The sequence below is a fragment of the Pongo abelii genome, chromosome Y, assembly GCF_028885655.2.
Source record: "Pongo abelii isolate AG06213 chromosome Y, NHGRI_mPonAbe1-v2.0_pri, whole genome shotgun sequence".
Lineage (NCBI taxonomy): Eukaryota > Metazoa > Chordata > Mammalia > Primates > Hominidae > Pongo > Pongo abelii.
Genome location: NC_072009.2, coordinates 56818727 through 56962905, shown reverse-complemented (window position 1 = coordinate 56962905; position 144179 = coordinate 56818727). Strand labels below are relative to the sequence as shown.

General features: G+C 38.4%; 1 pseudogene; it reads right to left on the bottom strand.

Annotated features, from left to right (window-relative positions):
* Positions 1-77641: 77641 nt before the first annotated feature.
* Positions 77642-134814, bottom strand: LOC129053370 (deleted in azoospermia protein 4-like; annotated as a pseudogene).
* Positions 134815-144179: the final 9365 nt, after the last annotated feature.

The following is a 144179-nucleotide window of genomic DNA, read 5'->3' as shown; positions in this document are numbered from 1 at the left end:
CAGGTGTATGTCATCACGCCTGGCTAATTTTTTATATGTTTAGTAGAGGCTGGGTTTTACCATGTTACCAGGAGGGTCTAGATATTTTGACTTTGTGATCTTCCCTCTTTAATCTCCCAAAGTGCTGGGAGTACAGGCATGAGCCGCCACGCCCAGACTAGATTCTGGATCATGACACAGCACATTTTCAACTTATTGTTTCTGCAGATACAAAAGCTGTGTAATAAGGAAGAACAAAACCAAACATTTATTACAATTCAGGGAGATTTTGTTTGTGCCCTGCTGTCCTGGATTCTCAGAAGTGTAGGGCTGGCAGACATTACTGGAAGGTAGAAGTGGGAAACAAGCCTAAATGAGAATTCTGTGTGTGTCAAGTTCGTCTTCTTAGGAACTGGCAGGATCAACCTTCAATTCCGGGTAGATTATGGGCAATTGGGTGGTATGTAAAGAGTGGTTATGTTCCATCAGATTCTAAGTCAATCCACCTTCTGCAAGTGGTAAATCCCAGTAAAATTAGTATTTGTTTGAAGTATGAATTGGGTGACTTTTAAAAATAATACACATAATAGGTTTGTTCTGTATATTTTTAATGATTCTTTCACAAGAGCTCTTTAGCCTTATGTCTTTACTCAAGCAGGTTCTGAATGTCAAAAAATCTGTTTATTATCAGATGCCGAAAGATAAAGCAAAGAACCTGTTTCATTTATTGTGGGAAATTTACCCTGTAAATTTAATCTCATTTGTATAATCCTTAAGTTTTACTGTGGAAGACTAGATTTAGTGTTCCTAAATTTTTAGCAACTATAAAGTATATTCATAATGTAACTTTTAAAGATACTATGAATATCAATTGTCAAGTGCATTGATTTTTTTTTTTTTTTTTTTTTTTTTTTTTTTACTGGAGAAAGGTAAATTATTTGAGAATTATATTACCCAACATGTTCAAAAATATTTTTAACTTGCCTATTTAAAAAAAAAATCTGTCAATTTTGAATTGCATACCAAGATAACATTATTTTGGTATTGAGGATAAGATGAAAAATAATTTATGTAAATAATATAAACTAAGTTTACTGAAATTATTTACTTATTTATGAAACTTAATTAAATTTTAAACAAACTGCTATCAACTGTTGGTATTTGTGTAGCTTTTTTTTTAAGATTTGGTGTCTAAAACAGGTAACAATTTGGACAAATAAGAAAAGAAAAATTCAATGATTGGTATAACCATAAATTTCAGAAAAATAAAAGCTTTGTATGATGATCTAATTAAAATAATGTAAAGGATAAAAATTTTAATATTTGCTTTTACACATTATTTGGCAAAATCAACCCGGAGATAGCAATGTGTAGAAAATACTATTAATTACGGTTTTGAGAATCTTACGGACTTTAGCATTTTGAGAACCTTCACTATAGGCCCAGGATTCCCTAGGCATTTCTTCCAGGAGAACATCTTATGGAAATGAAGCAGAAGGCCATGACCACAAAGATAAATGGATGTTCATCTCCTAAACATAAGTGGGTGCAGGTTGCAGAAGCAGTAGGCTTGTCTTGGTGGTGCAGGAAGGGGCTATTCCCACAATCCTAGAAAAGGGGCCTGGAACTCCATTGAGCCCTCTTGCCTGCAGGGACCTCAGAGGGCATTAGGGGAGGCCAGCCTAGGTGTTCTGTCCTGTCCCTGGCCCTTGGGTCCTGCCTCATCTGCTATCTTTTTCCACAAAGAAATCAGGATGGCAACCCCCAATGCAGCCCCACCTGAGGAAGGAGATAAAGAGTGTCAAGGCTCACACTCATCTTGGAACCTTAAGTGACTTACTGATTAGCTAGTCCAAAAGTTAGAGCAGAATTTTTTGGTGTGACACCCTAAGAATACATTCTAGGAGAAACCTGTGTGGCACGTGCCTGAGGCTGTGCATTGAAGGAGCTCCAGACAGGTCACTTGGGCTTCATTGAGCCTGTGCCCCTAGTCAATTCATGGAGACATGGGCTTGATAAAAGCAGAAAACAAAGGTGGCACACAGCAGACATGCTTAGCTGTCAGGTGGGCAAGGAGGGGTAGACATCAGACTTCCCTGCAGAGGCGAACCCTCTTAGGGCCCTGAAATGAACTGAGAGATTCCAGTTTTTTGAAGCACAGGCTGTACTTGGAGCTTCAGGGTTGTCACTGTGCTGTGGCAGGGTAAAAGTGGGCTAAGCAGTCAGTCACTGAGGGGCTTTCATTGCGCATTTTTCTGATGAGCATGATTGAGAGCCCAAAGCCACAAGCAAGGAGGGGCAAGAGCACTGGGCTGAGGCATCACCTTTTTTCTTCACAGGCTCCCATAAGCCTTCCTGGCATGCCTTGAGGAAGAAGATTCCTTATCCTTGTGAGTGTAGGCACAAAAGTCATGTGAGGAAAGCCCAACCACAGCCACTTTTGTGGGCACACCTGGGCTTCCACACTCCAGTGGCCTGTGAAACCCAAATGTAATTCCAGAGATGAGAATTTAAATTTGGTTCTAGAAACAAAGAGTTCAGCCCCGAGGCCAGAGCAGAAGTGGACATGTTAATTCCATGACACAAGGGCCAAATCAGAGAAATGGATTGACTGTTAAGCTGCACTCATGCAGTGTGTGTACTGACCCAAGCAGGTCCCATTCTCTTCCTGCCTCCAATTATTTTACCTACAACTTGTCATTTGTACCAGCTCTTTCTCTACCCCCCATATCCTATGGTTTTTGACATTCCTCTGAAGACTGCATGACTAGAGTTAAGGGTCACAGCACTCTAGCCTACTCAGGCTGTGCCAGGAAGAGAGATCTCTCTACCTACCTTGACACTTAAGAGCCATGCATAAATAGTGCCAACTCTACAAGGAGGGCTCTCACACCCTCAGACTGTTTTCTGCTCTCCATACCAAAAGATAAATTAGAATGACAAAGAAAATAAGACACAGACCTGGCACTTCTGCCTTTTAAGGGCTGGCCTCAGCCTAGTCACCATGAATCACAATTTCAGGTTCTGCATCAGTGTGTCCCACCTTGGAAAATAGTGGAACTGGGGACCAAGAATGTCATGATCCAATGACAGTCTGGAGAAGGGGCACCTCAGCAGCCTGTACAAACCCAATCACACCTGTAAAAGAAACACACCCTACCAACTAAGAAGCCATCTCATTATCTTTGACAACCATGCCAGCAATGTGCACACACAACGGGCCTTTAGTAAACTGTCAACTCAAGGATTTAAGAAAAATCAAACCATTTTGAATTTAGAGTCTCAGGAAGAAGAGCCTCCACTGCCTGAACCAGACTGTATGATGGCTGAAATGGATGAAACTGACAGTGTTAACTTGATTTGGGCATACCTGGAGACCTACCTTGTATTAAAAAAAAAAAAATCTTCTGAGTGTCCAGAGTTCTGATTTAAAAAATCAAATAGTGGCTGACCTGAAAATTATTCTTTATTTATGAGGAAGATCTCAGTACCAGGTCTGTTCCATCCTGTGGCATGGAATACAGGCCACACAAGGGACTGAGGCCACTCCTTTTTTGTTAAATAAATGCTGACAGGTGAAAAGTTGTTGAAAAAAGTGCTAAATAACAATACTATACAAACTGCATGCTTTCTGTAAGTGGGAATTGTTATCATGTTAAGCCCACTGACAGTGGACTCTTTTCCCCTCTTTTTAAGTCCCCAGTGAAACTCCATGATTTCATTCACTGGTTCTGAGTCTCTTCTTTGACACCTTGAACTTGGTGCCATTTCCATGGGAGTCAAATTTGATGCAACTTATCCTATATTAAGGAAGGATTTCAGACTCTGCTCAATGTGCCTCAAAGCTCACCGAGGCCTCAGCTAAGAAGGTTGCAGTTGCTCTCTTTACCACTCTCATTCAGGCCTCTTTTCCTTAGATGCACAATCAGCGGCATACCAGGAAAGACGAATAAGAAAAACATCATGATCACAATCAAGATTAATGCCAGAATAAGCAGTGACCACTTGGAAATCAAAAGGGAGCGTTTTTCAATGCCCTCAAGTTCTGTCATCAGCTTCTGGATTCAGTAATTGTTTTGAAGATCCATCCCACCTCTAGAGGAACCATGGACCCTAAGAGGTAAACACCTACACTTAATCCTGTTTCAACAAAGCTTTCTCTTGACAAATATGATGTCTGTGATCATGAGCTTCTAAGTAATCTGGACAATGCACAACCTGAAAACCTATAAAAGGGAAATGAGTAGGTCTGAACGAAATAATTTTACACATTTCTTCTTGGGAAATTCAAAAAATTGTGATGGTGGAAAAACATACAGAAGAAGACAGCATACTAAAACTCCTCATCAGGTTACTTTTACCAGCAAGTTTTTTTTTTTTTTTTTATACTTTAGGTTTTATGGTACATGTGCTCAATGTGCAGGTTAGTTACATATGTATACATGCACCATGCTGGTGTGCTGCACCCACTAACTCATCATCTAGCATTAGGTATATCTCCCAATGCTATCCCTCCCCCCTCCCCCCACCCCACAACAGTCCACGTATGTTTATTGCGGCATTATTCACAATAGCAAAGACTTGGAACCAACCCAAATGTCCAACAATGATAGACTGGATTAAGAAAAGGTGGCACATATACACCATGGAATACTATGCAGCCATAAAAAATGATGAGTTCATGTCTTTTGTAGGGACATGGATGAAATTGGAAATCATCATTCTTAGTAAACTATCGCAAGAACAAAAAACCAAACACCACATATTCTCACTCATAGGTGGGAACTGAACAATGAGAACACATGGGCACAGGAAGGGGAACACCACCAAGAGTTTTTAATCCCAGCTATCAGATCTCCAAATAAAAACCAGAAGTTACTTCGCTGCATCTATCCATGATTTATTGCACAATATTTTGTCTATCATAGTGAGGGGTCTTCATTGAGGATCTTCTCATTAAACATATAAAGATAAAGAAAGGAAACGGTAAAATGGCAACCCCATGAAATCATAAGATAAAATGTAGAAATATTCATCTTCTCACATCAATTGAATTTTTGAACATATTTGAATGTGTATCTACACATAAAGCTAATATATTCAAAATAAATCAAACATATGTCAAGTTAAAACTTAAAAAATTTTTTTTGGCTGGGTGCAGTGGCTCACACCTGTAATCCCCGCACTTTGGGGGGTCAAGGAGGGCAGATCATTGAGGTCAGGTGTTTGAAACCAGCTTGGCCAACATGGTGAAATCCCATCTCTACTAATAACACACACACACAAAAAAAAACTGGCATCTGTAATCCCAGCTACTTTGGAGGTTGACGTAGGAGAATCACTTGAAACCGAAAGGTGGAGGTTGCAGTGAGCTGAGATCACATCAGTGCACTCCAGCCTGAGTGACACAGGAAGACTCAAAATTTTATTTTTTAACAGCAAAAAGATTCACATATGGTCCAGACATTACTTGATGGAGTGGAGTGGGTGTGGCTCTGTCCTTGTAAAGTAGGAAGAGCAATCAGTGCCCTGGATTCTGTGTAGGGAACCCATTGGTACACAAATAAAGAGGCAATCAGGGCTTCAGCCTAGCAACACTGAGGCTTGCAGGGGTCTTTTGAAAGCAGTGGAAATGGCCCGTACAACTGAATGCTAGAAGGGCTTGTAACAATAAAAGATCTGTCCAGGGATAACAGCAATCCTGATAGGAGCCCCTGACTATACCCGGCCTCAGCAAAATGTAGACAAAGAAAAAATAATTCAAGAGAAATAAAACTTAAAAATAAATTTAAAGTGATTGGAAAATAGTTAGGGCAAATAAAATAAACTGAAACAAAATAGAGAAACGTAAAGAAAAATATAACTAAGATTAGTGAAAATAAAATGAACATGAAGATAAACAATAAATACAAAATTGAGAAATAAAATAAGAAAATTTTAAGAATAAGTAGAGAAAAGTGAAAGTAAAAGAGAAATACCGAGAAAAAATAAAATAACAAAGAGATATGCATGGAAATAAATAAAAGAAGCAAGAAATTGAATAAAATGTTACAAATGACAAAAATCTAGAATATTTGAAATTAGGAGACTATAATAAAAACAAAAAATAAAAATGAAATAAAATTAAATTAATAGAAAAAACGAAAGTAAATGAAAAATAAAAAGAAACAAGATAAACACAAAGACAAATGTACAGAAAAATAAAATATTAAAAAGAAAAATAAGATCTAGGGATAATCTACAAAACATTTCATGCAACAATAGCATAATACGTAATATTTCTAATAGCATATAACTTATTTCCTAAGACAGGCAAACTTCTTAGCTAGCATGCAAGTTTTAGCATATTTAAACAAATGGTAATAAAAAAGTATTATTTCTGACTACAATAAAATATAACTGGAGGTTAGAAACCAAAAGAAAACTAGCATGTCTGCATATATATGAAAACTAGACAAATTATTCCACACACTATTTTAAAAGAATTAGAACATGCATGTTTCTTTAGATGTTTACAGTATTCAAAATGATCTACAGATCAATGAGATCTGTTTCAAAAACCCAATGGTAGTTTTTCCAGAAGTACTAAAATATTCTGAAGTGTTGACATGAATATTTAGCTGTGTCACCCAGGCTAGAGTGCAGGGTCCTAATCATGGCTCACTGCCTGTAGCCTTGAGCTCTGAAGTTCAATTGTTCCTCCCACCTCTGCCTCACAAGTAGCTGGGCCTGCAGGTGCATGCCACCATGGTCAGCACGATTGGAGGGCTTTTGTAGAGACAGGGTTTCACCCTATTGCCAATGCTGGTCTCAAACTTTTGGACTCAAGCAATTCACCTGCCTTGACTTCCCAAAGTTCTGGGATCACAGGAGTGAGCCACAAAATATCACCCTATAATTTTTATAAACACTCAAAAACCACAAGTAGACAGACAAACTGGGAAAATATAATAAATTCAGGGGCACACATTTTTTATTTTAAAACATATTGCAAAGTTACAGTAATCAAACAGTGTGGTGCTGGCAAAAAGACAGAAAAATAAATGTTGAAAGAGATAAGAGAAGCTAGAAAGAAGCCAACATGCATGTACTCAGCTTATCTTAAACGAGGGTTGCAAATCCTCATGTTGCAGAACATTTTCTTTACATCAAAAATATTGGGTTCTGGTCACATGACTAGAAAATATCAAGTCAGGGACACTCTGAAGGGTGAGTAGAGTTGATTGGGTAAAATGGAAAAAAAAGAAGAAGAAGTAAACTTTTAACAAAATGAGTTGGAGTCCTGTTTACAGGGCCCCACCTCCCAAATTGATGAACACCAAACCATCACAGAAAACTGAAGAGTCCAGGCTTCTCCTCCCTGCACAAGAGGTGAAATTTCCTTGTCTCCACTCTCTTCCCCAATTGTGCAGGTGGATATTACTGAGAGAAAATCAGTTGGAAAAAGGAAGGCTTTATCTGGAGCCAGCGGTCTGATTTTTCAGACTTCAGGCTATTTTAAACTTGAATGTGTGGTTTTTCCAAGGACCCTTGGCTCTTTTCTGACTCGCTATTTCCCACCTTTAAATGACTACATCTGATTGCCATTAGAATAAGGATAAGGATTAGGACAAAGAAACACTTTTAAGTGCTTCCTGCTGAGGCAGGGCACTTTTCTTGGAAAAATGGCAGTCAGATCTCACTAAGAGGCCTATCTAATTGTCCCCAGTGAAATGAGCCATAGTTCAAGGCTCTGGTTGACTGACTTTTTGAACTTTGATAGGCTAAAATAAAAAGAATCAAACTGGGTTATTTAAAAACACGTATTGAAATGAAACAATGGGTAAATGGCAAGGTCAGCTCAAAATTTCCAAGGTCTTTTCCCAGTTTGCATAGAAAGAGGAAGGACAAAACCTCCAATGGAAAAAAAATAAATACTGTTTTGCCAGCATGTCAGGCTTCTGGGTTCTTTTGCCTTGAGTTCAGTCCTAAGCAAACCAGTCTAAATTTTGGGAAATTCACTCTTCCAGGCTTTGAGGATGCATCTGAGGAAAGTGTCCCATAGTATGAAGACATGATTGCCTATCTGTAAATAGAGGACAGAGGAGAAAGAAAAAAACAAATACATTATTTTCAGAGAAGTCCCAAGGGTTTAGGTTGCATTGAAAAGGCATATAGACTGAAGATGAATGGCTGCTCATCTAGAAAGAGAGAAGTATTTGTCCCTGATTCCTTTCTCTTTCTTGCAAATTTCCAGGGTATGTTGAGAGATAGGAGAAAAAATCTTCTCTTTCCTGCTTCTGTTCTTGTATCCCCAAGTCCCAGTGATTGTAACAAGGTCCATCCACGGATGTCAAAGCAGCTTTCACCCATTTTCAACAGAGAGAACTAGGGTGGTTGAAATGCCTGCTCTTACCCAAATATGCCCTATCTACTCTGCTGTCAGTAGTTCTGGAGTTCATTAGACTTTATTTATGCCAATGATACTAGCATAATCTTTATCCATGAAACAGGGGGTTTGGCTTAATTGTCTGGAATCTGTCAGGCTCACCTTCACTGTGCCTTTTATCCTCCATTATCACCTACTTCTGGATTTCTCAGATCCAGTGTTATTTCCTAGGGCTTCAACCCAAACCTTGAAATTGAGGTTGGGACAAAAACGTGTCTCAGGGAATTGGATGGACTCCATATAATTAGCTGAATTTTTAGATGAAGCTGTAGGATTGAGTCCTCTTTCCACGAGAGAGAGAAAGAATGTCTTGTAACACACCCAGATAACCAGTGGCTCTAGATATGCATGCTAAGATTTGGTTGGGCACACTGCTTATTCCCATAATAATGCAGAGTTTGCAGTGTAATTGCCCAGAACAAGAATATTAATCCAGATTTTTACCAGTTTCTTTTCATTTCTTCTGAGCTGCCATTGAATATCACTAATTGGTTTATAAGAATAAGCAGGTTTATTCTAAAATATAGGAAAAATGCAAATCTAATGAGTTTAGGATTTAATGACAAATATAAAATTAGTTTTGACAAATAATCTTTTCCATTCAGTTCTTTTTTTGTAGTTGTTAGAAACAAATAATGACAGAACTGAGTTCTTTGTGAAATAAACCTTAGTTATATGTTTGGGTTCATTATTTATATAAAGCACAGCAAGAAAAGTTATTCCTACATAGTTATTTTATGTTGGCTTTGATAGAACTCTTCCACAAGAAATTTCAGGGAGAACTTTCTGAAGTCAAACCCAGCCATGGTTTTGTACCATCAGTTGCTTATGAGTTGGGTGATCCCCTTCTCTTATGGACCCAAAATAAACTTGGAGCTCCTGGGCCTGTCCAAAGTGTCATTCTTTACTTTCTGCAGATCAGGAACCCTGCACAAGGACTGTGTAGATAAGGTATAAGGCCAGTTTATCCAAGGGGCTATTATTGGCTCTGCAAGTTGAGCTTGACTGCTTAAAGGGAAGCAGAAGGTTTCAATCAAGGCCTTGATAAAATAACCAGTTTCTCTAACTGTGTCCTGTTGCAAATAAAATAGACTATTTTTACACTGATTCAAACAGCTATATTGCCATAACTTAAGAACACTCATAACTATTTTTCAAATTCTGAAGAAGCCAGGAAGAGAGAGATGAACATGATTCAAATTTTCTTCACAGGAGTACACCTTACTCAAATATTAAAGGCTGTAAATAGCTCAAAATAAATTTCCTTGACTCTGGTAAACAATCTATGAGTCAGTAATGTTACAAGCAAAAGTAAGAAAGATTACTTCAGGTTTCTATCCGTCCAGTCCATTCAGTTAACTCTTGTTTTGTTTAATATTCATAAACATTTTAGCTGTTCCTGAGTCCTGGTAGGTTTTTCCTGTATTCCTGTCACAGCTCCAAAGGTTTCAGAAGCCTGCATTTGTGAGCACCAGTCAAAGTTCTATAGCTGATTAAAAAATATTTTTTGAAAAAAATCAGAACCAGATGACAATTGTCTGTGTTTAACACAACGTCCAGAGTAGTTACAGTCAGAAAGATGATTGACAAAAATTTTGGTTATGTCTATGGTTTATAATAACTTAACATAAAAGCCTTAATTGTGGTTGATAGCATATACTTCAGACATCAGAATTTTAGAAATTCCATACAATTTAGTCACATGTATTAGTATTATTCATGAAAATACCATCTAAAAATATTGAAAACCATTTTGGGAATTCCTTGTAACTAAATATGTCATATGATCCTGTAAAAAATCTCTCGTGGATACTCTAGGCACCCTCTTAGCATTCAAAAACCAGGAAATAGGAAAGACAATTTTGTAACCAAAGTTTGATTTTGAGAAGGATATTACATGTTAGGAGTTTAAAATGCTTGATGTTATAAAATAAAATTCCAAATTACCATAAATTATTATTTAACCAAAATAATGACTTAGAAATAAAAAAAAAGTTTACATTCTTTAAAAATTTTGCTACAGAGGAGATTAGTGCCTTAAGAGTAACTTTTTGTGCTTTCATTCCAATGCTCAATTTCCAAAAAAATATATATATATACATATATATATAAAAAAATATCTTTTTGAATTTAATTGATGTTTACACATGGAATTTCCTGGAAAGATTTATTTTTACAATTCTTCCATAACTTGTTTGAACTTTTAGCTTTATCATCTATAATTCAAAATGGTTGTTTGACCCTACGCAAGAATTTATATTTGCATGCCTTCTTATAATCTCTTATTAAAAACACATTTTACTGTCCTTACACATCTTGTCTGGAAATATACTTCCAGTGCTTTCAATTACATGTTACCATGGTAAATTTTAGCAATTTTAACTTTAATGTAAAACCAGGTAAATTGTTCTAATTATGTGCTAGGAGCAGCCATAACTAAGGGTGTGTTTAGTTCCATTTGTCCTTAGGCTTGACCAATTGTGAAGCAAAGTTGAACTGTTTTCAAAAACAAAAAAAAAAACAGTTGTAACCTTAAAACATTTAGCAAACCTAGTACCTGACTTGCATAATTTAGTCCACCTACTCGTATATTGATGACATTTTTGTTTTACCATTAATCTTAAGGCTGTTTTTATTTCTCAAAGATTAAAGTCAGGTGAACTAAAACATACACAGCTTTCATCTTTCCTTCAAAAACATTTGATCCAAGTGCTTATCATTTTTTCAGTAAATTTATTAGATCTCTTTTACACGCATACAGGCAGAAGAAAAACCCAGTACCTGTAAGATTTTTAATTTGCCAATTTCCTGATTGAATTACTGGCCTCTCATGCATCCATTTTTTTCTTTACTTGTTCCCCTTCCTTGAGATTTCCATGGATCCACCTCCTTTTCCCAGTGCATGTGTGGGCATTACTCAGAGAGAAACAGTCAGGAAATGGCCGATTTTATCTGAAATCAGCAGTTCAATTTATCAGCCTTCAGGCTGTTTTAGGCTTAAAGGTGGAGTTTTGGCCAGGACTCTTGAGTGTCTCCTGTCTCTGTTACTCAAAATGAGAAAAGGTCCCGTGGCTATCTCCTGTTGCTATCACTTAACATGATAAAAGAAGAGTTTCTTTAACAAATGAGGTAGAGAATGCTGAATATTCATACAAAAAATAATTTTTGAACCTTACGACAAGGATGAACTTAAAATGAAATAGGGCTTATTTTTATAGCTGTTGTAAATATTTTTTTCTTGAACTTTTCTTTCAGATGGCTCATTCTTAGCACGGAAACATGCTCCTAATTGTGTATGTGAATTTGGTATAATGCCACTTTACTGAATTTTTTTATTAATTCTCAAGATTTTTAGTGTATTATTTAGTTATACTATATAAAAAAATCATATGACCTGTGATCAGAGACAATCTGACTTTCTCCTTTTTCATTTCGATGTCTTTTATTTCTTTCTCTTGCAAAAGGGTCAGGCTGAGAATTCCAGTACTCTGTTGAATTAAAGTGGTAAAAGTAGACATCATTGTCTTGTTCCAGATCTTAAATGAAAAACTTTCCTATTTTCCTGTTCAGTGTGATATCAGCTAATGAATTTCATATTTTGCCTTAATTCTTTTCAGCTAGATAACATCTATACCTAATTTGTTCTGTTGTTTTAATCACAAAGTTATGTTAGATTTTTTCCAAATACTTTTTTTGCATCTAGAATAAAAAGTAAAGGTGGCTAGCAGTAAAAACTCATAAAAAAGTAAACACTCTCTAAACTATAAATTATAAAACACTTATAAACAAAGTAAAACGTGAAAAATTTGAGAGGTATTTTTGCTCATGAGTTATAAAACATATTGTTAAAGTGGCTTTGCCACTCAAGGGAATCTACAGATGCAATGCAAACTATAAGATGCCAAATGACATTTTTTTCATGAAATGGGAAAAACAGGCCAAAAATTAACAGAAAAGAAAAGAAAAACTCTCCAAACAACCAAAGTAATCCTATGAGAAAAGAACAAAGCTAAAAGCATCAAAGTACCTGACTTTAAAATATCCTACAAAGCTATAACAAGCAAAATGTCATGATACTGGCATAGAAAACAGACACATAGACCAAAGTATGAGTGATCTCAATAATAAATTCAGAAACCTAGGGCCAAGTAATTCTTAAGTTGTTTAGAATACACATTTAAGAAACAACAATCTTTTCAATGAATGGTGCTAGGAAAATTGATTATTTAAATGAATATAACTAGATGCCAGCTGGTTATAAAAAATGTAAATAAGAACTCAAAAGCATAGGCAGCAAAAGCAAATGGAGGCAAGTGAATTTAACAGAATCTAAAAAAATTACATAGCAAAAATAAATTAACAGAGTAGAGACAACTTACAGTGTGGGAGGATATATTTGCAAGATATACATATGACAAGGGATAATCACACAATATAGATAACAAACACAAAAGCAAAAACAACACAGAATTTAGTAATACATGAGACACCTTAAGTGAAATTTCTCCAAAGGAGACATACAAATGGCCAAGTACATGCAAAGATGGACAGCACTCTTATTTATTAGAAAAATGCAAATTAAAGCCACAAGAAGGTACGAAACTACTCCAGTTTAGATGGATATAATCAGAAATAATACACTAATACCTTCCTGGCACTTTCAAGAGGAGGTATTGTGACATACCTCTGGGCCTATTGTTTAGGTGATATGACTCTCCTCTTCTGCCTGGAAACTGCCCACAAGGGCCATTGTGCCATAGAGTTAGTCATAGCCCCAAAGTTATGGGACATTTCTGCCAGGAACTTGCCTAAAAAGAGAATATTGGAATACTTCTGCCTCAGCGTTTAGGTTATATGGCTGTCATGTCTGTTTCATTACCACAGAGTAAATTTTGACATATGCCTTGACACAGCTCACAGGCATGATAATGACCCATATGCAGACCCCACAAATAGGAGTTAATTTGACTTTTGTAACTTGCTTTAGAAACATGAATGATGTCTTAGATCTCTTTCTCGTAAAAAGGTCACAGAAGATTATAGCAGCCTCAAATATTTTATAAAGCCCATGACTTGTACAGAGAGTGTCTTAACAGAACCCAGAAGGATGAAATTGTAAGTTTCACATGCACACCCACCTTAAAGTAAGGACTGTCATATCTCATGTATGTGAAGCCAATTGTCACTCATGAAAACAGGACATGTGTGGTATTGCAAATCTCATCTCTGGTATATTCTACCAGTGTGAATGTGATACAAATATTTGCAAGCATCTGTGTGGTTTGACCCTCTAGATTGGTTTCAGCCCACATATGGGATTGTGATCTCTACCTGGGCCAACTTCTAGATGATATGACTCTCCTCCCTTGGGTGTTCTCTCAGGATTGTGACATATCACTGGATGTAAAACCCAGGTGATGTTACAACTTCTAGATGATGTGACCATCCTGCCTTTGTCATTCTCTAAGAATCGTGAAATATTACCAAATCTAACACCCAGGTGCTGTTACATTCTTGCCTGGGCCATTTCCACAGACATCGTTGTAACATATCACTGTGTCCACCACTTAGGAAATGTAACTCTCCTCTCTGGAAAGGACCCTGAACACAGCAGGTGGTAGTAATACGTTGCTAGGCCCAGGCATACAAATGGCGGTACTCTTTTGCCAGGGCTATGTTTCAAACAGGGCATTGTGACATATCTTTTGGCGTATGACTGAAGTGATGTGACTCAAAGCTTGGTCCTCACCCACATAAGGCATTATGGCATAAAAGTTGAACCTACACCAAGGTGATGTAACTCTTTCACCTTGATTCTGTCCTAGGGGAGCCTTGCAACATATCCCAGGACCCAATACCTGGGTGATGTGTTCCTTCTCTCTGGTTTCTGTCCATGTCTTATACTATGACATATACCTAAAGAAGAATCTGGGTGATAAGACTCTCCTTTTCTGCCTGAGTCCTGCCTAATGGGGACATTGGGACACATCTCTGAGGCCATAACCCAACTGATATGACCCTCTTTCCCTGCCTGGGCCTTTAAAATGGTGGAATTTTGTGACATATGGCTGAGCACAGCATTTAGGTCATGTGACTCTCCTGTTTTTATCTGAACCGTGCCCACAAAGAAAACTTTTGATGTTTTGCACACAGAGGATGTTACACTTCTGCTATGACACTGAATCAACAGGGAATTTTTGTACACTGGTGGGCACAGCACACTGATGATGCTACTGTCCTGCCTGTGCCAGAGCCACAGAGAGTATTTTGACATCTCTTCATCCCATTCTGTAGGTGTTTTAGCTCTTATCCCTTGGCTAACTTTTCCTACATGTGAAACTGAGTCACACTGTTGGATCCAGCACCCAGTTAATGTCCACTTGGCCACCTTCAAACCAAACTGAGATGGAAACTCGGCTTTTGTGCAGTCCAGCGGTACAGAGAAACAGCAACCCAAATCTTGGGTTGGGGTTGCTTGTGCCCAGAGACCACAGCATACCACCTCCTCCAGTATCCTAGTGTGGGAAGGAGGATCAGAACACATGTGCATCAAGCACCCAGTGCCCAGCAATCACTAACACAGGCAGCAGGGAGATGAGGCAGAAAGGGTGATGAAAGTAGCAGTTGGAATGTGTGTGTGTGCAGAAAAGCTACTAACCCTCTTATTTCAACCACAGTTAGCTCACTGCAAACAACAGAAATCCACTCTGGGCCACCTAAGCCAAAAGGAAGATAAACTGAAGAACCAGAAAACAGAAAGGGAAGAAGGAGGATGGTAGCAGAAGTTACTTTGAGGGAGAGATGAATCTTTTCCAAACATTTTATCTCTGCCTGTTACTTAATCAAGATTAGGTTCTTTGGGAAGAGGGTACGACTGGCCAGGGGAGACCAGGATACCGGGAGTGGCAGCTTCCAGGCATCTGTCTACCAACACATGGGAAGGAAGCATGTCCCTCAAAGAAAGCCAGGATGCTGGCACCAGAAAAAAGATGAAGGATACTGAGCATGGAGAGGACAGAGATGTCTCTTCTCTCTCTGGGACTGTATCTTGTCACCTGTAAAATGGGGAAAACTGGCTACATTGTGAAAATTTAATGAGATAAAACAGCACAGTGTGGCTTATGGGAAGTCCCTAATATATAATAATTTTAAATAATTGTAGCTAAATAATTTTAGCTTATCATCTTAATTTTTGATTCAGCTCTCTCTGAATTTTACATCCTAGCACAGATCAATGATCTTGCAAGTCCAACCACACCATTTTGCAGTACTGAACCTCTGCCTAAAGAAAGCAGTGGATCTTCCTACGTTCGACACATCCGTTCCTTCTAGAGTAATAAAAAATAAAGCTAGTTTTGCATAAGTCTTTTTCTGTAGGCTGGGTCTCTGGAGGAAGTGAACCCCATGGACAATCCATCTGAAGTCAAGGTTAATAGGGCCATGATAATAAAGATGTGGTATTAAAGATCTCCCTCTGGTACTGCATTCTTTATCATGCATGGCCAATTGCCCACTAAGGAAGATATTGCAGCCAGAGCAATTTTATCCCAAAAGCATGTCATTTTGTTTTTATTCCCACTGACAAACACATACCTCTTTAAAAAAATAAAATAAAATAAAATAAATAAATAGATAAATAAATAGTAAATAAATAAATAAAAAAGAAAGAAAGTGACTATTGGTCAAAGTTACATTTTGCCCACACAGTTTTCAACTCTTGGGATTTTATATTCCAGTCTGGATATGGGCACTAACCAAGACTTTGCCAGATTACATGTTTTTGCTTAGTTTTGACCTCTTCTTTCCATCAAACTAGATATTTCTGTCGCTTTGCAATTTTTCTGCACCAAAAGCATGAAATTTGACCAGTTACTTACTGATAGAGTTATGGAAAGATGAAGCTGTGGCAGATTACAAGTTTCAATATCCATCTCTCGTTAATTTGTTTGAAATAATTGACTATAGGATATGGTAGATATCAATTATATGACAAACATTTTAGGTTTTGTTTAATGTTAAAATTAAAGTGATAATGCTGGCCTTAGCATATTAATTAATGACTTTGTTTTTCATCCTAAGAACAAAGGGAACACATTAATCTTTGGCAGAAGATAAAGTGACCAGATTTGTGTTTTAACAGGTCTCTGTAGCTATTGAAAATGGACTGGAGAAGATAAGTTGGAGTAAGAAGAGACTAACAGAATCAGATAAAAATGTGCCATGTTACTATGAGCAGGAGATGAGGCAGCCTCAACCAATATGGTACAGAGAGAAGAAAATCGCTTGAGAGAATGGATTAAACTGGGTGGTTAGCACAGATAGAGCTGAATCAAAAATTAAGGTAGTAAGCTAAATAATTTTACACACAAAAAGGCAGAGCTGCATTCACAATTAGTCTCTTCAGACTGAATATTACAGTCAAATGATAACAATTGGTGTTGCAATCACTTCCTTTGTGTTTGTACCCAAGGTTAAGAACGTCAGCATCCAGAGGCCCAAATTCTTAATGTTTTTAGATGATAAAGTTTATTCAAGGTAGACTATCTGTGTTGAATAATTTAGCCTTCTACAAATTTCAAGAAAATATCTGTTGTCCTTCTTCTCCACCACAGACACACTTTAATTGAACATTAAGCATATTTATTAGAGAAACATTCTCTTTCTGCTTTTTCTCCCAAGATAGATGATGGTCTTATTCAGAGTTATAAGTGTCAGAATAAAGAATGCCCATGAGGTTGAATTGTACGGTGTTACAGTAAAGTGAAATAAACATTCTCAAAAACATGATCATGACTTACAAACAAACAAAAACCAACAAATCACTTTCTGTCGAGGAATTATGCTTTTGGGACAGAAACTTCCCTTTAAATTTGAACAGCTGCATGCAGATAAAGAATATGAAAAAGGCGCAACGCACCGATTATGAAAACATGACTACACTTTAAGAGGACACAGAGTTTTTCACATCCATCTTAAATCTCAGAAGCTCTAGACTGAGACAGGAATGAGTGCTCTTGTTGCTAAAATCACTCTGATTTGCTTCTTGTTAAACAATTCACTCAGCAACATTACAGATTAGCACACACAAAAAAATTCTTTGTAGGTGAAAAATTGTTTGGAAAAGGACACCTTATTAGCCACGCTATCTACTTACAAATAAAAGCCGATTTTTGGCTCTAATCAATGAAAAGGAGTGTAATTGGAGGATATCTGGGGCTTACTAACTTGATTTTAGGCTAGGGGGTCCCAGAACCAGGGAGCTCCTGAAGAGGGCCATGTCATAGGAACTACCCGATCTGAGCTTCTCCTCAATCTGAGATGTACCATGACCACTGCTTGCCTCATGTTTACAGGACTCAGATTCTTCAGGGAAAGTTGAGCCCAAGTGGTAGAGTCTTCTTCCCCAGCTGTGTTCTCACCTCCCAAAGCCCCACACAATGGAAAATCCCTCAGGAGGAGGCAGTCACAGAGAGAAGTGGAGGCCAGGAGGCCTCCAAATCATCAGTGTCATACAGGGCTTCTGTCTACTCTACGGCCACCTCTCAAGTGGTTCTTTCCTAGGTTCATTCTTAAATTTTATAGACTTATCCAAAACAGGTATGAATTCAGATCCTACCAATTTAATATTACAAGAACTCACCCAGGGAAAGGAACGGAGTTTATCAGTAATGTTGAAAAAGGAAAAGGAAGTTTTTAATAAATAAAAGGTATCAATAAAATGGAAGACTGTTTAACTACTTAATTAATTGTTTGGTGATCCAGATGAATTTAATGGTAGTCAAAACCATCTAAGTAGGTGAGCTACTGGGGCTGAAATTTTGGCTTTCTCTCTCTCTCTGTCTCTTTTTCTTTTTTTTTTTTTTTTTAGAGAGGGTCTTGCTCTGTCATCCAGGCTGGAGTGCAGTGACATGATCAAAGCTCACTGCAGCCTCCAAATCTCAGGCTCCAGCAATCCTCTCATCTCATCCTCTCAGATAGTCGGGACTGCAGGTACATGCCACCTTATCTGCAATTTTTTAATTTTTAACTTTTGTAGAGACAGGGACTCATTATGTTGTCCTGGCTCAAACTTCTAGCCTCAAGGTATCTTTCCATCAAAGCCACCCATAGTGCTGGGATTACTGGCATAAGCCCCTGTGCCTGGCCTTTCTTTGTTAAAATTTGCCTCTAAGTGGCAGACCTTGAAATGTATTTCTAAACTGCTGTGAACAATTAAGTTTTATTTGAAAAAAAAAAAAGTAAGAAGGAACCCGATTATTCAGACCTTGCACTAATTCAGGCTTTCCTTCCTACCAACCAGCCCCTTTTAAGATGGTCTCATGAGTGCGCATCTTCATCAATATTTCAACAAAAATGACTACCTACATCTGCACAACAGTTTTCAAAATATTTTCAGGTTATAATGCTCTTATCTGGCCCCACCCACATCCTGCTGATTGGTCCATTTTACAGAGAACCAATTGGTCTGTTTTACAGAGAGCTGATTGGTCCATTTTGACAGGGTGCTGATTGGTGGGTTTACAATCCCTGAGCTAGACACAAAAGATCTCTACATCCCCACTAGATTAGCTAGATACAGAGTGTCAATTGGTGTATTTACAAACCCTGAGCTAGACACATAGTGCTGATTGGTGCATTTACAAACCTTGAGCTAGATAGAGTGCTGACTGGTACCTTCACAATCCCTTAGCTAGACATAAAGATTCTCCAAGTCCCCACCAGATTAGCTAGACACAGAGCTCTGATTGGTGCATTTACAAACCTTGAGCTAGACACACAGTGTCGATGGGTGCATTCACAATCCCTTAGCTAGACAAAAAGATTCTCCAAATCCCCACCAGATTAGCTAGATACAGAGTGCCAACTGGTGCATCCACAAACAAACCCTGAGCTAGACAGAGGGTGCTGACTGGTGTGTTCGCAAGCCTTGAGCTAGACACAGACTGCTGATTGGTGCACTCACAATCCCTTAGCTAGACACAAAGGTTCTCCAAGTCCCAACTAGACTCAGGAGCCCAGCTGGCCTCACCCAGTGCATCTTACACTGGGGCCAGAGGTGGAGCTGCCCACCAGTCACTCACTATGCACCCACACTCCTCAGCCCTTGGGTGGTTGATGGGACCGGGCTCCATGGAGTAGGGTGTGGTGCTCGTCAGGGGGGCTCAGGCCATGCAGGAGCCCATGGCAGTTAGGGGAGACTCAGGCATGGTGGGCTGCAGTCCCAAGCCCTGCCCCATGGGGAGACAGTTAAGGCCCAGTGAGAAATCGAGCACAGCACCGGTGGGTCAGCACTGTTGTGGGACCTGGTTCACCCTCCATAGCTGCTGGCCTGGGTACTAAGTCCCTCACTGCCCGGGGCTGGCAGGGCTGGCTGGCCACTCCAAGTGCGGGGAACACCAAGTCCACACCCACACAGAACTCTAGCTGGCCCACAAGCACTGCATGCAGCCCTGGCTCCTGCCCATGCCTCTCCCTCCACACCTCCCTGCAAGCCAAGTGAGCCAGCTCCAGCCTTGGCCAGCCCAGAGAAGGGCACCAATGGTGAAGTGGCAGGCTGAAGAGCTCCTCAAGCATGGCCAGAATGGGCATCAAGGCCAAGGAGGCACCAAGAGTGAGTGACGGCTGCGAGGGCTGCCAGCATGCTGTCACCTCTCAATCCACCCTCTAAACAGACACCCCAACTGCTGTTGGGAATTTGTCTGATGATGACTCTAGGTACTTCCTGCTGCATAGGGGCAATGAAGGGGCCCTGCAGTTGTAGTGTCCTCTAGAGAGGAGTTCTCTAGGCCAGTAAAAGTGCCAGAGGGTCAGTCCAGGGGTCCTCAGTAGAAGTTGTTATTTGAACTCATTTGAGGTTCCATTTGTAAGGCCATCTGTAGCTTGATGTCCTCAATTCTAGAGGAAATAAATTTGACAAGGTTAAAAATACAGGGCCCAAAGTTGAGTAACAGCAAGATGGCTTCCATGGGACCTAGAAAGGGGAGAAGCCATGTTGCCCAACTCCAGAGGTTGGTATAAGAGTTTCAAAGGCGTTGTCTGATTTCAGAAGCCTTTTCCTGTAAATGCCAGGCAGCATCTCGTACTATCCCTGACTGGTTAGTGTAAAAACAGCACTCTTCCCCTAAGAAGGTGCAGAGTCTTCCTTTCTCAGCAGTGAGGAGGTCTAGGCCTCAGCAGTTTTGGAGAGTTGCTGTTGCCAAAGAGTCTATTTGGGATTGTAAAGTAAGAATAGATTTCATATAAGGTGTAAGGAAGGGATCCAGTTTCACCTTTCTACATATGGCTAGCGAACTTTCCCAGCACCATTTATTAAATAGGGAATCCTTTCCCCATTGCTTGTTTTTCTCAGGTTTGTCAAAGATCAGATAGTTGTAGATATGTGGCATTATTTCTGAGGGCTCTGTTCTGTTCCATTGATCTATATCTGTGATTTGGTACCATTACCATGCTGTTTTGGTTTCTGTAGCCTTGTATACTTTGAAGTCAGGTAGCATGATGCCTCCAGCTTCGTTCTTTTGGCTTAGGATTGATTTGGCAATGTGGGCTCTTTTTTGGTTCCATATGAACTTTAAAGTAGTTTTTCCAATTCTGTGAAGAAAGTCATTGGTAGCTTGATGGAGATGCCATTGAATCCATAAATTACCTTGGGCAATATGGCCATTTTCATGATATTGGTTTTTCCCACCCATGAGCATGGAATGTTCTTCCGTTTGTTACTATCCTCTTATTTCATTGAGCAGTGGTTTGTAGTTCTCCTTGAAGAGGTCCTTCACGTCCCTGGTAAGTTGTATTCCCAAATATTTTATTCTCTTTGAAGCAACTGAGAATGGGAGTTCACTCATGATTTGGCTCTCTGTTGGTCTGTTATTGGTGTATAAGAACGCTTGTGATTTTTGTACATTGATTTTGTATCCCGAGACTTTGCTGAAGTTGCTTATCAGCTTAAGGAGATTTTGGGCTGAGACAGTGGGGATTTCTAGATATACAATCATGTCATCTGCAAGCAGGGACAATTTGATTTCCTGTTTTCCTAATTGAATACCCTTGATTTCCTTCTCCTGCCTAATTGCCCTGACCAGAACTTCCAACACTATGTTGAATAGGAGTGGTGAGAGAGGGCATCCCTGTCTTGTGCCAGTTTTCAAGAGGAATGCTTCCAGTTTTTGCCCATTCAGTATGACACTGGCTGTGGGTTTGTCATAGATAGCTCTTATTATTTTGAGATACGTCCCACCAATACCTAATTTATTGAGAGTTTTTAGCATGAAGGGTTTTTCAATTTTGTCAATGTCTTTTCTACATATATTGAGATAATGATGCGCTTTTTGTCTTTGGTTCTGTTTATATGCTGGATTAAAAATTAATTCAAGATGGATTAAAGACTTAAATGTTAAACCTAAAACCATAGAAACCTTAGAAGAAAACCTAGGTATTACCATTCAGGACATAGGCATGGACAAGGACTTCATGTCTAAAACACCAAAAGCAATGGCAACAAACGCCAAAATTGAAAAATGGGATCTAATTAAACTTAACAGCTTCTGCACAGCAAAAGAAACTACCATCGGAGTGAACAGGCAACCTACAAAATGGGAGAAAACTTTCACAACCTACTCATCTGACAAAGGGCTAACATCCAGAATCTACAATGAACTCGAACAAATTTACAAGAAAAAAGCAAACAACCCCATCAAAAAGGGGGCAAAGGACATGAACAGACACTTCTCAAAAGAAGACATTTATGCAGCCAAAAGACAAATGAAAAAATGCTCATCGTTCCTGGTCATCAGAGAAATGCAAATCAAAACCAAAGTGAGATACCATCTCACACCAGTTAGAGTGGCAATCATTAAAAAGTCAGGAAACGACAGGTGCTGGAGAGGATGTGGAGAAATAGGAACAATTTTACAGTGTTGGTGGGACTGTAAACTAGTTCAACCATTGTGGAAGTCAGTGTGGCGATTCCTCAGGGATCTAGAACTAGAAATACCATTTGACCCACCCATCCCATTACTGGGTATATACCCAAAGGACTATAAATCATGCTGCTATAAAGACACATGCACACGTATGTTTATTGTGGTACTATTCACAATAGCAAAGACTGGAACCAACCCAAATGTCCAATAATGATAGACTGCATTAAGAAAATGTGGCACATATACACCATGGAATACTGTGCAGCCATAAAGAATGATGAGTTCGTGTCCTTTGTAGGGACATGGATGAAATTGGAAATCATCATTCTCAGTAAACTATCGCAAGGACAAAAAACCAAACACCACATATTCTCACTCATAGATGGGAACTGAACAATGAGAACACATGGACACAAGAAGGGGAACATCACACTCTGGGGACTGTTGTGGGGTTGGGGGAAGGGGGAGGGGAGAGGGATTGTATTAGGAGATATACCAAAGGCTAAATGATGAGTTAATGGGTGCAGCACACCAGCATGGCACATGTATACATATGTAACTAACCTGCACATTGTGCGCATGTACCCTAAAACTTACAGTATAATAATAATAAAAAATTTTAAAAAAATAGAAAAAGAAATTATCGGAAATAAAGAATATGTTTTTCTGCTTCAAAAAAAACAAGAATAGATGTCGTTATTTCTTGCATACTGTCAGAGAAATCCTTTGAGAGTGTGTGGTAGTAGGATAACGAAGTAAATAAACTGGATATTCCAGTTCCTGTAGCAGTAGCCATTCTTAACCCTATAAGTAGGGGTATCAGTGGTATGGCTCTGCACTGACAGACCTGAGCTTTGAGGGGTACAGATAAGGTCTGATTTCCTGGGGCAAAGTTAATGTTGGGACTTAGAAAGACTAAGGTGCAGGTGCCTGTCAAGTTAGTGGGGAGGCAGATATAGGTCATTGTTCCACATAAGAAGAATATGCCTTGTCTGGGTAGACAGAACTTTGCTCTGGCTTTTAAAGGAATAGGGTACACTGCTTTTTTCTTTACTATTTCTTTCTCTCTCTTTCTCTCTTTGACTCCTTCTTTGTCTCTTCCCCTCTTTTTAAGTCCCTCTTTGACTTTCTGTGTCTGTCCTTCTTTCTCTCTAACTCCTTCTCTTTGTCTCTCTGCTTCTTCCTCTCTCTTTCTCTTTCTCTGACTTTCTTTTTCTCTCGTTCTTGCTGGTCTTTCCCTACCTCTGCCAGTTGCTTATGCTGCTGTTCTCCCCTCTTCTTCCCATTTTGATGGCTGTGGCCGTGTAAGAGTGCCACCTCCTTGTGTTTTTGCATTGCATATAATAACTCCATGATCTCCTTGAGGTATTTAATGGGGGTTCCCCCAGAGGTTAGGAACTCCGTCTCTCCATATTGCAGCGTGGGCATGCAGGATTAGATAAGCATATATGCTCTGTGTATACACATTTATTCTTTTTCCCTTTCCCAGTTCTAAGGCTTGGTTAAGTGCCACCAGTTCTGCTAACTGGGCATTGGTCCCCAGGGAAAGAGGCTTACTTTCAAGTATGGATACATCACTAACTATGGCATAACTGGCCCTTCATATCCCATTCTCCACAAATGAAATTCCATCAGTACGTAGGTTAAGGTCAGGATTAGTTAAGGGGACTTCTAAGAGATCATCTCAGGTGGCATAAGTCTGGACTACAATTTGTTGGCAGTCATGCTAGATTGGTTCCCCATCCTCTGGGAGAAAAGTGTCAGGGTTGAGCGCCATGCACATGTGCATTTGAAGCACCAGTCCCTCAACAAGTAGCACCTGGTATCTAAGTAGGTTGTTCTCTGGTAACCACAGACTTCCTTTGGCACCTAGTATACCATTTACATCATGAGTAGTCCAGACACTGAGATCCTTTCCTTGTATTATTTTGATAGCCTCTGACACTAAGATAGCCACTGCTGCAACTACCCTTAAGCAGTGAGGGCAGCCTTTTGCCACTACATCAGTTTCCTTACTTAGGTATTCCACTGGTTGTGGGGTGGTCCCACGAGTCTCAGTGAGGACTCCAAGAGCTATCCCGGCTCTCTCTGTAAAGTATAAAGAGAAGTTTTTTCCAGCGGGAAGGCTTAAAGCTGGAGCTTGTACTAGGGCCTGCTTTAAGGTTTTGAAGGTTGTTTCTGCCTCTGGTTCCCATGCTACTAGATGAGCATTTGCCTTCTGGGTTTCCTTGATTAGAGTATAGAGGGGCCTGGCTATCTTATTGCATCTGGGGATCCATAGTCAGCAAAAGCCGGTAATTCCAAGGAACCCCGGCAAATGTTTTAACGTTTTAGGGTGAGGATAAGGCATTATAGGCTGTATCCATTCCTTGCTGAGGGCCCTGGTCCCTCTGGCTAAGATTAGGTCTGGATATTTGACCTGCTGTAGGCAAAGCTGGGCCTTCGTCGTAGACACCTTGTACCCTTGATTAGCTAGAAAGTTCAAGAGATCTAGAGTAGCCTGCTGGCATGAGGCTTCCAAACCCATAGCCAAAATAAATCATCCACATACCAAAGGACCAGAGTGCCTGGACTTGAGAAGTGGCCTAGATCTTGGGCCAGTGCCTGATCAAACAGGTGAGGGCTATCCCTAAACCCTTGGGGCAAGACCGTCCATGTTAAGTTGGGACATGTGGTCTGTGGGATCCTCAAAGGCAAAGAGGAACTGGGAGTCAGAGCACAGGAGAATACAGAAGAAGGCATCCTTGAGGTCCAGAACCATGAAACATTCTGCTCCCCCTGGTATTTGAGAGCTGGGTATAGGGGTTGGGTACAACTGGATATAGAGGAATTACTGCCTCATTGATGAGTCTAAGATCTTACACTAGTCTCCACTGACTGTTCGGTTTTTGTACTCCTAGAATTGGGGTGTTGCAGGGACGGCTGCATTTCCTTACTGAGCCTTGAGCTTTCAAATGTTTAACAATATTCTGTAATCCTTTATTAACATCATGCCCTAAGGGATATTGTCTTTGATAAGGAAAAGTGGTGGGATCTTTCAACCTGATTTGGACTGTGTGGGCATTTTTTGCCCTTCCAAATTGTCCTTCCACTGCCCAGACTTAAGGGTTGATTCCCTCCTCAAGTAGGGGACAATAAATGGGTAACTTGTTCCCCATATTCATGTAGATAATAGCTCCAGCCTTGGCTAATATATCCCTCCCTAATAAGGCTGTGGGACTTTCAGGCATAACAAGAAAGGCATGTGAAAAGAGCAAAGTCTCCCAATTCCATCTCAGGAGATGGGAGAAATACCTGTTAACAGGCTGTCCCAGGATTCCTTGGATGGTAATGGACCTTGAGCACAGTCATCCAGTACAGGAGATTAACACTGAGAAGGCTGTGCCAGTGTCCAGGAGTAAGTCAATTTCTGGGCCCTCAATAGTTAAACATACCCGGGGCTCAGTGAGGGTGATGACGAGCTGACACTTGCCCCAGGCACCCTCAGTCCTGTTGTTAGATCATCTGGTTGGGGGCTTCTGACCCGGGAAACTTTTCTCCTCTGGGGCAGTGCACCTTCCAGTGATTGCCTCGGCATAGTGGACATGGATGAGGGGGCAGCTTGTTTCTCACTGGACAATCTTTTTTAAAGTGTCCTAGCAAGCCACACTGATAACAAGCCCTCTGGTGACTGACCTGCTCCATTTTCTGTCCTGTCTGAACCACCAAGGTTTGTTTATCTCAGGGCCAGGACTAAGGCTGCAGCCTCTCTCTGATCTCGCTTTTCCTTTTGGGTCTGTTCCTCTTGGTACCTATTATAGAACAATGAGGTTGCCAGGTTTCATAGTGCCTCTAGATTTTGTTCAGGGCCCAGGACTTGCTTTTGGAGCTTTCTCCTGATATGTGTGGCTGATTGGGTGATAAATTTATCTTTTAGAATCAATTGACCCTTGAGGGATTCAGGTGAGAGGGGAGTATATATTCTTAAGGCCTCTCGTAACCGCTAGAGGAAGGCAGAAGTATTTTCTTCCCTTCCCTGAGTTATGGTGGACATCATTGAATAATTCATGGGTTTTTTTCTAATTCTCCTTAGTCCCTCTAGAACACAGGTCAGCAGATGATTATGACTCCAGTCCCCATGATCTGAGTCAAGGCCCCAGTGGGGATCCATACTGGGGATGGCTTGCTGACCAGTAGGGAATTTGTTCCTTTCTTCGTCTGTCATTCTGTCATTTACTGACTAAGATACCAGGTATCTCCAAACTCTTAGTCTGCAACTAAAGTCACATTGTTTTCATTAAAGGCCAGGGTTTGATCTAAGGGTAGCATGACATCTCTTCAAGCAAGGTCAAAGGTTTGCCCTAGACCCTGTAGGACATCTATGTACCTATCAGGATCATCTGAAAACTTCCCCAGGTCTGCCCTGATCTGCTTTAAATCAGAGAGGGAGAAGGGGACATGCACCCAGGTTTGGCCAAATTTCCCTCCCCCTACAGCTTGAAGGGGACATAACCGATAGCCCAGAGGGGTTTGTGGTCCTTGGAGATTTTTTGCTTATTTCCTTCTGGGCAGTGGAGATTAGAGGAGGATTATCACTAATAGGAAGGGGAGCTATAGGGAGGCTAGGATATAGGGGTAAGCTGAGAGGTCCTCCTGTGGGATGTAAATTGTAAGCTTTGCATAGTTGTGTATTCTCCCTCAATGAAAAGAAAGCTTGGGCATAAGGTATTTCACGCCTTCCCTCTTACAGAAAAGGTCAAGATACAGGATAGTACTGTAATTTCTATTTCCCCCAGGTGGCCATTTTTCCCCATCAGACAGAGAATACTGGGGCCAAGCCATAGTGCAGAAAAACATGAACCACCTCTTTTTCAGGGTTTATGGGTTAAATTGGTCCCAATGACTTAGGATGCATTTCAAGGGTGAGCCTGTGGATGCCTGAGTGTTTCCCACCTGAAAGACAAAACTGCCTGTGGTTTTGGCTTGTATTGTTTCACTCCCTGCCCTAGAACCCACAACGGTCCCTGGACCCTGCTGATCAGAATACTTGCACTCACCAATGCAGCAGCAGAAACCACCCCTGCCCAAGAACCCACAATGCTCCCTGGACCCTGCTGGTCAGAATACTTGTGCTCACCGATGCAGCAGCAGAAACACTAGTTTTCCTCCCAGACCACATGGAGGACCAAAGAAGGTCGGTCCTTACCAGCGCATTCTCAAAAACCTGCACCATTGCCTGTCCTCCTAGACCACAAAGAGGACTGACTGAGAAAAATCGGATTTAGTGGCCCCTACTGACACATTCTCAAAAACCTGTTAGAGTCCTAAGCATTCACCTGTTGGTATTGGGACTTTACCCCTGTCCTATAAAGATGTTATGCCCCAAAAATGAAGTGGAGGGCCATACTCTGAGGGAGGGAGGGGATCTCCAGTGTTGGAAGAGTGACACCTTTTGTCCTCACTTACATGAATAGGAAGGATACAACTTCTGAGGCTCCCCATATCCTAGCTTCAGGAATAGCTTTGGTTAGGCCTATTAGTCTGAGAAGGGATCCTAAAATTCCAGGTAGTCCCCACTATGATGGGGCTTTGGGCAAAAATTATGTCTTTCCGATTGGTGAGCCTGGGTGCCTAAAGAAAGTAACAGAGTCCTGGAGTTTACACTAGAAGTCATTCTTATAGGAGAAACTAGAAAATCACCAGAGACAGGTAACAATTTTTAGAAGCAGGACTAACCTCAGAGAAGAGAGGCAAGACGAAGTTTGTGTGGCAAGCATTTGGACCCAGGGGGCAAGGGTCAGGATAGATAAGATATATGGGTGAGTCTCACTTGGGTGACATGCCTTTGAGAGTTCTGCTTATGGCTGCAGGGTCAACCAACATGTTGTCAGGATCCCAGAGCTGTGTGGCTTTCCTCTCTGTTGACCCTCGGCTCAGCCCAGAAGTACAGGAACAGCAGAAGCTTGTTCTAGGCAGACCAACACTCCCAACTCCAAAGAGTTGGGGGTTGCTAGATAGCCTTTTTCCAGAAAGCCTGACACCCGTGTCTTTAGTCTGGTGGCCGCACTAGTCGCTTTTGGCTGGCCGACAGGTGCCTGGTATTTAGACCCTGAATTCTAAGGAAAATAGGACAGAATAGCAAGCAAAAGGTGTCCGATGGTAGTCACTGCTTGGTGACAGGCGATAGTCCCTTGGTGGTCGCCAAAATGTGTCTGGAATTGGTGGGTTCTTGGTCTCACTGACTTGAAGAATAAAGTCATGGACACTGGCGGTGAGTGTTACAGCTCATAAAGGCAGCATGTCCAGAGTTTGTTCCTTCTGATATTCAGATGTACTCAGAGTTTCTTCCTTCTGGTGTGTTCTTGGTCTAGCTGGCTGAGGAGTGAAGCTGCAGACTTTTGCGGTGAGTGTTACAGCTCTTAAGGCAGCATGTCTGGAGTTGTTCGTTCCTCCTGGTGGGTTCGTGGTCTCACTGGCTTCAGGAGTGAAGCTGCAGACCTTCGCAGTGAGTGTTACAGCTCATAAAGGCAGTGTGGGCCCAAAGAGTGAGCAGTAGCAAGATTTATTGCAAAGAGCAAAAGAACAAAGCTTCCACAGTGTGGAAGGGGACCCGAGCAGGTTGCCACTGCAGGCTCAGGCAGCCTACTTTTATTCTCTTATCTGGCCCCACCCACATCCTGCTGATTGGTCCATTTTAGAGAGAGCCAATTGGTCTGTTTTACAGAGAGCTGATTGGTCTGTTTTGACAGGTAATTGGTGCATTTACAGTCCCTGATTGGTGCGTTTACAATCCCTGAGCTAGACACAAATCTTCTCCACCTCCCCACTAGGTTAGCTAGATACGGAGTGTCGATTGGTGTATTTGAAAACCCTGAGTTAGACACAGAGTGCTGATTGGTGTATTTACAAACCTTCAGCTAGATACAGAGTGCCTACCAGTGCATTCACAATCTCTTAGCTACACATAAGGATTCTCCAAGTCCCCACCAGATTAGCTAGACACAGAGCTCTGACTGGTGCATTTACAAACCTTGAGCTAGACACGGAGTGCCCACTGGTGCATTCACAATCCCTTAGCTCCACATAAAGATTCTCCTAGTCCCCACCAGGTTAGCTAGATACAGAGTGCCTGTTGGTGCATCCACAAACCCTGAGCTAGACACAGGGTGCTGATTGGTGTGTTCACAAACTTTGAGCTAGACACAGACTGCTGAATGGTGCACTTACAATCCCTTGGCTAGACACAAAGGTTCTCCAAGTCCCCAGTAGACTCAGGAGCCCAGCTGGCCTCACCCAGTGGATTTCATACCAGGAGGCAGGTGGAGTGCCCGCCAGTCCCTCACCATGTGCCCGCACTCCTCAGCCCTTGGGCTGTCAATGGGACCAGGTGCCATGGAACAGGGGGCGGGGCTCATCTGGAAGGCTCAGGCCAGGCAGGAACCCATGGTGGAGAGGGGGGTGATGCAGGGGCAGGAGCCATTGCGGGGGAATGGGTCTGTGGAGACAGCGGCTTGGGGGGCGGGTTGGGGGGAAACTGGGATGGCAGGTGGGGTAGGGACCACCAGGCGGGCGGGGGTAGGGGCCGGGAGACTCAGTCATGGCGGGCTGCAGGTGTGGAGCCCTGCCCCGCAGGGAGGCAGCTAAGGCTGGGCAAGAAATCCAGGGCAGTGCTGGTGGGCCAGCACTGCTGGGGGAACCGACGCACCCTCGCAGCTGCTGGCCTGGGTGCTAAGCCCCTCACTGCCTGGGGCCAGCAGGGCCGGCCGGAGGTTCCGAATGCGGGCCCGCCAAGCCCATGCCCACCTGGAACTCTAGCTGGCCAGCAAGCACCCTGCACTGCCCCGGTTTCCCCTCATCCCCCCTCACCCCTCCCCGCCCCCTACCTCCTTCTCCATACTTCCCCACAAGTGGAGGGAGCTGGCTCCAGCCTCGGCCAGCCCAGAGAAGGGCTTCCGTGGTGCAGCGGCTGACTGAAGGTCTCCTCAAGTGCGGCCAGAATGAGCGCTGGGGTTGGGGAGGCACCGAGAGCGACCGAGGGCTGCGAGGGCTGCCAGCACGCTGTCACCTCTCACTAAGACAGAGATTCTCAAGTTTTCCAGATCACAGCTCCCCTAGTAGCTCTGTAATTTTTTCATGGCACATACAGGTCAAAAGAAATACCCCAAAATTTGTTTATGAATTGGGTCCAAATAATTTACCAATTATTTATGTCCTGAAAACACCTTGGCCACTTCAGGAAAAAATAACACAGACGGACTGAAATAAAAATACATTTACTTTATTTTCAAATGATTACAATTTTTTTTTTTTTTTTTGAGATCGAGTCTGGCTCTGTTGCCCAGGATGCAGTGCAGTTGTGTAATCTCGGCTCAGTGCAAGCTCCACCTCCCAGGTTCACACCATTCTCCTGCCTCAGCCTCCCGAGTGGCTGGGACCACAGGTACCCGCCACCACGCATGGCTTTTTTTTTTTTTCCTGTATTTTTAGTGTAGACAGGGTTTCACCGTGTTGCCTAGGATGGTCTTGATCTCCTGACCTCATGATCCACCCACCTCGGCCTCCCAAAGTGCTGGGATTACAGGCATGAGCCACCATGCCTGGCCACAATTTCTTAGTAATGCGAGGTGTGTGCCTGTTGGGCACTGAACAGTTACTCAGGCCTTGGACTCAGATTGGATACTGCCATTGTCATTTTCTATTTCACACTGTTTTTTTTCACAATGCACCTTTTTTATCATAGCAACTATCTGAAACTCAGATAGTGTGCAAAGCCATCGAAACCAGTGCTTTTGCACAGTATCTGACAGATGTTAATGAGTTTCCTTCAAAAGGCTAAACTGTCTTGCAGTGTTCTGATGTGTTCACTGAGGCACATCAGAGAGCCTTAGCACACAATTTGAGAACCATGGCGTACAAGTCACCATGCTATTCCTAGATATGGCTGTTGTGGAGGAGTGCCTTCTAACCTCCCTGGCAGCCACTTCCTCTGTCCTTCCCAGGCTCCTGTGTCATGCCAGGAGGACAAAGGGCTGACGATTTGACCAGCTATTTCCCTGCTACCATTCCCCACTCAGGAGGAACCAAGCTTCCCAACATGAAGCAAAACCTAACCCATTTAAAAAGTAAAGTTGATGATGGTAGGCTCCTGCATGTTTCCTGAAATTACCTATATTCCTCTCTTCCTGTGCTCACAGGCGTATGACATAGATAAGACTGAAAACTGGATTGGATTGTGAGGAAAGAACAAGTTTCCTCAGCTCCCAAGCATGTTCCATCAGAATACCAAAAACTATGTGAAAATCTTAAACAGCAGGGTGTGGAGGAGAATCCATTCAAATTAGAGTCTCCTGGGGAAGGAGATCTGAACCATCAGGCATCTGCAGAACTGCTTGGTGGCGAGGTAGTGTCGAGGCATTTCAGTGTGGTTAGTGCTACACATAGCCTCCATGCAGATGGGTGAGAAGCCTGATTGTCTTTGACTAAGACTGAATTTGGTTCCACTTCAAACTCTTATTCTACTGCATGGTAGAAGTGAAATAGCAGGCAGTTCAGGCTTTCCAATGATGTTACACAAAACAATGTGAAATTGCTGGTATTTGATCATTTCTAAACTATAAAAATCACAACTACATATGGCCCAGCTGATAATTTATCTCCATCACTCCCAGGGTTCGTGACAGTCATAATCCCAGGGGCCACCTGGTTTCCATCACCACCCACTCTGTTGTGCCTCTGAGATGCCCTTGCTCTCCTATGCTCTCCATCATTGGTCCACAAAGACCTCATCTGCCTTAGCCCCATCAGCCAGGGCTTCCTGAGGCTGGAGTGAATCATCTCAGCATTTCCCACATCTCCCTTGGGTGCCGCTATGAAAGGACTGTGGCAGGAATGAGGCACAGTCCCTTTTCTCAGTGACATTTACCAACAGCCAAACTCTCATGGTCCCTAGTCTCTCTTCTCTCCCACTCTCTGGAGTGAGAAGAACCATCTCTTCCAACTTTATTTATATCTTCCAAGTCAAATGCTTCTGGCATCAACTTAGTACCTGAACTGTAAGGGTCAGGGTTTTAAGCTCCTGCATCTCAAACCTTTGGTCTGGGAACAGGAAACATGAGTGTCTCTTTATCGTCCCCAGCATCCCTCCTTTTAGACAGCACATATCTCCCAGTGTAGCTCCAATGGGAGAAAGCCCTTGGGGTGAAAATAGTGAGGAAATCAGGACCCGCACATCACCTTGGTGTGCAGTGGGTGTCTGGCTCCTCTCATGCCTGGGTCTTGTCCAGGTGTGTGGGATGCACCTGACAGGGAAAGCCCTGACCTCAAATTTCCAAGCTGTGTAACCCTGGGCAAGCCACTGACCTCTCCCCAAACATCAGTTTCCTCGGGCCCTCAGAGTTAGAAAACATACTGCCAGCAGGCCCAAGGCTCATCCTGTATGGTCAAATACAGTCAAGCAGAGAGAGAAAAGTCTTCCAGATTCAATGAAAATGCAACAACTTCCTGTTGCATTAGGAGTAGCAAGACTGGATGGCTTTCTAAAAGCTTAGAGATATTATTTTTGAAACTATCTGTGTATACTTTATTCCCTTTCATATATCCCCTTCTGGCTGACCCAAATGAAAAAGGACATGAAACTCATTTCTGGCCCATCTCTTGCCTGATCAGATGGAATGTGTGGTGATACACCCATTTTTCCGCTCAGTTGTATTCCTGTTTATTCCTGTGAACACATGGTCTCTGTAATTGACAATAATTTTTTTCTTTGGGATATTTACCTTCGTTTTATGGGCCAGCCCAGACCCTTGGGTGGATCCGTTTCCCACTGAATTACCAGAAAAGGGCATAATGTGATTGGGAGAACTACGTGGAAGAAAGCTCAGTTCCCAGGCCCTCACACAAGGGACTCTGTGCTCCCATCTATGTCAGAGCCTGGGGGCTGTGAGGAGATTGAAACAGAACATCCTGTCCCCTCCACCAACATTCTTTCCCCACCAAGCAGTGGCATTTTCTTTTCTGTTCTCACACAATTCAGACTAGGTGGAGTAGCCTGTACGGCATGACTGGAATGACCCTACTGAGCAGAAGTGTTCCCCTTCTCCCTTGACAAAACTGTGGGCTGAGAGAGAGCCTGCCTGATAGCCCCCTGCTTTGGAGGTGTTTCTGTGGTGGTCCTTTTAAAAAGGTGTATTTGGGGCATGGGTTGAAACATCAAGGGGGCATGGGTTGAAACACCAAGCAAGTATAAATCACAGGCTTCACACACTTGGCTTTTGGGAGGCAGGTCAGCTCCAAGCTGCAGCAGCTGAGAAAGAATACATAGGGGTCCTTGAGGACAGAGAGCTTTGTCGATGACCAGCCTTAGGGCATAGGAGAAAGAGAAAGGCTGGAGCAGCCACAACCACTTCTCTGTGCCCAGCAGTGTAGCCACCCACCTAACAATGCTCCAGCCATGAAGAATGGGCCTGCCTCCTCTCTGCCCTGTCCTGAGGATGGAGATAACTCTGACCTGGAGGTCTTATGACCTCGCTTCCTAAATGTGTGACCCTAGATAAGTTGCTTAACCTCTACCAGAACCTCAATTTCATCATCTGTAAAACAAGAATAATCAACCCACCTACCTCATAGGGTTGTTTTGATATTTAAATGAGACAAAGCCCATGTCTAAGGGTTTTCTGATTCGTAAAACATCACAGGCATATAAAGATTGTTCTCCTGACTTCTTCTAGGATCTTTTGAAAGAGACCTTCAATAAGAGACCTTCAGTAAGTTCTCTAAGTTCAACCTGTACTATGCAGAATCCTGGACAAAAGGCCATCTACCCTCTGCTTGAATCCTTTCTATTATGGGAAACTTACTACCTTTCTTTGAAGAAATACTCACTACCACAAAGACCTATGACTTGAGCTTCCTCTGGTTAAATCACAGCCATCTCACATGAGCTCCAGAGTAAATAGGAAGGCAGAACTTGACTCATCCAGCAATAGCAGAAAGATCATCATGTAGATTGGGTTGTTCAGCTATTTACAGATATTTGTGAAAAACCTGAAGTCAAAGTCATTCCTCTTCCCTTTTGAAGGTTAAGTGTGTTTGTTTTTGTTTTCATGAATGGAAATACATTAAAATTGGATTAGAAGCAAAGTTCAGAAAAATTCACAGATGCTCAGTGCAGTGTATTCATTGTATAAACATGGAGTGAAATATTTGTCCCAAGACTATTTCACTTTGTCCCCTTAGAAAGATTTCCTGTGACTTGCATAAATGTGGAAGAAAGCTTCTTCATTTCTTTTTAGCCAGGATAGTTTGATGACATTTTCAAATGTCAGGGAGACTCCTAACTTAAATCTGACCTGCAAAGGGCCACTGAGAAGAGTGATGTGTGCCCCCAAAGCCAAAAACTTTGTATAGTTTTAATTTCAGTACAGAGGTAAATCGGCTTTTGCTTTTGGATTTAAGATTTGGCAAGCATGTGAAATTGAATATCACTTAGGGGAACATTTTACAGTGGGAAGCTAGGAAATTATGAGTGTTAGTGCTTACAGTTTTAATCTGCAATTAGCATAAACATGCAAACGTCACCCTAAAGAGATGCTTGCCCCTGTGATCTGTAGGGGTAGCTGTCAGAAGTAGAAAGAAATGGCGCACAGAATTTTGCAAACAAATGTGTGGTGAGAATTCAGATTTTCTTGTACATGTTGCATCTGTGGCCTAGAAGATATCAGACACATGGCCTAGCAGAAATCAAGGGTGAGAAATCACCAGCCCACAGAGAAGATATCACTAACCTTGAGGCTAACAGAAGTAAATGACAATTGTGGCAGCAGCTGTTGGTCACCAACTCGACAGTGATTACCTCCTTCTTCTTTGTTAACAGAAAATGATTTCTGTTCAGGAACTGAGCAGCAGGTAGTTTTTAGAATCTGGACTCCATTGAAGTTTCAAGGTATAAACCTTGATTAGTCTGTGTCCAAAATTGTAGTTCTGTGCCCCTTGTTAGTGATTGGTTTAGGATGAGGCATGTGGCACAATTCTGGTCAATGAGACGTCTGCTGGAGGTACTTCTAGAAGAGTTTTCCTTACTCTTAAAAAAGAAGAAACCAAAGAGACTTTCTGTTTCTGTCATTTGGATGTTGCTGGGAGATAATATGATGCTTGGAGCTGTTGTAGCCATTTTGCAACCATCAGGGGAGGACCCTGAGGCAAAGGCAACGTGCTTAGGGTAAGAGAATAGGAACATTGACAAATCTAGACTCCTGTATTAGGTTGAGCTGCTAAACCAATCAATGCCAGTACTGCCTCCCTGTAGACTTATTACCTGGTCACTCAGAGATGAGACTACGGAGTCAGACTTTCTAGGTTCAAATTCCAACTTTACCACTTACCAGCTGTGTGACTTTGGACTTCTCTGTGCCTGATATTTATGATTTGTATACCTACCCTGTAGTATTCTTGTTATAATTAAATGAATTAATATGTGGAGAATGCTAGAACCATACCTGATCACTCAAACATTTAACATTTTTCATCATTTAAGTCATTTTGAGTTGCATCTTCTAGTTGTTGCTTTTGAAAGTATCCTATGAAACACAGCAACTTTCAGTTAATTTTTTTCCTGTCAAAAAGTTAGGAAACTAACAACAAAAAGACAAACCATCCCTTAAACAATGGAAAAAGGACTTGAGTGGATATTTTTCCAAAGAAGATAGACCATGGCCCACAAACACATGAAAACATGCTCAGCATCATTCATCATTAGGGAAATGCAAATAAAAATGAGGCACCACTGCACACCCATTAGGATGGCAATTATTTTTTAAAAAGAAAACAGAAAACAGCAAGTATTGGTGAGGATGTGGAGAAAATGGAGTTTGTCTATTGCTGGTGGGAATGTAATATGGTTCAGCTACTGCAGGAAACAGTTGGTGGTTCCTCAGATGACTCAACACAGAATTATCACAGGACCCTGCAATTCCACTCCCAGGCGTCTGTACCCAAAAGAATTGAAAACAGGGATGCAAGTACATGCATACACATGTTGATAGCAGCACACTAGCCAAAAGGTGGAAGCAAACCATATGTCCATTGATGGATGAGTGGATAAATAAATTATGATATATACATACAGTGGAATAACATTCAGCCATAATAAATTAGAAAAAAAGATGAGAAATGAGAAAAATATCCCATTTACAAAAGCAACCAAAATCATAGAATACTCAGAATCAAACACAGAAGAAATACAAAATGGCCTAAGGACACGGAAGAAGACATGAAATGAAGGGAAACCTCACACATGTGAATGAGAAGTCTCAGACCTGACAAGATATCAATTATTTCCCAGTCACCCTGTGAATTTAGTCAATCTTTGATTTTTTAACTTAGAAAACTGATTTTTAAATTCTACTCAAAGAATACATTTGTAAAAGTAACTAAATTAATTTTTTTAAAGGAGTCAGGTGTGGTGGTGTGAGCCTGTAGTCCCAGCTACTCTGGAGCCTGAGCTGAGATAGAAGGGTTGCTTGAGCCCAGAAGTTTAAGACCAGCCTGGACAACAGAGTGAGACCCCATTTAAAAAATTAAAGGGGATAGCTCTTACTAGATAGTAAGACATATTTTTAAATTACTCTAATTTAGGAATTTGATACCAACATAGGAATGAGAAAATTGATTACTGAACCATAAATCAGAATTTATCATATACTGATTGGTATTTGCAATCGGCAGGAAAAGGAAAGATTAATTAAATAGTCTGGGAACAACTGCCTTGAAACTAATACACTAAAAGAAACTCCATGTGGATTAAATACAAAAATAAAACCACAATAGAACTCAAAGAAAATATAAGAAAATATTTTCCCGTTTACCGGAACTCATCCACATGGTTCAATTCAACTGCAGGGGAGGTTTGGAAACGTGTGTGGTTTTTTGGGAGGCACTCACTGTTATTGTCATAGATACATAACCTATTTCTAGGGATGAGGGAAAGGACAAAACAAAGGATTGAAACTGAAGGGCTTTCTGCCTATCCTTATGTTTATCAAAAAATTCCAATACCCAAAATACACCAACCCACAGTTATAATTGGTTGCATAGGCAAAGCTTCTCTTTCTCGTTTGATGATCCTAATATATCTCTATAAGGACCACATCTTAGCTGATACTCCAGCTGCATATTGGAATTACAACTGTTCTCATTCTCATATTCATAATGAAGCTTGATTAATAAATTGCAATGGCTAACTCTGGAGCTATTGGTTCAAAATTCCTTGCTAGTGAGGAAAACAAAAGAACAAATGTATTTTAAGAATAGATCCACCATAATAACATGCTGATGGTCAAAACTGATCAGGTGGTCTGGATGAAGCTTCACATCTTCCTAAACTTTGCAAAAGAAGTAGCAGGTAAGGAAGGACTAGCCTGAGCTCCTGTTCAGCCCTGGGGAGGAAGCAGGTATGGTGGAGCTGGCAGTGTGGTCATTCCTGCTGTGCTCAGCCATTTTGCTTGAACTTGAAACAGAAGTGCTAAACTCATGGTGTGCAAGTTCATCCATCCTCTGCTTTTGTCCTCCTTGGAGGCTTTCAGTGGCACACATTGGGGAAAAGAAAGGCGCTTGTTCTCTTCTCAGTTGTACAGGGCAGCTGATCAGTGTCTGCAAGACTTCTTGAACAAAGAATATATTTCAGACCTTCTTATTGCTTGCTTACTTAATTTAACAGATGTCAGTTGTGACACACACATACGACTTTCTCCCTAGGCAATGGATTATGGCAAATTTCATTTTATGCCTGGCATGAAAGCCATGCAATATTGGGTATTGAAAGGGCTTTTTTTTGAGAGAGAGACAGAAAGAGGGGAAATACCGTTCTGCCTTAAAATCCCTAATAACGCAAGAAAACCAATTTCCACAAAGGCATTGTCCTGGAAAGCTTTGTTGGTTTATGTCGCTACCTAATGGGAATGTGTCAGATTCCACAAGGACTGTTGTGTCAGGTCACACACCCTGTCACAATGAACACACTGGTGGTGTGTGGGTGGGAATGCAATTTATGGGGATGCTTGTGCCGGATGAGATGTTATCTTCACATTCTGTGTCTACTTCTAGTTATTTAACCTTGGGCAAGTCTCTCAACACCTCTTAACTCAAGGATCCTCACCTAAAGGAGGGTTCTGGATGCCAGCTTTGTGAGATTGTTGACAGAACTAGGAAAAGGTGTACTTAACTGGGCTAGGTGGCTCATGCCTGCAAACCCAATGCTTTAGGAGGCTGAAGCAGGAGGATCACTTGGGGCCAGGAGTTAGAGACCAGCCTGGGCAAGATGGCAATATCTCATTTCTTCAAAATAAAAATTAAAAAATTAGCTGGGTGTGGTGGTGTGAGCATGTATTATATGCCATACCTGGATAACAGAGGGACTCTGTCAGGAAAGAAAAGAAAAGAAAAAAGAGAAGAGAGGAGGGGGAAGGAAGTAGAGAAAGGAAGGGAGGGAGGGAGGGAGGGAAGGGAAGGGAAGGGAAGAAGGAAGGAAAGAAGGAAGGAAGGAAGGAATATATTTTAAACTGAGGCATAGCCCAGGGCTTGTCAACTCAGGGTCCTGTGAGTCGATGTAATAAAATCATGAAGCTCTACATATTTTGTTTTTCTTCTTTTGGTATAAGCTTCGGTTTCAGAGGTATGTTTTTTGACACAAGTAAAACTTCCAGCATGGAAATAAACTGCAGTCAATGGCTCCCCGGAAAGTCGGAGAGGTGATAGGAAACTGCATTGAACTGGACTGCATTGAACTGGTTTGACTGGCTGCATTGATAGGCTGCATTGAACTGGACAACACTTATCTGATCTCAGGTGGATGACTACTGTCAGCCCACAATGGCCAGGATGTGTGGCAAGATTTTTCTGTTTATCAAAATCGACCAACCACTTGGGATATACTGCTTGTAAATGGTTTTTATCCTGCTTGTAAATTTTTTAAACACTACAGGGGCTAAACAAATCATCCCTGGGGAACAAGTTCAGCTTGTGGATCTCAGCTTGCACTCTGCTGTTCATTGCTATAGTCTTGCAAGTAGGTGGGTGCTAGGTGTGGAGCCTACTCTATCTGGGATACTCTATATGTGGGGAAGGGGGGCTCAATGCTCCATGTCTGTGGGGAGGTTAGTGGGAATCTAGAGACAGAATCAGGATTGGGGACCTGAATTACTATGTTACTGGCCTGACGCCAGAGGCTCAGCCTGGTAGAGGTCTATGTAAGGCCTTCCCTGGTCGTCCGTCCTCCTTCCTCGCCACCATGTCTTTCTCTCCTCTTCCTTGGGACAGCTCTCCCTGAAGCCTCCAGGTGTCCCTTGTGAGATCCCCCCAAGAGCTAAACAGTTCCTGGAGACCACTGAGAAGACTGCCAGAATGAGAGTCAGACTTGTGGATACACACTTGCTGTTTGGCCTTGAGCATGAACCTCCATCCCTCTGAGTCTTTGTTTCCTCATTTGTAAAGTGAGGGGGAAGAGAAAAGCCTTTCCCAGCTTCGTCAGGATGGCACCTGGGTAGAGATCATAGAGATGATGCATGAGGCATGCTTTGTGAACTTGAAAGTGCTGAGCAGTACTTGGTCATTTTAAAACAATGACTTCTTTGAATAATTCTTAAATCCTGGTACAGAATTAAGAAAGGATCATCTATTCAATTAGTCAACTATTTGTTCCAGAAATATGTACTGAGCCTTCATTATGTGCCAGGTACTTCTAAGCAATGACTAAGACAGACATGGATTGCCTGTCGTGAAATGTCAATTCTAGAGTAGGAAGCAGAGAATACGGAAGAAAGGAGGGAAGGAGGAAGAAAGGAAAGGAGGATGTGAGAAGGAAAGGAAGAAAAGGAGGGAAGGACAGAAGAAATGAGGGAGGGGGGAGGAAACACAGGAAGGAGGGCAGAAGGGGAAGAGGGAGGGATGGAGTGAAGGAAAGAAGGCAGCTTAAAATTGGCCATGATGAGTATTTATACTACTAACATTGAAAAACCCAGTTTCTTCAGGGCTGATGATAGGTTGTGTCATTCAACCCGTTCTGCACTGACCACCATGTGGCTTTGCTACTAATAAATAAGCAAAATATATTTCCCCACCCCTTGATGTGGGGTTTGTCCATATCAGTTGCTTTGGCTGAAAGACTGAGATGAATGGGAGTGACAGGGAACTCGTTATGAGATTTCTGTTTTAAAGGCTTTCCACATTTGCCATAGTCATCTGCCATTGTTTGCCACCAGAGGAGAATGAGAGACACACACTCCAGAGCCAGCCTAGCTAAGCCATGCCTAGGTCAGCCAAAAAGAAGCTGACCTGCAGACACGTGAGCAATTATAAATGATCATTGCTTTATCCTGCGGAGTCTTGAGGAGGTGTTTACACAGCAACAGCTGAATGATGCAGGGCCTTACTGTGTGTCCCACAGTGTAGTTTGGCTTTTCCTCATTTGGTGTAAGTAGGGACTTCAATTACTTCTAAATGCTTTCCAAATGGTTGATTACTATTTATTTTGGTAGTACTGAAAGTGCCTTTGCAAAAATTGTATCCGTGAGAAAAATTATAACAGTAAGCTGAGCTAACTAGTTACACGTAGTTAGAGAGGCATGACTGGGGCAAGAGAGAGATCTTCCCCCTCCTACTAGGAATGTTAGGTGATGGTTTGAGAGCTATCACACTGTTTCTGAAAAAAAGATACTTTGGGGGTCTAGGCATGGCGGTTCACACCTATAATCCCAACACTTTGGGAGGTGGAGACCAACAGAGAGCTTGACCCCAGGAATTCAAGGCCAGCCTAAGCAACAAGACAAATCCTGTCTCTACAAAAAATACAGAAATTAGCCAGGTGTGGCAGCACACACCTGTAGTCCTGGCTACTCAGGAGGCTAAGGTGGGAGGATAAATTGAGCCCTGGAGGTTGAGGTTGCAGTGAACCATGATTGCCCCACTGCACGACATCTGGGGTGACTGAGTAAGACCTTGACTCAAAAGAAAAAAAAAAAAAAAAGCTTTTGTTACCATAGGTAGTTAGGCAGACATGAGCAGGGAAGGAGATGGCCCTCTTCACCAGGAATGTCAGGCGACCATAAGGTGATAGTGAGGTGATTGTTAAACTGTCTCTAAAATAATAATTAGTTGCAGCTGGCACCAGGGAAAGTCAGTCTCCCAATAGATAGAAAACACCTGAAACTGATGATCAGCAGCTTCCTGATTAGAGCTCAGGAGTTGGGTGAGTGAACTCAAGCACGCACACTAAGAGGCAAAATGGTGGAATGAACTGGTATATGACCTTCCTTAGGGAATACTCAACCGGTAAGGGAAAAATGTTTCAAGGCAGCCTGCATACAACTTTAGTAAACACACTGCACATGTGGCCCCTACTAAGTGCTGGCAGGCCACTCAAAGGGAAGTATCAGGGGAGAAGGGCACAATCACCCCAGAAGCATAAAAACCCAAGTCAAAGGTCAAACCTTGCACTTGATCTCTCAAGTCACCCACTTACCCCTCTTCCAAGTCTACTTCACTTCCTTTCATTCTTGCTCTAAAACTTCTTAATAAACTTTCACTCCTTCCCTTAAACTTGCCTCAATTTCTCCCTATGCCTTATTCCCTTTGGTTGAATTATTTCTTCTGAAGGAGGTAAGAATTGAGGTTGCTGCAGTCTTGTATGGATTCACCACTGCTAACAGTTAAAATGGTAAATTTTATGTTGTGTATATTTTATCACAATAAAAATTACCAAATAAGAGATAATTGGCTATTTAAACATAAATAATAACCATGTATTATTGGGGTTATGACTTATATAAATTGGAAAACAAACACAATAACATAAAGGCTGGTGGGGGAGAAATAGAAGTATACTCATCTAAGGATGTCATACCACATATGAAGAGGTATAATATCACTCAAAAGTATATTGTGATAAGAAAAGATGTATGCTACCACTAAAATAACAAAACAAAGAGTTATAGCTAATAACTCTATAAAGGAGATAAAATAGATCATAAAAATACTCAACTAATTCAAATCAATCCAGTTAATCTAAATTAATCCAATTAATCTGAAATAAGACAGAGAGCGAGGAAAAAAGGAACAAAGAACAGGTGGAACAAATAAGAAACAAATGCCAATGTGATAGAGTGAAAGTTAGCCATTACAGATAAAAAGTTTAAATAAAAATAGTCCAAATAGCCCCATTAAAAGGCAGACTGTCAGACTGGATAAAAATGCAAGACAACTTTGTGCTGCCTGCAAGAGATGCACTTTAAAATATAAAGACACAAAATGGGTTAAAAGTGAAAAAAAACATTTTTTTTCTTGAGGCCAGTCTGTTCTCAAACTCCTGCACTCAGGATCCACCTGCCTCAGCCTCCCAAAGTACTGGGATTACAGGCATGAGCCACGGGGCCTGGCCAAATAGTCTTATGTTTTGACAAGGGTATGCTATTGCTGACACTGGTCAAGAGGAAGCTGGAGTGGCTGAGCAGTTTTCTGAGAGACAAAACCCAACGCTGTGTGTGAGTTTTCAGCCATTACAAAGGCCTTATCACAGGGTTTGTTCCATGGGTGCTCCCCACCCAGCCTCGGTGCACAGAGCACACAGTATCCTAATGGAGTTGTATCCAAGACTCAGTTCCCCCCGCACTTATGTTCTTACACATACCTGCATTCCCAGCCCAGATACTTCCTTGCAGAGGTCCCTGGATCAGGGGGGTCCTGGCAGAGGTCTTTCTTGGCTGCCTCTACTGGAGACCAACTTTTTGAGGGTAACCTGAACAACATGCTTTTCTCTGTTCTTCTTGTTGTTGTTGTTCTTGTTGTTGTTGTTGTTCTTCTTCTTCTTCCTCTTCTCTTCTTCCCTCCCCCACGCCTCCCCCTCCCCCACGCCTCCCCCTCCCCCACGCCTCCCCCTCCCCCACCCCCCACTCCCCTCCCCTCCCCCTCCCATTCTTCCTCTTCCTCTTCTTCTTCTGGAGACGGAGTCTCATGCTGTCGCTTAGGATGGAGTGAAGTGGCGCGATCTCGGCTCACTGCAACAACCTCCACCTCCGTGGTTCTCAGTGTTAATTATCTTCCACTGCTAGCCGTCCCCAAACTCCCACCCTTCACCACAGGGTGCATAAATTCCCAGCAAGAGCAAAATAGCAGGAGGCTCATGTTTGGCAGCCCCTCTCCCTAAGCCGGGAGATGATCACCCCCATACCCCAAACTTCCCTCCTCTGAGCTGCTCCATGGGGGAAAACATGGAACATTCCGGGAGCTGCCACTTATTCCTTTTTTGCTTCTTGCTTATACTACTGCGCAAGTGAATAAAGTCTTGATGGTCTCTTTTTTTTTTTCCTTTATTTTAAGTTTGGCCGTTTTCTTAACTGACCACGTTAAAACCTGGCAGCTCAGCTCTCTCTCCAGCTCAGCCCTTGACAGAGGCTATATTAATATACTAAAAGAAGTCAATCTTAGAGTGAAAAATGTTACTGTAGTCATTTCATCATGACAAATTGGTCAGTTAATGAAAATGTGACAATCCTAAGTGTTTATGTACTTCATAACAATGCTTCAAAATACGTGAGGCAAAACTAATAGAGTGCAAGGAGAAATAAACACATCCATAATTGTAGTTGGGAATTTCAATAATCCTTTCTCGATAATTAATAGAACAAGTAGACAGAAAATCAGCAAGGATATAATAGATTTGAACAATACTATCAAACAACTCCTAATTGACATTTTTACAACACTCCATCCAATGGAGGCAGAATACATATTATTTTCAAGTACCCATGGGCCATTTACAAAGACCAACTACATTCTGAGCCATAAAACCATTCTCAATATACGTAAAAAGATTCAAGTCATACAAATATGTTCTTTGACTACGGTGAAATTAAATTAGAAATCAATAGAAGAGGGATAACTGAAAAATACCCAAATATCTGGAAACTAAATAACATGCTTCTAAATAACTCATAGTTCAAAGAAGAAATCAAAAGGGAAATTACACAATATTCTGAAGTGAATGAAAATGACAATAAAGTATATCAGAATTCATAGGATGCCACTAATATTTGGCACCTAATACTAATACTAATACTAATGGAACTGTATAACACCAAATACCTATTTTACCAACAACAAAAAAAAAAGATTCCAGACAATGACCTCAGGATCCATATCAAGAAATAAATAATAAAAACAAGAGTTCACATTAAACTCTAAGGAAGCAGACAGTAGGAAATAATAAAGATCAAAAGAGAAATCAATAAAATAGAAGACAAAAATAGAGAAAATCAACAAAAACAAAGTTGGTTTCTTGACAAGAAAAATAAAATGGAGCTGGGCACAGTGGCTCATGCCTGAAATCCCAACACTTTGGAAGGCCAGGGCAGGTGGATCACCTGAGGTCAGGAGTTCTAGATGAGCCTTACCAATATGGTGAAACACCATCTCTACTGAAAAATGCAAAAATTAGCTGGGCTTGGTGGTGCACACCTGTAATCCCAGCTACTCAGGATGTTGACGCAGGAGAATCGCCTGAACCCAGGAGGCAGAGGTTGCCCCATTGAGCTGAGATCGACCCATTGTACTGCAGCCTGGGCAACAAGACTGAATCTCCATCTCAGAGAGGAAAAACAAAAACAAAGCAAAAGAAAATGGATATGTCTCAAGACAGACTGATTAGGAAAAAGGAGAGATCAAAATGTTTCATATTAGGAATGAGAGAATAGGTATCACTAGTTTCTAAGATATTAAAAATATAAAAAGGGAATATCACTTTTAAAATTTTATGCCCATAAATTTTACAATGGAAATGAAATTAACAAATTTCCTAAAACACATAAAATATCAAAGCTCAGTCACAAAGAAACAGATAATAGCCTTATATTAAAAAAAATCAATATAGGGTGTGCACGGTGGCTCATGCCTGTAATCCCAACACACTGGGAGGCTGAGACAGGTGGATCATCTGAGGTCAGAAGTTCGAGACCAGCCTGACTAACATGGCAAAACTCTGTCTCTACTAAAAATTCAAAAACAATTAGCTGGGCATGGTAGCACACACCTATAATCCCAGCTGCAAGGGAGACTGAGGCAGGAGAATTGCTTAAACCCAGGAGACAGAGGTTGCAGTGAGCTGAGATCACACCACTGGGCTCCAGCCTAGGTGACAGAGAGACATTCCATCTCAGAAAATAAATAAATGAATAAATAAAAATAAATTTAAAAATTTTCAATTTGTAGTTAGAAATCTTCCCACAAAGGAAATTCGAGACCCAGATAGCTTTGCCAGCGAATTCTCCCAAATATTTAATGAAGAAATAATACCAATTCTATACAAACTATCCCAGAGAATTTATGAGATGCGGAATACTTGTAAGAGACCAGAATTACCATGACACAAAAACCTTACTAAGATGTAACAAAAAAGCAAACTATAGGCCAAGATCCTTCATGAATATAGAAGAAAAAAATTAATATTTTAGCAAGCTGAATTCAAAATATGTAAAAAGGATACAATATCATGATAAATTGGGATTTTACTTCCCAGGAATTCAGAATGATTTTACACTGAAAATAAATCAATACAATTCTCCATGTTAGCAAAGAGATAAATCACATGATCATCTCAAAAGACACAGAAAAAGCAGGTGATGAAAATCTAACATGTATTATTAAATAAAAACTTTCAGCAAACTAAGCATAGAAAAGCACTTCCTCAAACTGATAAAGGGCATCTGTGATGGTTAATACTGAGTGTTAACTTGACTAGCTTGAAGGATGCAAAGTATTGTTCCTGGGTGTGTCTGTGAGAGTGTTGCCAAAGGAGATTAACATTTGAGTCAGTAGACTGGGAGAGGCAGACCCACCCTCATTCTGGGTGGGCACAATCTAATCAGCGGCCAGCACAGCTAGTATAAAGTAGGCAAAAGAACATGGAAGAACTAGAATTGCTGAGTCTTCCGGCTTTCATCTTTCTCCTGTGCTGGATGCTTCCTGCCCTCAAGCATCGGAGTGCATGTTTTTCAGCTTTGGGAGTCTCAGGCTTAATGCCAGTGGTTTGCTAAGGGCTCTGAGGCCTTCGGCCACAGACTGAAGGTGGCACTGTTGGCTTCCCTGCTTTTGAGGTTTTGGGGCTTGGACTGGCTTTCTTGCTCGTCAGCTTGTAGACGGCCTATCATGGGACTTCACCTTGTGATCAGGTGAGTCAATACTCCTTAATAAACTCCCTTTCGTATAAACATCCCTCCTATTAGTTCTGTCCCTCTGGAGACTCCTGAATAATACAGCATCTATGAAAAATCTATAGCTAAAAACATACTTCATGATAAAAGACTGAATGCATGTCCTCTGTGACCAGGACTAAGACAAGGATGTCTGCTCTCACCACTTGTATTCAACCTTGTGCTGGAGACACTGGAACATATAATCAGACATGAAAAAAATGCATCCAGAATGGAAGAAATAAAACTGTCTTTATATATAGCCAACATGACCATCTATGTAGAAAATCTAATAGAAACACAAAAAAGTTAGAAGTAACAATTGATTTTAGCTAAGGTTTTAGGATAAAATATCAATAAAAAATCAATTGTATTTCTACAGACTAGCAAAGAACAATCACAAGTTGAAATTTTAAAAATACTTTGAATAACGTAAAAATATGAAATACATAGGGATAAATCTGACATAAACTGTGAAAGACCTGTACACTATAAATTATAATACATTGCCAAGAGAAATTAAAGACCTATATAAATGGAGAGATAGACCATGTTTACGTATTAAAAGACTCATTATTATGAATACGCCAATTATCTCCAAATTATGGTTTCGATGGACTCATAATCAAAACCCTAGCAGACATTTTATAGAAATTGACAAGCTGACTCTATGATTTATGTGGAAACGAAAAGGACCTATACTAGACAAAAGAATAAACAATTTGGGAAAAGAAGAACTAAGCAGATTAACACTATCTCACTTCAAGACTTATTACTAAGCTATGGTAACCAAAATAGTGGGTATTGACATCACAATAGACAAGGGATATCATTAAAAAATATAGAGAGCCCAGAAAGAGACCTACATATATATGGAGTGTGTGTGTGTCTGTGTGTGCATGTGTGTGTGTGTGTGTTTACAAAGTGCAAATGTAATTAAGTGGAGAAAGGACAGTCTTTTTAACAAATGGTGCTAGAATAATTGGTTACCATATGCAAAATCCATACTTCACACTATACCTAGAAATGAACTGAAAAATGGGTCACAGGCCTAAGTTAGAAACCAAAAACGATAACATTTCTAAAAGAAAATCTTTGTGACTTTGCATTGGGCAAAGATTTCTTAGCTATAACACCAAAAGCATGATCCATAAAAGAAGAAACTGATAAATTGGATTTCATCAAAATTTAAAACTTCTGTTCTTCAGATGATGCTATTAAGAGAACGAGAAAACAAGCCATCTGGGAGAAAATATTTGCACAGACTATGTCTGATAACAGCCTTCATCCAGAATGTTTAAGTACTCTCAAAACTGAGTTAGAAAAACAGTAAAACAATGGGCAAAATACTTGAACAGACACTTCCACAAAGAAGATACAGGGATGCGAAATAAGCATATGAAAAGATGTTCAAAATCATTAGTAGTTAGGAAAATACAAATTAAAAGCACTATGTGCCTACTAGAATAGCTAAATTTAAAAAGATTGACAATACCAAATGTTGTCAAGGAGGTGGAGGAATTGGAACTGATATACTGTTGGAAACAAAAAATGGAAAACTGTTTGGCAGTTTCTTAAAAAGTCAGACGTATTCCTGCTACATGTTCCAGCACTTGTACATCCAAGAGAACTAAAAGCGTATCATAAAATGACTCATATATAAATGTTTATAGCAGCTTTATTGGTAAAAGTCCCACACTGAAAACAACCCAAATGTCCATAACAGATAACTAGGTAAAGAAACGTTGGTATATTCATACAATGAAATACTATTCAACAAAAAAAAGAAGGGTCCATGGATACATATAACAACATGAATGAATGTTAAATTAATTATGCTGAATAAAAGAAGCCACACCAAAACAAACTACTTACTGTATTATTACATTTGCATATGCCTCTAGAAAATTAAAACCAATCTGTGTGACAGAAAGGAGATCAGTGGTTGCCTGAGAAGAGGGTACATAGAGAGAGACAGGAAGGAGAGATTACAAAGGAGCACAAGGATACCTTTTGGGGTGATGTTTATGTTCACTGTATTGATCGGCTTCATGGGTATATACATACGTCAAAACTTATCCAATTGTACACTAGATATATATGCTGCTTATTTTATGTCACTTATACTTCAAAATGCTGTTAAAACCGTCACCAAATTAGGTATGGAAGGAATGTTCCTCAACAGAAAAAACAGAATATTTGACAAGCCCACAGCCAACATCATACCCAATGGTAAAAAGCAGAAAGCTTTCCTTCTGTGATCAGGAACAAGGGTGCCCACACTCACCATTTCTATTGTGCATAGTACTACAAGTGCTACCTACAGCAGTTAGGCAAGAAAAAGAAATAAAAAATGTCCAAATCAGAAAGGAAGAAGCAAAATTGTCTCTGTAGATGACATGACCTTGTATATAGAAACTCCACCAAAAAACTGTTAGACCTAAAAAAAATTCAGTAAAGTTTCAGAATACCAAAATCAACATTAAAAATGAATTGCACTTCTTTTATTATTATTATTATTATTATTATTATTATTATTATTATTATGATACTTTAAGTTTTAGGGTACATGTGCACAACGTGCAGGTTTGTTACATATGTATGCATGTGCCATGTTGGTGTGCTGCACCCATTAACTCCAACAATGATAGACTGGATTAAGAAAATGTGGCACATATACACCATGGAATAGTATGCAGCCATAAAAAATGATGAGTTCATGTCCTTTGTAGAGACATGGATGAAGCTGGAAACCATCATTCTCAGCAAACTATCGCAAGGACAAAAACCCAAACACCACATCTGAAAAAGAAAGAAAGAAAACAATCCTACTTACAATAGCATCAAGCACAATAAAAATACTTAGGAATACATTTAATCAAGAAGTTTAAATATCAGTATATAAAACACTGAGAAAATAAATTGAAGATGACACAAATAAAAAGAAAGATATCACATGTTCACGTATCAGAATTAATATTATTAAAATGTCCATACTACCCAAGGTGATCTATAGGTTCATTGCAAACTCTATCAAAATTCCAATGGCAGCATTCTTCGCAGATAGAGAAAAAATAATTCTAAGATTCATACGGAACCACAAAAAAACCTGAACAGAGCAATCTTGACAAAGAAGAGCAAAGCTGGAGGCATCACATTTCCTGATTACAAACTATGTTACAAAGCTATATTAATCTAAAGATTATGGTACTGGCATAAAAACAAACACATAGACTAATAGAACATCATGAGTTTGAATGGTACAGGTCCTCTTTATGTGAATTTTCTTCTGTTTCTGCCACATCTGAGACAGCAAGGCCAATCCTCCTCTTCCTTCTCTTCCTCAGTTCTACCCAATAGGAAGACAAGGATCATGAAGACCTCTCTGCTTTGACTTAAGGAATAGTAAATATATTTTCTTTTCCTTATGATTTTCTTAATAAAACTGTCTTTTCTATAGTTTACTTTAGCATAAGAATACAGTATATAATACATATACAACATACATGTTAATCAACTGTTTATGTTATTGGTAAGGCTACCGGTCAATAGTAGGCTATTAGTAGTTAAGTTTTTGGAGAATCAAGTTTTATGCAAGAGCTGGTCAAAGTGGAACACACCTGTAGTCCTAGCTACTCAGGAGCCTCAGGCAGAAGGATCCCTAAAACCCAGTAATTCAAGGCCAATCTGGGCAACATAGTGAGACCCCATGTCTTAAGAAAAAGTTACATGCTGATTTGTGACTATGCAGGGGTCAGTGCTCAAACTCCCTGCTGTTCAAGGGTCAACAGTATATTATATGCAGAATATATGAGAGTTGAACTCATCAAAACATACAGTACAATGGCAGTTGCCAGGGAATGGGGGTGGGGGAAATGGGTAGATTTTGACCAAAGGGCACAAACTTTCAGTTATAAGATGGGCAATTTCTGAGAATCTAATGTATAGCACGTGTGATAATGTATGTATTAATTAATTTGATTGTAGTAATTATACAATGTATTAGGTTCGTGCAACCTAATTGCATGTGCACAACTAATTGCACCAACCTAATTTAGGTATATCAAATAATTACATTGTACACCTTGAGTATATACAATCTTCATCCATTAAATAAACAAAAATAAAAATGGTCAGATGAGTTTAATAATTAAGGATCTGAAAGAGGGAAAAGTCAGTTAAAATTTTGCTTGTAGTTACAGAATAGAGCCAAATATGTGAAATTTCCTTGTTCAATTAAAAATCACTAAAAAACTAACACTAATATGAATGTATGCTAATTGTGCAATGGTTTTGTACAGTACGGTAATCTGCAAGTTCAAATGCTATGCAAGTATTCAAAAAACTATTGTGAAAATGTTTATAGTCTAATGCTAAGTGAGTAAAGGAGACTGAAAAATTGTGCCTGAACCTATGGGTGACAACTTTCCTTCTCACCATTAAAACTTGTTTCCAGCAATAATTTGTAATAAAATAGGAATGGAAACATTTTAAGGCTATTAATTTTTAATCAATGACTTAAAGACAGTCACTTTTTTTTTTTTTCTAAATGATTCAAAACCTAAACAGGTGGTATGGAGGAAAGCCCTGCACTTTTTGAAGAGTTTGAATAATCAGACAATTGACCACATCAAACAAATTAATCTCTAGGGAGAGGTTGAAAATCCCTCCTCCAAAATGCTTGAAACCAGAAGTGTTTCGGATTTGGCGGGTTTTTTTGTTTGTTTGTTTTTGATTTTGATTTTGGTTTTGGAATATTTGCATATATATATAATGAGATATCTGGGAGTGAGACCCAAATCTAAACATGGAATTCATTTATGTTTCATACATACCTTAGGCACACAGTCTGAAAGTAATTTTATACAACACTTTAAATAATTTTGTGTATGAAACAATGTTTTTGTACACTGAACCATCTGAAAGCAAAGGTTTCACTATCTCCTGTTAGCACTGAAAAACTTTCAGATTCAGGGGCATTTTTGGATTTGGGATTTTTGTATTAGGATGCACATCCTGTACTGATTTTAAAAGAAGGCTTTCCTGGGAATGATGCAGCCCAATAGAAAAGGCAACTGCCATTAAAATCAAAAAGCTAGATTGAAATATTATCAGAATAAGTTGCCACATCACTGATTATTCACTAAAACACTTCTATTCAAAAGTCCCAATTTTTGTAGATTCCTGAAGTAGGACTTGACACCAGGTATCACAAATTTACAAACTTACCACTTCAGCGTTTTAAAACTTTCTTACCAGGATCCCTGGACTTCCGGGTGCCATGGCAACTCCAACTAGAAAAAAAAAAAAAAAGAAATTCCTCTCAGTTGGAAACTCTGTTCATGTCATTCCTGAGCCCCCCTAGGTGTCTAATGTAGATTATATAAGCTACAGTTGACAAATGCACTTTGCATTTGTTCCACAAACCCTGGTGAACACCCATTTTGTAGGAGGTTCCACATGCTGGGCAAAGAAGAATGAATATAACACAGTCTCTGCCCTGGAAGAATTTACAAAGAAATAGTGGTACTACAGGTGCTGTAGAACAGCAAAGAGTGTGTAAATGTTAGCTTAATGATATCTTTCTAACATCAAACTTTTTTTTTCTTCTGTTTTCACACTCTCATTGCAAAAAACTCAAATAATTCAGAAAAGAATAAAGAAGAAAATTTAAGACTCTTTGAAATCCTACCATCAAGTAATAAGCATTGCTAACATCTGAATATCTTTCTTAAGCAGTCATGTATTAAAAAAATGAGAATTATACTCTAAATGCTATTTTTATAAACTCACTGCTATTTTTCAACATTCCTTTTCCTAATCAGGAGCATGCAGTAGATCTCATGAGATGTTGCATCTTTTTTTTTAATGTGATGTCAGCTATTGTCATTTATATGCATTGGGCTGACATAAAATTCTGCAGAATCTAACTCAGGCCACCTATGTTCATTCACCTCTACCTTATCTTGTAGGTGCTGCCTCTTGTCCCAGTGTGGAAGGAACCGTGACCTTGCAATTGAAAGGCCTTTCTTCTGGTGCTGACCATGTTCTGACCCTCGGCCATCCCTTAAACCTCCCTAAGTTCCAATGTTCTCTTCCGTAAAATGAAGGTTGTAAATATTTGCCCTGCCTGCCTTCTTCCTACCGGCTATTCCCTCTACCAAAAACTGGGCTACTTGACCTCCAGGAATCTACAGGCCAGTGGGGGATACAGGTAAGAAAAAACAAAATTGCAAAACACTGTCAAGGGCTACCTCTACCCTAATACCCTAACAGTTTGTTCTCAACTCAGTATCTAGAGTGACTCCTTAAATACATAAATCAAATCTTGCCACTTGTATTAGTGTGTTCTCATGCTGCTAATAAAGACTGGATGATTTATAAAGAAACAGAGGTTTAATGGACTCACAGTTCCACCTGGCTGGGGAGGCCTCACAATCATGGTGGAAGGCAAAGGAGGAGCAAAGGCATTTCTTACATGGTGGCAGGCAAGACATTGTGTGCCGGGGAACTTCCCTTTATAAAACCATCATATCCCATGAGACTCATTCACTATCACGAGAACAGCATGGCAACCACCACCCACCCCCACCATGATTCAATTACCTCCCACCAGATCCCTCTCATGACATGTGGGGATTACGGAAGCTACATTTCAAGATGAGATTTAGATGGAGACACAGCCAAACAATATCAATACTGCTCTATTCAAAAATATTTCAGTGGCTAAGAACTCATTCGGAGTTAAAAACAATGTCCTCACTATGATCACTGAGGGCCTTTGTGATCTGGCCACCCATTACCAATCTGTCCTCACTCCTGCCACTGTGTTCTTCCCTCACTCCACTTCAGCCACACCAAAAAATCAACAGACTTGCTGTTCCTTAAGATCACTAGGCATGCTTTTCCCTCAGACCCTATGCACTAGCTGTCCCCACTGTCTGCAATGCTCTTCCCCAAGATATCAGTATGATTTCCTACTTGACCTCTTTCAAGTATTTGCTCATTTGTAACTTTCTGAGTAAGGCCTGCTGCCACCATTCTATTTAAAATGGAAATCTCACTCTGCTGAAGCCATGTGGATCTCCCTTGCCACCTTGCTCTATTACTACTTGTTAACCTTGCATATGTGTCACTGCTTATTCTCCTTATCATCTTTCTCCTTCACTAGAACATATGCGCTATAAGGGCAAACATTTTTATATGCTTTGTTTCCTGATATTTCTGTCTAGAACAATGTCTAGTGTAGTAGATGCCAAACAAATGCTTGTTGGATTAACTGGATAGAGATGAACAGAGAATGGGAGGTGGGAATACTGCCTCATCACACAACTCTGGGGGCATCCTTCACATTGTAGTCCACGTGATGGCATCTTCTGGAATTGTGCAACTACACAGGCTTCACAGCTGTGCGGCAACCCCAACAACAACCATGGAAGTACTTTGTCAAAGAGTATGAATTATTAAATAAAAATATTTTTTCTAGTAATGAAAAAATGTGAAAACAAAAAAAGGAAAAAAATCATCTCAAATTCTTCAACCTAGTGATAATATCTTCATTAATATTTGCTGAACATCCTTTGGACACTTCTGTACTGATATATATACGTACCAATCTTCATTTTGCATAAGTGACATCATACCATAAATGCTATACTGATATCTGCTTTTGTTTTTACCCAACAGTATATTACAATCAGCTCTCTTTGTCAGGAAATACAAATCCATATCATCTCTATAAACCAGGGGTCTGCAAATTAAGTCTCACAAGCCAATTCCACCTGGTTTTTTTTTTTTTTCATAAATAAAGTTTTATCAGAACATGAATGTGCTGATTCCTTTATGTACTATCTATGGCCATTTCTGTGCTACAATAGCAGAATTGATTATTTCTGACAGAAACCACATGGCCCACAAATCTACAATACTTACTATCTATTCTTTTCCAGAAAAGTTTGCCAGCCCTGCTTCGTAGCTGAGTATTAAATGGTATGAAAATACTCTATTTGAATTATTCCTCTATTAGAACATATTTAGCTTCTTCCAATTTTTGTTGATGAATACGTCGTATACACATCTTTCAACTCATGTCTGGTATATCACCTTAAGATAACTTCCCAGAAGTGGATTGGCTGGGCCAGACATGAACTCTATAAAGATTCTTGATACACATGATTAAAATGTCCATGGCATGGAACCCTCATCTATTTCTGTGCTTTTGTATTTTCTGTGCGTATTTCAGTTTTGTTTAGTTGGCTCAAGTAAAATTAGTTCCTTTTGGAAACGTTCAGCTTGTATGAACTCAACTAAGGGTACCAGGAATTTCCATCCACAACCCAGCCAGGAGTTTGCCAGAGGCCAGGAGAGCTCCTGTCCAGGCAGCTCCAAAGAGGCCCGGGGTCCAGTGAGAAATGGAGAAGAGCAAGACTGAAAACTTAGAAGACAGCAGCCAGGGACTGATGCCAGATCCTTTGACCCTGTCAAAAGATCTGAACTCTGGCCCACATTTGTCCTTTTGACCCCATCAAGTTAACCAAGAGTTTAGCCATCCATGCTCCACACAACTGTAGCTTTTCTTCTTCTTCTGAGCAGCTATAACTCTGTCTCATTAGATTGCTCTGAATTTTGTTACTGATTATCTAGGAAATAAATACAACCAACTTTTTGCCTATTTCCCAATTGTTGCAGCTGGTAGAAATAATCAGCATAAAATAAAACTGACAACAGGTGATACCATACATGGCAACAGTGCTATTGATTAAAAATGGAAAGAAGGCTCGCATCCTTTTAATAAAATTCATTCAAATTTTATTTTTTGTTTTGTTTTTACTTTTTATTTTGATAGCTTTAGGGGTACACGTGGTTTTTTGTTACATGGATGAATTGTGTAGTGGCGAAATGTGAAATTTTAGTGCACCCATCACCTGAGTAGTGTATCGTACCCAAAATGTAGTTTTTAGCCCTCATTCCTCACCACCTTCTCCCCCTTTTTGAGTCTCTGATGTCCATTGTAGAACTCTGAATGTCTTTGTGTCTTTATAGCTTAGCTCTCACTTGTAACTGAGAACACATGGTTTCTGGATCTCCATTCTTAAGTTACTTCATTTAGAATAATGGCCTCCAGTTACATCCAAGTTGCTGCAAAAGACATTTTCTTTACATTTAGACTTGCAACATTTGATGTCAGGGAGATTTGGATTTGGAAAACAAAAGCAAAAATTGCAGTGGTTGAAACTAAATAAGGAAAAATTAATGTGATACAGAAAACTGATCAATGAATCTAATTTGTGTAAAAACAATGGAAATAAGGAAAGAATTGCAGTGAAAAGAAAGTTCAACGAAATAAAAATGAACACAGCAAACATGGAAACTGTCTTTGCTGCACGGTACAGAATACAATCAAGGGATTAAATTGGCTTGAGATTGTGCTGGAAAATATTTTCTTGATGAAAAGCCACCTATGTTGGGGATGAAATTTCTTTAAACCAACAGCTAGACAAATAACTTTCTACTCATTATTGGACTTCTTTAGCCAATTTTTCACAAGAATGTTGGGGTCTCTGAAATCACTAAAGCCCCAGTAAAAAGGAAAATGGAATCTCCTATCAGTTGCTGTATGTAGAACCTCTTTTGTAAGCAAGTGGCAGCCAATGTTAACACTTCTCACACTGACCTTAACAATTCTTAGAATATTTAAAAAATTCTGCACAGAAATTAAGTATTATGTACTTATTTCTAATAATTCCAAGGAGGTAAACATTATTGTACAATTTCAAAGTCTTAAAAGTGCACACTTAATAGCAAATAAGAGAATATTTTACAGTTTGATTACATAATTTTACATGTGAGTTTTGTAGGGTTTATAGGCCATATTATTTTTTACCCATCTACTATACTTATTTAATAGGCTTCTGGAGAGGATTTTATAATGTTACACTAATTTGTCTTATTTTTATTAGAATATGCTTTTTATTGAAGATTTCCTATATCAAAGAAACAAAGGAGAAAAATAAAATACAAAAATTAGAAATCAGCCATAGCCTCTATGGAGTGCAGTCACCAATATGCCAATTCCAGAGGCAAAGTATTTTTGTTTTATTTATATTGTTATGGCTCATGTGGTGACTTCATTTAAAGACACTGTTCCCAAAGCTGAATTATGTATGAAAGCAAATACGGGAGACAGGAAGCAGGGAAGGAAAAGAGTAAAATCAAGAAAGCAACATCTCAAATACCATGAATGATCCCGTTACTTTTTCCCCCTCATCAGGACTGACTCAACGCCAGGGCTGCAAAATACTGAGAAAGACCAATTAAAAACTAAACTGTCTGAAATGACTGTGGTCACACAGGTGAAATTTTTTCTTAAGAGAAAAAAGAAATTTGTCAGCTTCTTGAAGGCAGAAATATTGTTGTAGATCTCTATGTTGCCGACACTTAGTAAAGAGCTAGTATAGTTCTTTTTGAATAAATGAATGGGTAAGAAAAAAATGATGCACAAATGAAAATATGTCATTATTTAAATACCTGGGACTTGTCTGTCTAGTCTTGCTCAGTGGTTCTCGGTGGTTCTCAACATTGACTGCACATTACAATCGTTTAGAGAGTTACTTTTTCTTCACTTTTTACTATGTATTATATACAGAGAAGTACACATTTCTAGGGGAGCTTTTAGAAACCGCTAATGACCCCTATAATGGTTTAAATTTAAAATACTGACAATATTGGTGTTGTGGCAAAAATGTAGGACAACTGAACACTCACACATCACTGGTGGATGTGCGAAATGTACAACTACTTTGAAAAATGGTTTGGAGGTTAGGCACAGTGGCTCATGGCTGTAATCCCAGCACTGTGGTAGGCCGGAGAGGGTAGATTATGAGGTTAGGAGTTGGAGACCAGCCTGGCCAACATGGTGAAACCAGCGCCTCTACTAAAAACACAAACATTACCCGGGCATGGTGGCATGTGCCTGTAATCCCAGCTATTCAGAACACTCAGGCAGCAGAATTGCTTGAACCTGGGAGGCCGAGGTTGCAGTGAACCGAGATCATGCCATTGCACTCTAGTCTGGGAGACAGAGCAAGACTCTGTCTTGGAAAAAAAGAAAAACGATTTGTAAGTTTCTTATAAAGTTAAACAGACACTTACCATAAGACCCAGCAATTCTACTCCTACACATTTACCCAAGATAAATGAAAACATATCTCCACACAAAGACTTACATGTACTGCACATATTAAATAACAGCAATGAAGCTGTTAAAATTAAAAGGAGGAAGGAAGAAAAAGTGAAACCAACAAGGCTGTGAATGGGCCTGAATGAGACCCATGGCATCCAATTTGTATCCTTGCTAACAACAAAGAACCATTTCGTGGGTCTGGACTAGGGAGAAGAATCTGGTGACTTCCTAAACTTTAGAGTCTGTTACTAATAGGAGAAGCAGCCAATGGAGAGGAGGACACTTGGGATGGGCCTTCTTTGAACCTTGAGAAGAACCTGCATGGATGACAGACATATCAAGAAAACATGGGGCAGAGTCCCAGCCCTTCCTTGTCTCATTGATTCTTTGGATTAAGCTAAAGTGATTTCAATCACTATTCAACAAACAAAAAGGTACCAAGACCTTTTAGTGGGGGAAAGAATTGTTTTTAATGATGCTGGGACCACTGAATATCCAAATGCAAAAGAAGAAAGACAAGACCCTACTTCATACTATATAAAACGTTAACTCAAGATGAATCAATAACCTAAATATAAAAGCTAAAACTATACCCCTTAGAAGAAACCATAGGTGTAAATCTTCTTGAAAGTGGATTTAGCAATAGATTACTACATATGACACCAAACGCATGAAAAACAAAAATAGACAAATTATATTTTGTCAAAATTTTAAAATTTTATGCATCAAAGCAAGGACATTACCAAGAAAGTAAAAATCCAGTCTACAAAATGGGTGAAAATAATTGTGAATCATATTTTTGATAAAGATCTGGTATTGAGAACATACATATAAACAACTTTTAACAACTCAACTACAAAAAAACCTAACAATCCAATTTAAAAATGAGCAAAGGACTGAATAGGTATTTCTATAAAGAATATATACAAATGGCAAACAAACATGATTTACAAATGTTCAATATCATTAGTCATTATGGAAATGCAAATAAAAGCCACAACAAAGTATCACTTCACAGCCTCTAGGATAGCCATACTTGTTTTAAATGGAAAATTAACAAGTGCTGGTGAGAAATTAGAACTTGCACATTGCTGGTTATAATGCAATATGGTTTGGCTGCTGTGGAAAACAGTTTGGCAATCTCTCAAATGATTAAACACAGAATTACCATGTGACCCCAAAGTTCATTTCTGTGTATACACCCAGGAGAATTAAAAATCGGAACTCAACAAAAAATAATAGATGCTAGTGAGGTTGCAGAGAAAAGGGAACCCTTATAAACCATTGGTGGAGCATAAATTCATTCAACCCTTATGAAAAGCGGTATGGCAATTCCTCAAACAGCTAAAAGCAGAACTACCATTCCACCCAACAATCCTATTACTGGGTATATACCCAGAGGAATACAAATCATTCTGCCTTAAAGACAAATGCACACAAATGTTCATTGCAGCACTATTCACAATAGCAAAAACAAAGAATCAACCTAAATGCCCATCAATGACAAATTGGATAAAGCTAATGCGGTACACATACACTATCAAATACTACGTAGCCATACAAAAAGAACAAGATCATGTCTTTTGCAGGAACATGGATGGAGCTGGAAGCCATTATGCTCAGCAAACTAGTGCAGGAACAGAAAACCAAATACTGCATGTTCTCACTTATAAGTGGGAGCTAAATGATGAGGACTTATGAATACAAAGAAGGAAACAACAGGCACTGAGGGGCACTTGAGGCAGGAGGGTGGGAGGAGAGAGAGGAGCAGAAAAGGTAACTGTTGGCTACTGGGTTTAACTCCTGGGTGACGAAATAATCTGTACAACAAACACTCCCATGACACGAGTTTATCTATGTAACACACCTTCACATGTGCCCCCAAGCCTAAAATAAAAGTATTAAAAAAGAAGAAAATAGGGACTCATAAATAAGTACATGTGCACACATGTTTATAGCAGCACTATTTACAATAATCAAAAAGTAGAAACAGCCCAAAAGTCCAGCAGGGGGAATGGATAAACATAATGTGGTATATTCATGGAACGGAATATTATTCAACCATGAAAAGGAATGAAGTATTTGATACCTGCTACAATGTATGCTAAGTGAACAAAACATACTAAGTGAAAGCAGATAAAAGGTTACATACTGCATGATTCAATTTATACAACATATCCAGAAAAGGTAAGAGTGCACATTGGTGGTTTCCAATGATTGCAGTTGTAGTGGGATGGGGAAAAATTGCTTAAAGGTATTTTTACTTTGGCATGATGAAAACATTTTAGAACTAAGATAGAGGTGCTGTTTGTATGACATTATGAATCTACTTAGTGCTACTTTAAAATGGTTAATTTCATTATTTTAATTTCACCTCAACAAATTATTTTTTAAAAAGATTCTCCATATTCTAAACAAATCAGATCTGTTCTATGTAAACCACTGCCTTCTAAGAAAAGGGCATGGAGTGAGAAAGGATTGAAGTTTAACTGACAGAGGAATTTAGGGTGGTAAACTGGGGGGCTCTGCAGTCAGACCCCTGACTCTGTAGCTAACTACCTCTGTGACATCAGCTAAGATATTTTATAGTATAAGTATTTGTGTTCTCACATACAAAAAATAAGAATAATATCTAACTTCACTAGGGTGTTGTAAGGATTAAATGAGGGGAGTTACTGAACGCAATTTTGTACAGAGCCTGCTGACACATGGTAAATTTTAGCTCAACCTATTCCAAGTAAATTTTTTTCTCCCTCAAATTTTAAGTTGTCCATTTCACATTATAGTCCTGGTTATAGCTTTTATAAAGCCCAGTCAAAAATATTTCTGTCTCTTGGATTAATTAAGAGCAAGGCTGACTAGAAGCCCCTAGAGCTTGTCTCCACCACAGATGCCAGAAAGACTAAAAAAACACGACATTTTAATGAGAGTAACTGAAGGAGAGTTCCAGAGAAACTCAGAGGAATAGCAGGAACCCTGATGAGCACAGAAAGAGAACAGCCACAAAGAGAATGGAAGGAAATGCCAGGCCTTCACCACTCCATCCCCAAATTGAGGTAAGCTAGGAACAAAGAGGAACTTCTTCATACAGTGAGGAGGTAAGCAAGAGAACACCAGCAACCCCGATCAACACCTTGGACATCCACAGACCTCACCATGGCAGAGGTGCCCTACGGTCGTCACAGGCACTACCTAAGCCCACCTGAAGGAGCTGTCTAGAGTTCACAAAGCTGTGCTCCCTTCAGAGAATTAGCTAAAACTATGTTCTCCTCTGTGGCCCACATGTCTACTGTGCTATATACCATCTTGCAGCTAGACCTACGGCTGGAGTGTGTTGTGCTCAGGGTTCAAGTAGGCACAGGGCCCCTTCACCCCTGAGGCTAAACTGCCACCACAACACCCCCAGCCTAGTGACTGAACATCCCCAAGGTGAGCTATAAGCAGCTGTTACACACTTCTCTTGGGGCCAAGTGGAGGTGGAGCTGATCCACCTACTCTTCCCCTGACTCCTCAGGCCAGATCTGAAACAGTACCCTGTCTCCAAGAAAACAATACCTTAGTCGCTTTGAGCAGTCATGTCTCCCTGTGCCTAAGTTTTAGCAGTGCCCTGTGTCCCAGAAAATGGTGTCTGGGCCACCTGGGGAATCAGTGCCCTGGCCAAGCTGAACTAAACTGCTGTAGTACCTTGCATCCCAGAGAAGCAAAACCGTGGCTGAACTGAGACAGTCAGCCCTACAGGCCAGACAACTCTAGTATCCTAACTCCCTGGAGAGCTGGACTAGCCACCTAGAGCTGGAGCTGCTGAGACACCCCTCTCCCTGGAAAGTAAAATCATCACGGTGCTGTTTCCTGCCTAACACGGCCCAAAGGACAGCTGTGCTCCACTTGCTACTTGCTACTGCTACACCTGGCCTCAGGGTACTTGCTACTGCTACACCTGGCCTCAGAGAATCTGGACTACTGCTGACTCCACCATCACAATGTCTAGAGTCACTACTACTGCCACTACAACAACTACTACTACTACTACAACTACAACAACTACAACTACAACTACTACTACAACTACTTCTACGACAGCTACAACTACTACCACTACTACTACTACTACTACTACTACTACAATGGGACCCACATTGCCACTGATACCTATTGGCTTAGGTTCCCGAATTGCAGCACTACCCTGCCATCCCTAGGTCCAAACATCCAGAGCACCCCTTCTTCACCAGAGTTCGTCCAGTGCTGCTCCCTGGCCACTAGGGATAGAATCACAGCTGCAACCCAAATCCCTGTAAACAAGCTGCTAGGGGGTACCTCAGAGTCACACATCTTTGGGCAACCTGCATTCAACCTCACCACAGAGAATAAACAAGCACCCCAAGATCCAAGTGCCACAAACAGTTCATGAGACCTTGAGCCTAGGAACCTAGCACCATAGCCATTTGGAACACCTAAACCTGGAACCCAGCACTGCTATAGCTACTTAAAGGCCATGTCAGACTTGAATCCAGAAAGGATACTCTAGTCTAAATCTACCCAGTGTGTGGAAAATGAGAATGAAGAAAACCCCCAAAGCCTTTGATATGGAGGATATTAACAACTTATGCCACCATCACTACCACAGATTTTTATGGTCTAGGCAACTGAGGTACCCACAGCTACTGCTGATATTGAATGAAGCCAAAGAAGCTGCATGAGGCCATACCATTTCACCTATCTTGAAAAAGAGTAACTACAACCTTCTCAACTGGCACACTAAAACTCAGATGCACATGAAAGTCTTTCTCTACAAAGGCAAGAGAAAACATCAAGTCACATTTAAGGGAATCTCCATTAGACTAGCAGTGGATTTCTCTGCAGAAATCTTACAGGCCAGGAGAAAATGAGATGATATAATTCAAAGTGCTAAAAAAAAAAAAAAATCAGTCAAGAATGCTATTCCCAGCAAAGCAATCCTTCATAAATGAGGGAGAAATAAAGTCTGCCTAAGGCAAGCAAAAACTGAGGGAGTCCATCACTGCTAGATTGGCCTTACAAGAAATGGTTAAGGAAGTCCTACATCTGGAAGTAAAAAGATGTGTCACTATTTTTTTTTCTGTTTTTTTTTGTTTGTTTTGTTTATTATTATTATTATTATTGTTGTTATTATTATTATTATTATAGAGACATAGACAAGTGTAAATATCATTGGTAGAGCAGATATACAAAAAAAGGAATAATAATCATATCTTATCACTATGGAAATGACCAAACTGCAATGATAAACAATGAGACAGAAATAAATGAACAAAGGATATACAAAACAACCAGAAAATAATTAACAAAATGACAGGAGTAAGTCCTCACCTGTCAGTAATACCTTGAATGTAAGCAGATTAAATTCCTCACATAAAAGACTTAGGCTAGCAGAATGGACTGAGAAAAAAAAAAAAATGACCCAACCGGATGCTGCCTACAAGTAACTGACTTCATCTGTAAAGACACTTGTGTGATTACATAGACTGAAAGTGAAGGAACAGAAAAAGATATTCCATGTGAACAAAAACCAAAAGTGAATTAGAGTAGCTATGCATATCAGATGAAACAGACTTAAAGTCAAAAATTGTAAAAAGAGACCAAAAAGGTCATTATGTAATGATAAAGGGTCCAATTGAACCAGAAGATATAACAATTGTGAATATATATTCACCCAACATCAGAGCACCCAGATATATAAAAACCAAATATTATTAAATCTAAAGGGTGAGACAGACTTCAATACAGTAATTGTTGGGGACTTCAACACTCACTCTCTGCAATAGACAGATATATATATATACAGAAACCAACAAAGAAACGTTGAACAGGAAATGAATCTCAGACCAGTCAGACCTAACAGACATTTCTAGAACATTTCATCCTATAGTTGCAGAATACACATTCTTTTCATCAGTAAATTCTGAACATGGAATGTTCTTGAGGAAAGACCACATGTTCATCCACAAAATGAAGTTTCAACAAATTTAAATAAACTGAAAACATGGTAAGTATCTTCTCTTACCACAATGGAATAAAACTAGAAATCGATAACAAGAGTAACTTTTGAAATTATACAAATACATGGAAATTAAACAGCATGCTCCTGAATGAGAAGTAAGTCAATGAAAAAATTAAAAAGATAATTTAAAAATTTCTGGAAACAGATGAAAATAGCAACATCTGAAAACCTATGCAATACAACAAAGCCATTTTAGGAGGGAAACTTACAGCAATAAATACCTATATCTGAAAAGTGGAAATAAAATTAAAAACCTAACAATGTATATCAAGGAACTGGAAAAGTAAGAGCAAACCATGACCAAAATTAGTAGAAGAAAAAAATAATGAAGATCAGAGCAGAAATAAAATGGGAGCTACAAAAATACAAAAGATCAACAAAAGAAAAAGTTGGTTTTGTGAAAAGATAAAATCTGCAAATGGTTAGCTACACAAACCAAGAATAAAAGAGACAAAGACCCAAATAAATAAAATCAGAAATGAAATAGGAGACTACCAGAGAAATATAAAGGATCATTAGAGACTATTCTGAACAACTATACACCAAAAAATTAGAAAACCTAGCAGAAAGAAATAGACAAATTCCTGGACACATAAAACCTACCAAGATTGAACCAGTAAGAAATAGAAAACCTGGGCCGGGCGCGGTGGCTCACGGCTGTAATCCCAGCACTTGGAGAGGCCGAGGTGGGTGGATAATGAGGTCACAAAATCGAGACCTTCCTGGCTAACATGGTGAAACCGCATCTCTACTAAAAATACATAAAATTAGCTGGGCATCGTGACAGGTGCCTGTAGTCCCAGCTGCTCAGGAGGCTGAGGCAGGAGAATGGCATGAACCTGGGAGGAGGAGTTTGCAGTGAGCCAAGATCGCACCACTGCACTCCAGCCTGGGTGACAGAGAGAGACTCCGTCTCAAAGAAAGAAATAGAAAACCTGAACAGACCAATTATGAGTAACAAGATTGAATCTGTAATAAACAGCCTCTCATCAAATAACTGAGGAGCTGAGGGCTTCAATGCTGAATTACACCACAAATTTAAATAAATAATAGCAATTCTTCTCAAACCCTTCCAGAAAGTTGAAGAGGAGAGAATTCTTCAAAGTTCATTATTTCAGGTCAGCATTACTCTAATACCAAATCCAGAGAAGGACACAACAAAAAAAAACAAAACTATAGACCAGTATCTCTGATTAACATAAACGCAAAAAACCTCAACCAAATACTAAGAAACTGAAACCAAATACTAAGCACATTAAAAAGATCATTCCCCATGACCTCAAGTGGGATTTATCCCAGAGATGCAAGGGATTCATCCCAATAGAGCAGACATACAAGGGAGAAAGGAAAAAGAATCAAACTTTGTCACCGCAGGAAAATACTAAACTGCAATGATAAACAATAAGAAAGAAATCAACAAACATTATACAAAACAACCAGAAAAGAATTAACAAAATGACAGGATATTTCAACATATGCAAGCCACCTTAAATATGATACATCACATTGACAGAGTGAAGAACAAAAACCATTTGATCATCTCAGTAGATGCAGAAAATGCATTTGATAAAATTCAACAGGACTTCATGATAAAAACTCTCCACAGGTCAGAGGTAAAAGGAATATATCTGAACACAATAAAGGCCATATATAACAAACCCACAACCAACATCACACTGAACAGGGAAAAATTCAAAGGTTTTCCTCTAACATATGGAACAGACAAAAATATCCACTTTCACAACTTTTATTCAGCATAGTACCAGAAGTTCTAGCCACAGCAATTAGGCAAGGGAAAAAAAAAAAAAAAAAAGAGCATCCAAATTGGAAAGGAAGAAGTCAAATTGTCCCTGTTTGCAGATGACATTATCTTATACACACAAAACCCTTAAAACTCTACCAAAAAACTTTCAGAGGTGATAAATGAATTCTGTAAATTTGCAGTACACAAAATTAATATACAAAACCAGTAGAATTTCTGTGTACCAACAACAAGCCAGCAGGAAAAAATAATCAAGAAAGCGATCCCATTTACAATAGGTACAAAAAATAAAATAAAGTATCTGGGAATAAATTTAACCAATGAGATAAAAACCTCTACAAGGAAAACTATTAAAAAAACTTATGAAATAAATTAAAGATTACACAAAAAAGTAGAAAGACACCCCAACCTCATGTTCACAGGTTGGAAGAATTAATATTGTTAAAATAACCAATTCTGCCAAAAGTGATCTACAGATTTCATGCAATTCCCATGAAAATACCGAATACTTCTTCATAGAAATTAGAACAAAAAAAAAATCATAAAATTCTATGGAACCACAAAAGACTCCAAGAAGTAAAAGCGATCCTGAGTCAAAAGAATAAAGCTGAAGGCATCACACTAGCAAATTTCAAAATGTACTGCAAAACTGTAGGAGTAACCAAAACAGCATGGCGTGTTGAAGGGATCTCTGCACTCTCATGTTCATTGCAGTACTATTCACAATATCCAAGATTTGGAACCAACCTAAGTATCCATCAACAGATGAATGGATAAAGAAAATGTGGTACATCTACACAATGGAGTACGACTGAACCATTAAAAAGGATGAGATCCTGTCATCTGCAGCAACATGGATGGAACCGAGGACATTATTTTAAGAGAAATAAACCAGGCACAGAAAGACAAATGTCGTTATTCTCACCCATATGTGGGAGCCAAAATAATTGATCTCATGGAGGTAAAGTGTAGAACAGTAGTTAACAGAGCCTATAGAGAGGGAGTGTTGGGGTTGGGGGAGGGGAATTAAGAGAGGTTGTTTACTGGATACAAAAATACAGTTAGAAGGAATAAGTTCTAGTGTTTGACAGCACAGGAGGGTGACTATAGTTAACAATAATTTATTGTGTAGTTCCAAATAGGTAGAAAATGCTCCCCACACAAAGAAATGATAAATGTTTGAGGTGATGGATATCCCAATTACCCTGTTTTGATCACCACACATTGTATGGAAGTATGAAATTGTCAGAGATATCCCATAAATGTGTATAATTATTATGTATTAGTGAAAATATTTCTGTATTTTGATTTGGAGAGTCTGCTATCTATGAGATAGTATAAAAAGCAATGGCCCAGATGTAAAGTCTCAGTTTCTTATTGTATAAAAAGCAATGGCCCAGATGTAAAGTCTCAGTTTCTTATTTATCTGAATCCCAGGGTGTGTAAATTTAAGAAAATCACACCTAAAACCTAGACATGTCAAGCACTTCAAAGGAGTTGATGAAGACTGAACAAAATCATATATATGAAGCAGCTCTGAAAACCCTAAAATCCTATACAAATATCAGGGAGTATGCATGTGATGAGAAGACTGGGATATGAAATCCTGCCTGCCACCTCCAGCATTCCATGAAGGAAAAACAGAAATTGTGCTTAGGGAATGCTGGCCTATGTACCGTTATTTCACTCATTTGTTAGTGTTCTACTCATTCAAGGCCCTCTCAGAAAAAGGGAACTATTCTACAAAATATCCTGAAGAGCCTAGCATAATGAGCTGCTTCCTACCACCAAAGAAGATACACAAAAGACTACATTTCAGGACACAGTCATTCACCAAACCATGGCTACTCTGTACATAGACCACTTGTGAAGTTCTAGTTACTGAAATGTAAAGGCTACAGAAAACTTAGGTGGGTTTGAGTGGGAGGCAGGTGGGTAGATTTGTGGATGGGAAGCTAACCACATTGATGCGTTGCCCAATATAATCTCATAGTAACACTATAAAGTAGATATTAGTATCGTTGTTTTAAAAAGGAGGAAACCAAGACTCAGGGAGAAGCTCATCCAAGCTTACTCAGGAAGTATTTGGGGCTGGGATTTAAAGTTCACTCTTTATTGTGACATTCAAGTACCTAAGTGATCAGAGGCATTTAACAATGTTCGTAGGAGCATAGTTTGTAATAGCAGTCAACGAATCAACACAATTTACATTTAAAATTTTAAAATGAAGAATAAAATTCAATTGTCCCCCAGCAAGGGAAATAATAAGCCATAAAATATTCAACTGATACAACTAAAAAGCAGTGAAAATAAATACAACCTCCAAGTCAACACGGATGAGTCTAACAATGTGCCAAAAAAAAAAAAAATTCAGTATATGTTCTCTTAAAGTTCAAAATCTTGTGAAAAGAAACATTTTATTCAGTAGATGATTAAACCAAAATTCAATTTAGTGGTTTCTTCTTCTTGGGGAGGAAGAGGGTGTGATCAGGGAGGGCACTTTTTTTAATTAATGAAATTTTCTATTTCTCAAGCCAACTTGGGTATTTATTATTCTTTAAATAAATATTTTTATACTTTTGAGTGAATTTAATGTGAAATTTTAAAACACAAAGACACATACAAAAAGAATATGGGTATCAAATGCCTAAGGCTGTCTCTGGAACTTGATCTCAACATATTTTTTGATATTGATTTGTTATTATCATTCTTGCTTAAAGATGTAAAAGATAGTAGTTAATTCCACAGCAGGAAAAGGAGCAATGACAGGCCATACTTTCTAAGAACCATGGGTAATACTATTTGTAAAGTTTGTCAAGTGAGTCAAAGGCATAGTTCTTCACTCCAGGAGGCAAACAGTGTTTCTGTCCTCACGATATCCACTCTGCCCCCTCCCACTGGAGCCTAGTCCCCCACCCTTGGCTTGCCTGCTCTTGGCCTTGGAACCCAGCTTTACCTCTGTAGTCACTCCCTCCTGTCACTGATTTCTGGCCACAAGTCTTGGTTTTCAAACTTTTTGTTCCATCTATTTCAGCCCACTCATGAATTACTCTTGCCTGTGGACAGATGGCATTCCCAGGCACGGGCTTGGCAGGGAAAGATGAATTCGGTGAATTAAGCCAACGGAATCCTTTCTGAAAGTCATAATTGACCTGACAGGGCCGTTTCTATCCTAAATCCAGGGGTAGCTTGAGATGATATAATGAGAGTTCCACAACTGAGGCCATATTTCTCAAAGTATGTTACACTGGTCAGAATCACCTGGGGCACATGTTAAAAATGCAGATTACTGGGCCCATCCAGAGCATTAGCACAGGAGCATCTGAGAATGGGGCCCAGGATTTGGCCTCTGAAAAACACCCCTTATGATAGCTCTGATGCTCTTTGACTTCCCTGTAAAATTGGTATCTTGAGGAAACCTGCCCTATCCAATATTGAACTGATCTAAACATGGACACAACTTTGGATGGTGAGCATATGGGTTTGTGAAAGACACATCACCAACCAAAATGATGAGCAACCACCAAGTCATGTTCAGGGGGGAAAAAAAAAGTGCAGGTCACGCTTTTCTCAATATAGCCATTTTACTGCTTAAACACTGTTCAGATTTTACTCACAGTGAAGCTGCTCCAACACTAGGTAGGGGATCAGCCTAGGTAAAAACGAAGAGAAAATGTCCTCTGCCTTTTAAATTACCTCTCTCCATTCTTATTGGCCTAGTCAGATTTATGGAGGGTGTGAAGGAGGCGGGGAGAGTCATATCAAAATTTTTAAACAAATGTAGAAGGGCAGAGGGGACATGTCCACTTAAACAGCTGGCCTGGTTGTATCATTATCAACTGCCTTTCTTCTGAAGTTTCATCTAAGATTGAGCCAGAATGGAGTGTGTCTCTATCCATTTTATTTTGGGCAAAGATAATAGATGTGATTAGAACCTTAGTGTATTTTTGCTAGATTTTTCTATAAAAAGATCTGATTGAGGATTATGAAACCTCCAGTTTTCCAAAGTGCTTAAAATGTTATACTATTGCTTCAAATTTATAAGGAGTGTTCATGACCTGAATATCCCAGTCATGCAAGTATTTCTTCTATTGTTAAAGACCTAGTGAACTGGTTGGTATCTTGAAGTTTCATGTGGAAAAAGGCACATTCCTGGCATACAGCATTAATGAAGGTGCACATAAGATACAAAGCCTTGTCTTGGGAAAACGAACTAGAGACTTTAACTAGAAAACTGTTTCAGATCAGTTAAAAATGTAAAATATAGCGACCATAGAGTTTAATTGTACAGTGGTAGTTTCAACTTCTGTACCAAGAGACAATTTTTTTTTTTTGCATTTTCTTGGGATTGGCCCACAGCTACAGCCATATTGGACAGATGTTCTTAACTCTAAATGCAATGTTGAATTACCTATTATTTATTTGCTATGCAGATTTAATATTTTGCTTGAGCATTCAAAAACATCTGTTCATAGTTTGAACTTATGTCTATTGTTTTCTACAAAATGTACTGTCTAAAGATGGAAAGTCCTGTCTTTAATGAGTGGTAAGGAATTGCTCACAACAACCAGTTACATACAGAGACATACTACCCATGTTGGGAAGGGATAGATTACAGTTATCAAAATATGTACATGCTACTTTTCTCTCCCTTATGTTTCCCCACTTTCTCTATTGGCATCTTTGTGAAAGCAGGGTGGCATGCTGCCTTATCGTTGCTGCTCCTTATTACCCTCAACTGACAGCAAGGTAAGTAGGCAAGGCGATTAAGCAATGTGGCAGCCCATTTTTATCAGTTTACCTTTAAAAAAAGCCAAGAAAAATTTCGTGAAGAAGGGCTAGAGGTGCTTTATAACGAGGGAAGTGCTGTGGAGTATTTATTTTTAAGAGTCAATGACTTCCCTGCAAGACAGGTACTATCAATTTTGAAGTTATTTTGAATTAAAGGTAATCTGATTTTACATGAAGAAAAAACCAACACGCAGAATACACTCTTGGAGGTGACCAACCTTTTTAGAGCTGCTTGATTTCGCCATAACTTGAACTTTTTACAAAAAAGTGCTCAACTGTTATTTTTCAATTCCAAAGATTTTTGTGTTAATAATTTAATACGAAACTAGAAACAAGCTGGTGTAAAGCAACTATCTTAACGCATATGTAATCTAGTTTTGGGGTCTGAAAATACTGAAAACTTACTAGCTTCATCAGCTAGAACCAAATATTCTGGATAATCGGTAGTATGTATGTAACCACAGATATATGCAATCATAGATATATGCATATATAGACACATGTATACATATAGACACATATGCACATAAAAGAATTACCAATTTTTAGCCTATTATTGGACACTAAACATCACAATTTAATCTTTGGTGATGCACAAAGCACTGTTTGCTATCCTGCAGATCCTTGGAGTCAACTTTATGGTTATGAATCAGCAAGCTTACTAAGTAATGAAATACGAGAGTGTCTGAGGAGAGTTTCCTCTCCATTGGACTCAGCTTATAGAACTGAGTACCAACACTAGAGCTAGAAGAAGTGGTACTGATTTTTTTGATTGTATCCACATGAAGTACATGCAATATAAAAAATTTAAGCTCCATTAGGCAACTGCAATACCCCGAAATAAATGATCTAGAGACTAGGCCCAAAGTGTACAGTAGACAAAATGCTTCATAGCATCCAAAATGTGAGGGACCTTAGCCGTGAGATAGCAGAGTTGGATGTGTTCATCAGCATTCCTATTCCGCACTGCTGTGGATGCACCTCTTAAATTTATCTTTGTACCTACATTTTATTTTATGGGCTAACACAGACAGATTAGTAAATTGAACTTTATACTTCTGCATTTTAAGAATTTAAGCTTGTTATACGAATTTAAACCTTGTTACACAGTTCCCACACAACTCCCCACCATTTTAGATTATTACATCAGAAAGCCAGAAACACTTTTGAAGAAAAAAAGTTTATTTTTATTCATTTATGCAAAGACAGTATCAGCAACAGGTAGCAGAAACATTTTTCTAAGTTCAGAATTAATTTTCCATTTTGAAAGGTTTAGGACTTAGTATCTCTTTTACCTTACGCTTTTAAATACTTCACTCCAACAAAGACAAAAATTTATTCCCTTACTTTTCCTTAAGGTCATATCGGAATAATCCGAATTAGCTCTTTAGAATATAGGTATCATTTATAGAAATCTGGAGATTTAATCACAGAATGATGTACATCAGAATGTTAAAGCACTAAAAAAACTATGGGTGATTTTTAATGGACAAATTCATGGTGCTTTTGATTTCTGAGGTGTAATAAAGCCCTCTTGAGAATTCTAAAGTTAAAATACTCTCTCCTTCAGATTCAGAATGAAAATTTTGAGAAATCATAGACCCCAGTGGGCATTACTAATATGGCCCATAGTAACTACATTAACTTAAGAGTCTCCATGTTTTAGGGAAGAAGCCATTGAAAGAAGGGCCAGAAAGCCACTTTAAACTCATGTCCATGGCAGATCAAATGATACTGATACAAATGTTTCCCTCAGAAAGGTATTATATCCCATTGCTACCATTCCACGGCTTGGCCCTTGAACTGCTCATACAGCTACTTCCATTCTTTACATCACCAGTCCTAAGAGCAAACCTCCTGAAAGACTAGTAAAAGAGGCTGGGAAAAAAAGACTGTGAGTATAGCAAAAGGGCTCTGGTGCTCTAGCTGTGTGGTCACAATATAAAATGAGGACACTACCTAATCTAGAAACAACGTTAACTTTAACTCTAGCAGATTCTTAAGATATACTTACTAAACAACTTTCGTGATTTAGAAATATCAAAACTACCTATTTTGTCTCCTCTGGACATATTTTATTTTACAAAATGAAATATAACAGGCTAAAAAACAAAAATAAAAATCTATTTATAGCAAGTAACTAATACTTCAATGTTTTTATAAAAGCAATTCCTGATTAATCTTTGAGTGACATAAAAAAGTTGCAGCGTTCTTTAATACCAGTTATTTTGCAAATTTCACATACAGCCATTAAGTTTAGCATTTCAAGGAACAATTTTTTTTTAAATAAAAACGAAGAATGGTAACTCATTGAGAAGGTTATATACCTAGTAAAGTTTAGTTTGCCTTGGATTCTTTAAAAAATTAGGCCCAGAATTTTAGTTACCTAATTACTATCCCAATCGAATTGGATACATATATATATATATATGTGGATTCTAGATAAAAGATAACATACTTTGAACAAACATGATGATTCACTGACTGGACTGTTTGCTTAGAATCTGTTTTACTAGGTTTGGATAAGAAGACTTCAATAAAGCTAATTATACATTGAGTTCCACTGATTAAAAATGCAGTTTTAAAAATTCTGGTTTTCAGGCAAATTTCTAGATAAATCATAAATGCAAAGCTCAATACTGAAATACTGTACTGTTCACAGGTACTTCTTGGAGAAGTGAAATGCTTGTGTTCGGACTATCAAAATTCTTAGCTTTCAAATCAGGTTTTAAAAACTTGTTTTTGAAAATCAGTATTTGCTTTTAAACACTTAAAATGCAAATTTGTTTTTAAAATCCTTGCAGATAAATCTTAACATTCTTTCAGTCTCAATTATTTGTTACTTTAAACTATATATTAAACACAGAACCAGGTTCTAAATAAACATCTAAGGAGGAACAGTTTCAATGTAAGATAAAACTAGAGACTCTAATAATACAACTTATACAGAAAGTTTCAGTGTGATTTACCAAAATTCAGAATTTCTGTAATAGTGGAAAACTTTTAGCTTAATATTCAAAACCAGCAACTTCCCACAAAACTGGACAGCTGAGAGGATCAAACAGATTTAAATACTGTCAAACTTCTTCTGAAGCGATGCACTCTTTTATCCTGGAAAAGACAGAAATAGTCCTTTTATTTTACCGAAAATTTCTGATGACTACTATGGGTCTGAAAGTTGTCAAAACTTAAACTGTTTGTTTTGAGTTTAAACATTACAAATAATGAGAAAAAAAAGATGATTCTTTTCAGGAAGCATATTTCAACACTGGGATGATAAATGTACCAAGATGGCTAGTTTTATTAAACAGTTATAAAAGAAATCAATAATTAAAGAAAAGAAATTCCAGTAAACTCAGAAATAACAGGACTTAAACTCAGTATCATTTTACGTACTTCTTAGTTAATAATTTTGCAGTGATGTCCCAAAGACAACTGGTAGAAAATGTAATTGTAAAAAATACTTTTTTTCACTAATTGAACTGCATTTAATAGCAACTACAGCTTCCGAACAGCTCTCCAATCTGAAAGTTAATGTTTTTAGATTAAAATATGTAAGTTTTGGCATTTAAAGACGTATCATTAACCTGTGTAGACATGCCATACTTTAGAAAGGAAGATAAAACTTTAAAATACATGCAAAACTTTATTTTCACTCTAGGTTGCCTACAGACATGCAAAGAGAAGTGAGAGGCCTTACAAGGAGGAATGGGAATGAGTAAACGAGTAACAACATTTCCTTTTCTACAAAGCTGTGCCCTTTTTTTAAGACTTCAGTTTCATTTTCAGCCTTCATTTTTAAGGCTTCAGTTTCATTTCAAGCCATAAAAGTGGCTTCTGGAAGTTACCTCATCTGTCAAAAGAGTGATAATCTATTTAGGTTAAAATCTAGAAAACTGGACACCAACATGTATCTTCAGAGGTCATGTAGGAAGCAAGATTGTAAAAGGGCTGGATAATTAAGACAATGAAGAGTGAAATCAGCTATGGAAATTGTAAATACATTCAAAAATATCTCAGGCATTCTAATTCAATATAACAACATGCAGTCAATCAAAATAGGTCTAGATGTTAGACAACTGCAGGATGCCAACTTCTGATTCCTCTCCCAAATAAGTAGAAAACTCTGCAAGTTTCAAAGGGAGTCTTTTGTCTAACACCAGGTGAGAACTCAAGTTTAAAAAAATATTTTCTGGGCCAGACATGGTGGCACACGCCTGTAATCCCAGCACTTCGGGAGGCTGAGGCAGGAGGATCACTTGAGCCCAGGAGTTCAAGACGAGCCAGGACAATATAGTAAGATTCTCTCTTAAAAAAAAAATCTTTTGGCTGGGCACGGTGGCTCACGCCTGTAGTCCCAGCACTTTGGGAGGCCGAGGCAGGCATGTCACAAGGTCAGAAGATCGAGACCATCCTGGCTAACAGGATGGAACCCCATCTTTACTAAAAACACAAAAAATTAGTTGGGCGTGGTGGCGGGTACCTGTAGTCCCAGCTACTCGGGAGGCTGAGGCAGGAGAACGGCATGAACCCGGAAGGCAGCAGAGCTTGCTGTGAGCCAAGATCGCACCACTGCACTCCAGCCTGGGTGACAGAGTGGGACTCTATCTCAAAAACAAAAACAAACAAACAAAAAAAACTTTTTAACTAGCTAAGTGTGGTGGTGCATGTCTGTAGTCCTAACTATTCGGGACGCTGAGGCAGAAGGATCCCTTGAGTGCAGGAGTTTGAGGTTGTAGTAAGCTGTGATTGCGACACTGCACTCCAGCCTGGATGACCAAATGAGGTCACCTCAAAAAAAAAAAAAAACAAAAAAACACAATCTTTTTAACCAGCTAAGTGTGGTGGTGCAAGTCTGCAGTCCTAACTATTTGGGACGCTGAGGCAGAAGGATCCCTTGAGTGCAGGAGTTTGAGGTTGTAGTAAGCTGTGATTGCGACACTGCACTCCAGCCTGGATGACCAAATGAGGTCAACTCAAAACAAAACAAAAAAAAACACACGAAAGACTGTCTTCTGCTTTGAACATCATTTAAGTACTACTGCAGACACCAATGTAATCAGAACTTTGGGCAAGGTAAGCTGATGTACAATTCCAGTTCTTTCTTTTCTAAATTATACTATCTATGTAGAATGAAGCAACAAGAGAACAAATGTCAAATTTAAATATGTTTACTCCCTGTTGCAAAGATATTAAGAACTTAATTCTGCTATGTGGCTCTACTCTTCTACATTATACAGATGATCCATAATACAACCTTTTAAAAAGTCTTAAGCTTCATCCCATATCCATTCACAGATGAAAAAAAGCTGGTTGTGTTTTAAGACACAAAGCGATGGTTAAACATTTTCTGTCTAATGTAAAGTGTGTAGCCAGTTTTGACAAATCTGGCAGTTCCACTAAAGGTTGAATATGACTTAGCAATTCCATTCCCAAGTATATACGCAAGAGAAGTAAGCACGTATGTCCACACAATAACTTGTACGTGAATATTCACAGCATTATTTATAACAGCTAAAAAATGGAAATAATCCAAATGTCTTTAACAGATGAATGCATAAACAGAATAAATATCTACAAATGAAAAGAAATGATGAAGTTCTGATACGTGCTAGAATACTGATGAACCTTACAAACATTATGCTGAGTGAAAACATCCAGTCACAAAATGCCACATCATTATGTGTGATTCCATATACAAGAAATGTCCGCCACAGGAAAATCCTTAGAGGAAAAAAGTAAATTAGTGGTTGCCTGGGGATACACAAGTTCTGGGAAAATAGCAGGAGACTGCTAAGGTAGGGGGGTGATTTTTGGGGTGATTTAAATATTCTAAAATTGATTGTGGACATGGTTGCAAAACCTTGAATATACGAAGAAACAGTGAAGTGCACACTTTAAATACATAAATTGTATTACTGCTATTATTTCAATAAAATTGTTACTTAAAAAACACCTTCCGTTTATTAACCATAGTATTTTTCTCCCACTGGGCTGACCAGGTTAGTTCTTTTTCATATTTATAGACTTAAAACCACAAGAACCCAGAAACCTTTAGTCCTGTACCTTCTCATTCTAGACTTGTAAAAACTAGAACCTTAATAAAAGATTTATCTATCCAACATGGATAGAAAGTGGGATCAGAAATCAGATCTTTCTGGAATTCAACTAGCCACATTCTCTTCCACTTCACCAACTCTGAATCAACCTTTCTTTCTTTCTACTGAACTTTTTACTGCTTCATTTTACCCCTTTTCTCCCTTCACACTGTTCAGGTGTATCATCTGAATAAACCATTTCTTTTCTTCTCTTTAGTCCAATACGCATGTATTAAGTTCTACTTTTCTTTTCCTTTTTTTTATTTTTATTTTTTTTGAGAGAAAGGTCTCTCACTCTGTTGCCCAGGCTGGACTACAATGGCACGATCACGGCTCGGTGCAGCCTCAACTTTCCAGGCTCAAGCAATCCTCCTGCCTCAGACTCCTCTGGAGTAGTTGGGACTACAGGCATGTACTATCACAACTGGATGATTTTTGTATTTTTTTGTAGAGATGGTGTTTTGCCATGTTACCCAGGGTGGTCTCAAACTCCTGAGCTCAAGCAATCCACCCACCTCAGCCCCCAAGTGTTGGGATTACAGGCGTGAGCCACTGTACCCGGCCAAGATCTGCTTTCTGTATCTAAAATTTTCTTTTACTATTTGGTCATGGTAGTCAACTAACTCTCTTCTCTAGTAAACCCTTTCAATTACAAATTTCTGCTGCAGGGTTCTTCCCTAAATTTGACTACATATATATATCAAGGTTTGGCAGCAGAAAATATACTGCCAAGTAAAACCCACACTGGTTTACTGGGTTACAGTCAAATGCCAACAGTTCAATTAAATGCTCTAGGCCGAGCGCGGTGGCTCACGCCTGTAATCCCAGCACTTTGGGAGGCTGAGGCGGGCAGATCACGAGGTCAGGAGACACAGAACATCCTGGCTAACACGGTGAAACCCCGTCTCTACTAAAAATAGAAAAAAATTAGCTGGGCGTGGTGGTGGGCGCCTGTAGCCCCAGCTACTTGGAAGGCTGAGGCAGGAGAATGGCATTAAGTAAACCCAGGAGGTGGAGCTTGCAGTGAGCCTAGATGGTGCCACCGCACTCCAGCCTGGGCGACAGAACGAGACTCCGTCTCAAAAAAAAAAAAAAAAAAAATTCCTCTAAGAAATCTCAAAATACATGTACCACAAGGAAAACAGCTAACTTGAGAGGGAACAAGTGGGCTTTTTAATTATGCATACCATTCCTTTCATATCTTGAAGTAGTCATCTTGAGTAACAACAGAATTTATCAGTCTGCTCTCTGGATTAAACAGACAAGATACCACCATCTGTATGCTTCAGTCCACAGATTTCTGAAACACATAAGTTTTCAGTAATGTAAAGACAACTCGTTCTTTCACTCGCTCTTAATAAGGGTGTGTGTTTCTTTTATGTTGATGGTTTACTGAACATATTAGTTTATTTCTAAAGAAACGCAAAAAATGCTAAAAGAGGCTGGCAACAGTGGCTCACACCTGTAATGCCAGCATTTTGGGAGTCCGAGGCGGACAGATCACCTGAGATCAGGAGTTCAAGACCATCCTGGCCAACACGGCGAAACCCCTTCTCCACTAAAAAATACAAAAATTAGCTGGGTGGCGGGCGCCTGTAATTCCACCTATTCAGGAGGCTGAGGCAGGGAGAATTACTGGAACCTAGGAGACGGAAGTTGCAGTGAGCCGAGATCACACCACTGCACTCCCAGCCTGGGTGACACCGGAATTTGTAATTCCTACCACATATCCTCAGTATGTAAGTTTTCTGACAAATCAAAGAATTATTTTAGAACCTTAGCGATACAATACTGGTTTAAAAAGCTCAGTTTGTTAAATCCCTAAGTGAACTCCAATGTTTCAAGAAAAAAAAAAAAAAAAAAAAACTCAGGACAAAACCTGCCAATTATACTGTAAGAGTATGTTTTAATATTTATTCACTATTTAAAATCCAATATCAAATCAAGGAATTTACACTCCAATGGGATTTCTTGGGTATTATACCTATTACCAGTACATCAACTACTTCCACACTCCCACCTATTTAACAGAACATATGTGATGCAAGAGTGACAGTATTGTTATTACAGAAATTTGCAGTAATGATAAAAAACAGAAACAACGCTGTCTATTTCAGTATTTGAATAATTACTCCTGACTTCACCACTGTTGGAAACTTCTGCCACATATAATGTTATGGAGAGAATGCTTATTTAAATAATATTTTTCACTGCTTAAGATCAAAACTGTGGTAAAAGAAAAGGGACATATAATTCATACGAATTCTTCTTTTGAGTAGAATTCTAGAGGAAACCCTCCCATAGCATTCTTCCAAATCATATTAATACAGTATTTATTAAAGAATGGCTTTTTAAAATTAGTGGAACTGAAATACAGGAAACGACTGCTGAATCAGAAACTTTATGTATATACTGAATATTTGAGGTATCTGAAATTTCAGCAACCTTTACATTAACTTCTGAGTATCGGTCCATTATTTAAGCTCCATGATTTATGGCTAACATCTTAAAATTTGGGCAAAAATGTTTGCTTCTCAAAAAAAGTTATTAAAACTAGAAAAAAACACAAAATACATATTTTTAAAAAATTCAAAGTTAGACGTTTGCCTTCTGTGGGCCATTTCCAGAGGGTGGGGTAGCTTCATGAATTGAGCATTCATTTGGCACAACATCACTTCCTGTATCAACTTCTCCACAGTGACAGTTAAGAGCTGAATAAAGCCTATATTTAAAATAATGAAAGTGTAATTAGACAGATACACAGATACGTTTAAAAGCTACTTATTTATTCCTCAAAAAGGTGAGCTGGTATCAAAAGTTTCAACGTAGGTTGTGTTGAAATTCAATTGTGTTACTTCAGAAACCTTGTTTTAAACGAAAAGTCGAAATACATTAAGGCAGCCTTTGGTTTTAAAATCTCTTCCAGGCATCAACATAATCAGAGGTAGAAGGATTCTAAGAAACAAATGTAGTACGGGAGTGTTTGAGAATTTTAACACTTATTATATCCTTCAAATATGCAGTCGTGATGTAAGACAGCAGCTCTGGTGTATTAGAGGTAATACTCTAATTCCTCTTTAAGAGGAATTAATAGCAAAACATTTTATTCCAATTCCTCTTTAAGAGAAATTAATAGCAAAACATTTCGGTTTCTCTTCAACAAATTTTTTATGGCTAGTAAAGCCAGAGGCATATTCTAGGCAGATACATGCTAATTCTAAAGCCAAGTTAATACTACCATTCCTGGATTATATGGTCTATCAACAAGTAACTGAACACTTATCATTATGTGGACCAGCTACTGTTTCAGCACACAAAAACCTGAGAGACAAAAAGGCACTGTTGCTCCCATGGGAGTTTACAATTGGGTTGAAGTAACAAAACATAAAACATTAATATAAAGAACCATTTAAAAATATCTATAGGCATATATGGCATAGAAAAAAAAGTCAAGAAAGATGAGGAAGTGTATGTTTCATTAATTTCACTTTACTCCATAACCCCTTTTGCTCCCCAACAGGCCACTATGGTGGCATCTTAAAAAAAAAAAAAAAAAAAAAAAAAGGAAGGAAACCAAAACTATTAAAATATTCCTACACATTTTCAAAAACTCATGAGATACACAATATTGAAGCACTTATCATGCTGGCTCCTTTGTTACTAAAATGAAAGAAACAGAGTAGAAAAAAGAAGTACTTTATGTTTCTAACCCCTGACGTTCTTGTTACTTTTGTATGTAAAACCTCGCCATTTTCCCAATTTTCTGGAGTTGGCATTGTGGAAATCTCAAGGATACGAGTTCTTTCAATTTATTACTTATCACCATAGATATGATTATGGGTCACAGATATAGTCACATCTATGAAAAGAGGCCCAGAGAACTACTATCATGAAGCAGCAAGCTAAAATAGAAATATAATTGAAATTCTGTGTTCTAAGAATGGGATGATAATTTTATTTCACTCTATCTCCCTAAACAATTGATGAAAGTCAGTCTGGATGTTTCAGCTATTTGACAGTGAAGATGAAAAACTACATGCTGAAATACAGAAGGGGACAACGAATCTCAGAAAACTGTTTTACAGAGAATCTCAGAAAACTGTTTTACAGAAAAGTTATTGCTAACTATATTCCTGTCACAATGTTAATACACTACTTCTAAATAATACAGAGGGCTTCATTCTAGACCAATTGCAAGTGTTTTCCTAAATTTTAGGTACACTTCACTAGTTTAAAATGACACACTATTCAGGAAATTTGTACAAACAACTTAAAAGGCTCAACAGTATCTGAAAATAAATCATTTTACTCCCTCTTCAATTACCTGATAATTATATACAGGCAACTGATACCCAGTGGTGACCTGACCTGGTGAACCTGGGTAAGATATGTCTGAAAGTAAGTTTACAGAAAGAATGAATACGGTAAAACATCTTTTTAAATTAGAAAGAAATATTATTCCCAAAATTTTAAAAAAAAATGAAAAACTTTAAAATATTTGTTACTTTTCTAAATACAACAAAGCGGAATTCTAAATGAATGAATGACTTTAGAAAGAAAGAAATATTCTCTATCAAGTGCTAAGCCCCTTTGGGTGGGGCAGAGGAACACACAAATGACAAAAGTAGTGACTATTTCACCAGGCAAAGTTTACCTAACTTACACTGTGTACTTACGCCCACCCAGAAGTTATTTCTTACACTGCTGATAAGGCTCCATTAAGACAGATTTCAATGTAAGTTAAGTTAATACATTTGCTATTTCTTTGTCAATATACTTCCAGATAGTTTTGTGTTTGACAATACTACACGGTAATATGTAGTTCTCCTACAGATGTTATGTTTTTTTCTGTACTTCATTTCGAAAAACTAAGGGCAGTATACAATCCAAAACTGGAGAAGGACAGTACAATGTCTTATATGTTTCAATAAATACTTATTGTTTGAAAACATATAGGAAGTGGCATACATGAATACACCCAGATTCAGTAACGGCTCACTGTAAATGTTAGAAACAAGTAGGGCTTTTTCTCTAGCCATTGTTCAGAGAAGAAAAAAGAAGAAGAGGTATAATCCTACACATTTCAAGTACATGGAGAATGTCAATAAATGAGAGACACTGAAGAACTATTTCACTACTATTTTGTTACTTTATTTTCCATCAAAGAAAATGTCTTTTCAACTAACACATAAAGAGAATGGACTAAGAAGAAAATAAACGTTATTTATCACCAATAAGTGATAGAGTATGTCAAATCCTACTTTAAATATCAAACTAATCAGGATCAGAGAAATTATATGCCAGAAATTCACAGGATTTATAGGTATAGTAAATGACATCAGAAATCTATACATTCCAGAACCAGAATATATCCAGAAGTCAGCAGTTTATATGAGGTGGCATCTGGAAATCATTGCAAGTAAAGAAGAGCTAGATTAATCGCTATCCTTAAAGAATAAACTAGGCAGAAACATCAGAACAGCTGCTTTCAAATATTTTCGGAACTAGGTATAAGGGGGGAAAGAAGCTCAGGTGTTTTAGAGGTAATACTCTTTTTTATTCCTATTCTTATTTAAGAGTAATTAACAGCAAAACATTTCTGTTTCTCTTCAACAAGTTTTTTGTGGCTGGTAAAGCCAGAGGCAGACCCTAGGCAGATACATGCTAATTCTAAAGTAACATTAATACTATCTTTCTTAGATTACACAGTCTATCAACAAGTAACTGAACACTTATTATGTGGACCAGCCACTGCTTAAGCACACAAAAACCTGAGACAGAAAAAGGCACTGTTGTGCCCATGGGAGATTGCAACTGGGTTAAAAAGAAAGTAACAAAATGTAACACATTAACATAAAGAACCATTTAAAAATATTTATAGGCATATATGATATGAAAAGTAATCCAGAAAGAACAGGAAGTGCATGGTAGGCTAATTCACTTTACCAGAGGTACAACCTACCTTCTTTGCTCCCCAACAGGCCACTGCAGTGGTATCTTAAAAAAAAAAAAAAAAAAAAAAAAAAAACAAAGAAAAACAGGAAACCAAAATTACTCAAATATTCCTAAACATTTTCAAAAACACATGATATATATAATATTGAAGTACTCATACTGGCTCCTTTGTTATTATAATAAAAGAAACGGAATGGAAAAAAGAAGTGCTTTATGGTTCTAATGCCTGACATTCTTGTTACTTCCACATATAAATATAAAACCTCACCTTTTCCCCAATTTTTTGGATTTGGCATTGTGGAAATCTCAAAGATGTTACTACTTTCAATTTATTATGACAGATATAATAATTGGTCATAGATAAGAGTCCTATCTACTATGAAAAGAGAACCAGACAACAACTGTGGTGAAGCAGCCTGCTAAAATGAAACTATAATTTGAATTACGTGCTCTAAGAATTGGGTAATAATTTTATTCACTCTATATCCGTAAAAAATTCATGAAAGTCATTCTGGATGTTTCATTCAGCTATTTGAGAGCAAAGATGAAAACTATACCCTGAAATATAGAAGGGCCAAATCTCAGAAAACTCTTCTACAGAAAAGTTATTGCCAAGTATAGTCCTGTAAAAATATTATTCCATTACTTCTAAGTAATACAGAGGTCTTCATTCTAGACTTACTCTAAGTGTTTTCTTAAATTTTACCTATACTTCACTAGTTTAAAATGACAAACTATTCAGGAAACTTGTATCAACAACTTTAAGGCCTCAATAATATCGGAAAGCAAACATTTTACTCCTTACATTACCTGATAATTATATACAGGCAACTGATAACCAGTGGTGACCTGAACTGGTGAATTTGGATAAGCAGGAAATGCCTGAAAATAAAGGTTACAGAAAAAAATGAATACGGTAAACCGTTTTTTAAAATTAGAAAGAAATACAATTCCCAATATAACAAAAACACGAAAAACTTTGAAACAGTAATTGTTTTTCTACGTACAGCAATGCAGATTTCTAAATGACTGACTTTATGAAGAAATAAAAATTCTCTTGTCAAGTGCTACCCTTTGGGTGGGGAGGGGGAAGAGACAAATGACAAAAGAAGTGACTATTTCACCAGCCAAAGTTTACCTTATATATATTGGGTACTTATGCCCACCCAGAAGTTATTTCTTACACTGGTGGTAAGGCTCCATTAAGACAGATTGAAATGTAAGTTAAATTAACACATTTGCTATCTCCCTGTAAAAATATTTCTAGACTGTTTTGTATTAGACAATAATATAGGGTAACATGTACTTCTATAGATGTTATGGCTTTTTCTGTACTTCGTTCTGAAAAACTAAGTGCAGTCTATAATCCAATAGTGGAGAAGAGAAAGCATGTCTCGTATGTTTCAATAAATTCTTATTGTTTGAAAACATACAGGCAGCAGCATACATGAATACACCCAGATTCAGTAATGGCTCACAGTAAATGACACAAACAAGTAGGGTTTTTTTTCTAGCCACTGTTCAGAGAAGGAAAAAGAAGAGGTATACCATACATGTTTCAAGCACGTGGAAAATGTCAACAAATTAGAGACACTGCACAACTGGTTCACTATTATTTTGTTACTTTATTTTCCATCAAAGAATATGTCTTTTAAACTAACACATAAATAAAATAGACTAAGAAGAATACAAACGTTATTTATCAACAGTAAGTGATAGAGTATGTCAAATCCTACTTTAAATATCAATGTAAGCAGGATCAGAGAAATCAGATGCCAGAAGCTCACGCGATTTATATATATATATATCAAACCACATCGGAAATCTACCCATTCCAGAACCAGAATATATCCAGAAGTCAGCAATTTACATGAGGAGGCATCTGGAAAGCATTTCAAATAAAGAGTAGCTAGATGAACTGCTAAACTTACAGAAGAATAAAGTGGGCAGACACGTAAGGAGAGCTGCTTTCATGCACTTTAGGAACTGGTTATAAGGGGGGAAAGCAGCTCAGGTGGTTTAGAGGTAATACTCTTGTTTATTCCTATTCTTATTTAAGAGTAATTAACAGCAAAGCATTTCTGTTTCTCTTCTACAAACGTTCTATTGCTGGTAAAGCCAGAGGCAGATTCTACGCAGATACATACTAATTCTAAAGCCACGTGAATACTACCTTTCTTTGATTATATAGTCTATCATTATGTGGACCTGCCATTGCTTAAGCACATAAAAACCTGAGAGCAAAAAAGGCACTGTTGCTCTCATTGGAGTTTATAATCGGGTTAACAAGAAAGTAAATAAATAAATAAATAAAACATTAATATAAAGAATCATTTAAACATATTTATAGGCACATACGACATAGAAAAAAATCAAGAATGAACAGGAAGTGTACGTTTGGCTAATTCACTTAACGTCAAGTACAACATAATCCCTTTGCTCTCCAACAGGCCACTATGGTGGCACCTTTAAAAAAAAAAAAAGAAAAAAAAAGAAAAAAAAAGAAAAAACGGACACCAAAACTATTAAAATATTCCTACACATTTTCAAAAACACATGAGAAACACAATATTGAAGTACTTATCCTGCTGTCTCCTTTGTCATTATAATAAAAGTAACAGAATGGAAAACTTAAGTACTTTATGTTTTTAGTCCATGACATTCTTGTTACTTTTATATATGAAACTTCACCTTTCTCCAAATTTTCTGGAGTTGGCAATGTGGAAACCTCAAAGATAGTAGCTCTTTCAGTTTATCACCATAGATATAATTATGGGTCACAGACATAGTCGTATCTATGAAGAGAGATCCAGAGAATTACTACCGTGAAACAGCCAGCTAAAATGAAAATATAATTGGAATTCTGTGCTCTAAAAAAAATGGATCATAATTTATGATCCATAAAAAAAGTGGATCATAATTTTACTTCACTCTATCTCCCTAACAAAATTCAGCAAAGTCAAGTTTGGATGTTTCATTCAGTTATTTGACAGCAAAGATGAAAACTACAATCCAGAAATGAAGAAGGGGACACCAAATCTCAGAAATCTGTTCTACAGAAAAGTTATTGCCAAGTATATTCCTGTCAAAATATTACTTCATTACTTCTAAATAAGACAGAGGTCTTCATTCTACACTAACTCTAAGTGTTGCCTTAAATTTTAGGTACACTTCACTAGTTTAAAATGACAAACTATTCAGGAAATTTGTATAAACAAGTTAAAGGCCTCTATAATATTGGAAAGCAAATCATTTTACTTCCTCTTACATTACCTGATAATTATATACAGGCAACTGATATCTAGTGATGACCTGAACTGGTGCATTTGGATAAGTACGATATGCCTGAAAATAAATTATACAGAAAGAATGAATTAATAAGGTAAAACTTTTTTTTAATTAGAAAGAAATATTCACAGTAGAACAAAAATATGAAAAACATTGAAATACTAATTATTTTTCTATATACAACAATGCAGAATTGTAAATGACTGACTGATTTACGAAGAATGTATTATTCTCGGTCGAGTCCTACGGTTGGGCATGGAGGGGGAACAGACAAATGACAAAAGAATTGGCTATTTCACCAGGCAAAGTTAACCTTACTTATATTGTGTACTTATGCCCACCCAGAAGTTATTTCTTACACTGGTGATAAGGCTACATTAAGACAGAGTTCAATGTAAGTTAAATTAATACATTTGCTATTTCCCTGTAAAAATGCTTCCGGACTGATTTGTATTTGACAATATTATAAGGTAATATGTAGTTCTACAGAATTTATGGCATTTTCTGTACTTTACGTTGAAAACCTAAGTGCAATATATAATCCAATACTGGAAAAGAGACAGTATAAAGTCTCATATGTTTCAATAAATACTTATTGTTTGAACACATATAGGTACGCAGCAGGCACGAATACACCCAGATTCGGTAATGGCTCACAGTAAATGTTAGAAATAGGGCTTTTATTTTAGCCATTGATGAGGTATACTGTACGTGTTTCAAGCACAGGGAAAACGTCAACAAATGAGAAACACTGAATAACTATTTCACTACTATTCTGTTACTTTATTTTCCATCAAAGAAAATGTCTTTTCAACTAAGATATAAATAAAATGAACTAAGAAGGAAATAAACGTTATTTATCACCAATAAGTGACAGAATATGTCAAATCTACTTTAAATAGCAAAGTAACAAGGGTCAGAGACACTACACGCTAGAAACTGATGGGATTTACAGATATCTAAAACTATCAGAAATCTACCCATTCCAGAATCAGAATATATCCAGAAGTCAGCAATTTACACGCAGAGGCATCTGGAAATCATTTCAAATAAAGAATAGCTGGATTAATTGCTAAACTTAGAGAAGAATAAAGTAGGCAGACACATGAGAAGAACTGCTTTCAAATATTTTAGTTACATGGGGGAAAGCAGCTCAGGTGTTATAGAGGTAATGCTCTTTTTAATCCTATTCTTATTTAAGAGTAATTAACAGAAAAACATTTGTTTCTCTTTATCAAATTTTTTATGCTTGGTAAATCCAGACGCAGATTCTAATCAGATACATGCTCTTCTAAAGCCAAATTAATACTACCGTTCTTAGGTAAAGCCACATTAGGACTACCTTTCTTACATTAAATAATCTACCAACAAGTAACTGAACACTTGTCATTACGTGGATAAGCCATTGCTTAAGCATACAAAACCTGAGAGAGAAAAAGGCACTGTTGCTGCCATGAGAGGTTAAAAAGAAAGTAACAAAACGTAACACATTAATATAAAGGATGATTTAAAGTATTTATAGGCACATATGACACACAAAAAATCAAGGAAGAAGAGGAAGTATATGTTTCACTAATTCGCTTTACCACAGGAACAACCTAACTCCTTTGCGCCCCAACAGACCAGTGCAGTGGAATCTTTTTATTTAAAAAAAAAAAAAAAAAAAGTAACCACAATTATGTAAATATTCCTACGTATTTTCAAAAACCCGTGAGTTACATAATATTGAAGTATTTATCATGATGGCTCCTTTGTTATAATGAAAGAAACAGAATAGAAAAAAAGAAGTACTTTAGGTTTCTAATCCCTGAAGTTCTTGTTGTTACTTCTACATGGAAAACCTCAATCTTCCCAATTTTCTGGAAATAGAATTGTAGCATCCTCAAAGATATTAATTCTTTGAATTTGTAACCACACATATGATTACGGGTCATAGATAATAGTTGTATCATTGAAAACAGACCCAGAGAACTACTACCATGAAGCAGCAAGCTAAAATAAAAATACAATCGGAATTCTGTGCTCTAAGAATTGGGTTAAGCTTTTATTTCACTTTATATCTCTGCAAGATTCATGAAAGTCAGCCGGGATGTTTCAGCTCTTTGACAGCAAAGATAACAAAATACATGCTGAAACAAAGACGGAAACACAAATCTCAGAAATTGTTCTACAGAAAAGTTATTGCTGAGTACACTCCTGTCAAAATCTTATTTCATCACTTCTAAGTAACACAGAGGTCCTCATTACACGAATTCTAAGTGATTTCTTAAATTTTAGGTACATTTCACTACTTTAAAATGACAAACTATTCAAGCAATTTGTATAAACAAGTTGAAGGCCTCAATAGTAGCTGAAAGTAAAACATTTTACTCCCTCTTCAATTACCTGATAATTATATACAGGCAACTGATATCCAGGGATGACAGAATTTATAGATGTAAATCGACCTGGTGAATCTGGATAAGTAGAATAAGCCTGAAAATAAAGTTGACAGAAAGAATGAATTAATACGGTAAAACGTTTTTTTAAATAGAAAGAAATACAATTCCCAATATAACAAAAATACGAAAAACTTTGAAACAGTAATTGTTTTTCTACGTACAGCAATGCAGATTTCTAAATGACTGACTTTATGAAGAAATAAAAATTCTCTTGTCAAGTGCTACCCTTTGGGTGGGGAGGGGGAAGAGACAAATGACAAAAGAAGTGACTATTTCACCAGCCAAAGTTTACCTTATATATATCGGGTACTTATGCCCACCCAGAAGTTATTTCTTACACTGGTGATAAGGCTCCATTAAGACAGATTGCAATGTAAGTTAAATTAACACATTTGCTATCTCCCTGTAAAAATATTTCTAGACTGTTTTGTATTAGACAATAATATAGGGTAACATGCAGTTCTATAGATGTTATGGCTTTTTCTGTACTTCGTTCTGAAAAACTAAGTGCAGTCTATAATCCAATAGTGGAGAAGAGAAAGCATGTCTCGTATGTTTCAATAAATTCTTATTGTTTGAAAACATACAGGCAGCAGCATACATGAATACACCCAGATTCAGTAATGGCTCACAGTAAATGACACAAACAAGTAGGGTTTTTTTTCTAGCCACTGTTCAGAGAAGGAAAAAGAAGAGGTATACCATACATGTTTCAAGCACGTGGAAAATGTCAACAAATTAGAGACACTGCACAACTGGTTCACTATTATTTTGTTACTTTATTTTCCATCAAAGAATATGTCTTTTAAACTAACACATAAATAAAATAGACTAAGAAGAATACAAACGTTATTTATCAACAGTAAGTGATAGAGTATGTCAAATCCTACTTTAAATATCAATGTAAGCAGGATCAGAGAAATCAGATGCCAGAAGCTCACGCGATTTATATATATATATATCAAACCACATCGGAAATCTACCCATTCCAGAACCAGAATATATCCAGAAGTCAGCAATTTACATGAGGAGGCATCTGGAAAGCATTTCAAATAAAGAGTAGCTAGATGAACTGCTAAACTTACAGAAGAATAAAGTGGGCAGACACGTAAGGAGAGCTGCTTTCATGCACTTTAGGAACTGGTTATAAGGGGGGAAAGCAGCTCAGGTGGTTTAGAGGTAATACTCTTGTTTATTCCTATTCTTATTTAAGAGTAATTAACAGCAAAGCATTTCTGTTTCTCTTCTACAAACGTTCTATTGCTGGTAAAGCCAGAGGCAGATTCTACGCAGATACATACTAATTCTAAAGCCACGTGAATACTACCTTTCTTTGATTATATAGTCTATCATTATGTGGACCTGCCATTGCTTAAGCACATAAAAACCTGAGAGCAAAAAAGGCACTGTTGCTCTCATTGGAGTTTATAATCGGGTTAACAAGAAAGTAAAAAAATAAATAAATAAAACATTACTATAAAGAATCATTTAAACATATTTATAGGCACATACGACATGGAAAAAAATCAAGAATGAACAGGAAGTGTACGTTTGGCTAATTCACTTAACGTCAAGTACAACATAATCCCTTTGCTCTCCAACAGGCCACTATGGTGGCACCTTTAAAAAAAAAGAAAACACGGACACCAAAACTATTAAAATATTCCTACACATTTTCAAAAACACATGAGAAACACAATATTGAAGTACTTATCCTGCTGTCTCCTTTGTCATTATAATAAAAGTAACAGAATGGAAAACTTAAGTACTTTATGTTTTTAGTCCATGACATTCTTGTTACTTTTATATATGAAACTTCACCTTTCTCCAAATTTTCTGGAGTTGGCAATGTGGAAACCTCAAAGATAGTAGCTCTTTCAGTTTATCACCATAGATATAATTATGGGTCACAGACATAGTCGTATCTATGAAGAGAGATCCAGAGAATTACTACCATGAAACAGCCAGCTAAAATGAAAATATAATTGGAATTCTGTGCTCTAAAAAAAATGGATCATAATTTATGATCCATAAAAAAAGTGGATCATAATTTTACTTCACTCTATCTCCCTAACAAAATTCAGCAAAGTCAAGTTTGGATGTTTCATTCAGTTATTTGACAGCAAAGATGAAAACTACAATCCAGAAATGAAGAAGGGGACACCAAATCTCAGAAATCTGTTCTACAGAAAAGTTATTGCCAAGTATATTCCTGTCAAAATATTACTTCATTACTTCTAAATAAGACAGAGGTCTTCATTCTACACTAACTCTAAGTGTTGCCTTAAATTTTAGGTACACTTCACTAGTTTAAAATGACAAACTATTCAGGAAATTTGTATAAACAAGTTAAAGGCCTCTATAATATTGGAAAGCAAATCATTTTACTTCCTCTTACATTACCTGATAATTATATACAGGCAACTGATATCTAGTGATGACCTGAACTGGTGCATTTGGATAAGTACGATATGCCTGAAAATAAATTATACAGAAAGAATGAATTAATAAGGTAAAACTTTTTTTTAATTAGAAAGAAATATTCACAGTAGAACAAAAATATGAAAAACATTGAAATACTAATTATTTTTCTATATACAACAATGCAGAATTGTAAATGACTGACTGATTTACGAAGAATGTATTATTCTCGGTCGAGTCCTACGGTTGGGCGTGGCGGGGGAACAGACAAATGACAAAAGAATTGGCTATTTCACCAGGCAAAGTTAACCTTACTTATATTGTGTACTTATGCCCACCCAGAAGTTATTTCTTACACTGGTGATAAGGCTACATTAAGACAGAGTTCAATGTAAGTTAAATTAATACATTTGCTATTTCCCTGTAAAAATGCTTCCGGACTGATTTGTATTTCACAATATTATAAGGTAATATGTAGTTCTACAGAATTTATGGCATTTTCTGTACTTTACGTTGAAAACCTAAGTGCAATATATAATCCAATACTGGAAAAGAGACAGTATAAAGTCTCATATGTTTCAATAAATACTTATTGTTTGAACACATATAGGTACGCAGCAGGCATGAATACACCCAGATTCGGTAATGGCTCACAGTAAATGTTAGAAATAGGGCTTTTATTTTAGCCATTGATGAGGTATACTGTACGTGTTTCAAGCACAGGGAAAACGTCAACAAATGAGAAACACTGAATAACTATTTCACTACTATTCTGTTACTTTATTTTCCATCAAAGAAAATGTCTTTTCAACTAAGATATAAATAAAATGAACTAAGAAGGAAATAAACGTTATTTATCACCAATAAGTGACAGAATATGTCAAATCTACTTTAAATAGCAAAGTAACAAGGGTCGGAGACACTACATGCTAGAAACTGATGGGATTTACAGATATCTAAAACTATCAGAAATCTACCCATTCCAGAATCAGAATATATCCAGAAGTCAGCAATTTATATGCAGAGGCATCTGGAAATCATTTCAAATAAAGAATAGCTGGATTAATTGCTAAACTTAGAGAAGAATAAAGTAGGCAGACACATGAGAAGAACTGCTTTCAAATATTTTAGTTACATGGGGGAAAGCAGCTCAGGTGTTATAGAGGTAATGCTCTTTTTAATCCTATTCTTATTTAAGAGTAATTAACAGAAAAACATTTCTGTTTCTCTTTATCAAATTTTTTATGCTTGGTAAATCCAGATGCAGATTCTAATCAGATACACGCTCTTCTAAAGCCAAATTAATACTACCGTTCTTAGGTAAAGCCACATTAGGACTACCTTTCTTACATTAAATAATCTACCAACAAGTAACTGAACACTTGTCATTACGTGGATAAGCCATTGCTTAAGCATACAAAACCTGAGAGAGAAAAAGGCACTGTTGCTGCCATAGGAGGTTAAAAAGAAAGTAACAAAACGTAACACATTAATATGAAGGATGATTTAAAATATTTATAGGCATATATGACACACAAAAAATCAAGAAAGAAGAGGAAGTATATGTTTCACTAATTCGCTTTACCACAGGAACAACCTAACTCCTTTGCGCCCGAACAGACCAGTGCAGTGGAATCTTTTTTTTTTTTTTTTAAAAAAAAAAAAGTAACCAAAATTATGTAAATACTCCTACACATTTTCAAAAACCCGTGAGTTACATAATATTGAAGTATTTATCATGATGGCTCCTTTGTTATAATGAAAGAAACAGAATAGAAAAAAAGAAGTACTTTAGGTTTCTAATCCCTGAAGTTCTTGTTGTTACTTCTACATGGAAAACCTCAATCTTCCCAATTTTCTGGAAATAGAATTGTAGCATCCTCAAAGATATTAATTCTTTGAATTTGTTACCACACATATGACTACGGGTCATAGATAATAGCTGTATCGTTGAAAACAGACCCAGAGAACTACTACCATGAAGCAGTAAGCTAAAATAAAAATACAATTGGAATTCTGTGCTCTAAGAATTGGGTAAAGCTTTTATTTCACTTTATATCTCTGCAAGATTCATGAAAGTCAGCCTGGATATTTCAGCTCTTTGACAGCAAAGATAACAAAATACATGCTGAAACAAAGACGGAAACACAAATCTCAGAAATTGTTCTACAGAAAGTTATTGCTGAGTACACTCCTGTCAAAATCTTATTTCATCACTTCTAAGTAACACAGAGGTCCTCATTACACGAATTCTAAGTGATTTCTTAAATTTTAGGTACATTTCACTACTTTAAAATGACAAACTATTCAAGCAATTTGTATAAACAAGTTGAAGGCCTCAATAGTAGCTGAAGGTAAAACATTTTACTCCCTCTTCAATTACCTGATAATTATATACAGGCAACTGATATCCAGGGATGACGGAATTTATAGATATAAATTGACCTGGTGAATCTGGATAAGTAGAATAAGCCTGAAAATAAAGTTGACAGAAAGAATGGATTAATACAGTAAAACTTTTTTTTAAATAGAAAGAAATATCATACTCAATATAACAAAAATATGAAAAGCTTTGAAACAGTAATTGTTTTTCTACGTACAGCAATGCAGATTTCTAAATGACTGACTTTATGAAGAAATAAAAATTCTCTGTCAAGTGCTACCCTTTGGGTGGGGAGGGGGAAGAGACAAATGACAAAAGAAGTGACTATTTCACCAGCCAAAGTTTACCTTATATATACCGGGTACTTATGCCCACCCAGAAGTTATTTCTTACACTGGTGATAAGGCTCCATTAGGATAGATTTCAACGTAAATTAAATTCATACACTTGCTGTTTCTTTGGCAAAATACTTCTAGATTGTTTGGTATTTGACAACATTATAGGGTAATACTGTAGTTCTTCGACAGATGTTACGGCTTTCTCGGTACTTCATTTCCACAAATTAAGGGCAGTATATAGCCATAACTGGAAAAGAGACAGTATAACGTCTTCTACGTTTCAGTAAATTCTTGCTGATTAAAAACATACAGGTAGCAGCATTCATGAATATACCCAGATTCAGTAATGGCTCACCGTAAATGCTAGAAACACGTAGGGCTTTTCTTCTAGTCATTGCTCAGAGAAGGAAAAAAGAAGAAGAGGTGTACCCTACACGTTTCAAGTACATGGAAAATGTCAACATATGAGAGACACTGAAGAACTATTTCACTACTATTTTGTTACTTTATTTTCCATCAAAGAAAAGGTGTTTTAAACACACACTGAAATAAGAGGAATGAAGAACAAAATAAATGTTATTTATCACCAGTAAGTGACAGAGGATGTCAAATCTCACTTTAAATACCAAAGCAACCAGCATCAGAGAAATGACATGCCAGAAACTCACGGGATTTATAGATAGAGTAAAAGAGATCAGAAATCTACCCATCCCAGAACCAGAATATATCCAGAAGTCAGCAATTTATATGACGAGGCATCTGGAAAGCACTGCAAGTAAAGAATAGCTAGGTTAACCGCTAACCTTAGAGAACAATAAACTAGGCAGACACATAAGGAGAGCTGCTTCCAAATACTTTAGGAACTAGTTACATAGGGTGAAAAAGGAAGAGACAGGAAGAGATTTGTTCATGTGTCTAAAGAGGTCATTTCTGAGAGAAAGTCTCAAAAAGTATATAGAAGATTTTTAGCTCAAATAACCAACACTAAGAGTAAGAAATTTCTAACAAAAGTAACAAATTTCCCATTACTCACACTGTTCAAACAGGGATTCCATTGCCACTTACTATGGAAAGTGTAGATACAATTCCACAGACCCAAGGATGACTACAATAAACAAGAGAACAGGAACATAAGCACTTCTTACCTGAACGTACTGAGTTATAGGATTCAGCGTGATTAGGGGCCGCAGGCAAGTTTCAGTGTTCGGATTCCTCCAGATGTTCTGAAACTGTGGTGGAGGAGGAGGATTTAATACCAAAGGACGTGGCTGCACAAGACGAGCGCCTTTTTGAAAAGCAAGAAGAAAAAAGCCTATTTTTAGTTATTTGAAAAGCTACCCGGGTCAAAAAAGAACAATTTCTTTTCCTACTCACAGAACTTTTGTTTCCTGATTGCAGGGCCCAGCTTCAGCTTTTTACCCTGGAGATGTATCTGTGCCTGAAAAGAGAACAGTAACAAAACTAGAATCCATTTTCAAGTCTTAGCTTCCAAGACTTGGGTAAACACCTAAAGCTTTCTAAGGTTCCTATCATCATAGACGATCAGTGACAACTACGCACCAAATTAAATTTTGTCATCATGAAGCTACCTTATTTACCCTTGCCACTCTAATCAGTGTCAAGAGGCATCAAGTGAAAGTTGATCAAAAACTTTTCCTCACCCGGTCTCCAACCTTTCCTGTCTGTAGTTCATGAACCTAGGTGTCCACTCAAAAATAAACAGGATCTATCAAGTTATGGGAGGTTACTCTGAGTTTGGATTTTCAACAGGAAGTCTAACTTTCTCCAAATTTTACACAAGTCTGAGTATATCACTAACACTAAACGTCGTAGCAGTAAGATAAATAAGAGACTTTTCTATTGGATTACTTACCTCTACTATCTTCTGGACATCCACATCATCAACAAATGAAACAAATCCATAGCTATAAAGGCAGACAAATGAAGCATAAAATCACCATCATACAGTACATGGTTCAGAACTTCTACTATCCTATATACAGACGTGATCATGACCAAAGATGAATAATATACCATGATAAGTATTTGCTAACATGCACATGACAGATCCTCTACAAACACTACTTTTTCTTAAGCAGAACTATGTCAAAATGTGCTAGATTAGGGCACTGTGAAAACTTCATTGATTAACAAAGGGTTCACATCTGTGAACCTGAATTTAACTTACTATCTAAGACAAGGTGGTTAAAATTTAAGATGCTGTGCAGTGTATGAAGAAAACAACTATTTGAGAAAACTGATTAACTCATCTGTATGAAATAAAAATTGCAGACATTTCAAAACAAACATTAGAAAAATGACTAAATAAAAGAACTGGTAATAACCTTTTATCCCCTACGTGAAAGAAATTAACACTGCAAACAATTTCATTTATACAAGGGTCAGAATATCAGTTTTGAAGTCTTGTCTCATACCTATAGAACAGGGGACTAGAGTTCAGATATTTTTGATAAAATTACTCACCCTTTGGACACACCACTTCGATTTGTGATTATCTTCACTTCTTTCACTGAACCGTATCTACCAAAGCAGCTTCTAAACTCAGTTTCATCCGTCTATGGAAGAGAATGGAACGTCAGAGTAAAAATTCAGCATTCAAAAATTTCAACTTTACTACAATTTTACTACCATGAGAGGGAAATTTCTTCCCCATTTATCCCCAAATGACCAGCAGCTCTTTGTCAAAGATATTTTTAGTACCTATGGGTCAAACCTGAAAGCAATTCTAAACCTCCATGAAGTACAAAAACACATTAAGTTTGTAACAGGGCCCAAATCCCATTGTTCATGATGTACTTTAAGGTAACAATGAGGTATGAATACAATACCCTATCATCAATTCCACCAACGAAAACAGTGTTTGGCATGATTTTGCCTTCTGGTAAAACCCAGCCTTGGCTAGCCGCAGCTGATGAAGACTGGGTACTGGCCTCTCTGCAGATGGTTGAGTTGGGAGTCTCAGGATTTGCAGCAGACTGTAATTTGGAAAGCAGACATCATAATTATGTATGCAGGCAAAACCCATACACAATGTGAAATATAATTTTTGTATTTTAAGTATAATATATTCTATATAAGTTATATTCATTGTAAATTAGTCACCAGTGCAGCTCAGTTCAGGCTCAGGATTTAAACTAATCAGAGGACATCAGCATGGAATTTTAACCAAAGGATATAGTACTTTCTTAAACCTACTGCCACTCATCACCGAGTCTTGTATAATGCTGTGGAAGAATACTCATTCAGTAATTGTGAAAATACTCTGTGAAGTAGTTATAAAAGACACCCAAAACTAGAAGGTTTAGATTTGGAAAAATTAAAGTTTTAAAATCATCCTGTTCTACATTCATAAACAACTTTTCACTTTACTGAGTAGACTAAAGATAAACCTTAAAAAAAAAAAAAAAAAGAAAAAGCCGCACCAAAAACAAAATAAACCTCAATGTTTTAAACCAATTTCTTATAATCTTCTTCCTTAACGCTAGGGTGTTCAAAGCATCTTCTGAAATAACATTTTTCTTCCTGAGTAACATGAAATCAGTCCAACTGATAATTCTAATTTTCACAGTGGCCTGATAGATATAAATGAGTGAATTCATTTTGCACGTATAAAGTGGTAAAAGTGGAAAAGTGGTATGCTAATGTAAGTTAGTGTCCTGTTATTTGAATTTATTTTCAGCAGATTTGTTTTCAAGTTTCTTTTTTGGCTCCACTATTTAGCTGACTTATTTTGAAAAAAAATTTAATTAAGAACTAATCAAAACATCAGGAAACGATGACACATCATTAATTTAAAAATCACTGGTGAAGTGCTGTTGACTAGGAAAGCACAAAAAGCTGCCTAAGAGAAAGCTATTACACATACAGCTGTCTGAAAGAAAACAAAAGACGAAAGAAACTGTGTATCTTTTTGAACAACACAATGTTATAGTAGTAAGAAAGGAGTTCCTACTTTGTTAATTAGATGCTAGAAGTTACTTATTCTACACAGCTTTACTACACATGAAATCTAAATTGTGAAATCAACTGAAGCTGAGGTTACTGCACTTCTCTTTTCTTTCCTGCCTGTACTTGCTATTTTGGGTTTGTAACTAATGCCTAATGCTTTCCTTTAACAGCTTTATTTCATGACAGTGTTGTGGAAGAATAATTTAAAACACTATTTTTAAGTTTTTCCTTTCTAAAAATGTCTTCCATTATTGTTTTTTCCAAATGACATTAAGCTGCATTATCTTGAACTATTAGGAACCTGATTAGATTTCCCTTCCCTATACACAATTCACCAATTCCTTCTCAGTTCATTCAGAAATCCCAAACAGAATAAAACATAAGAAATTCTGAAATTCTTGTAGTCCTTCTTTTTCAATTCCCCCTTGATTTGTGGATGAACTTTGGCTATGTTTTTCTTTGATAAACAAGCTACACTACAGTATTGTCTCTGCACCATAGTGTTTGGATGCATTTTAATTTAGAAATCTAACATCTGGCAGAAACCTGTGTCAGATTATGAGAGGTTATGGAAATGCACTGATTCTCAACTGGGCAAGATTTTTGAGCCCCAGGGGCATTTAGCGACGTTCAGAGATTGGCTGTCACAACTGAGATGTATTCCTGGAATCTGATGGGCTGAAGGCCAGGCATGCTACTGCACATCCTACAATGCAAAGACAGCCTCCTACAATAAGGAATTATTTGGTGCCAAATTTGCAAAGGGTCTGGTTAAGAAGCCTTGTGACAGTGCCACAAGAATTGAAGAGGAAAATTCTTGTTTGGGAAGAACCTGATTTCCATTGCTCACGAAAGTGAATCTTTTCATGACCTCAGTTTCAGTTTCCTTGCTTCAAAACAAATGGCTGGAAAAGATCTCTGGTTGTCTCTTCTGATTCTCGTACTCATTTGGATACCCGAAACAACCGTAGTTTGGTAAAGAAGAAAAAAAAGGCATTTGGTTTTGTAAGAAGTTTGACTTTACCTTGGATCTTACAAACTGGCTGCCTGCTTAACTGGAATCGTACATATAAAATTCACCGAATCTCTTTAATGGACTCATCATATTTTAAATTAAGGAAGTAATGATCATGTCCTAGTCCTCGGCCAGCAGGTGGCGATCAAAGCTTTTGTAAGCTTTTTTTTGTACTTTGTAGTAAGCAATGTACTTCATTTTTTGCAATGTACTTCATTTTTGCCATGGCTCGATTAGCAGGGATTGTTCAATTCCCACTGTGTGTGTATTTATACATAATTATATAATGTATATATAAAAATCCACAATCAACAGACAACCTTTGGTTACTTTTAAACTATGGCCAAAAATATAAATGAATGCTTAGGATAAGAAGAGTTTAAGTTTAAAGAAAGTACCAACGTAACCGTCAATGGCATCCTGCAAACAAACTGCATTAAAGAAGTAATTTTCTTAACCATATCTTCAAGTGAGTTGTTGAATTTTGAAATGAGAAATGTTGGAATAGTAAACAGGAGTGAGCTTCAAGACCATCATATACACAACTCTCATTGCCACATAGAGCAAATACATTCCTTGTTACATGTGGACAACCAAGTGACTACGACAGCTAAAAGCTGCAAAAAAATTATCGTTATTTAGACTCCTGGGAGGTCAGCTCCTTTGCCAGTATTATCTAATTCAATTACTGTGTCAACATGTAAGCAAACTGGTATTTATATAAACTGACCAGGAAAAAGCCTATCATTTGTAGTCAGCAAAGTTACATTCGCAGCAAAAGAGGAGAAGCAAATAAAGAGAGTGATAAAATTTAGAAAATAGGACGTGAAAATCAGAATGAAAACTTAAGTAAATCAAAGCGCAGATTCTCGGGGAGTGGTACGTGGGGAGGATGAAATTCGAGCAATAAACAATCCTGGCAAAACAAAGCAAGAAAACACAAGAAAGCAAAAGTATATATGAGACCTGAAAAATTGGTTGTGGCCACAGATAACAAAAGAGTGCTATGCCGAAACTCTGTTTTCAAAGAGGAAGAAAGTATTTCTCAACGCATTTTACAAAGCTAAAAGCATATAAGCAACAAAGCCTCACCCAGATGATCCATCCCTGCCCTCAACACAAATGGGAAATTCCAGCAGTATATAAAGAGTCTAAGTTTATATGGGGAATGCAAGAATACTCCATTTGCAGGACACATTACTTTAATTCATCACTGAAAATCATTTGATAAAATACAGCACTCATTTTTAAATTTTTTTAAAACCCAAGTAAAAAAGAGATAGAGGAATCTTATTTTCGATCAATCTCATTCTACCCTATCATCAAACTTACAAGTGAACTAGTTGACTCAACTGAACTGAAAATAGGAATAAGGTTAGGGCACCAGGGCACCTCCTTATTACTCCTATATATTTTTTCCATGATGTATGACAAAAGTGAATACCAATACAAAGTCTTGTATGAATCAGTAAGAAAAATAAAATTAAAAACCTAATTTAAAAAGCTAAAGACCAATTATCAACTTCAATGATGATTTTAAAAAGTGGGCATCAACATAATGTAATATTTTCCAGCTATTAGGCTGACAATTTAAAAAATACTAGTAACTTTCACTGGAATGGGTGTGGAAAAGACAGCACTCTACACACCGTCCATGAGAAAATACCAATACGTGATTTACCAAGAGTACTGTGGAAAAGGTGTATCATAATTTGATAAGCGGGGATACTCACCAGTATACTAAAAAGGAGAATTAGTTATAAAATTGTTATAAAAGGGGCAAAGTGCTTTCACCTAGCTATTTCACTGATAGCAATTCATCTCAAGAAATTAACAGCAGACGCGTGCCAAGATATTTACACAAAGATATTCATGGCATTGTTTTTTTAAAGACTGAGTCTCTCTTTGCTGCCTAGGCTGGAGTGCAGTGGCACAATCTCAGCTCACAGCCACCTGCATCCCAGGATCAAGTGATTCTGCTGCCTCAGCCTCCCGACTAGTTGGGATTACAAGTGTGCGCCACCACGCCTGGCTAATTTTTTTGTGTTTTTAGTAGAGACAGGAAACAAAAATCATTCAAATGTTCCTTCACATTTTCAAAAATACATGAGATAACACAATATTGAAGTACATATGCTGGCTCCTTTAATTTGTTATTATAATAAAAGAAACGGAACAGAAAAAAGAATTACTTTAGGTTTCTAATCTCTGACGTTCTTGTTGTTAACTCTATTATGTAAAACCTCAACTTTTTCCCAATTTTCTGGGGTTGGTACTGTGGAAATCTCAAGGATATTAGTTCTTGGAATTTATTACCATAGATATGATTATGGGTCATATATACAGTCATATCTATGAAAACAGACGCAGAGGACTACTATTATGAAGCAGCCAGCTAAAATACAAATATAATTCAAATTCTGTGCTCTAAAAGGTGGGTAGTAATTTTATTTCACTCTGTCTTTCTAAAAAATTGATAAAAGCCAGTCTGGATGTTTCAGCTATTTGACCGCAAAGATGAAAAAAAAAACATGCTACAATACAGAAGGGGACACCACGTCTCAAAAAACTGTTCTACAGTGAAGTTTTTGCTAAGTACATTCCTGTCAAAATATTATGCAATTACTTCTAAATAATACAGAGGCCTTCATTCTAGACTAATTCTAAGTGTTGTCTTAAATTTTAGGTACATTTCACTATTTTAAAATGGCAAACCATTCAAGCAATTTGTATAACAAAGGGCTCAATAATATCTGAAAGTAAATCATTTTACTCCCTCTTAAATTACCTGATAATTATATACAAGCAAATGACATCCAGTGACGATGTGAACTGCTGAATTTGGATAAGTAGGATATGCCTATAAATAAAGTTTACAGCAAGAATGAATGAATACGGTAAAACATTTTGTTAATTAGAAATACTATTCCCAATATAAAAAACTATGAAAAAGTTTTAAAACATTACTTTTCTATATACAGCACCGCAGATTCTAAATGAGTGACTGATTTTATGAAGAAAGAAATATTCTGTCAAGTGAGGCCCTTTGGCTGGGGAAGAGGAACAGACTAATGACAAAAGAAGTGACTATTTCACCAGACAAGTTGACCTTATTTATACTGTGTACTTATGCCCACCCAGAAGTTATTTCTTATTCTGGTGATAAGGCTCTATTAAGACAGACTTCAATGTAAGTTAAATTAATGTATTTGCTTTCTTTCTTTCTTAAAATACTTCCAAAGGGTTTTGTATTTGACAAGACCACAGGGTAATATGAAGTTCTCCTACAAATGTTACGGCTTTTTCTGTACTTCATTTCAAAAAACTAAGGGCAGTATATAATCCGCAACTGGAAAAGAGACAGTATAATGTCTTCTACGATTCAATAAATACTTAGTGATTGAAAACATATACATAGCATCACACATGAATACACCCAGATTACGTAATGGCTCACAGTAAATGTGAGAAACAGGGCTTTTTTTCTAGCCATCGCTCGGAGGACGAAAAAGCAGCAGAGGTATACCCTACCTGTTTCAAGTACACGGAAAATGTCAACAAACGAGAGACACTGAAGAACTATTTCACCACTATTTTCTTGCTTTATTTTCCATCAAAGAAAATGTCTTTTAAACTAAGACATAAATAAACTAAAAAGAAAATAAACGTTACTTATCACCAGTAAGTGACAGAGTATGTCAAATCCTACTTTACATATCAAGGTAACCAGGATCGGAGAAATTACATGCCAGACACTCACGGGATTTATAAATATAGTAAAACACATCAGAAACCTCCCCATTCCAGAACCAGAATATACCCAGAAGTCAGGAATCTATATGAGGAGGCATCTGGAAAACACTGCAAGTAAAGAATAGCTGGATGAATTGCTAACCTTAGAGAAGAATAAACTAGGCAGACACATGAAGACAGCTGCTTTCAAATATTTTTGGAACTAGTTATGTGGCGGGAAAGCAGTTCGGGTGTTTTAGAGGTAGTACTCTTTTTTCTTCCCATTCTTATTTAAGAGTAATTAATAGCAAAACATTTCTGTTTCTCTTGAACACATTTTTTTTTTTTTTTTTTTTTTACGGAGGGTAAGGCCAGAGGCAGATTCCAGGCAGATACACGCTCATTCTAAGGCCACATTAATATTACCTTTCATGGACTGTATAGTCAATCAAAAAGTAACCGAATTCTTATCATTATGTGGACCAGCCATTGCTTAAGCATGCAAAAACCTGGGAGAGAAAAAGGCACTGTTGCTCCCACAGGAGTTTAAAATTGGGTTAAAAAGAAAGTAACAAAATGTGCCACATTAATACAAAGAATGATTTAAAACATTTATAGGCACGTATGAAATAGAAAAAAATCAAGAAAGAACAGGGAGTGTACGTTTGGCGCATTCACTTTACCTGAGGTACAGCGTAACTCCTTTGCTCCCCAACAGGCCGCTGTGGTGGCATCTTGGGGGGGAAAAAAAAAAAAAGGAAACCAAAATTATTCAAATATTACTACACATTTTCAAGAACACGTGAGACACACAATATCGAAGTACTTCTCACGCTGGCTCCTTGGTTAACAGAACAAAAGAAACAGAATAGAAAAAATAAGTACTTTAGGTTTCTAATCCCTCAACTTCTTGCTCTTCCTTCTACATAGAAAACCTCACCTTTTTCCCAAGTTTCTGCAAATGGCATTGTGAAATTCTCAAAGATACTAATTCTTTGAATTTGGTACCACACATATGATTATAGGTCATAGATATAGTTGTATCATTGAAAAGAGACCCAGAGAACTACTATCATGAAGCAGCAAGCTAAACTAAAAACACAATTGGAATTCTGTGCTCTAAGAATTGGATAAAGCTTTTATTTCACTCTGTATCTCTAAATTCATGAAAGACAGTCTGCATGTTTCAGCTCTTTGACAGCAAACATAACAAAATGCATGCTGAATCAAAGATGGGAACACCAAATCTCAGAAATTGTTCTACAGAAAAGTTATTGCCAAGTACCCTCCTGTCAAAATATTATTTCATCACTTCTAAATACTACAGAGGCCTTCATTACACTAATTCTAAGTGTTTTCTAAAATTTTAGGTACACTTCACTAGTTTAAAATGACAACCTATTCAGGCAATTTGTATAAACAAGTTGAAGGCCTCATTGGTAGCTGAAAGTAAATCATTTTACTCCCTCTTCAATTACCTGATTATTATATAAAGGCAACTGATATCGAGTGATGACCTGACCTGGTGAATCTGGATAAGTAGAATAAGCCTGAAAATAAAGTTGACAGAAAGAATGGATTAATACGGCAAAACATTGTTTTTAATTAGAAGGAAGTATCATTCCCAACGTGACAAAAATAGAAAGAACATTGAAATAGTAATTGTTTTTCTACCTACAGCAATGCAGATTTCTAAATGAATGACAGACATTATGAAGAAACAAATATTCTCTGTCAAGTGCTACCCTTTGGGTGGGAAAGGGGAAGAGACAAATGACAAAAGAAGTGCCTATTGCACCAGCCAAAGTTTACCTTATTTACACTGTCTACCTATGCCCACCCAGAAGTAATTTCTGACACTGGTGATAAGGCTCTATTAAGACAGATTTCAACCTAAGTTAAATTAACACATTTGCTATTTCTTTGGCAAAACACTTCCAGACTGTTTTATACTTGACAATATTTTGGGTAATACTGTAGTTCTTCGACAGATGTTACAGCTTTCTCAGTACTTCATTTCCACAAATTAAGGGCAGTATATAAGCCACAAATGGAAAAGAGACAGTATAATGTCTTCGACGTTTCAATGAATACTTACTAATTAAAAACATACAGGTAGCAGCATTCATGAATACACCCACATTCAGTAATGGCTCACCATAAATGCTAGAAACAAGCAGGGCTTTTCTTCTAGCCATTGCGCAGAGAAGGAAAAAGAAGAAGAGGTGTACCCTACACGTTTCAAGGACACGGAAAATGTGAACAAATGAGAGACACTGAAGAACTATTTCACTACTATTTTGTTACTTTATATTCCATCAAAGAAAAGGTCTTTTAAACACACACAGAAATGAAAGGAACGAAGAACAAAATAAACCTTATTTATCACCAGTAAGTGACAGAGGATGTCAAATCCTACTTTAAATATCAAAGCAACCAGCATCAGAGAAATGACATGCCAGAAACTCATGGGATTTATAGACAGAGTAAAAGAGATCAGAAATCTACCCATCCCAGAACCAGAATATATCCAGAAGTCAGTAATTTATATGAGGAAGCATCTGGAAAGCATTGCAAGTAAAGAAGAGCTACAGAAATCTACCCATCCAAGAACCAGAATATATCTAGAGGTCAGCAATTTATATGAGGAGGCATCTGGAAATCACTGCAAGCAAAGAATAGCTAGGTTAACTGCTAACCTCAGAGAACAATAACCTAGGCAGACACATAAGGAGAGCTGCTTCCAAATACTTTAGGAACTAGTTATATGGGGTGAAAAAGGAAGAGATAGGAAGAGATTTGTTCATATGTCTACAGAGATCATTTCTGAGAGAAAGCCTCAAAAAGTATATAGAAGACTTTTAGCTCAAATAACCAACACTAAGAGTAAGAAATTTCTAATAGAAGTAACAAATTTCCCATTACTCACACTGTTCAAACAGGGATTCCATTGCCACTTACTATGGAAAGTGTAGATACAATTCCACAGACGCAAGGATGACTACAATTAACAAGAGAATAGGAACATAAGCAGTTCTTACCTGAACGTACTGAGTTACAGGATTCAGCGTGATTAGGGGCTGCAGGCAAGTTTCAGTGTTTGGATTCCTCCAGACGTTCTGAAACTGTGGTGGAGGAGGAGGATTAAATACCAAAGGACGTGGCTGCACATGACAAGCACCTTTTTGAAAAGCAAGAAGAAAAAAGCCTACTTTTAGTTATTTGAAAAGCTACACGGGTCAAAAAAGAACAATTTCTTTTCCTACTCACAGAACTTTTGTTTCCTGATTGCAGGGCCCAGCTTCAGCTTTTTACCCTGGAGATGTATCTGTGACTGAAAAGAGAACAGTAACAAAACTAGAATCCATTTTCAAGTCTTAGCTTCCAAGACTTGGGTAAACACCTAAAGTCTTCTAAAGTGCCTATCATCATAGACGATCAGTGACAACTACGCACCAAATTAAAATTTGTCATCATGAAGCTACCTTACTTACCCTTGTCACTCTAATCAGTGTCAAGAGGCATCAAGTGAAAAGTTGATCAAAAACTTTTCATCACCCGGTCTCCAACCTTTCCGGTCTGTAGTTCATGAACCTAGGTGTCCACTCAGAAATAAACAGGATCTATCAAGTTATGGGAGGTTACTCTGACTTTGCATTTTGAACAGGAAGTCTAACGTCCTCCAAATTTTACACAGGTCTGAGTATCTCACTAACACTAAACGTTGTAGCAGTAAGATAAGTAAGAGATTTTTCTATTACTTACCTCTACTATCTTCTGGACATCCACATCATCAACAAATGAAACAAATCCATAGCTATAAAGGCAGATAAATGAAGCATAAAATCACCATCATACAGTACATGGTTCAGAACTTCTACTGTTCTATATACAGAAGTGATCATGACCAAAGATGGATAATATACCATGATAAGTATTTGCTAACATGCACATGACAGATCCTCTACAAACACTACTTTTTCTTAAGCAGAACTACGTCAAAATGTGCTAGGATTAGGGCACTGTGAAAACTTCATTGATTAACAAAGAATTCACATCTGTGAACCTGAATTTAACTTACTATCTAAGACAAGGTGGTTAAAATTTAAGATGCGGTGCAGTGTACGAAGAAAACAATTATTTGAGAAAACTGATTAACTCATCTGTATGAAATAAAAATTGCAGACATTTCAAAACAAACATTAGAAAAATGACTAAATAAAAGAACTGGTAATAACCTTTTATCCCCTACGTGAAAGAAATTAACACCGCAAACAATTTCATTTATACAAGGGTCAGAATATCAGTTTTGAAGTCTTGTCTCATACCTATAGAACAGGGGACTAGAGTTCAGATATTTTTGAAAAAATTACTCACCCTTTGGACACACCACTTCGATTCGTGATTATCTTCACTTCCTTCACAGAACTGTATCTACCAAAGCAGCTTCTCATCTCAGTTTCATCCGTCTATGGAACAGAATTGAACGTCAGAGTAAAAATTCGGCATTCAAAAATTTCAACTTTACTACAATTTTACTACCATGAGGGGGAAATTTTTTCCCCATTTATCCCCAAATGACCAGTAGCTCTTTGTCAAAGATATTTTTAGTACCTATGGGTCAAACCTGAAAGCAATTCTAAACCTCCATGAAGTACAAAAACACATTAAGTTTGTAACAGGGCCCAAATCCCATTGTTCATGATGTACTTTAAGGTAAAAATGAGGTATGAATACAATACCCTATCATCAATTCCACCAACAAAAACAGTGTTTGGCATGATTTTGCCTTCTGGTAAAACCCAGCCTTGGCTAGCCGCAGCTGATGAAGACTGGGTGCTGGCCTCTCTGCAGATGGTTGAGTTGGGAGTCTCAGGATTTGCAGCAGACTGTAATTTGGGAAGTAGACATCATAATTACGTATGCAGGCAAAATCCATACACAATGTGAATATCATTTTGTATTTTAAGTATATTTTATATAAATTACTTTCACTGTAAATTAGTCACCAGTGCAGCTCAGTTCAGGCTCAGGATTTTAAACTAATCAGAGGACATCAGCATGGAATTTTAACCAAAGGATATAGTACTTTCTTAAACCTACTGCCGCTCATCACCGAGTCTTGTATAATGCTGTGGAAGAATACTCATTTAGTATTTGTGAAAATACTCTGTGAAGTAGTTAAAAAAGACACCCAAAACTAGAAAGTTTCTATTTGTAAAAATTAAAGTTATTAAAATCATCCTGAGTTGAAAGTTTAGGGGAGGAGCCAAGATGGCCGAATAGGAAGAGCTCTGGTCTACAGCTCCCAGCGTGCGCGACGCAGAAGAAGGGTGATTTCTGCATTTCCATCTAAGGTACTGGGTTCATCTCACTAGGGAGTGCCAGACAGTGGGCGCAGGTCAGTGGGTGCGCACGCCGTGCGCGAGCTGAAGAAGGGCGAGGCATTGCCTCACTCCGGAAGCGCAAGGGGTCAGGGAGTTCCCTTTCCTAGTCAAAGAAAGGGGTGACAGACGGCACCGGGAAAATTGGGTCGCTCCCACCCGAATACTGCGCTTTTCCGGCGGGCTTAAAAAACCGCGCACCAGGAGATTACATCCTGCGCCTGGCTCAGAGGGTCCTAGGCCCACACAGTCTCGCTGATTGCTAGCACGGCAGTCTGAGATCAAACTGCAAAGCGGCAGCGAGGCTGGGGGAGGGGCGCCCACCATTGCCCAGGCTTGCTTAGGTAAACAAAGCAGCTGGGAAGCTTGAACTGGGTGGAGCCCACCACAGCTCAAGGAGGCCTGCCTGCCTCTGTAGACTCCACCTCTGCGGGGCAGGGCACAGACAGACAAAAAGACAGCAGTAACCTCTGCAGACCTAAATGTCCCTGTCTGACAGCTTTGAAGAGAGCAGTGGTTCCTCCCAGCATGCAGCTGGAGATCTGAGAACGGGCACACTGCCTCCTCAAGTGGGTCCCTGACCCCTGGCCCCTGATCAGCCTAACTGGGAGGCACCCCACAGCAGGGGCAGACTGACACCTCACACGGCTGGGTACTCCAACAGACCTGCAGCTGAGGGTCCTGTCTTTTAGAAGGAAAACTAACAAACAGAAAGGACATCCACACCAAAAACCCATCTGTACATCACCATCATCAAAGACCAAAAGTAGATAAAACCATAAAGATGGGGAAAAAACAGAGCAGAAAAACTGGAAACTCTTAAAAAGCAGAGCGCCTCTCCTCCTCCTCCTCCAAAGGAACGCAGTTGCTCACCAGCAACGGAACAAAGCTGGATGGAGAATGACTTTGACGAGCTGAGAGAAGGCGGCTTCAGACGATCAAATTACTCTGAGCTACGGGAGGATATTCAAACCAAAGGCAAAGAAGTTGGAAACTTTGAAAAAAATTTAGAAGAATGTATAACTAGAATAACCAATACAGAGAAGTGCTTAAAGGAGATGATGGAGCTGAAAACCAAGGCTCGAGAACTACGTGAAGAATGCAGAAGCCTCAGGAGCCGATGCGATCAAATGGAAGAAAGGGTATCAGCGATGGAAGATGAAATGAATGAAATGAAGCGAGAAGGGAAGTTTAGAGAAAAAAGAATAAAAAGAAACGAGCAAAGCCTCCAAGAAATATGGGACTATGTGAAAAGACCAAATCTACGTCTGATTGGTGTACCTGAAAGTGACGGGGAGAATGCAACCAAGTTGGAAAACACTCTGCAGGATATTATCCAGGAGAACTTCGCTAATCTAGCAAGGCAGGCCAACATTCAGATTCAGGAAATACAGAGAACGCCACAAAGATACTCCTCGAGAAGAGCAACTAACTCCAAGACACATAATTGTCAGATTCACCAAAGTTGAAATGAAGGAAAAAATGTTAAGGGCAGCCAGAGAGAAAGGTCGGGTTACCCTCAAAGGGAGGCCCATTAGACTAACAGCGGATCTCTCGGCAGAAACTCTACAAGCCAGAAGAGAGTGGGGGCCAATATTCAACATTCTTAAAGAAAAGAATTTTCAACGCAGAATTTCATATCCAGCCAAACTAAGCTTCATAAGTGAAGGAGAAATAAAACACTTTCCAGTCAAGCAAATGCTGAGAGATTTTGTCACCACCAGGCCTGCCCTAAAAGAGCTCCTGAAGGAAGTGCTAAACGTGGAAAGGAACAACCGGTACCAGCCGCTGCAAAATCATGCCAAAATGTAAGACCATCGAGACTAGGAAGAGACTGCATCAACTAATGAGCAAAATAACCAGCTAACATCATAATGACAGGATCAAATTCACACATAACAATATGAACTTTAAATGTAAATGGACTAAATGCTCCAATTAAAAGACACAAGACTGGCAAATTGGATAAAGAGTCAAGACCCATCAGTGTGCTGTATTCAGGAAACCCATCTCACGTGCAGAGACACACATAGGCTCAAAATAAAAGGATGGAGGAAGATCTACCAAGCAAATGGAAAACAAAAGAAGGCAGGGGTTGCAATCCTAGCCTCTGATAAAACAGACTTTAAACCAACAAAGATCAAAGGAGACAACGAAGGCCATTACATAATGGTAAAGGGATCCATTCAACAAGAAGACCTAACTATCCTAAATATATATGCACCCAATACAAGAGCACCCAGATTCATAAAGCAAGTCCTGAGTGACCTACAAAGAGACTCAGACTCCCACACATTAATAATGGGAGACTTTAACACCCCACTGTCAACATTAGACAGATCAACGAGACAGAAAAGTCAACAAGGATACCCAGGAATTGAACTCAGCTCTGCACCAAGCGGACCTATTAGACATCTACAGAACTCTCCACCCCAAATCAACAGCATATACCTTTTTTTCAGCACCACACCACACCTATTCCAAAATTGACCACATACTTGGAAGTAAAGCTCACCTCAGTAAATGTAAAAGAACAGAAATTATAACAAACTATCTCTCAGATCACAGTGCAATCAAGCTAGAACTCAGGATTAAGAATCTCACTCAAAACCGCTCAACTACATGGAAACTGAACAACCTGCTCCTGAATGACTACTGGGTACATAACGAAATGAAGGCAGAAATAAAGATGTTCTTTGAAACCAACGAGAACCAAGACACAACATACCAGAATCTCTGGGATGCATTCAAAGCAGTGTGTAGAGGCAAATTTATAGCACTAAATGCCCCCAAAAGAAAGCAGGAAAGATCCAAAATTGACACCCTAACATCACAATTAAAAAAGAACTAGAAAAGCAAGAGCAAACACATTCAAAAGCTAGCAGAAGGCAAGAAATAACTAACATCAGAGCAGAACTGAAGGAAATAGAGACACAAAAAAACCCTTCAAAAAATTAATGAATGCAGGAGCTGGTTTTTTCAAAGGATCAACCAAATTGACAGAGAAGAATCAAATAGATGCAATAAAAAATGATAAAGGGGATATCACCACCGATCCCACAGCAATACAAAAGGAATTTGTATTTCAATTCCTAGAAATTTCAAAAGAAATTTGAAAGGATCAACAAAATTGACAGAGAAGAATCAAATAGATGCAATAAAAAATGATAAAGGGGGTATCACCACCGATCCCACAGAAATACAAACTACCATCAGAGAATACTACAAACAGCTCTACACAAATAAACTAGAAAATCTAGAAGAAATGGATAAATTCCTCGACACATACACTGTGCCAAGACTAAACCAGGAAGAAGTTGAATCTCTGAATAGACCAATAACAGGATCTGAAATTGTGGCAATAATCAATACCTTACCAACCAAAAAGAGTCCAGGACCAGACGGATTCACAGCCGAATTCTACCAGAGGTACAAGGAGGAACTGGTACCATTCCTTCTGAAACTATTCCAATCAATAGAAAAAGAGGGAATCCTCCCTAACTCATTTTATGAGGCCAGCATCATCCTGATACCAAAGCCGGGCAGAGACACAACCAAAAAAGAGAATTTTAGACCAATACCCTTGATGAACATTGATGCAAAAATCCTCAATAAAATACTGGCAAACCGAATCCAGCAGCACATCAAAAAGCTTATCCACCATGATCAAGTGGGCTTCATCCCTGGGATGCAAGGCTGGTTCAATATACGCAAATCAATAAACGTAATCCAGCATACAAACAGAACCAAAGACAAAAACCACATGATTATCTCAACAGATGCACAAAAGGCCTCTGACAAAATTCAACAACCCTTCATGCTAAAAACTCCCAGTAAATTAGGTATTGATGGGACGTATCTCAAAATCATAAGAGCTATCTATGACAAACCCACAGCCAATATCATACTGAATGGGCAAAAACTGGAAGCATTCCCTTTGAAAACTGGCACAAGACAGGGATGCCCTCTCTCACCACTCCTATTCAACATAGTGTTGGAAGTTCTGGCCAGGGCAATTAGGCAGGAGAAGGAAATAAAGGATATTCAATTAGGAAAAGAGGAAGCCAAATTGTGCCTGTCTGCAGACGACATGATTGTATATCTAGAAAACCCCATTGTCTCAGCCCAAAATCTCCTTAAGCTGATAAGCAACTTCAGCAAAGTCTCAGGACACAAAATCAATGTACAAAAATCACAAGCATTCTTATACACCAACAACAGACAAACAGAGAACCAAATCATGAGTGAACTCCCATTCACAATTGCTTCAAAGAGAATAAAATACCTAGGAATCCAACTTACAAGGGACATGAAGGACCTCTTCAAGGAGAACTACAAACCACTGCTCAAGGAAATAAAAGAGGATACAAACAAATGAAAGAACATTCCATGCTCATGGGTAGGAAGAATCAATATCATGAAAATGGCCATACTGCCCAAGGTAATTTACAGATTCAATGCCATCCCCATCAAGCTACCAATGACTTTCCTCACAGAACTGGAAAAAACTACTTTAAAGTTCATATGGAACCAAAAAAGAGCCTGCATCGCCAAGTCAAAAGAACAAAGCTGGAGGCATCACACTACCTGACTTCAAACTATACTACAAGGCTACAGTAACCAAAACAGCATGGTACTGGTACCAAAACAGAGAGATAGATCAATGGAACAGAACAGAGCCCTCAGAAATAACGCCGCATATCTACAACTATCTGATCTTTGACAAACCTGAGAAAAACAAGCAATGGGGAAAGGATTCCCTATTTAATAAATGGTGCTGGGAAAACTGGCTAGCCATATGTAGAAAGCTGAAACTGGATCCCTTCCTTACACCTTATACAAAAATCAATTCAAGATGGATTAAAGACTTAAACATTAGACCTAAAACCATCAAAACCATAGAAGAAAACCTAGGCATTACCATTCAGGACATAGGCACGGGCAAGGACTCCATGTCTAAAACACCAAAAGCAATGGCAACAAAAGCCAAAATTGTGTCTTTATAGCAGCATGATTTATAGTCCTTTGGGTATATACCCAGTAATGGGATGGCTGGGTCAAATGGAATTTCTAGTTCTAGATCCCTGAGGAATCGCCACACTGACTTCCACAAGGGTTGAACTAGTTTACAGTCCCACCAACAGTGTAAAAGTGTTCCTATTTCTCCACATCCTCTCCAGCACCTGTTGTTTCCTGACTTCTTGATGATTGCCATTCTAACTGGTGTGAGATGGTATCTCATTGTGGTTTTGATTTGCATTTCTCTGATGGCCAGTGATGGTGAGCATTTTTTCATGTGTTTTTTGGCTGCATAAATGTCTTCTTTTGAGAAGTGTCTGTTCATGTCCTTCGCCCACTTTTTGATGGGGTTGTTTGTTTTTTTCTTGTAAATTTGTTGGAGTTCATTGTAGATTCTGGATATTAGCCCTTTGTCAGATGAGTAGGTTGCGAAAATTTTCTCCCATTTTGTAGGTTGCCTGTTCACTCTGATGGTGGTTTCTTTTGCTGTGCAGAAGCTCTTGAGTTTAATTAGATCCCATTTGTCAATTTTGGCTTTTGTTGCCATTGCTTTTGGTGTTTTAGACATGAAGTCCTTGCCCATGCCTATGTCCTGAATGGTAATGCCTAGGTTTTCTTCTAGGGTTTTTATGGTTTTAGGTCTAACATTTAAGTCTTTAATCCATCTTGAATTGATTTTTGTATAAGGTGTAAGGAAGGGATCCAGTTTCAGCTTTCTACATATGGCTAGCCAGTTTTCCCAGCACCATTTATTAAATAGGGAATCCTTTCCCCATTTCTTGTTTTTGTCAGGTTTGTCAAAGATCAGATACTTGTAGATATGTGGCATTATTTCTGACGGCTCTGTTCTGTTCCATTGATCTATATCTCTGTTTTGGTACCAGTACCATGCTGTTTTGGTTACTGTAGCCTTGTAGTACAGTTTGAAGTCAGGTAGCGTGATGCCTCCAGCTTTGTTCTTTTGGCTTAGGACTGACTTGGCGATGCGGGCTCTTTTTTGGTTCCATATGAACTTTAAAGTAGTTTTTTCCAATTCTGAGAAGAAAGTCATTGGTAGCTTGATGGGGATGGCATTGAATCTGTAAATTACCTTGGGAAGGATGGCCATTTTCATGATATTGATTCTTCCTACCCAAGACACATGCACACGTATGTTTATTGCGGCATTATTCACAATAGCAAAGACTTGGAACCAACCCAAATGTCCAACAATGATAGACTGGATTAAGAAAATGTGGCACATATACACCATGGAATACTATGCAGCCATAAAAAATAATGAGTTCACGTCCTTTGTAGGGACATGGATGAAATTGGAAATCATCATTCTCAGTAAACTATCGCAAGAACAAAAAACCAAACACCGCATATTCTCACTCATAGGTGGGAATTGAACAATGAGAACACATGGACACAGGAAGGGGAACATTACACTCTGGGGACTGTTGTGGGGTGGGGGGAGAGGGGAGGGATAGCATTGGGAGATATACCTAATGCTAGATGACGAGTTGGTGGGTGCAGCGCACCAGCATGGCACATGTATACATATGTAACTTACCTGCACATTGTGCACATGTACCATAAAACCTAAAGTATAATAATAATACTAATAATAATGATAATAAAAGAAAAAAAAAAAAGCCAAAATTGACAAATGGGATCTAATTAAACTAAACAGCTTCTGCACAGCAAAAGAAACTACCATCAGAGTGAACAGACAACCTACAAAATGGGAGAAAATTTTCACAACCTACTCATCTGACAAAGGGCTAATATCCAGAATCTACAGTGAACTCAAACAAATTTACAAGAAAAAAAACAAACCACCCCATCAAAAAGCGGGCGAAGGACATGAACAGACACTTCTCAAAAGAAGACATTTATGCAGCCAAAAAACACATGAAAAAATGCTCACCATCACTGGCCATCAGAGAAATGCAAATCAAAACCACAATGAGATACCATCTCACACCAGTTAGAATGGCAATCATTAAGAAGTCAGGAAACAACAGGTGCTGGAGAGGATGTGGAGAAATAGGAACACTTTTCCACTGCTGGTGGGACTGTAAACTAGTTCAACCCTTGTGGAAGTCAGTGTGGCGATTCCTCAGGGATCTAGAACTAGAAATTCCATTTGACCCAGCCATCCCATTACTGGGTATACACCCAAAGGACTATAAATCATGCTGCTATAAAGACACAAGCACACGTATGTTTATGGCGGCATTATTCACAATAGCAAAGACTTGGAACCAACCCAAATGTCCAACAAGGATAGACTGGATTAAGAAAATGTGGCACATATACACCATGGAATACTATGTAGCCATAAAAAATGATGAGTTCATGTCCTTTGTAGGGACATGGATAAAATTGGAAATCATCATTCTCAGTAAACTATCGCCCAGAACAAAAACCCAAAATCCGCATATTCTCACTCATAGGTGGGAATTGAACAATGAGAACACATGGACACAGGAAGGGGAACATCACACTCTGGGGACTGTTGTGGGGTGGGGGGAGAGGGGAGGCATAGCATTGGGAGATATACCTAATGCTAGATGACGAGTTAGTGGGTGCAGCGCACCAGCATGGCACAAGTATACATATGTAACTAACCTGCACATTGCGCACATGTACCCTAAAACCTAAAGTATAATAATAATAAGTAAATGAATAAATAAATTTAAAAAAAACATCCTATTCTACATTCATAAACAACTTTTCACTTTACTGAGTATACTGAAGATAAACCTTAAAAAAAAAAAAAAAGCCGCACCAAAAACAAAATAAGCCTCAATGTGTTACATCAATTTCTTATAATCCTCTTCCCTAACGCTAGGGTGTTCAAAGCATCTTTTGAAATAATATTTTTCTTCCTGAGTAACACGGAATCAGTCCGACTGATAATTCTAGTTTTCAAAGTGGGCTGATAGATATAAATCATACCATCTTTATTTTCAAATTACCATCTTTATTTTCAAATTAAAAAAACACAGACATATAACTCATTAATTTTCTAGATTCTGATCAGAACTGTCTTTATTCTTTCCACTGTTGACTCTAAGGTTAATGTAAAATTTTCTGAAGTAGTATTCATAACTAATATATATGTTGGACAAACAATATAGCACAGTGAAACAAAAATTAATTTAGTCAGGAGATCTAGGTTTATGTCCCTTACAGCTAAGTGGTTATAAGCCACCTACTTACTTACCAGCTATGTATCTGTGGGCAAATTGCTTTGAGAATGAAATGAGATAACCTCTGTGAATTCATTTTGTACGTATAAAGTGGTAAAAGTGGTAATGCCAATGTAAGTTAGTGTCCTGTTATTTGAATTTCTTTTCAGCCGATTTGTTTTCAAGTTTCTTTTTTGGCTTCACTATTTAGCTGACTTATTTTGAAAAAAATTTTAATTAAGAACTAATTGAAACATCAGGAAACTATGACGCATCATTAACTTAAAAATCATTGATGAAGTGCTGTTGACTTTAAAAGGTAAGTACAAAAAGCTGCAAAAGACAAAACTATTACACATACACCTGTCTGAAAGAAAACAAAAGACGAAAGAAATTGTGTATCTTTTCGAACAACACAGTAATGTTATAGAAGTTAATAAGAAAGGTGGGTTCCTGCTTTGCTAATTAGATGCTAGAAGTTACCGAGTCTAATTAGATGCTAGAAGTTACTGATTCTACACAGCTTTACTACACATGAAATCTAAATCGTCACATCAACTAAAGCCGAGGTTACTGCATTTCTCTATTCCTTCGTGCTTGTACCTGCTATTTTGGCTTTGCAACTAATTCCTAATTCTTTCCTTTAACAGCGTTATTTCATGACAATGATGTGGAAGAAAAATTTACAACACTATTTTTAAAGTTTTTCCTTTCTAAAAATGTCTTCCATTATTGTTTTTTTTCCAAATGACATTAAGCTGCATTATCTTGAACTACTGGGAACCTGCTTAGATTGCCCTTCCCTATAGACATTTTACCGATTCCTTCTCACTTCATTCAGAAATCCCAAACAGAATAAAACGAAACAAAACAAAAGAAATTCTGAAACTCTTGTAGTTTCTCTCCTTTTCAACTCCCCCTTGATTTGTGGATGAACTTTGGATATGTTTTTCTTTGATAAGCAAGCTATATTACGGTATTGTCTCTGCACCACAGTGTTTGGATGTATTTTAATTTAGAAATGTAACATCTGGCAGAAACCTGCGTCAGATCATGAGAGGTTATGGAAATGCACTGATTCTCAACTGGGCAAGATTTTTGAGCCCCAGGGGCATTCAGCGACATTTAGAGATTGGCTGTCACAACCGAGATGTATTCCTGGAATCTGGTGGGCTGAAGGCCAGGCATACTACTGCACATCCTACAATGCAAAGACAGCCTCCTACAATAAGGAATTATTTTGGTGCCAAATTTGCAAAGGGTCTGGTTAAGAAGCCTTGTGACAGTGACACAAGAATGGAAGAGGAAAATTCTTGTTTGGGAAGAACCTGATTTCCATTGCTCCCGAAAGTGAATCTTTTCATGACCTCAGTTTCAGTTTCCTTGCTTGAAAACGAATGGCCGGAAAAGACCTCGGGTGTCTCTTCTGATTCTCATACTCTATACACAAATAGTAAAATGGATACTTAGTTTGGTAAAGAGGAAAAAAGGCATTTGATTTTATAAGAAGTTTGACTTTAGCTTGGATCTTACAAACTGGCTGCCTGCTTAACTGGAATCGTACATATAAAATTCACTGAATCTCTTTAACAGCGTGGTAACATTTTAAATTAAGCAAGTCACCATCACGTCCTAGTCCTCAGCCAGCAGGTGGCGCGCAAAGCTAACAAAGTAAGCCATGTACTTCATTTTTTGCAATGTACCTCATTTTTACCATGGCTTGACTAGCAGGGATTGTTCAATTCCGACTCTGTGTGTATTTATACATAATTATGTAAGGTATGTATACATATATATCTATATAAATATTACATATCTATATAAATATTATATATCTATGTATCTATAAAAACATTATATATATCTATATATATAACATATATTATATATATATTTTTATATATATATATAAATACATATATATATATATAAATCCACAATCAATAGATAGCCTTTGGTTATTTCTAAACTATGGCCAAAAATATAAAGGAATGCTTAGGATAAGCTAAAGTTTAATTTTAAACAAAATACCATCGTAACTGTCAATAGCATCCCGCAAACCAACTGCATTAAAGAAGTAATTTTCTTAATCATACCTTCAAGTGAGTTGGTGAATTTTGAAGTGAGAAATGTTGGAATAGTAAACGGGTGAGCTTCAAGACCATCATATACACAACTCTCACTGCGATTTCTAGCAAGCGTATTCCTTGTTATATGCAGACAATCAAGTGACAAAGACAGCTAAAAGCTGGAGAAAACTATCATTAAATTCCAGCGATGTCAGCTCCTTTGCCAGTATTATCTAATGCAATTACTAAGTGAACACGTAAGCAAATTGATATTTACATAAACTGGCCAGGAAAAAGGCTAGAATTTGTAGTCATCAAAGTTACATTCACAGCAACAGGAAGAGGAGCAAATAAAGACAATGCTAAAATTAAGAAAATATGATGGGAAAATCAGAAGTTAATGCAGCAGCAGATTCTTGGGGAGTGCTGCGTGGGAAGGATGAAATTCAAGCAATACGCGATCCTTGCAAAACTATGCAAGAAAAAGCAAAAATATATACGAGACCTGAAAAATGAGTCGTGGCCAGCGGTTACAATAGAATGCTACGCGCAATCTCTATAGGAATAAATTTATATTACATATACTATTTTTCTATAGGAATAAATATTTACATAAACTGATCAGGAAAAAGCCTATCATCTGTAGTCAGCAAAGTTACATTCACAGCAATAGGAAGAGGAGCAAATAAAGAGAGCGATAAAATTAAGAAAATATGATGTGAAACTCAGAATGAAAACCTTAAGTAAATCCAAGAGCAGATTCTCGGGGAGTGGTGCGTGGGGAGGATGAAATTCAAGCAACAAACAATCCTGGCAAAACAAAGCAAGAAAACACAAGAAAGCAAAAGTATATATGAGACCTGAAAAATGGGTTGTGGCCACAGATAATAAAAGAGTGCTATGCAGAAACTCTGTTTTCAAAGAGGAAGAAAGTATTTCTCAATGCATTTTACAAAGCTAAAAGCACGTAAGTAACAAAGCCTCATCCAGATGATCCATCCCTGCCCTCAACACAAATGGGAAATTCCAGCCGTATATAGAGTCTAAGTTTATACTGGGAATGCAAGAATACTCCATTTGCAGGATACATTACTTTAATTCATCACTGAAAATCAACTGATAAAATACAGCACTCATTTTTAAATTTTGTAAAACCCCAAGTCAAATAGAGAAAGAGGAATCTTCTTTTCGATCAATCTCATTCTACCCTACCATCAAGCTTACAAGTGAACTAGTTGAGTCAACTCAATTGAAATTAGGGATAAGGTAAGAGCACCAGGTCACCTCCTATCACTCCTGTATGTTTTTTCCACTATGTATAACTAATAGTGAATACTATTAGTATTAGAATAGTGAATACTAATAAAAAGCTTTTTATGAATCAGTAAGAAAAATAAAATTAAGAAGGTAATTTAAAAAGCTAAACATCAATGATCAACTTCAACGATGATTTTAAAAAGTGCCCATCAACATAATGTAGTATTTTCCGGCTATTAGGCTGACAATTTAAAAAATACTAATAACTTTCACTGGAATGGGTGTGGAAAAGACAGCATTCTATACATCGTCAGTGAGAAAACACTAATACGTGACTTACCAAGAGTACTTTGGAAAAGGTGTATCATAATTTGATAAGCGGGGATACTCACCAGTATACTAAAAAGGAGAATTAGTTATAAAATTGTTATAAAAGGGGCAAAGTGCTTTCACCTAGCAATTCCACTGATAGCAATTCATCTCAAGAAATTAATAGTACAAGCGTGCCAAGATATTTACACAAAGATATTCATAGCATCTTTTTTTTTTTTTTTTTTTTTTTTTTTGAGACTGAGTCTCTCTTTGCAGCCTAGGCTGGAGTGCAGTGGCACAATCCCACCTCACAGCAATCTGCATCCCAGGATCAAGTGATTCTGCTGCCTCAGCCTCCCGAGTAGCTGGGATTACAAGTGTGCGCCACCACGCCTGGCTAATTTTTTTGTACTTTTAGTAGAGACAGGAAACAAAAATCATTCAAATATTCCTTCACATTTTCAAAAACACATAAGATACACAATATTGAAGAACATATGCTGGCTCCTTTAATTTGTTCTTCTAATAAAAGAAACAGAACGGAAAAAAGAATTACTTTAGGTTTCTAATCCCTGACGTTTTTGATGTTACCTCTGTATGTAAAACCTCAACTTTTTCCCAATTTTCTGGGGTTGGTATTGTGGAAATCTCAAGGATATTAGTTCTTGGAATTGATTACCATAGATATGATTATGGGTCATATATACAGTCACAGCTATGAAAAGAGACCCAGAGGACAACTAATGTGAAGCAGCCAGCTAAAATACAAATATAATTCAAATTCTGTGCTCTAAAAGGTGGGTAGTAATCTTATTTCACTCTGTCTTTCTAAAAAATTGATGAAAGTCAGTCTGGATGTTTCAGCTATTTGACAGCAGGATGAAAATAAACATGCTACAATAAAGAAAGGGACACCACATCTCAAAAAACTGTTCTACAGTAAAGTTTTTGCTAAGTACATTCCTGTCAAAATGTAACGCAATTACTTCTAAATAATACAGAGGCCTTCATTCTAGACTAATTCTAAGTGTTGTCGTAAATTTTAGGTACATTTCACTACTTTAAAATGGCAAACTATTCAAGCAATTTGTATAAAAAAAGGGCTCAATAGTATCTGAAAGTAAATCATTTTGCTCCCTCTTAAATTACCTGATAATTATATACAGGCAAATGATATCCAGTGATGATGTGAACTGCTGAATTTGGGTAAGTAGGATGTGCCTAAAAATAAAGTTTACAGTAAGAATGAACGAATATGATAAAACATTTTGTTAATTAGAAATACTATTCCCAATATAAAAAACTATGAAAAAGTTTTAAAACATTATTTTTCTACATACAGCGTTGCAGCATTCTAAATGAGTGACTGATTTTATGAAAGAAAGAAAGAGTCTGTCAAGTGCTGCCCTTTGGGTGGGGAGGGGGAACAGACAAATGACAAAACAAGTGACTATTTCGCCAGACAGGTTTACCTTATTTATACCGTGTACTTATGCCCACCCAGAAGTTATTTTTTACGCTGCTGATAAGGCTCTATTAAGACAGACTTCAGTGTAAGTTAAATTAATGCATTTGCTGTTTCTTTGTTAAAATACTTCTAAAGGGTTTTGTATTTGACAATATTATAGGGAATTATGAAGTTCTCCTACAAACGTTATGGCTTTTTCTGTACTTCATTTCAAAAAACTAAGGGGAGTATATAGTCCGCAACTGGAAAAGAGACAGTATAATGTCTTCTACCTTTCAATAAATACTTACTGATTGAAAACACATAGTAGCATGACACATGAATACACCCAGATTACAGAATGGCTCACAGTAAATGTGAGAAACAGGGCTTTTTTTCTAGCCATCGCTCAGAGGACGAAAAAGAGGCAGAGATATACCCTACCTGTTTCAAGTACATGGAAAATGTCAACAAACGAGAGACACTGAAGAACTATTTCACCACTATTTTCTTGCTTTATTTTCCATCAAAGAAAATGTCTTTTAAACTAAGACATAAATAAAACAAACTAAAAAGAAAATAAACGTTACTTATCACCAGTAAGTGACAGAGTATGTCAATTCCTACTTTACATATCAAGGTAACCAGGATCAGAGAAATTACATGCCATACACACACGGGATTTATAAATATAGTAAAACACATCAGAAATTTACCCATTCCAGAACCAGAATATATCCAGAAGTCAGCAATCTCCATGAGGAGGCATCTGGATATCATTGCAAGTAAAGAATAGCTGGATGAACTGCTAACCTTAGAGAAGAATAAACTAGGCAGACACATGAAGACAGCTGCTTTCAAATATTTTCGGAACTAGTTATATGGGGGGAAAGCAGTTCGGCTGTTTTAGAGGTAATACTCTTTTCTCTTCCTATTCTTATTTAAGAGTAATTAATAGCAAAACATTTCTGTTTCTCTTCAACAGATTTTTCTTACGGAGGGTAAAGCCAGAGGCAGATTCCAGGCAGATACATGCTCATTCTAAAGCCACATTAATACTACCTTTCATGGATTGTATAGTCTATCAAAAAGTAACTGAATTCTTATCATTATGTGGACCAGCCACTGCTTAAGCATGCAAAAACCTGGGAGAGAAAAAGGCACTGTTGCTCCCATAGGAGTTTGTAATTGGGTTAAAAGAAAGCAACAAAACGTGCCACTTTAATACAAAGAATGATTTAAAAAATTTACAGGCATATATGACATAGAAAAAAATCAAGGAAGAACAGGGAGTATACGTTTGGCGCATTCACTTTACCTGAGGTACAGCATAACTCCTTTGCTCCCCAACAGGCCACTGTGGTGGCATCTTGGAAAAAAAAAAAGAAACCAAAATTATTCAAATATTCCTGTACATTTTCAAAAACACATGAGATACACAATATTGAAGTACTTCTCATGCTGGCTCCTTGGATAATAGAACAAAAGAAACAGAATACAAAAAAGAAGTACTTTAGGTTTCTAATCCCTGAAGTTTCTTGTTGTTACTTCCACACACAAAACCTCACCTTTTTCCCAATTTTCTGGAAATGGCATTGTGGAACTCCCAAAGATATTAATTCTTTGAATTTGTTACCACACATATGATTACGGGTCACAGATATAGTCGTGTCGTTGAAACGACACCCAGAGAACTACTAACATGAAGCAGCAAGCTAAAATAAAAATACAACTGGAATTCTGTGCTCTAAGAATTGGGTAAAGCTTTTATTTCACTCTGTATCTCTATAAAATTCAGCAAAGTCAGTCTGGATGTTTCAGCTCTTAGACAGCAAACAGAACAAAATACATGCTGAGACAAAGACGGAAACACAAATCTCAGAAATTGTTCTACAGAAAAGTTATCGCTAGGTACCCTCAACAGCAAACATAACAAAATACATGCTGAAACAAAGACGGAAACACAAATCTCAGAAATTGTTCTACAGAAAAGTTATTGCTAAGTACCCTCCTGTCACAATACTCTTTCTTCACTTCTAAACGATACAGAGGGCTTCATTACGCTAATTCTAAGTGTTTTCTTAAATTTTAGGTACATTTCACTAGTTTAAAATGACAAACTATTCAGGAAATTTGTATAAACAAGTGGAAGGCCTCAATAGTAGCTGAAAGTAAATCGTTTTACTCCCTCTTCAATTACCTGATAATTATATACAAGCAACTGATACCCAGTGATGACCTGACCTGCTGAATTTGGGTAAGTAGGATAAGCCTGAAAATAAAGTTTACAGAAAGAATGGATTAATACGGTAAAACATTTTTTTTAATTAGAAAGAATTATTCCCAATATAAGAAAAATATGAAAAACTTTGAAATAGTAATTACTTTTCTATACACAGCAATGTAGAATTCTAAAAGAATGACTGACTTCATGAAGAAACAAACATTCTCTGTCAAGCGCTACCCTTTGGGTGGGGAGGGGGAAGAGACAAATGATAAAATAAGTGACTATTGCACCAGCCAAAGTTTACCTTATTTGTACTGTGCACTTATGCCCACCCAGAAGTTATTTCTCACACTGGTGATAAGGCTCTATTAAGACAGATTTCAACCTAAGTTAATACATTTGCTACTTCTTTGGCAAAATACTTCCAGACTGTTTTGTATTTGACAATATTATAGGGTAATACTGTAGTTCTTCGACAGATGTTATGGCTTTCTCTGTACTTCATTTCCTAAAAGTAAGGGCAGTACACACGCCACAAATGGAAAAGAGACACTATAATGTCTTCGACGTTTCAATAAATACTTACTAATTAAAAATATACAGGTAGCAGCATTCATGAATACACCCACATTCAGTAATGGCTCACCGTAAATGCTAGAAACAAGTAGGGCTTTTCTTCTAGCCATTGCTCAGAGAAGGAAAAAGAAGAAGACGTGTACCCTACACGTTTCAAGTACATGGAAAATGTCAACAAATGAGAGACACTGAAGAACTATTTCACTACTATTTTGTTACTTTATTTTCCATCAAAGAAAAGGTCTTTTAAACACACAGAAATGAAAGGAACGAAGAACAAAATAAACCTTATTTATCACCAGTAAGTGACAGAGGATGTCAAATCCTACTTTATATATCAAAGCAACCAGCATCAGAGAAATGACATGCCAGAAACTCACGGGATTTACGGATAGAGTAAAAGAGATCAGAAATCTACCCATCCCAGAACCAGAATATATCCAGAAAGTCAGCAATTTATATGATGAGGCATCTGGAAAGCATTGCAAGCAAAGAATAGCTAGGTTAACTGCTAACCTTACAGAACAATAAATTAGGCAGACACATAAGGAGAGCTGCTTCCAAATACTTTAGGAACTAGTTATATGGGGTGAAAAAAGAAGAGATAGGAAGAGATTTGTTCATGTGTCTAAAGAGGTCATTTCTGAGAGAAAGCCTTGCAAAGTATATAGAAGATTTTTAGCTCAAATAACCAACACTAAGAGTAAGAAATTTCTAACAAAAGTAACAAACGTCCCATTACTCACACTGTTCAAACAGGGACTCCATTGCCACTTACTATGGAAAGTGTAGATACAATCCCACAGACGCAAGGATGACTACAATTAACAAGAGATCAGGAACATAAGCAGTTCTTACCTGAACGTACTGAGTTACAGGATTCAGCGTGATTAGGGGCTGCAGGCGAGTTTCAGTGTTTGGATTCCTCCAGACGTTCTGAAACTGTGGTGGAGGAGGAGGATTAAATACCAAAGGACGTGGCTGCACATGACAAGCACCTTTTTGAAGACCAAGAAGAAAAAAGCCTACTTTTAGTTATTTGAAAAGCTACACGGGTCAAAAAAGAACAATTTCTTTTCCTACTCACAGAACTTTTGTTTCCTGAGTGCAGGGCCCAACTTCAGCTTTTTACCCTGGAGATGTATCTGTGACTGAAAAGAGAACAGTAACAAAACTAGAATCCATTTTCAAGTCTTAGCTTCCAAGACTTGGGTAAACACCTAAAGTCTTCTAAAGTGCCAACCATCATAGACGATCAGTGACAACTACGCACCAAATTAAAATTTGTCATCATGAAGCTACCTTACTTATTACCCTTGCCACTCTAACCAGTGTCAAGAGGCATCAAGTGAAAGTTGATCAAAAACTTTTCATCACCCTGACTCCAACCCCTCCTGTCTGTAGTTCGTGAACCTAGGTGTCCACTCAAAAATAAACAGCATCTATCAAGTTATGGGAGGTTACTCTGAGTTTGGATTGTGAACAGGAAGTCTAGCTTTCTCCAAATTTTACACAAGTCTGAGTATATCACTAACACTCAACGTCGTAGCAGTAAGATAAATAAGAGATTTTTCTATTAGACAACTTACTTCTACTATCTTCTGGACATCCACATCATCAACAAATGAAACAAATCCATAGCTATAAAGGCAGATAAATGAAGCATAAAATCACCATCATACAGTACATGGTTCAGAACTTCTACTATTCTATATACAGAAGTGATCATGACCAAAGATGAATAATATACCATGAAAAGTATTTGCTAACATGCACATGACAGATCCTCTACAAATACTACTTTTTCTTAAGCAGAACTATGTCAAAATGTGCTAGATTAGGGCACTGTGAAAACTTCATTGATTAACAAAGGGTTCACATCTGTGAACCTGAATTTAACTTACTATCTAAGACAAGGTGGTTAAAATTTAAGATGCGGTGCAGCGTATGAAGAAAACAATTATTTGAGAAAACTGATTAACTCATCTGTATGAAATAAAAATTGCAGACATTTCAAAACAAACATTAGAAAAATGACTAAATAAAAGAACTGGTAATAACCATTTATCCCCTACGTGAAAGAAATTAACATCGCAAACAATTTCATTTATACAAGGGTCAGAATATCAGTTTTGAAGTCTTGTCTGATACCTATAGAACAGTGGACTAGAGTTCAGATATTTTTGATAAAATTACTCACCCTTTGGACACACCACTTCGATTTGTGATTATCTTCACTTCTTTCACTGAACCGTATCTACCAAAGCAGCTTCTAATCTCAGCTTCATCCGTCTATGGAACAGAATGGAACGTCAGAGTAAAAATTCGGCATTCAAAAATTTCAACTTTACTACAATTTTACTACCATGAGGGGGAGATTTCTTCCCCATTTATCCCCAAAATGACCAGTAGCTCTTTGTCAAAGATATTTTTAGTACCTATGGGTCAAACCTAAAAGCAATTCTAAACCTCCATGAAGTACAAAAACACATTAAGTTTGTATCAGGGCCCAAATCCCATTGTTCATAATGTATTTTAAGGTAAAAATGAGGTATGAATACAATACCCTATCATCAATTGCACCAACAAAAACAGTGTTTGGCATGATTTTGCCTTCTGGTAAAACCCAGCCTTGGCTAGCCGCAGCTGATGAAGACTGGGTGCTGGCCTCTCTGCAGATGGTTGCGTTGGGAGTCTCAGGATTTGCAGCAGACTGTAATTTGGAAAGTAGACATCGTAATTACGTATGCAGGCAAAACCCATACACAATGTGAAATATCATTTTTGTATTTTAAGTATAATATATTTTATATAAGTTATTTTCATTGTAAATTAGTCACCAGTGCAGCTCAGTTCAGGCTCAGGATTTAAACTAATCAGAGGACATCAGCATGGAATTTTAACCAAAGGATATAGTACTTTCTTAAACCTACTGCCGCTCATCACCGAGTCTTGTATAATGCTGTGGAAGAATACTCATCCAGTATTTGTGAAAATACTCTGTGAAGTAGTTAAAAAAGACACCCAAAACTAGAAAGTTTAGATTTGTAAAAGTTATTAAAATCATCCTGTTCTATATTCATAAATAACTTTTCACTTTACTGAGTAGACTAAAGATAAACTTTAAAAAAACAAACAAACAAACAAACAAACAAAAAGCCCCACCAGAAAGAAAATAAGCCTCAATGTTTTAAACCAATTTCTTATAATCCTCTTCCCTAACGCTAGGGTGTTCAAAGCGTCTTTTGAAATAACATTTTTCTTCCTGAGTAACACGAAACCAGTCCATCTGATAATTCTAATTTTCACAGTGGGCTGATAGATATAAATCATGCCATCCTTATTTTCAGATAAAAAAACACATACATATAACTCATTAATTTTCTAGATTCTGATCAGAACTGTCTTTATTCTTTCCACTGTTGACTCTAAGGTTAAGGTAAAATTTTCTGAAGTAGTATTCGTAAGTAATATATATGTTGGACAAACAATATAGCACAGTGAAACAAAAATTAACTTAGTCAGGAGATCTAGGTTTATGTCCCTTACAGGTAAGTGGTTATAAGCCACCCATTTGCCAACTACGTATCTGTGGGCAAACTGCTTTGAGAATGAAACGAGATAACATCTGTGAATTCATTTTGTACGTATAAAGTGGTAAAAGTGGTAATGCCAATGTAAGTTAGTGTCCTGTTATTTGAATTTCTTTTCAGCCGATTTGTTTTCAAGTTTCTTTTTTGGCTTCACTATTTAGCTGACTTATTTTGAAAAAAATTTTAATTAAGAACTAATTGAAACATCAGGAAACTATGACACATCAATAACTTAAAAATCATTGATGAAGTGCTGTTGACTTTAAAAGGTAAGTACAAAAAGCTGCAAAAGACAAAACTATTACACATACACCTGTCTGAAAGAAAACAAAAGACGAAAGAAACTGTACATCTTTTTGAACAACCCAGTAACGTTATAGAAGTTAATAAAAAAGGTGGGTTCCTGCTTTGCTAATTAGATGCTAGAAGTTACTGAGTCTACACAGCTTTACTACACATGAAATCTAAATTGTCACATCAACTAAAGCCGAGGTTACTGCATTTCTCTATTCTTTCGTGCTTGTACCTGCTATTTTGGGTTTGCAGCTAATTCCTAATTCTTTCCTTTAACAGTGTTATTTCATGACAATGATGTGGAAGAAAAATTTACAACACTATTTTTAAAGTTTTTCCTTTCTAAAAATGTCTTCCATTATTGTTTTTTCCAAATGACATTAAGCTGCATTATCTTGAACTACTGGGAACCTGCTTAGATTGCCCTTCCCTATAGACAATTTACCGATTCCTTCTCACTTCATTCAGAAATCCCAAACAGAATAAAACAAAACAAAACAAAAGAAATTCTGAAATTCTTGTAGTTTCTTTCTCTCCTTTTCAACTCCCCCTTGATTTGTGGATGAACTTTGGATATGCTTTTCCTTGATAAGCAAGCTATATTACGGTATTGTCTCTGCACCACAGTGTTTGGATGCATTTTAATTTAGAAATGTAACATCTGGCAGAAACCTGCGTCAGATCATGAGGGGTTATGGAAATGCACTGATTCTCAACTGGGCAAGATTTGTGAGCCCCAGGGGCATTCAGCGACGTTCAGAGATTGGCTGTCACAACTGAGATGTATTCCTGGAATCTGGTGGGCTGAAGGCCAGGCATACTACTGCACATCCTACAATGCAAAGACAGCCTCCTACAATAAGGAATTATTTGGTGCCAAATTTGCAAAGGGTCTGGTTAAGAAACCTTGTGACAGTGCCACAAGAATTGAAGAGGAAAATTCTTGTTTGGGAAGAACCTGATTTCCATTGCTCACGAAAGTGAATCTTTTCATGACCTCAGTTTCAGTTTCCTTGCTTGAAAACGAAATGGCCGCCAGGCTTTGGTATCAGGATGATGCTGGCCTCATAAAATGAGTTAGGGAGGATTCCATCTTTTTCTATTGATTGGAATAGTTTCAGAAGGAATGGTACCAGCTCATCCTTGTACCTCTGGTAGAATTCGGCTGTGAACCCATCTGGTCCTGGACTTTTTTTGGTTGGTAAGCTATTGATTATTGCCACAATTTCAGCTCCTGTTATTGGTCTATTCAGAGATTCAACTTCTTCCTGGTTTAGTCTTGGGAGGGTGTATGTGTTGAGGAATTTATCCATTTCTTCTAGATTTTCTTGTTTATTTGCATAGAGGTGTTTGTAATATTCTCTGATGGTAGTTTGTATTTCTGTGGGATCGGTGATGATATCCCCTTTATCATTTTTTATTGCATCTATTTGATTCTTCTCTCTTTTTTTCTTTATTAATCTTGCTAGCGGTCTATCAATTTTGTTGATCCTTTCAAAAAACCAGCTCCTGGATTCATTGATTTTTTGAAGGGTTTTTTGTGTCTCTATTTCCTTCAGTTCTGCTCTGATTTTAGTTATTTCTTGCCTTCTGCTAGCTTTTGAATGTGTTTGCTCTTGCTTTTCTAGTTCTTTTAATTGTGATGTTAGGGTGTCAATTTTGGATCTTTCCTGCTTTCTCTCATCCCTGGGATGCAAGGCTGGTTCAATATACGCAAATCAATAAATGTAATCCAGCATATAAACAGAACCAAAGACAAAAACCACATGATTATCTCAATAGATGCAGAAAAGGCCTTTGACAAAATTCAACAACCCTTCATGCTAAAAACTCTCAATAAATTAGGAATTGATGGGACGTATCTCAAAATAATAAGAGCTATTTATGACAAACCCACAGCCAATATCATACTGAATGGGCAAAAACTGGAAGCATTCCCTTTGAAAACTGGCACAAGACAGGGATGCCCTCTCTCACCACTTCTATTCAACATAGTGTTGGAAGTTCTGGCCAGGGCAATTAGGCAGGAGAAGGAAATCAAGGGTATTCAATTAGGAAAAGAGGAAGTCAAATTGTCCCTGTTTGCAGATGACATGATAGTATACCTAGAAAACCCCATTGTCTCAGCCCAAAATCTCCTTAAGCTGATAAGCAACTTCAGCAAAGTCTCAGGATACAAAATCAATGTGCAAAAATCACAAGCATTCTTATACATCAATAACAGACAGACAGAGAGCCAAATCATGAGTGAACTCCCATTCACAATTGCTTCAAAGAGAATAAAATACCTAGGAATCCAACTTACAAGGGATGTGAAAGACCTCTTCAAGGAGAACTACACACCACTGCTCAAGGAAATAAAAGAGGATACAAACAAATGGAAGAACATTCCATGCTCATGGGTAGGAAGAATCAATATCATGAAAATGGCCATCCTTCCCAAGGTAATTTACAGATTCAATGCCATCCCCATCAAGCTACCAATGACTTTCTTCACAGAATTGGAAAAAACTACTTTAAAGTTCATATGGAACCAAAAAAGAGCCCGCATCGCCAAGTCAATCCTAAGCCAAAAGAACAAAGCTGGAGGCATCACACTACCTGACTTCAAACTATACTACAAGGCTACAGTAACCAAAACAGCATGGTACTGGTACCAAAACAGAGATATAGATCAATGGAACAGAACAGAGCCGTCAGAAATAACGCCACATATCTACAAGTATCTGATCTTTGACAAACCTGACAAAAACAAGAAATGGGGAAAGGATTCCCTATTTAATAAATGGTGCTGGGAAAACTGGCTAGCCATATGTAGAAAGCTGAAACTGGATCCCTTCCTTACACCTTATACAAAAATCAATTCAAGATGGATTAAAGACTTAAATGTTAGACCTGAAACCATAAAAACCCTAGAAGAAAACCTAGGCATTACCATTCAGGACATAGGCATGGGCAAGGACTTCATGTCTAAAACACCAAAAGCAATGGCAACAAAAGCCAAAATTGACAAATGGGATCTAATTAAACTAAAGAGCTTCTGCACAGCAAAAGAAACTACCATCAGAGTGAACAGGCAACCTACAGAATGGGAGAAAATTTTCGCAACCTACTCATCTGACAAAGGGCTAATATCCAGAATCTACAATGAACTCAAACAAATTTACAAGAAAAAAACAAACAACCCCATCAAAAAGTGGGCGAAGGACATGAACAGACACTTCTCAAAAGAAGACATTTATGCAGCCAAAAAACACATGAAAAAATGCTCACCATCACTGGCCATCAGAGAAATGCAAATCAAAACCACAATGAGATACCATCTCACACCAGTTAGAATGGCAATCATTAAAAAGTCAGGAAACAACAGGTGCTGGAGAGGATGTGGAGAAATAGGAACACTTTTACACTGTTGGTGGGATTGTAAACTAGTTCAACCCTTGTGGAAGTCAGTGTGGCGATTCCTCAGGGATCTAGAACTAGAAATTCCATTCGACCCAGCCATCCCATTACTGGGTATATACCCAAAGGACTATAAATCATGCTGCTATAAAGACACATGCACACGTATGTTTATTGCCGCATTATTCACAATAGCAAAGACTTGGAACCAACCCAAATGTCCAACAATGATAGACTGGATTAAGAAAATGTGGCACATATACACCATGGAATACTATGCAGCCATAAAAAAGGATGAGTTCATGTCCTTTGTAGGGACATGGATGAAATTGGAAATCATCATTCTCAGTAAACTATCGCAAGAACAAAAAACCAAACACCGCATATTCTCACTCATAGGTGGGAATTGAACAATGAGAACACATGGACACAGGAAGGGGAACATCACACTTCGGGGACTGTTGTGGGGTGGGGGGAGGGGGGAGGGATAGCATTGAGAGATATACCTAATGCTAGATGACGAGTTGGTGGGTGCAGCGCACTAGCATGGCACATGTATACATATGTAACTTACCTGCACATTGCGCACATGTACCATAAATCCTAAAGTATAATAATAATAATAATAATAATAATAATAAAAAGATAAAAAAAAAAAGAAAAAAAAAAAAAAAAAAAAAAGAAAACGAAATGGCCGGAAAAGACCTCGGGTGTCTCTTCTGATTCTCATACTCTATACACAAATAGTAAAATGGATACTTAGTTTGGTAAAGAGGAAAAAAGGCATTTGATTTTATAAGAAGTTTGACTTTAGCTTGGATCTTACAAACTGGCTGCCTGCTTAACTGGAATCGTACATATAAAATTCACTGAATCTCTTTAACAGCGTGGTAACACTTTAAATTAAGCAAGTCACCATCACGTCCTAGTCCTCAGCGAGCACGTGGCGCTCAAAGCTAACAAAGTAAGCCACGTACTTCATTTTTGGCAATGTACCTCATTTTTACCATGGCTTGACTGGCAGGGATTGTTCAATTCCGACTCTGTGTGTATTTATACATAATTATATAATGTACATATAGATATAGATAGATAGATAGATAGATAGATATATACACAAAATCAATAGACAGCCTTTGCTTATTTCTAAACTATGGCCAAAAATATAAAGGAATGCTTAGGATAAGCTGAAGTTTAATTTTAAAGAAAGTACCATCATAACCGTCAATAGCATCCTGCCAACAAACTGCTTTAAAGAAGTAATTTTCTTAATCATATCTTCAAGTGAGTTGGTGAATTTTGAAATGAGAAATGTTGGAATAGTAAACAGGGGTAAGCTTCAAGACCATCATATACACAACTCTCATTGCAAATTTCTAGCAAGCACATTTCTTGTTATATGCGGACGGACAATCAAGTGACAAAGACAGCTAAAAGCTGGAAAAAATTATCATTAAACTCCTGCGACGTCAGCTCCTTTGCCAGTATTATCTAATGCAATTACTATGTGAACATGTAAGCAAACTGATATTTACATAAACCGGCCAGGAAAAAGCCCATCATTTGCAGTCATCAAAGTTACATTCACAACAATAGGAAGAGGAACAAATAAAGAGAATGCTAAAATTAAGAAAATACGACGTGAAAATCAGAAGTTAATCCAAGAGCAGATTCTCAGGGAGTGCTGGGTGGGAAGGATGAAATTCAAGCAATAAACAATCCTTGCAAAACTAAGCAAGAAAAAGCAAAAATATATATTGAGACCTGAAAAATGGGTTGTGGCCCGTGGTCATTAAAGAATGTTATGCACAAACTCTATAGGGATAAATTTTGAAATCAACGACATGGTCAACTTCTACAGAAATTTTAATTTTTCCCAAACAATCTTGAAAAAGAACACCCAATGGTATTTGGCTTAGTTTCCCTGGGAGTTTTTTCAACTTGTGAAGAAACAGGCAACTTGGGTGTATGTGGTGTTTCAGAGAGAGGTGCACACAGATACCAGAAACCTGAAGTAAAGACAGAAGACACAGAAGAAGAGATTAAGAAATTTAAACTCTTTTCTTCAATTTTCAAAGAGCAAAAAAGTACTTCTCAATGCATTTTACAAAGGTCAACAGCATATAAGCAACAAAGCCTCATCAAGATGGTCCAACCCTCTCCTCAACACAAATGCAAAACTCCAGTAGTAAAGAATACAGTTTATATTGGCAATGCAAGAATACTCCATTCGCAGGATACGCTACTTTAATTCATCATTGAAAAAGTATTTAATAAAATACAGCATTCATTTTTCAATTTTTTAAAAACCTAAGTAAAATAGAAATAGAGGATTCTTATTTTCTATCAATCTAATTCTACCCTATCGTTAAGCTTACAGTGAAATACTACAGCCATCTCCACTGAAAATAGGAATAAGGTAAGGGCACCACGGCTCCTCATCGTTACTACTATATGTATTTTCCCACTATGTATGACAACTGCGAATATTAATACAGAGTTTTTATGAGTCAATAAGGGAAATAAAATTAAAAAGGAAATTTAAAAAGCTAATGATCAATGATCAACTTCATTGATGATTTAAAAAAGTGCACATCAACATAGTGTAATATTATCCAGCTATTAGGTTGACAATGTAAAAAATCCTAATACCGTTCATTAGAAAGGGTGTGGAACAGAGATCACTCTACCCACCATCAGTGGGAAAATACTGACACATGCTTTACCAGGAGTACCTTGGAAAAGGTGTATCATAATTTGATAGGGGGATACTCACCACTATACTAATGAGGAGCATAATTTAAAATTGTTATGAAATGGCAAAGCACTTCCACCCAGCAATGCCACTTACAGCAATTCATCTCAAGGAATTAATAGTACAAGTGTGCCAAGATTAATTTACACAACGACATGCACAGCATTTTTTTTTTCTTTTTTTTTTTTTGAGACTGAGTCTCCCTTTCTTGCCTAGGCTGGAATGCAGTGGCACCATCTCAGCTCACTGCAACCTGCTTCCCAGGTTCAAATGATTCTCCTGCCTCAGCCTCCCGAGTAGCTGGGATTACAAGTGCACGCCACCATGCCTGGCTAATTTTTCGTATTTTTAGTACAGATGGGGTTTCACCATGTTAGTCAGGCTGTTTTCGAAATCCTGACCTCCAGTGATCTGCCCACCTCAGTCTCCCAAAGTGTTGGGAATACAGGCGTGAGCCACGGCGCCCAGCCCATGATAGTTTCAATACTGAAAAAGTATTCATCATAAGGGAATTCAGTAAAACAACAGCATAATTTTTAACATGATATACTGAAAGTTATCTTCAGAATAATACCCACATTAACTGAAAGCTGCAAGTTGTAAAATAGTATTAAGCAGTACTATGTGACTTTTGTAAAAGTTGGCCTATCTATATGCAATCGCAATACACGCACAAAAATAAGCTGGAAGGGCATTCATGCATCAAAATTTAACTGTGGTTTTATGTGTTGGTATTAAGATGGACTGCTATTTTCTTACTGTGATTGTTTTCAAATGAGTAAATATACTACTTTTATAATCAGGAAAAAAACCTAATGAAACTGTAAGCATTTCTTCCCTTTACCTCTAAAAATGAAAAGTATTATTGTAAATAATTGTAACTTATAAATCAAGGTGACTTTTTATTAGCATGGATAACATGTTGCACACTTATGACACATAATAGTTGCTTATATATACTTAATGTTTATACATGGTAATATAAACCGTGTGTAAAACTCCTTTTATCTCTAAAAATGAAAAGACAGAATTATCAATGCAGACACACACACACAGAGCATGTAACACGTGTGTTTGACTCAGTGTTTGGTCAGCGTATTCAGAGCCACATCTGTGACGGCGCTCAACGAACGCTGGGCATTTACCAAACTCGCAGGAATGCACACCCAACATTATCTACCAATTGGACATTTTGTCAAAGATTCCTGGTTTATCTAGAAGGGAAAAATTGTGCCTGGAGTTTAAAAATTCTAAAATTCTCAACGGTAACTACTGAAGCCAACCTCTTGCCACAAAGATAGCGTCGAGTGAGCTTTTGTGCCTGTCGCCGCCGCAGGAGGGAGCCGCCATCAGCAAGTCCCCAGCAGCCGCTAGCCGCGAAAGGACCAGAGGCACTTCCCACCCAGCCCCCTCAGCTAGTGGGCCATGCCTTCAGGCCGCCCCACCCGCCACACTCAGGCCCCCACAAACCCCACCAACCCACCCCACCCAGTACAAGCACCAGGAGGGAACCACTTCCTGAAGAAGTTCCGGCCCTCCCAATTGAAGGGAGCCAAGTCCCTCAGCAGGCCCGCGGCCATCTTGCAGAGCCACCGGGAGAGCGTCAGAAATGAAGTTGGCGGGGTGGGGGCGCATGGGAGTGGGGGAGGGGGAAAGGGCGCCTAGGAGTGGAGGTGGGGACGCGTGGGGGTGGGGAACCCACACCCCAAATCGCTACCAGGAGAGAACCTGGGGCAGGAAATGGGTTCTGCACGAAGGCTGTGGCCCTTGCAAGCGAACTGTGAGGCAGCGCGTCCTGGGGACCCACGCCATGCTCGCTGTCCCGCCACTTCTGTGCCTGCCTCTCTCTGTGTGTGTGGGCCGCACTGCTGCCAGGCCGCCTCGCCCCACCCTGCGGGTCACGGCTCCTAATGCGTCCAGGCGGGTGGCCCCGAAACAGGAAAACCGAGGATAAGGCGCAGCCTGGTTTCACCCACCGGTGAAAACCCCACAGGCCTCGCCCCTCAGGTCTTTCCTTCAACTCACCATGATGGCGGCAGGCAGCAGCTCCCCACAGGCTCAAGGAGGAACAGAGGCTGTGTTTCACCCACCACTTCTGGGTCCGCTGGTGAAGTCCGCTGGAACCCGCTGTGGGGCTTCGAGTGGTCAAAGGAGCCAAAGGCGAAGGTGTAAGGAAAACCAAGGGCGGGTGAACCCTCGGAGGTAGAACCGCCAGGCTGAGGCGCGCAGGCCGACTGAGGCGTGGACCGGGGGCCTCTGGGAGGTGGCTCCTGTGCCGGGTATCGGGGCGCGTGGCATCGGCCTCAACCAATGGGTGGCAGCGCTCACGCCCCCTGGAGGGTGGAGGCCTGCGGGGGATGACGGCGTCCCCCACGCTGTGGGTGGGTAGAGGACGCAGGGTACGCAGTGCGTGTGTGCTGGTCCCAGGCAGGCACCGCCCTCACGTAGACCGACAGGCACACGCATCGCCTCCAAAACACCCTTGAAATAAGTATGCATACTGAAATATATGGTGTAGTTTTAAAAAACGAGAATGTGTCTGGGCTGTAGTTTCAAAATGGCTTCTGGAATGCACAGGTTTAGCACAATCACTGTTAGCGTCACACCCACCCCAAAATCTTTTAAAGTACCTACAGAAATAAATAGTAGCAAGTCTGTGGAAAAGGGAGGGAGACATCAACAGGCCAGAAACTTGGACTCCTTTCTGTCAAGTTTGAGATACAAGGGATTGGATGGGAGGAAATGCCAGTTTTGACATTCAGGGTGTTCGTTCTTTCAAGAAGTAGTTACTGAGTGCTTGTGATTACCAGCTACTGCAGATGCAGGAGTGAACAGAATAAAATAGTGTCTCTTTGCTCAGGGATTTTACATTTTGATGGGAGAATTCACCTTCTAGGACTTACAGGAAGACGCTAGGCCTGCCTAGAGACTTATAGAACATTCTCAAGATCAGAGCAAGGGCCTAGAGCGGGAGCAAGCTGTGGGGCAGGTGGTGGAGCCAATCACATAACTTTGGGGACCACTCCAGCACCCTGTTATACACACAGGGCTAAGTGGCTATGACCTTTATCCTCAAACTTCACTTCTGTACTGACGGAAAGAATTAAAACGTGACGTTTTGAACTGGCAAAATGCTGGACTTCTATAACGTGGGAAGTGTCTCACTACTGACATCTAGTAATGCGGGATAAAAAAAAATAATAACGTTTTGTTTCCAATAGGCAGATAAACCCATAAAAAAAAGGAGGGAAATTCCAAGTACCAAAAATAAACTGAAAACTAGAGCAATGAATTGTTCAACTGATTCTTCTCCTGCCCTGGATATGGGGGCTGGGTTGTAGGGCAGCCGGTCATACTGGTTTGCCCAGGACTTACTGGTTTTAGCACTGAGAAATTCCTGCGTCCCTAAGGAAACCAGAAGGATTGGTCCTCCTAGGTGTGGGCAAAATGTTACTCTCTCTAACTTGAGTTCTGGATGTTTAGGGGCAGGAGGTTAAGGGCTCAAGGTGGGAGCTGGAGCTGAGTACTCTGCGAAAAGCCGTTGTCCCTAAAATCCTTAGGAAAAGGATAGAGTGGGGAAAATGTAAATCATCACCCATGAACGAGCAGATGAGGAAGCCTGCCCCATCTCTGGATGAAGAAAATACGTATTTAACTCTCATTAAATTTTGAAACCCTAGACCTGCATTTCATCAAAGTTTGGGGTTTAAATCTATAACGTGTTATTGGAATCTGCAAGCCAAGAAATGGGTCCTCCTACACCATCACCCTCTCTCCTGCCTAAAGAGGTCCTAGACATGGGGCATCTAGAATGCCTGGCAGAAGCAAACGTAAAGCCGACTTGGATGAATCCTTCTACAACCTAGGCTGAAAGAAAGTGATCCTTTAAGGACACGCTCACAGTAAAAATTTGTAGAACACTACTTACCTTGAATAAGAATGGCATACAAACAAGAAAGTTAAAACTTACAGAAGAAGCTTCTCAGTAGCAATAGAAACTAGAAGATAACAGTAATATGCTCACGTGTGTACGCGTTTTTTTGGTGTGTTTTTTTTTGTTTTCTTTTTCTCACGTTGTTTTTTTCCTCAACTTATTTGGAGTAATGCAGTCTATATTTTTAAGTGACTGTTGTACTATTTTAAAATGTAAACTTAAAATATAAAGCTAATACATAGCTTTACTCTCCTCTTGAATAATACAAAGGCTTTCAGGATGTTTTAGCTCTAGACACCCTCCCCTCTCTCAGTTTATATGTTATTCACTATTTTAGCTCTATCCTGGTTTCGTCATATAAATTAGACATCGTTTTTTAGACGCATCCACATATGTAATAACATTTTGCTTACCATTCCTTTGCATATGTCAGATCTGCCTTCTGAATCATTTTCCTTATGCCTGTAGCAAATTCCTTATAATTTCCTTGTGTGACAGTGTGATGTGGTAAACCCTTGGGTTTTTTTCTACCTAAAATATTTTGATTTTTCCCTGTTGTTTCATAATTCTACTGAATACATAATTCTAGGTCTAAAAGTATTTTCCCTCTCAGAATATTGAGCATATTACTCTGTTATCTTCTAGTTTCTATTGCAGCTGAGAAATCTGCTGCCAGTCTTTTTGCTGTGTAAGATCAGTTTTTCTTTGGTGTTCTGAACTTTCACAATGATGTAAGTAGGTGTGGAGTTTTAAAAAATGTCTCCTGCTTAGGAGTTTTAACGTTTTCTGGATTTGTGTGTTAGTTCTTAACAGTTCTGAACAGTTTCACCCATTTTCTTGTTAAAGGTTAGCTGGTCAAGGGATCAAACATTATTTCTATTTTATATTTCATAAGTGATTCTTAGAATTTACTTTTCTTTAGATCATGAATTTTTCAAAGGCTGGTGCTGTTTTCTTGAAATCTTATGAAATCTCTTAAAAAATTTTTGGGATCAAAACTGATTGTATCCATTTCAATGTGTTAAGTAAGATTAGTGGCATAATTTGTATCAGCTCAGAAATAAATCTCTATATTTCTTTCTTATACGTTGGGGGAGAAGATGTATACATGCTGGTGTCTTTGAACACCTCTGCCAGTTCTTCTGTGCTCCTAAAGCACAGTTGGGAAACACTGGATTGGCAGAACTCTATAGAGCTTTAGGTATGCAAAGTTAGGCCCAAGGGACTAAAGAGTAGAGTTTCAAATTGTTCTGCCTAATAAATGAGAATAATCAAATTACAAGGGGAGAAACCAAGCAAGGGGGTGGGGGGAGAAGTGGAAGTCCTGGAAGCTGGAGAAAAGAAGTAACCTTGCAGGTAAAGTAACCTTTACCACTTCCTTTTGGACCATAAGACATATCCTTGGTTAAAGGAAAACCAGATCATGTTCTCGTTATTTTGGAATATTCCAGTACCTACATTAATGGTATTAATACCACTTTAAAACTCTATCAAACACTACTGTCAATATATCACTTTTCAGCTCTACTCAGAAACCTTCCAGGGTACCCTAGTAGCAATTTTATTATATTGAATATAAGCTTTAAATTTAAGCTGGCTCCTACAACCCTTCAATATGACCCCATCCTTTCTAGCTCAGCATTGTCTTCTCATACAGCGTTCCATGTTCCTTCCATTTAAAATGCTCTTCCAGCTTTTCTTTTATTCTCTGAATTCTACCTCTTACAGACAGTCCAATCAAGTTTTCCCTTCTTTGTGAAATTTTCTGTCTTCTCCACTTTATCTTCCCCTCTTATGGCCATTTCAGTACCCACAGTATGTAATGTGCCATTTTGGATGGCAGTACCTGTGAAAATGGGGAAAATGTTTGGATTTGCATTGGGTTTGCATTGTCCCTAGCATTGCACTTAATGACACTGGTTTTCCTTTAACCAAGGATATGTCTTATGGTCCAAAAGGAAGTGGTGAAGTGGAAAGGAAGATTTGTTAGATAATCCACTTAAAGAAACTTGTTGGCCTGATATGATGGGATACAGTTCTAACACTTTGATATGCAAAGGTTGAGGACTGCTTGAGACCAGGAGTTCAAGACCAACCTGAGATCCCATGCTAGTCAATTTTCATACCGATATAAGGAACTGCCCAAGACTGGGTAATTCATAAAGAAGGATGTCTAATTTACCCATGGATCAGCATGGCTGGAGAGGCCTCAGGAAACTTACAACCATGGCAGAAGGCAAAGGGGAAGCAAGGCCCCTCCTTCACAAGGCAGCAGTCAGGAGAAGCGCCAAGTGAAGAGGGAAGAGTTCCTTAGAAAACTATCAGATCTCATGAGAACCCACTCACTATTATGAGAACAGCATGGGGGAAAGTGACCCCCATGTTTCAATCACCTCCACCTGGTCTCTACCTCAACACGTGGGGATTATGGGGATTACAATTCAAGATGAGATTTGGGTGGAGACCCAAAGCCTAACCATGTCACTCTGTCCCTGGCTCCTCCGAAATCACATGTCCTTTTCACATTTCAAAACCAATCATGCCTTCCCAACAGTCTCCCAAAGTCTTAATTCATTCCAACATTTAACCCAAAAGTCCAAGTTCAAAGTCTCACCTGAGACAAGGCAAGTCTCGCCTATGAGCCTGTAAAATCGAAAGCAAGTTAGTCACTTCCTAGATACAATGGGGGTACAGGCACAGAGTAAATACACCCATTCCAAATGGGAGAAATTGGCCAAAATGAAGGTGCAGCAGACCCCATGCAAAGTCTGAAATCTTCAGGGCAGTCAAATCTTAAGCTCTGAAGCGATCTCCTTTGACTCCCTGTCTCATATCTAGATCATGCTGATACAAGAGATGGGTTCCCATGGCCGTAGGCAGCTCCACCCCTGTGGCTTTGCAGGGTACAACCCCCTTCCTGGCTGCTTTCACAGACTGGCATTGAGTGTATTTTGTATTTTCCAGGAGCACAGTGCAAGATGTCAGTGGATCTGCCATTCTGGGGTCTGAAGGATAGCGGCTCTCTTTTCACATCTCTACTAGGCAGTGCCCCAATGGGGACCATGGAGGGGCTTCAACCCCACATTTCTCTTCTGCACTGCCCTGGCAGAGGTTCTCCATGAGGGCTCCACCCCTGAAGCAAACTTCTTCCTGGACATGCAGGCATTTTCATGCATCCTCTGAAATCTAGGCAGAGGTTCCTAAACCTAACTTCTTGGCTTCTGTGCACCCACAGGCTCAACAGCACGTGGAAGATGCCAAGGCCTGGGGTTTGCAGCCTCTGAAGCAATAGCCTGAGCTCTATGTTATCCCCTTTTACCCATGGCTGGGATGCAGGGCACCAAGTCCCAAGACTGCACAAAGCAGCAAGGCCCTGTGCCCAGCCCATGAAACCATGTTTTCCTGCTAGGCCTCCAGGCCTGTAACAAGAGGGGCTGCTATGAAGTTCTCTGACATGCCCTGGAGACATCTTCCCCACTGTCTTGGTGACCATCATTTGGCTCCTCGTTACTTATGCAACTTTCTGAAGCCAGCTCAAATTTCTCAACAGAAAATGGGTTTTTCTTTCTTTTCTATCACATCATGAGGTTACAAATTTTCCAAACTTTTACACTCCATTTCACTTTTAAACCTAAGTTCCAATTCCAAACCATCTCTTTATGAATGCATAAAACTGAATGCTTTTAGGAGCATCCAAGTCAATTCTTGAACACATTGCTGCGGAGAAATTTCTTCCACCAGATACCCTAAATCTTCTCCTTCAAGTTCAAAGTTCCACAGATCTCTAGGGTAGGTGCAAAATGCTCCCAGTCTCTTTGCTAAATTATAGCAATAGTCACCTTTACTCTGCTTCCCAACAAGTTCCTCATCTCCATCTGAGACCACATCAGCCTGGACTTCATTGCCTATATCACTATCAGCATTTTGGTGAAAGACATTCAAGAAGTCTCTAGGAAGTTCCAAACTTTCCCTCATTTTCTTATCTTCTTCTGAGCCCTCCAAACTGTTCCAACATCCACCTGTTACCCAGTTCCAAAGTTGCTTCCACATTTTTGGATATCTTTATAGCAGCACCTCACTCTCGGTCGTACCAACTTACTGTATTAGGCCATTTTCATACGGCTATAAATAACTGCCCAAGACTGTGTAACTCATAAAGGAAAAATGCTCTAATTGACTCACAGTTCAGCATGCCCAGAGAGGCCTCAGGAAACTTACAATCATGGTGGAAGGTGAAGGGGAGGCAAGGCACCTTATTCACAAGGTAGCAGGAAAAAGTGCCAAGGGAAGGGGGAAGAAACCCTTATAAAACCATCAGATCTCATGATAACTCATTATCATTAGAACAGTATGGGGGAAACTGTCCCCTGTGATTCAATTACCGCCACCTGGTCTCTCCCTTGACATGTGGGGATTATGGGGATTACGATTCAAGATGAGATTTGGGTGAGGACACAGAGCCTTACCATATCAGACCCCATCTCTACAAAAAATACAAAAATGAAAACAAAATTAACTGGACACGGTGGCATGCACCCATAGTACTAGCTACTAGTACCCATAGTACTAGTACTCCCAAGTACATAGTACTTGGGAGGCTGAGGTGGGAGGATTCCTTGAGCCCAGGAATTTGAGACTGCAGTGAGCTATGACAACACCACTGTACTCCAGCCTAGGTGACAGAACAAGATCTGTCTCTTAAAAACAAAACAAAACAAAATAAAACTTGTTGACTGACTAGGTATTGGAAATAACAGAAAAGGTTTCCCTCAACTTCCTTCCTTTTTATAAAAAGTATGTATATTATCTCTGTGTCTGGTTTTTCTTTATTCCATGGTTTTCCTTTGACTATATTCTCAAGTACGAGTCTTTTCAGTTCCTCGTACTTGCTCATGCTGGCTGAAATGCTAGGTATAGGTACACAGAGTTTTTGCCAAAAGGGTTTTGAAATTGTGGACTTTTTTTTTTTTTCAGTCAATTCCACATAAGTCACAGAAAAAAAAAATCCTTCATGAGAAAAAAAGAAACATTTCAGCTTCTCGTTTTTTATGGTGATCAGAGATTAACTTAGTTTTGCATTAATCAAGTTGTTGTCAGAACCGTTCCTGAGAATCTGTGAATGCTGCCCCTGTTAATGTGTATTTACTCACCTGATGTCTCACCTCATTTCTCTACAGATAGTCTCATTGTAAATTAAGGGAATCGGGGCAAGATGAGAAATTTAACAGTTGTTAGACCACAACACAATGTTGCCCTTAGCAAAGTGCTTTGAGATTGTCGCATTGCCTAAAAAATGCAATCAATATTTAGGAAAGCACTTTAGAAATCACAGCTAACAGTTCTCCTTCTCTGTGGCAATTCCTTGAGCTCCTGAAAAAAAAGTTTGAAAGTACTAAAGGGCTAACTGACTCGAGTAACAACTCTCATCTGTTTTTTAGAAAGAGGTCCAGCAGAGTTGACGGGTTCAAAGACATTGAAAGGTTAGTGGTTAATGTTTACACCAGAGATTTCCCTTTCTCTCTGATTCATGGCTTAAATTTCTCCAGTTTAGGAAAAGAAATTCTTGGAAATAAATGTAACTGTAGTTCATTACACTGAAGTGGAACTTCAAAGAGGCACCAATACCACTGCACCTTTGCCTGAAGGACTGAGAAGGAAGATAAAGAAGGAAGGTGGCTGGGTGTGGTGGCTCATGCCGGTAATCCCAGCACTTTGGGAGGCTGAGGTGGGTGGATCACCTGAGGTCAGGAGTTCGAGACCAGCCTGACCAATATGGTGAAACCTCATCGCTACTAAAATTAAAAAAATTAGCCAGGCATGTGTTGTGTGCCTATAGTCCCAGCTATGCTGGACGCTGAGGCAGGAGAATTGGTTTAACCTGGGAGGCAGAGGTTGCAGTGAGCCAAGATCACGCCACTGCACTCCAGTCTGGGCAACAGAGCCAGACTCTGTCTGAATAAAGAAAAACAAAACAAAACAAAAAAACAAAAAAAACGAAGGAAGCCAGATTACCACAAAACAATATGATAAAGACAAGCAACTCAAATGAAAAATGACCAGAGGCTATGAACAGGTCTTTCAACGATGAGGAATCCAAACAGTCAACAAACAGTAGAAAAAAGTTTAACTCCATGAGCAATCAGGGAAAACCAAAGTAAAATGAAAATGAGATGCCACTTCTTGACCATCAGGTTGGCAAATTAAAGAGTAGTGATATCAATATTGGAAAGCGAATAGACAAATGAAGACTCTAACTAACAAATGGTGGGAGTGTAAATTCGTACATACTGGCACAGCACTTTAAAGGGCAATTTTCTGATATCTATTAAAATCTGAAATGTGCATATCCATGAACCGACAGATATATCTCTTGGTGTTCACCCCAGAAAAAACAAATACTCATTTGGCTCCAATGAGAGAGGTTCATTGTATATTATTAATAACCATGACAAAGTACAAATGACCTAAATGTCCATTGACCAGGGAATGGCTAATAACGGTGGCATATCCATATTATGTAAAATTATGCCAAAGTTAAAAGGAATTAAGTAGATATATATGCTGACATTACAAATTTCTGAGTAACTGGGTGTGATGGTGTGCCCCCCTAGTCCCAGCTACTCATAGGCTGAGGTGGGAGGATCACTTGAACCCAGGAGTTCCAGGCCAGCCTGGGCAACATAGCAAGACCCCATTTCTAAAAAAGAAAAAAAATCTACCTATTAATGTAGATATTTCTGAGTCATGTTCCTGGAGGAAAAAAAATCAAGTTACATACATT